At 40.4% G+C, this 131,156-nt stretch overlaps 2 protein-coding genes across 2 annotated transcripts; both read right to left on the bottom strand.

Moving 5' to 3' along the window:
• Positions 1-62,750: 62,750 nt before the first annotated feature.
• LOC146608652 (uncharacterized) lies at positions 62,751-64,796 on the bottom strand. Its single transcript, XM_085348836.1, has 6 exons — positions 64,730-64,796; positions 64,386-64,496; positions 64,085-64,215; positions 63,812-63,973; positions 63,440-63,666; positions 62,751-62,853 (listed from the first exon to the last, which is right to left on the bottom strand). The coding sequence occupies exons 1-6, from the start codon at positions 64,794-64,796 to the stop codon at positions 62,751-62,753; spliced, it is 801 nt and encodes a 266-aa protein (XP_085204962.1).
• A 3,837-nt stretch (positions 64,797-68,633) lies between these two features.
• Positions 68,634-112,827, bottom strand: LOC146608651 (FERM and PDZ domain-containing protein 4-like). Its single transcript, XM_085347953.1, has 16 exons — positions 112,754-112,827; positions 111,566-111,688; positions 98,997-99,148; positions 97,699-97,801; positions 95,925-95,970; positions 91,238-91,342; positions 90,909-91,016; positions 88,656-88,787; positions 86,605-86,724; positions 85,940-86,076; positions 83,210-83,336; positions 80,356-80,445; positions 80,065-80,247; positions 79,794-79,932; positions 73,828-74,802; positions 68,634-71,986 (listed from the first exon to the last, which is right to left on the bottom strand). The coding sequence occupies exons 1-16, from the start codon at positions 112,825-112,827 to the stop codon at positions 68,634-68,636; spliced, it is 5,967 nt and encodes a 1,988-aa protein (XP_085204079.1).
• Positions 112,828-131,156: the final 18,329 nt, after the last annotated feature.

Raw genomic sequence — 131,156 nt, 5'->3', positions numbered from 1 at the left:
AAACACAAGGCTTAAATACATAGAAGGAGCAATCAGGGAATGGACCACAGGAGGGAAACACAGCTGGGGCAAATTAGAACTGACGAGACAGGGAAAATGTAAACTGAACACACTAAGATAACACAGACTTTCAAAGTAAAGCAGGAAATACATAAGTCATGCAAAAACAAAACACTGACACACCGAAACGTAACATTTCCCCCTACCCAAAAATCAAACATGTAACCCCAAGTGAAAAGTGTGATTCAGACAAACGAAGGCTGAAGACGAAGGCAGACGAAGCTGATGGAGGCTGGAGCGGTCCCACTGACCCTCCAGCAGACGACGAAGGCTGGAGCGGTCCCTCGGACCCTCCAGCGAAGGCGGATGAAGGCTGGAGCGGTCCCACGGACCCTCCAGCGACGACAAAGGCTGGGGCGGTCCCACGGACCCTCCCCCCAGCGAAGGCGGATGAAGGCAGACGAAGCTGATGGAGGCTGGAGCGGTCCCACGGACCCTCCAGCAGACGACGAAGGCTGGTGCGGTCCCCCGGACCCTCCAGCAGAGGCGGATGAAGGCTGGAGCGGTCCCTCGGACGCTCCAGCGAAGGCGGATGAGCAGCTCACTAGCTGCACACATGGACACGCAGCCCACCAGCTGCACACACGGACACGCAGCCCACCAGCTGCACACACGGACACGCAGCCCACCAGCTGCAGAAGGCTGGAGCGGTCCCTCGGATCCTCCAGCGAAGGCGGATGAAGGCTGGAGCGGTCCCTCGGATCCTCCAGCGAAGACAGACGAGCAGCTCACTAGCTGCACACATAGACACGCAGCCCACCAGCTGCAGAAGGCTGGAGCGGTCCCTCGGATCCTCCAGCGAAGGCGGATGAAGGCTGGAGCGGTCCCCGGGCCCTCCAGCGAAGACAGACGGAGGCTGAAGCGGTCCTCGGACCCTCCAGCGAAGACAGAAGGCCGAAGCTGTCCCTCCTTCGGACCCTCCAGCGATCCCGGACGAGCCCCCATATGTTACACCCCGGCCTAGGCAACCGGGGTGCAACGTAGAAAAACAAAGATAAGGAAAATAAAACCACGAAGGCTCTCCACCAAAATCCCAAAACGAAAATATCCCATGACGAAAGTATTAACAAACCCATTCACAACTATTTACAACAGACTATTTATTTACAACAAAACACCAAACTATTTACAACACGGGGGAGATCGCGACCATGACATACTGAAACACAAGGCTTAAATACATAGAAGGAGCAATCAGGGAATGGACCACAGGAGGGAAACACAGCTGGGGCAAATTAGAACTGACGAGACAGGGAAAATGTAAACTGAACACACTAAGATAACACAGACTTTCAAAGTAAAGCAGGAAATACATAAGTCATGCAAAAACAAAACACTGACACACCGAAACGTAACATTATATATATATACATATATATATATATATATATACATACACACATATATATATATATATATAGCAGCTGGATAGCGTAGTGGTTAAACTACACGCCTTTGGAACAGAGGATCGCAAGTTCGATTCCTGCCTGGGGCGTCTGTATCCAGTAAGGGTCCTAAGGCTAGACCCCCTATGCTAAGCAAGCCTACCGCAGACATGAGCGAGACAGATAAATATGAAGGCATGCCGGCTCGGACGTCGCCCGGATCAACAAGGTCCGCGTCAGGTGTTGAGGAACCAGGGCACCCTGACGAAAAGTGGGCTACTGGAACAAGAAGGCATCGGTGGGCAAGGGACGAAAACAGGGCGTTGTTGGAATGCTACTACGCAAGTAACCCCGGCGGAAGGGGCTACATGAATAGGATGAGGGACCTATGGATTCTTCGATACCCAACATCCACAATGACGGCGAAACAACTAGTAGCTCAGTGTTCCAACATTCGAAAGAAGGGACTGCTCTCACAGCTAGAGATTGACGAGGTACAACACAAATGCTACGGCAAGGAGGAGTCAGGACGCCAGGTCAGGGGGGAGATATCATCACCCCCACCCGAGATTGGGTACATAGCCCCAAGTGCGATAGGAGAAGGATCGTTGAGTGCGAGAGGAACTGACCTGAAAAATAGGATCATGGCCAAGCTTGAAACCTGGATCCCCCGTAGCCGGTTACCAAGATTACGTGAAGTACCCTCAGAAGGTCTGCTAGATGATGTTAATGCAGCACTACGGGCAATACCTACAACCACGGTTACCGACACTAACAAGCTGATCTACAATACGGCAGCAGTGATCAGTGAGATGCTTGGCTACAAGTTGAACAGCCACAAGGGGCAGTACCCTCCATGGAGAAGGAGGCTAGAGGGCAAGATCAAAGTAGCACGGAGGGAGGTTAGCCAACTAACGGAGTTGCAGAAAGGTGCGACAAAGAAGGTGCATAAGAAATACAGCAAGCTGTCCATACCTGAGGCCTTGGAAACTGCCAAGCAAAGACTCACAGCCTTGGCCAGCCGCTTGAGGAGGTACACCAGAGAGATAGAAGGCAGGAGAATAAACCAGCTGTTCTCCACAGAACCAGCAAAGGTGTACTCTCAGTGGCAAGGGAACAATAAGAGAACAGCACCACCAAGGCTGGAGACGGAGCAATACTGGAAGAGCATATGGGAGAAGGACGCAACCCATAACGGCAATGCTCAGTGGCTAGAGGATCTGAGGGCAGACCACAGCGACCTCCCTGAACAGGGTCCAGTAACCATCACAGTGGCAGATATCCAAGAAAGGGTCTCCAGTATGAAGAGTTGGACAGCACCAGGGCCCGACATGGTTCACACCTACTGGCTGAAGAAGCTGACTGCACTCCACGAGCGTCTGGCAGCACAAATGAACCAGCTGCTAGTTAACGAAAGACACCCGGAATGGCTAACTGAAGGCCGGACGGTCCTGGACCCCAAGAAGGGACCGGTCCCCTCCAACTACCGACCAATAACCTGCCTCAGTACTACATGGAAGCTCCTGTCAGGTATCATATCGGCTAAGATGAACAGGCACATGGGTCAATACATGAGCGGGACACAGAAAGGAATTGGCAAGAATACCAGAGGTGCAAAACACCAGCTACTGGTAGACAGAACAATCAGCCGAGACTGCAAGACCAGACTGACCAACCTGTGCACTGCCTGGATTGATTACAAGAAGGCCTATGACTCAATGCCCCACAGCTGGATACTGGAATGCCTAGAATTGTACAAGATCAATGGGACCCTAAGAGCCTTCATCAGGAACTCAATGGGGACGTGGCGTACAACACTAGAGGCCAACTCCAAGCCCATAGCACAAGTTACCATCAAGTGCGGGATCTACCAAGGAGATGCTCTGTCCCCACTGCTGTTCTGCATAGGCCTGAACCCCCTCAGTGAGATCATTAACAAGACTGGCTACGGATACAGACTACGGAACGGAGCAGTTGTCAGCCACCTCCTGTACATGGATGACATCAAGCTGTATGCCAAGAGTGAACGAGACATCGATTCACTGATCCACACTACCAGGCTATACAGCAATGACATTGGAATGTCGTTCGGACTGGAGAAGTGTAGTCGGATGGTAACAAAGAGAGGGAAGGTAGTCAGAACTGAGGGGATTGAACTACCAGAAGGCAACATTGCAGACATAGAGGACAGTTACAAGTACCTGGGGATCCCGCAGGCAAATGGGAACCATGAAGAGGCCGCTAGAAAGGCTGCAACCACCAAGTACCTGCAGAGGGTCAGGCAAGTCCTGAGGAGTCAGCTGAATGGTAAGAACAAGATCCGGGCCATCAACACGTACGCCCTGCCCGTGATCAGGTACCCTGCTGGGGTAATAAGCTGGCCAAAGGAGGAGATAGAAGCCACTGACATAAAGACAAGAAAGCTCCTTACCATGCATGGAGGGTTTCACCCCAAGTCCAGCACCCTGAGGCTGTACGCTAAGCGGAAGGAAGGGGGCCGGGGACTGGTGAGTGTCAGCACCACAGTCCAGGATGAGACAAGGAACATCCAAGAATACATTGGGAAGATGACTTCCAGATACAGACGGACAAAATGGTGGTGGCTAACCAACCGGACATAGTGGTGGTAGACAAACAGAAGAAGGCGGCCGTAGTGATCGATGTAGTGGTTCCGAATGACAGCAATATCAGGAAGAAGGAACACGAGAAGCTGGAGAAATACCAAGGGCTCAGAGAAGAGCTCGAGAGGATGTGGAGGGTGAAGGTAACGGTGGTCCCCGTGGTAATCGGAGCACTAGGTGCGGTGACTCCCAAGCTAGGCGAGTGGCTCCAGCAGATCCCGGGAACAACATCGGAAATCTCTGTCCAGAAGAGCGCAGTCCTGGGAACAGCTAAGATACTGCGCAGGACCCTCAAGCTCCCAGGCCTCTGGTAGAGGACCCGAGCTTGAAGGATAAACCGCCCGCAGGGGCGTGCTGGGTGTTTTTTTATATATATATATATATATATAATGTTCTTCCTCTACACCCCCCCAATTTTTTTGCACATGTCGAGGAGCGTGTCAGGCTACATTTCACTGTGTGTTATACTTGTATAACTATGCATGTGACAAATAAAGAACCTTGAACCTTGAGCCTTCAAAAGAGTGAACACCAGGAAAGCAGCAGGACCAGACGGCATCCCAGGTCGTATCCTAAGAGACTGCGCATACCAGCTAGCTCCTGTGTTCACTGAGATATTCAACATCTCTTTATCTCAGTCGGTGATCCCCACATGCTTCAAAGAGTCCATCATTGTTCCTGTCCCGAAGAAACCCCACCCTGCTTCTCTCAATGACTACCGCCCTGTAGCCCTCACCTCAGTAGTGATGAAGTGCTTTGAACGCCTGGTCAGAGACTTCATCATTTCTTCACTACCAGACACACTGGACCCACTACAGTTCGCTTACTGTCCAAATCGTTCCACAGACGATGCCATCTCTCATCTCCTCCACACATCACTTACTCACTTGGACACTAGAAGGGGGAATTATGTTAAAATGCTCTTTATAGACTACAGCTCTGCATTTAACACCATAATTCCCTCCACACTCACCACCAAGCTGGAGCATCTGGGACTCAGCTCATCTATGTGTCAGTGGATCTCCAACTTCCTAACTGGCAGACCACAGGCAGTAAGGATGGGCGGACATGTCTCAGCCTCCACCACTCTCAGCACTGGAGCCCCCCAGGGGTGTGTTCTGAGCCCCCTGCTGTACTCTTTGTACACATATGACTGTGTGGCCACTACCAGCTCCACCACCATCATCAAGTTTGCTGACGACACCGTCGTGGTGGGCCTGATCTCTGATAACAACGAGACGGCCTACCTGAAGGAGATTAGGAATCTGGAGAACTGGTGCCAGAGGAACAACCTCCTTCTAAACGTCAGTAAGACAAAGGAACTGATAGTGGACTTCAGCACTAAGCAGGAGAGGAACTACCAGACCCCCGTCATCAATGAGTGCCCAGTGGAGAGAGTGGACAGCTTCAAATACCTCGGAGTTCACATCACACAGGACCTGTCATGGTCCTGTCACATCAACACCGTGGTGAAAAAGGCCCGACAGCGTCTCTACCACCTCAGACGCTTGAGAGACTTCCAACTGCCCTCCAAGGTGCTCAGGAACTTTTACTCGTGCACCATAGAGAGCATCCTGGCGGGAAACATCTTAACCTGGTTCGGGAACAGCACCATGCAGGACAGACGAGCTCTACAGAGGGTTGTGCGGTCAGCTGAGCGCACCATCCGCTCCGAGCTCCCTGACCTGCACTCAATCTACAGCAGGCGGTGCTGGACCAAGGCCAGGAAGATCGTGAAGGACCTCAGCCATCCCAACAACAGACTGTTCTCTCTGTTGAGGTCAGGAAAGCGATTCCGCTCCCTGAAGACCAACACAGAGAGACTGAGGAGGAGCTTCTTCCCGCAGGCGATACGGTCTCTCAATCACACCACCACACAGTACTGACCCACACATACAGTTCTTACACACACACTGGACATTCTGGACATTGTTTTCACTTCATCACTTAAATCACTTTAAGCATATTTGCACTGCACAAGACATAATGTGGATTGCACAACACTGGACATTATATTCTTCATTTCCAGTTAATACTTGTACAGCTGCTGTTATTGTGTATATATTTATTTATATTTCTTCATACATTCTTATATAGTTCTATATTGTGTATTTTGTTGTACAGTTATTTTATTTTCAACTTTAATTTATATATTTTATCTTATTCTTTCCCAGTTAAATTTACCCTTCATTCTAATTTGTGTTGTACAGTTATTTCATTTTTAACCTTAATTTATATTTTATTCCTTCCTAGTTAAATTTACCCTTTTTAATTTTTCATATTTATTTCCTATCTTATTCATAGCCTTTTCCTTTTTTGTTTTCTTTAGGTCACGAGCAGTTGTCCAAGCATTTCACTACATATCGTACTGTGTATGACTGTGTACGTGACAAATAAAATTTGAATTTGAGTTCAAGAAAGCGTAGGCATTAGAAAAAGTGTCGATTAAATGTGTCGAAAAATGTTGTCTTTTGTACGTCTTTTGGAGTTTGTACGTCTTTTGGAGTTTGTACGTCTTTTGGAGTTTGTACGTCTTTTGGAGTTTGTACGTCTTTTGGAGTTTGTACGTGTTTTTACGTGATTTGAAGTTTGTATGTGCTTTGTCTGTAGGGGCCACCGTAAATATACTTTTATTTATTCACTCCACATAAAATGTAATAAATAAATCATATAATACAAAAATCAACTATTCACATTTCAACTTTTAACTATTTAAATTTTCAGCTTTTCCCTTTCACAAATTTAAAGTGAAACAACACAAAACACTGCAAACCACAAAACAATTAAATATAAATTATAATATGAAAACAAAAAGAACATGCACATTCTCTGTCATATGGACCTGCATGAATAAACTTTCTGAATCCTTTATCATCTGCAAGTGAAAATAGTTGTGGATGATTACTATACCTTTCTAATGTGCCGTTGTTGTCCCTGGCTCTCTTTCTCTCTCCCACTCTGTTCCTGTGCTGCTTAGTGTAACTACCGCCCCTCCCCCCTCTGCCCAGCGTAAAGCACAAGGCTCGCATGCTGAGTGAAGCAGAAAAAAAGTGTGAGAGAGGGAGAGAGAGATGTCGTGTCCAAATTCATGGGCTGCATCCTCCTGAGGCCGCATTTGTAGACCGATTACGTCACAGCGACGCGCCGAAGGCTGTCCAAATTCATAGACTCCTCCGAATGTAGCCTACAAATGCGTCCTCCTTTTCCCCGAATTTTAAGGATGGGTCGGGTGTGTCCTTCGTGGCCTACCATATCCCAGAATTCATAGTGCGGCCCAGCCAAACTCCAGTTTCCAACAATGGCGGCCGCTACTAAGTTTTAAAATTACTCATACTAATCTTTCTGGGTCACAAAATAAACTTTTAACATATTTTCAGGCGAGGAAGTAGTTGTGTAAACATCAAATATCTGCTCGGTTTATCAAGATATCGCATATTTGCAAAAGTGCTTCGACGTTTTCGGAGGCGTCTGCTACCCACCAGCTCGATAGCTAGCCGGGAGCTCGAGGGTTACTGATGCGGCCGAGAACGGCACAACTCCCGGCACATCATTTTCAGATCACCGCGGACTTTCGCTGCTCGGGTTAAACGTAATATATAAGTCACTTAGACAACCTAAAAATGTTATTGTTGGGCTTTTTTCAGTGTTTTGTTTGTTCGTGAGTAAATCGGTTTGGCTGAGATTAAAGTTATTAGATAAGATTAGATAAAATAAAACTTTATTAACCCTTTAAGACCTACCATAGAACCAAGTCCGCCAGAGCTTATATTATATTTTTACATGCTGTGGAGCCATTTTTGGGAGCATTTCAAGTTGCTATACATCAATACAACCATTATAGCCCAGATTTTAATAATATGTATTCATTAAGTGCATAGTAATTACATAAATTGCAAAAAAGTGCAATAAACTACAAAAAAATTGAAAATCGTTTTTGATTTTTTAACATATATTTGTAGTTAGAGAAATTTAAGAGACTTATCCCTCAAAACTGTAAATACAAAAAAGTTGCACAAAATAGTTTCCCCACCACAGGAAATTTATTTTGAGTGTCTTCATAGTTTTATTTTTGAAATACACCAATTTTTATACACTGCAGGAAAAACGAAAATAAATATTATACTGCAAATTTGCAAAAAAGCAGCATATGCATCAAAATAAACTATTTCCAGCAGTGCAATATGAGTCCTAAGCATCCCAGAAACGACACAGAAAGTCATAAAGTCAAAGATAACTTTTAAAAAGAGCAGTATAGGCCCTGAGGCCCTGATCGCAAAAAAGACTACATTTCCGCGAAAATGACGTCACTTCCGGTTTCGGCCAGGTAATGGCGGAAATGCAAAAGTTCGCGCTGACGTCTATTCCAACGTAGGAAGTGTTATGGACAGCTGATCGGATCGGTAAAGCGTGTTTCTGGAATATTATGTTTTTGTTCCTGCAAGCGCTTTTTATGCAGTTTTTGCAAAGCTTTATGTGGAAGGAAACCGTGACCGAGGACAAGCTGATGGCATAAGATGTAAGTACAACTCCTCCGGTTTCATATGCAAAAAAAAATTTTTGCGCTAGCTTACGTGGTTGCAGAGCTACCGGGATTTAAAAATAGTTACGCAAAACAGAGCGTGCCCGCTCCGACCGGTTTTAAAGGGTTAATCCCCCGGGTGGGTTCCTCCTTGGTTTTTACACAGCTGACTAAACGTCAAACAGAAAACTGATTAAACAGAAGTATGAGACAGTCGAGAATTTACGCCAGTGTCCCGTTATATTTTAGATAGCAAGGAGCAGACGGCTGAGTTTATTAAACTCCACCGAGACAGCGGTGACGCTAATCAGAAGGCTAGACCGTCCAATTTCACGGCCGTTTACTTCCGGCCTACCCGACCTTCTGAGGACCCGGCCCACGTAGACCGCGAAGGCCGGGTCCTCAGGAGGATGCAGCCCATGAATTTGGACACGACCAGAGAGAAAGAGAGAGAGGCTGAGAGAAAGAAGAAGAAAAAAAAAAAAACACGTGACGGCTCGCGATAAGGAGCCGGCTCGCGTCGTTCACGTCAAAGAACCGGCTCTAAGAGCCATTTCGTTCGCGAACGACCCATCACTACAAAGTAAACTGCAATGGGACCACAGCAGAAACGTTCATAACAAAAAACCTAATCTGAAAACCAAAACACCTCCACCCAGCTGAACTTTCTAAAGAAACTAAAAAAACCGAAAGCCTCAGTATGAGCAAAGGATCAAAGTAGGCATGAGAAACACTATGGAGACGTTAGGATGTTTTGTTATCTGGTCAATTTATGAACATACTGGAAAATTATATTAAGTACATATATCTATAAGTATCTATAAAGTACAAACAATGATGTTAAGTAGCAAAGCACTTTTTTAAAAGTTGCTTAAGTGCCAAGAAAATTGCACTCTGTGCATCACTAGTGTTGATCGCTGCATAGAGACCAAAATACTCCAACCTCCAGGGCTGGAAGCATAGCTAATGATAAAGTGCCAAAAAAACAAGTTCCTCAAACTAGAGTTGTACTCTAAAAGTGAGTCTGCATTTAGACTGCTATGTTAAAATTCCCACCTTTAGAGCTGAAATAAATATGTCTGACTTAGTATCTCTCAAATAAAACAGTTTTTGTCTTGAAACCCAATATCCCGTTTTATGATCATTTATAGGAGGTACAGTTTTACAATTGATCGCTTTAAATTGTATTAAGGGTATTGCAAAGGCTGCCTGCTAGGTTTCACCTCTGCTAAATCAAGTCACTGAGCTGGACCTGTGAAGTGTTTAACCCTTTAGAGCCGATCGGAGCGGGAACGCTCTGTTATGCGTAACTATTTTTAAATCCCGGTAGCACTGCAACCACGTAAGCTAGCGCAAAAATTTTTTTTGCATATGAAACCGGAGGAGTTGTACTTACATATTGTGCCATCAGCTTGTCCTAGGTCACGGTTTCCTTCCACATAAAGCTTTGCAAAAACTGCATAAAAAGCGCTTGCAGGAACAAAAACATAATATTCCAGAAACACGCTTTGCCGGTCCGATCAGCTGTTCAAAACACTTCCTACGTTGGAATAGACGTCAGCGCGAACTTTTGCATTTCCGCCATTACCTGGCCGAAACCGGAAGTGACGTCATTTTCGCGGAAATGTAGTCTTTTTTGCGATCAGGGCCTCAGGGCCTATACTGCTCTTTTTAAAAGTTATCTTTGACTTTATGACTTTCTGTGTCGTTTCTGGGATGCTTAGGACTCATATTGCACTGCTGGAAATAGTTTATTTTGATGCATATGCTGCTTTTTTGCAAATTTGCAGTATAATATTTATTTTCGTTTTCCCTGCAGTGTATAAAAATTGGTGTATTTCAAAAATAAAACTATGAAGACACTCAAAATAAATTTCCTGTGGTGGGAAACTATTTTGTGCAACTTTTTTGTATTTACAGTTTTGAGGGATAAGCCTCTTAAATTTCTCTAACTACAAATATATGTTAAAAAATCAAAAACGATTTTCAATTTTTTTGTAGTTTATTGCACTTTTTTGCAATTTATGTAATTACTATGCACTTAATGAATACATATTATTAAAATCTGGGCTATAATGGTTGTATTGATGTATAGCAACTTGAAATGCTCCCAAAAATGGCTCCACAGCATGTAAAAATATAATATAAGCTCTGGCGGACTTGGTTCTATGGTAGGTCTTAAAGGGTTAATCTCTGTGCTTTCTAGAGTATTTGAATGGAATTATCTGATAAATAATACAGATGATGCTGAGTGAAATTCTAGTACCGTATTTATAAGCTACTTAGTACTGATTAGCAAGTATGATTGTAAGATTCTCCCTCACAGTCTATGGCTACGTCTCGCTAACTAAGCCTCCTAGTGATGGCTCATAACTTTGCACGCCGCACTTATCCAAATATATAACTCCCGGCTATAAAACAAACAGAACAGCAACAGTCAAACTGATAAATCAGAGTCCACAACCTATCAGGTAGATATTGCAGGGGCTTGGCCAATAAAGATGATTGGGCTTGTAGCCTCGGAGAGAACAGTCATTATTCAAGCAACCACAACAGGTCACTATCCTTGGAAACATAAAATTTAAGTACAGGAGTGATCAATGATCACAATGTTGTGAATAAAACAAGAACTGCAGAGTTTACAATCCAGCAAATTTAATCTGATAAAAAATTACAGCAGATATTTGTGAACATAGCATTTTCCTCTTGACCCTAGAAGCAGAAAGGATGCTGTCACATAAAAGTTCATCCATTCCCCCTTGGCTTTGCAGACTATAGATATCGATCCAGACGAGTAGAATATTCTACCCACATGAATATTAATAAACTTGTGTGATTTTGGTTAAAGCTTTGACTTTCTGGTTACAGAATTCTGAATCGCTGCACAGTTTAAGAGGTCATCGCTGGTGGGTGGCTATCATCTCCTATTCACGGCTCTGTAAGTTTGCTCGGGGGTATTGTCGACCTCTGCGCTGACACAAACTTATTGCTGGTGTAAATCACGCTCTCGCCACACACACACACACACACACACACACACACACACACACACCACTCCTGCGCTCTCTCCATGAATATTTAAACAAGTGTACATACCACACTGCTATACATTTGTCTGCAATATCATTGCTTGCCTGCAGTTGTATCTGAATTACACCTTTTTGTCTAAAGACTTGCAACGCTGGACAGCTTTTATTTATATTTTCTCTACATTCCAGGCACATTTTTGCCCCCCGCGTACTGACAATATAGAGCATAACCAAAAGACACACCTGCATGTGCACTTAATGCCATTTTCTCTGTGAGGTTACTGGGGACACAGAAGTGACGGGGTGTATCCACACTAATGCATCTCTGCTCGCAGACAGATGACACACCTCCAGACCTATCTGTTCAGTTACCTCCACAATCAAGATTCACGGCTCTATTTTCCGCTGCCCTGTTTGCCAGGGGTGCTCTGTTTTTTTCAATGTTAAATGAATTAAATGGGCGGGCTGCCAAAAGTGCTGCTCATTTCACATACCAGATATAGCAGCATGTCCGGGTCTTGGGTATGTATAGAAAGAAATTTGGAGGGCGCTTTTGCCTGCGGCGGGTTCCAGGTGATGGATTTTGGTCTCACAGCTGCACACTGTGACCTCTATTTTTAAAGGTCAAGCTGTGGTAATGTCATGATAATAAGAAAAATTATTAATACCAGCTTTAAGTTATAATTACCAAAAGGATTACCTTTAAATGCCAGCGCAGATTCCACACTTGAGTGCACAGGAAAAGTTGCTAAAGAATGTCACTGCGATGAGCACAGTTGCTCTCACAAATGAGCTGCACTAAGCCTCGTGTCTGAGAAACAGCGAGCGGCAGACAGCCGAGCCTCTGCTCTGCATGACTGGCTCTGTCAACTGCAGCATACGGAGACCTGGCGCAGGCCAGGTGGCTCTTACATCTGGCCCATTAGCTCTCGACCACTGCAATGACTCTCCACGCCATTGAGGGCCTGTTGAAATAATGTCATCAGGACCTGTAAGTGCTGAAGGCCGCCTTGCCCATTGCCTGCTCAGAATAGCAAGCCATAGGCACACTATGAATCTGTCCTGTCAGCTCTAAGACTGAATCCACTCATGAGGAGAATATGGCAAAACTATTTGAGACATGCACTGCAAAACTTAACTCTGTTTTTTTTTTTTTTTTTTACAAGTGCCTTTTAACTGTGTTACCATTTGTGCTAGAGACGAAATTCTAATGGTTTCGAGGAGAAGAGAAGACAAGCTTTAAGGGGATATTCAATGTATCATGGTGGCATAAAGCCTTCACAAGGTACTGCTGTCTGAACACAGATAGAGGTGGGCAGATTGATCCAAATTGACAATACTGATACCGACACTGGTGTTGTAATAGTAGCTCAGTAGAATCAACACCTCAGTTATTTCTATCCTCCAAATTCAGTACGTTGCTCCTGTAAAAGTGTTATTGATCTATGACTCACAGACTGAATATGTACTATATTCAGTATATATTATAGATTATATATAGACATTAAAATAAAAATATTCAGAACACTGAATTGTTGTTAGTAACATGAAAAAATATACCAGAAACATGAATGATGAAAAATGCTTTGTGTTACTGTCAGGTTTATTTAATGACCCAAAGTGCTTTAGAGACAAACACATTAACACATTAATGCTCCAGGTCTCGAAAAAAAGAAAGAAAATCTATTTCAAATACCGTATTTTCTGCAGCATAATTTTCTCCTTTAATTTTCTCAAAAATCAACAGTGCACCTTATAATCCAGTGCACCCTATTTATTAATTCTGGTTGTGCTTACTGGCCTCCAACCAATTTTATTTGGTATGCGCTCAAAAATCTGTCAAAATGTTTTAGTAATACTTTGGTAAGCTACAAAGCCGGATTGTCGGAGCATTATGGCTACCGTAGTCAGGAGCATTGTGGAGTAATACGTACTGTGCTTCAACATAATATTATGGGTGTGTATAAGGACCCCAAAAATGGCACCTGTTAAGAGACATGCTTACGAAGCGGATTTCAAACTCAAGGCTATCAGTAGAACATGGGAATAGAGCAGCTGCGAGAGAATTCAACATTAATGGTACGGAAATGGAGGAAGCAAGAAGATGACCTGCGAAGTTATTGTGAATGAGTTTAATAAAGTTTGACTTATCTGTTTTGTTTGGCTTTATGTGACTTATAATCCAAAAAAATGCGGTATATGAAAAGCTGAAACCTGCGTTTTCTCGTGTTAACTAATTATTATTGAAAGTACAAATCAATCACAATAAAATTCAGTGATTTAGTAGTTATTAAAATGTGTTGAGAATTTGCAAACTGACGAAGAGTCATCTCATAAATCTCTCCCCTATATAACCTGCCTTTATAAGTTATGAGTATCAGCACTGGTTTTCATATCGGTGATGCTGGCTATATTATATGCTTGGTATGGGATCAATGGAAATTTGCAGTATTGCACACCACTACCGCCTACATTTTACCATGTGAACTTCACATTGTGAAAAAGCGGTTAACATCAATGTGACTTTACACTACAGATTTACACTGATCAATGTACCATTTGTAGCTTGGGCCACAGAACGTGAAATGAATTTGACTATTTACTTTTATTCAAACAGAAATGACAGTTTCGGCTTCTTGTGTGAGAAGATAAGCAGTTTCTGAGAAACAGAACCAAATGTCTTTAAACTGAACCCTGATTTTCTTGGAAAGGTTTTTAGCTTTACAACATATATGAATTAATATAAATAGGTAACCTTTTTTTTTTCTAAATTTCAGCATTAATATAACCTACATCACATCATTCATACACTAGCCCTAAAGCCCTACTCTTGTAATTTAAATCACTAACAACACAACTTTGAAATGCACACTGTTGGTGTCCTCTTGAGACTGCACTGTAAGAAATGTACGTAAAAATTACCCTAAATAACTGTAAAATGGCAACGGTAAATTACCATTAAATCAAAAAGAGTAAATGATTGTAATATCTATATTAAATTTCTGTATATTGACAAACGGTGATTTGCTTTTATTTTTACACTGCTAATACGTTGAAAATATATAAATTTACAGTAATATGGCACATTGTCATTCATACAGAATTATTATGTACATTTTAGAGTGATTAATTGTAGATATTTTTACAGATTCATCACTCTAAAATGTACATAATAATTCTGTATGAATGACAATCTTTCCTGCTTTTTTCATTTGAATTTACAATTTACAACTGTATATTAATTACTCAAAACATACCGTTCTTTTAAATTTAACAAAATGTCAAAACATTGTTAGAATTATTGTGAAAATTACAGTGAATTTTTTTTTAAATATTAACAAGCTCAGACTGTTTGATAAAACATTATATCTTAACAGTAAATACGAGCAATTACTAAAAATAAAAAATATGCTTATTTCTTTAAGTTCTCCAGTCTCACCAAGTATATAAGACAGCTATTTACAATGAAAAAATATTTTGTGGCATAATTAATGGCAAAAGGCCATTTTCTATTGGAGAACCAATTACCCTAAAATCTTAACCTTCCATATCATTGTAAAAAATTACATTCAAATTTAGAATCTCAGGGATTCATCAGTTAACTTGGTTTGATCATTAAACATAATTTTTCTTATTAGTTAATTGCTTACTCCTCTCCTCGAACTTCCACCATTCATGTCTATCCGTTTATGACCACTGTGTACCCATCTTCTGATGACTACTTCCAGAGGGATGATGCACCATATCACGAAACTGTGATCATGTTAAACATCACAATGACTTAACTCCATCAACCTCCACATTCACCAGATCCCAAACCAAGGGCACCTTTGGGATGTGGTGGAACAGGAGATTTAAATCATGGATTTACCACTGTTCAATCTGTTTGAGTGTGATACCACCTGCTGAAATTAAAATTAATTGATAAAAATGAAATACCCAAAAAAAATAATGAAATATTGTTAATAAAATAATTGGTGTAGCTTGCAAGGTCAAAGAATGTATTATAAAAGCTGTAACAATCAGTTTCTTTAAAAAGTCTCATTTATATGCACGTTTTGGAGAGATTGCATCACGTGTCTAAACCGTTACCTCTATATTACAAAAAAAACAAAACAAAAAAAAAACAAACAAACAAAACTTAGACAAGACAGATAGCAGTCTGACTGTGAGGTACTGCAAGAGGGCACCAATACTCCTTGGTGGCGTGTAGTCCGCCAAACCAACGAAGAAGAAGATAGGGCCACTTCTAGTGGTGTGCGATACTGCATATTTTGGTATCGATCCGATACCAAGTAAATACGGGCCAGTATCGCAGATACCGATACCTTTCAATAAATAAGGTGGATGCCTCATTGAATTGCTAAATCGCAATTAATTTTCATGACCTTAATTGTTTTTTGTGATTTTTCCTTTTGTATTATTAATTACTTAAAACCCAGGACATAATTAGGAGAAATAATTTATTTATAATTAAATAAAAACTGCTTTATTATTGTGGCGGGCCTGGTCTGCGATGCTGCTGCAGATGAGATGGACTCACCTTCACTGCATCTACATCTACCCCTAACCCTATACTATCGATATTTGGATCGATCCGCCCACCACTATCCAGACTTACTCAGCTCAGCAAGGGAGTGCCAGCAGCACCCTGCACTGAACCAACAACCTTATATTTCAATGTAAGTATATCATTAGACATGAAACATATCAGCTATAACCATAGTTCGCTTGGGCAGTTTTCTTGTTGCGTTGAAAGCGTTCCTCTGTCACAGGCTTTGCCTTCAGTCCTGTTTAGTTTTCTGGAAAGTTCATGCTAATGCAGCAGGTTGAAGATTTTAGCTAGCTTTACTGTGAAACAAAAGCCAGTTTAATTTACCAGGAGCAGCTAAAGACAATGTTCCTTTTTGATTTATTTAGGGTTATTATTTCATTGCGACCTGCTTCTGCCATCCTTACCATTGTAGAGGAAATATAAAAAAATACATGAGTTGGGTCAGTCATATACTCTGAATAAGCTCACTACACTCCTAAAAACTGAAACAGCATTATCTGATAAGGGTATTGCCAAGCTTTGTGAGGCGGTCAAGGGGTCCAGGCTGTTTTCTGCATGTCATAAAGGGCCAGTGAGGACAAAATACTCCAGAACAAAGTTCTTCATACACATGTTGAACTATGTGGAGCCCAAGGAAATGTTTTTAGAACAAAGTAAGAATAGAACAGATCAGTTTGCATACTATGTACCTCTAAGAGAGACTTTGAAATATTTGTTAGACTCTGATTTGTGGCAGAGTTGTGTAACAGGTGAGCAATCGGCTGAGTCTTCATCAGATGTACTGTGACATTAGTGATGTTAAGATATTCAAAAGTTGTACTTTTTTTTTTTTTTAATCAAAATCCATCATGTTTCAAACTACTGCTATACCAAGATGCCTTTGAAGTTGTTAATCCTTTAGGTTATGGAAATAAATAGATAAAACTGTAGTTAAAGGAAGCTTGTTTTGCATGCTGGAGATAATTTGGGCTCACATTGCACTGGTGGCTTCTGCTTTAGTCGTACACATCATTTCTGTAGATACTGTTTAATGACGCAATCTGTTTTTCAGGGTGGTGATCCCAATCAGTGTGGAGCAGAATGCACCATAGAGATGTACTACTACTGTTGAACACCTCAAGACTGAAGGTACACCAGATATAGGAGGAGTAAAGTTTGAGTCAGTTTTCAACTGTTTAAAATATTTTCACATCTGTCAGTCAGGTCAAACCATTTTGATTAGGACACAACATTTTTAGGGCATTTTGTCATATGATGTTGCGCTGTTTCTTAAATTTTTTGTGGAAAAAAAAAAAAAAGAATGGTTCACCTACTCCATTCTAAATCGGAGCATTAAACAGTTTAAATACTCTGACTCTGATACCTCTTCAAAGCTATGTGAGGTCAGTCCTCAAACAAACTCTCAGGACAGTTAATACAAAACTGGAACTTTTTAAGGCTGTTGCCTCTCATAATTGCCTCTCAAAGATGGAACAGATGATTTTTACCCCACTGCATCCAGACTGCAAATGAATCGCACAGAAGAAAAGGACCTGTGAGGCTCAGTAACAGAGATTTAATTAGAAAAGTACAGAAATTTTGCTCCAAAAAATATTATTTTTTTCTGTATCGATACCTACTGAATGTTTTCAGTCGGTACTAAAAAGGTATCGTGTTTTGGTACCCAGCCCTACTTGCATTCAATTGCAATTTTCATGTCAACGATACAATTCAATATCCCAATACATCACGCTAACTTCATTTCAGTTTGTTTGTTTTCATCAACAAATAAAGGAGGTTACATATAAGCTACTTTTTTTATTGCTCAAAACTTGCCTGAACACAGGCTGCACTTGTTGGTCCACTGTGACGTATGTCGCTGAGGAAAACAAATTGCTGTTATTTTTAGGTTTTACAGTCCTGATCAAAAGTTTAAGACCATTTGAAAAATGGCAAAAAAAAAAACCAAACATATTTTGCATGGTTGGATCTTAACAAGGTTCCAAGTAGAGCTTCAAGAGGCAACAAGAAGAAATGGGAGTGAGGCAAAACATTTTTTTTGAGTATGTAATTTATTAAAAAGAAAGATTAAACTGAAACAGGCTGTTTTACAGCTGATCAAAAGTTTAGGACCACACCTCCAAAAAACAGAAATCAAAGTTCCAAACTTGAACTCAGTAATGAATAGGTTCGCTGTTATTATTGATCACTTCATGTGAACGCTTCCATGAGGTGAGTGGGAACATTTCTCCAAGTGGTGAAGATGGCCACACGAAGGGCGTCTACTGTTTGGAACTGTTGTCCATTCTCAGTTGGATTTAGATCAGGGAAAGACACAGTTTGGTCCAAAAGAGTGATGTTATTCTCCTGGAAGAAGTCCTTTGTCGTACGGTCATTTTGTACTGTAGCATTGTCCTGTTGAAAAACCCAGTCGTTACCACACAGAAGAGGGCCCTCAGTCATGAGGGATGCTCTCTGCATCATCTGGACATAGCCAGCAGCCGTTTGACGCCCCTGCACCTCTTGAAGCTCCATTGTTCCACTGAAGGAAAAAGCACCCCAGACCATTATGGTGCCCCCTCCACTGTGGCGCGCAGACAACATCTCAGGTGGGATCTGCTTGTCATGCCAGTAACGTTGGAAACCATCAGGACCATCAAGGTTACATTTTTTTCCTCATCAGAGAATTTGTTTTTGAAGCCCTTTAGGCTGAGGATTTTTTGGGGTCTTCCACTTGACTTTTTTGTTCCATAACCCTCAGAATCATTTAAGAAACTCCAAATGACTGTCTTACTGCGTCCCACCTCAGCAGCGATGGCACGCTGTGAGAGACCGTGCGTATGCAGTTCAACAAGCCGACCACGTTCAAAAAGGAACGTTTTTTTTTTTTTTGCTTCTGCCATCAGAACGTCATGACAGTGTGACTACCTGACAGAAAATGACAATGAATCCACATTTTTGCACAGATTAGGCCTTTTAAAGGCATGTGGTCCTAAACTTTTGATCAGCTGTAAAACAGCCTGTCTCAGTTTAAGTTTGTCAAATGTAAGTTAAATGTTGTCTACCTCCCATTTTTGCTTGTTGCATGTTGTTGGAACCTTGTTAAGAACCAACCATGCAAAAGATGATTTTTTGACATTTTTCAAGTGGTCATAACTTTTGATCGGGACTGTATTAATAATAGATTAGTTTCTTCTGAATGGATTAAAAATGCTTTATGTCTGCACTGCAATGCATCACAATTGTAAATCATTATACGATTAATTGTGTCAGCTCTATTAAATGTAAGATTGTATATTTGCTTGATACATGTCCATTTGTTTTGGAAATGGGCAGTTTGCTTTATTGTGCTTTGTATTTGCTTGGATCCAAGACCTGTTCCAGTTCCTCAGACACCATCATACACCGTTTTGAAAGCCCTCTACTATCAAGTCTGGATAAAAAGAAACTTTGTCATCCACTGCAAGTATCAAGTGTTTTAAATTTGAGGGGGTAGGGACAAATAAGTAAATACTTCTGCCTACTCATTTTCAAACAAATGGAATGATATTTTGTAATGATTGTGAAGGCACATGTTTGAAATGTTTGAAATAAAAATGAACTGAAATTTTGTTTGACTGTTTATTATGTACTTATTTGTTTTTGGTTGTATTAAGTTTAATATTAATTAGATCAGTGCCTTTTTAGTCATTAATTTGGTTATTTAATAATTTAATCATTGTCTCTACTGGTTTTTCATTATGTTTCTAGCAAATTATAACAAAAAGTCATAGAATGTAAATTTTATGCCAATTGGCCTTATGAGGTTTATTGCCTCATTTGTTGGAGCTTAATTTTTTAGACGACATTCTGGCTAAAACAGCTGCCAATATCCATCCAACCATCCATCTTCATCCGCTTTATCCGAGGCCGGGTCGCGGGGGCAGCAGCCTAAGCAAAGAGGCCCTCTCCTCCTTGAATCACTACCTTATCGTGGTGGAGGGGTTTGTGTGTCCCAGGGATTCCAGGGGCTATGCTGTCTGGGGGCTTTTGCCCCCTGGTAGGGTCTCCCGTGGCAAATTGGTCCTGGGTGAGGGACCAGACAAAGAGCGATTCAGAAGACCCTTATGAAAAGAATATCGAGGGAACAGTTTACCCTGCCCGGAATAGGGTTACCGGGGCCCCGCCCTGGAGCCAGGCCCGGGGAGGGTGCCCGAGGGCGAGCATCTGATGGCCGGGCCTTAGTCCATGGGGCCCGGCCGGGCACAGCCCGAAGAGGAGACATGGGCCCATCCTCCCGCAGGCCCACCACCCGCAGGAGGCGCCATAGGGGTTGGGTGCATTGTGTGCCGGGTGGCGGCCAGGAGCGGAGGCCCTGGCAGACTGACCCCCAGCTGCCAAGACTGGCAATAGGGACAGCTGCCAATAATTTACTGTAAATATGAACTTTTGAATAAAAAAAAAAACATGTTTTGTATTACACAGCTCTTCTGTGGTTTGTCAATAGGAGACGATAATCAAGCTTATTAAAAATGTATTTTAACAGGTTTAGATTATATTAGTTTTTTATTTCAATGTAACTATTGTGCAAAAACCAAAGTTTACTGTAATTTTACATTTCTCAACAAAGTATACCGTTATGTTTTCTGCATTATCACTATATTTTCCACAGTGAAATTCTGGCAATCACAGCTGCCAGTACTTTACCGTAATATTCAACTTTTTACTATGATACCGTATTATTTTATACAGTTTCACTATATTTAACAAAGTAAGACTGTAATCAGGTTAACGGAATGTCTGTTGTTTTCACATGAATTACCCATAAACAATTTTACAATTTTTTAATTCATAGTCATTTACTGTAAAAAATTATTTACTGTGAAATTTATGGTTACCAAAATAGTATACTGTTTTGTGTTCTACATTTACAGTTTATTTTTCACGGCAACCACAGCGGCCAGTAATTCACCGTAAATTCTACAACTTTTTTTATTTTATTTTTTTACAGTGTGGTTTAGTTCTTTACAGATGATGTAGACTTCTACAGTGAATGTCTGTAAAGCTTATCATGCCTCTGCCAGCATTCCTGCTTATTCCTGCTTAGTGCCTTACAGCAGCGGTCCCCAACCTTTTTTGCGCCACGGACCGGCCTGTAAGGTGTCGCGGATAAATACAACAAAATAAAACTAGTACCGGTTAGAGATGGACCGATCCGATATTACGTATCGGTATCGGTCCGATACTGACCTAAATTACTGGATCGGATATCGGAGAAAAATAAAAAATGTAATCCGATCCATTAAATATCAGGAAAGCACCTCACAAAACTTGCAACACGCCGTAACTCACCTCAGAACGTTAGCACGTCGGAGCAGTATGCATCACGTGATAGAGCGGCTGTGGCATGCGGGACCTGTCGGTGGTCTGGATAGCATTTGGAGCTTCGCTAGCAACCCGGCATTTCATCTCCGACAAAGTTATCCCGAGAGAAGTAAAGCAAGTGTGTAAGTCCATCTCTGAATGTTTGTAAAGCATTCCTGCGTTAAGCTTAACAAGCGACTGCCTCTCCTGCTGCTACTTCAATCATGAAACTGCTTAACGATCAGCTGATCGGCTTTTCTGTCGCGAGTCCGTGTCTCTTGTTTGCTTTTGGCCCACTTTGCACCAGAAAGAGGAAACCAGCGGCTGAACAACAGCAGCACGTTTAAGCTTGATCAGCTATTGTTAGAATGTATTTAATATTACTTTCTACTCGAGGATCTTTTTCTACGTAGCTGACGCTGATAACTGTGCAGGGGCGGATCTAGCAAAGTTTAGCCAGGGGGGGCGATAGGGCATTAACAGGGAAAAGGGGGCACAAAGACATACTTTTCTTTCTTATTCTCATTTAAAATGTCTAGCTTTTAATAAATAATTATCTGACACCCAAAGTTTTAATTTGATGTAAAATGAATAGAAGTCAATTACTGTATATAGTAACTATTAAGTCTAATATATATACCCTAGTAAGCTATAGTACTTTTTCCTTTGGGAAGGTACCATCTGTGCAGTCTGCAATTTTGTTGAAGAAAGATGTTGAATCTATTTAATATTTCTTGAAAAATAATTGATTTCTGTGCATTTTTTTTCACACTACATCAAATTAAGGTTGATTACGTCGAGTAAGCATCATGAGGTGGAGCGTGAGGGGTGGTTCCCTATTTTTTATTTATTTATTTTTGTTGTTGCTGGGAGTTGGAACCCTATTAGTTAGGTTGCTTAATATTTATGCTAAGTACTCTTTAAAATACCAGAATAGGGAGGATGGTGTAGGTTTAAGTTTATTAGATTGATCAGTATTGCTGAACTATGAAATATTTTTTTTTGCATACAGGTATAACAGAATAGCTTTAGTGTAGTTGTTGTTTTAAACTTGAGTATGAACTTATACAAAATGCAGCAAGATATTTAAAAAACAGTTTTGTTGATTAAAAAACACTATATCGGATTCATATCGGTATCGGCAGATATCCAAATTTATGATATCGGTACCGGTATCGGACATAAAAAAGTGGTATCGTGCCATCTCTAGTACCGGTACCGAAAATAAGAAGATTTATTCGCACACGTGAAAAGACCCAGGAAAACCGAGTTAACGATAAAAACGATAACAAAATAACGCTGAAAACCGATAAAAACCCTGAAAACCATACATTTTACACCTGAGCCTCAACTCTCGCGGCCCGGTACCAAACGACTCACGGACCGGTACCGGTCCGAGGCTCGGGGGTTGGGGACCGCTGCCTTACAGTATGTGTTAATTACCACGTTGTCGTCAGTGCCAGCTTTGATAGAAACAGATAAAATGACGAGCCTTTTTTCCCCTCCTCATTCTCATTTTATTACCACAAATCCATTCTAATAGTTTCAGCAGGACTATTGCTAACATCTGTGAGTCCTTAAATTGAGGCTAACGTTGTTATTCTCTTACTGATTCATTTAAAAACTGATATGAAAAAGTAGCTGGAAATGCACAGGAGGACTTTACTCTTCTGAAGAGGCCAATTATGTAATTGCATTTACACATTTACCTCTTGGGAGGTGTACATCAGGTACAAAGCATACCCACATGGAAAAGAAATAGAAAAAAAATTATAAAAGACTTGCATCAGATGTGGCCTACTTCATATAGTGAATCATATAAGGCTTGTATGATACTCATGAAAGTGGCCACTTTTATATATTGTTTTAGTAAGTATCCAAAACATACAAGTTTCATTTATATAATTTTTCCAGGGATCTTATATCTTTTTCCACTCTTGTATGCTTTTCATACAAGTTTCACACAAGACGATACAAACTTTATAAGATTTATATACATCTTTTCCATATGGGTAGGCTTTCAGGAGGATTTGCAACACACCTATAGTATAGATTTAAATCCCATGTCGCCAGGGCTTCTTTCTCACCTCTAACTCCTGGAGTCATCTTTGTTGATTGATCAGGTAAGGTAGAGGGTAAACATAATTTCTGGATTTCTTCCATTTGTGCACAGTTTATTTGACCGTGGATTGGTGTAATCGTTAGAGATGGTAATGTAATCTTTTCCAGCTTGATGAACATCAACAACTCTTGTCTCAGGACCTCAAGTGTCCCTTTTTTCACGCACTGATTCACTTCGTCAAATGTGAAGTGAAAAGAGGGGTATCACTCACCACTCATGTACATATTTTTTCCTTATCTACACTATCCAGTGTCAGAGCAGCTTGTGGTATAGTCATGACCTTTAGTCTATTAAATTGTGTGATCACGAATTTCCTATTTCTTTATGTTCCCCAACACGAAAAAAAGAGATGGAGGAAAAATCTAGGAAAGGACACGAAATGAAGGATAGATTATTAATATCATAATACCGTGTAGTTTAGTGGTTAGTCTGCGGTACTGTGATGAAGTTTACAGTGATGCACTGTGTTGGACTAGTGCAGACTGGCTGTGGTGCTCATAGTTCAATGCTAGGTTAAGTCAAGGATAGCAGACAGCTTGAATTCACCAATAACAGATATTTAGGCTGAACACATTCATTAGAATGAGAATTTAAACTAAATTTAAACTTGTATTCTCTTGTAATAACACTATTTTATTATTACATTGTTAACATTGCATGGGGTTCAGTTTCCTTTGCATAAAAATAGAAGGTAGAAATGTCTTCCAAAGAGCTACATTTTAACTTTATACTCTGAGGAGTGCTACTTTTTCCACTCTTACTTAAGTAAAGAACTTGAATTAGTGCTTTTACATCTGCTGCTCTCATGCGTAGTCTACTCATTATTAAAAACCAAAAAGGTTGCACTTGTTGGATGAAGAGATCGTGGAGGAGTAACTCGTCTTGACTTTCATCTCAGAGACCCACTTCGAGTCAAATGCATCGATCCTATAGCAAGTAAATACAGGACCATTACTGTCAATACCAATACGACGAGATGAATAATCACCAATTTGCAAATTCTGAGCACTTTTATTCTAACGACTACTAAATCACAGATTTTTACTCATGTGATTTATTTATTATAATTAGTTAATACAACAAAAACACCTTTAAGTGTTTCATGCATTTTTAAACCATTCTTAGAAAAGTATTCACCCTACTGTTCTAGTATCGATACAATATTTTTACTTCCAACCCACCTCTTCTTCAGGTATTAAAAATGACTGGCTCAGCTTTATAAAATATAGGATTTTGTTTAAAATACAGCAATTGTCACATCTTTTAAAACTTTTGTTTGTATGTTTGACACAAGATGTTTCCTGTTTAAATGCATTCCTTGCAATGGCTAAGTGGCAAATTTTTCGTATTTCATGAACTGTCATGAGACGTGGCTGACCTACACGCATGCAATAATGGGTAATTTTCCTACTGGATAATTAAACATGGGTTATCCTTGTGTACTTTTTGGCAGATTTTTGTGAAAACCTGATATTTTAGGTCATATTTGTGCAGAAACATTAAAAGAAAAAAAAACCCAAGCTGGTCACACACCATCAAACACGCCATTGTAGTGAATATAATATGCTAATGGTTTAATACGGCCCCTTAAATCTCTCAAATAAACCCCATAAAAGCAGCACCTGTGCAGACAAAAAAAAAAAAAGATTTTTAATTTTACAACTGAACTGCTGAAGCTTAGCATAAACACTTTACCATCAATCAGCCACAAAGCGAAGGCCTCATCTCTGGTCCTTGCATTTTCCACTCAGGTGAGCTTTTTGGGACCTCATTCGAGATAATCTACAAACATGTGCAGATTCAGTTGTGCGAGTTGTGTGCCCCTGTCAAGTCATGGTAGTTAACGCGAACAAAGCGGCCAGGTCTTTGGCCTTTGCTTTCCGGTCTCCTGACTCTCAGGGACAAACTCTGCCCCCCTCCACCTTCAAAAGCTTGCCTCTTGCCCTGAGCAATGCACTAGGTGACACATTCTATCCATCAACTGCTGTGCCGCAACATACGAGGCAAAAAAGTGCAGGGATGGCAAATTTTTCATGCATATGATATTCGGGCTACAGCGCATCCACCCACGATAACCCAGGAGAGCGAGAGAGGAGGGGGGAGAAGCTTTGAAGATGGATTACCAGATCACGTCATAAGAGAAGCTGCTACGAGCAAGCAGCAATTTCACAAGAAAGCACGCAGAGTGAGTGGAGAGTGTGGGGAGAGGAATACGGATACTCATTTGCTGCGAAGAGTTTATTTTCATGTCAACAGAAGAATACCGTGTACCAGCGGTGTCAGACACTTTAGTTCGCAGCTAACGGCGCTCTCCCGAAGACTAAAAATAAAGGCTACTCCTTTAAATCTGAAGTTGTAAAGGCACTCACATATTCAAAGATAAGTGGCGATAACGCAGATGAATTTTTGCTTTCCTGTATTTGGTTTTGGCAATCAATTTTCTTGCAGCTGGGCTGCATTTGGCATGTTAAAAATCTTCACTTCAGCACTGTGTTTTATGACTGTAATTCTATTGAGCGAGAAATTGAATGCATAATTCAGGGCTGAACAGGCTGCCCAATTCATTTTACAAAAGGGGATACAAGCCAAAGGAAGAAGGGGGGAAAAAAGGCAATTTGTGGACTGTTTCTTAATATATCATGACTGAAACCACAGTGACGAAGACGGCAAACTTCAGATGTTGCTCAGTTTATCTCCTGCTGGCAACTAGTCTTTAAAAAGCAAATAAAATTTAAGAGGGAAAAAAATACTTTTGTGCCCTTAAATGACAAGGCTATGCTGATGAAGTTGCTACTAAATAAAGAGGGACCAATATAATGAATGCACAGGTCTCCATCTTGCCAAAAGCTGCATTACAGTGCTCCTAATGCTTTCCCCTTGTCTGAATCCAACTATGTGCAGACGTGCTCTGAGCAAGAGCAATTTTAACTCCCATTGAGGAATTGTGAGAGGGAACTGGAGAAGGGGAGGGAAAAAAAGTCCAAGATACATGGCCCCATTCACAAACCATGGGCAGGGGCATTAATTATTATAAGCTCTCGGAAATGAATGACAGTCCATCAAATCCAAGGTCAGCAGCGCTCACTCAGCAGTGCTTTTTTTCATCGCAAGGACATCATGTGCTTAGATGGTTGTAACACCAGTACTATTATGCAACTTCATAATTTCACTACAGCTGATGCTTCACCTTCATGTCCTTTTAAACTGCATAAATTAAACACATAAATAGGGGGATACAGAAACACGTCACCATAACAGGCAGTTTCTAAGAAAGAAAAAAACCAAGTGGGTTATACGTCCATGTGTCGTGGGCACAAATAATCCCGACTATTAATGCGAGTGAAAATTACATCACTTAAACCTTAATGTTGCATAAATTAAAATTCAGTTATTCTTATCTAATACAGGCACAGACGAGGTTGAAGCCAGATAGTGACTAAAACACATTGATTCAACATATTAACAGCCAGAGGGCCTTTAGAGAGTAGGATGACCAACTAATGCTGGTTTTCTGGGCAGCCGAAAGTGAATTTCAGCAGTTGTGAGTTGCATAACTAACATCTACACAAACCATATGGAAATATGCTTTTGTTAATGTGAATTCCGTTTTTTTTTTTTTAACCTGCTTTAAACAAGCCTTTTATGGCACATACACACACAAAGGCACAAAAATCCACCTGCAGCGGACTCTCTTAAGCATAAAGTATTGCTATGTTCTATTAGGAGTTGGCAGAACCCCGGTTTCCTACTGGAGTTTTGCATTAACAGACAAGTGGATGAAGAAGAAAAAGCTGAATTCAGTTTCACAAGCTACTGATTTGGTGAGAAACTTCGCTAAATTTGAGGAAACACTGAGATTGTCCCTCAAGAGGATACAAAAGTATTAGTTCAGGCAGGCCACAAACTCATGATCAGCCTGCACTCCCAGCACACCAGCCCAAATCAGCTGACCTTCCTACCAGTTTGTATATAGGATGCACTTTAAGCTGCTTTAACCTGCCTACATTTAATGATGCTTCTTAAAGCTGCTTTGCAACCCACGTCCACATGCTACTTTCACTGATGCCTGCTCTGCTCTGTATACTGGGGTTACTTACTGTAGAGTGGTCAGGTTACCTGCTCAATCCAGATCCCAACGGTTCTCATTGGTTTAGCTTGTATTAGAATTAAGCTAAGACCTGTAATGACCTCTTATCATGTTGTAGTGCTGAGCAAGGGCAGGAAAGTTGTCAGGTTTTATATTGAGACCCCTCAATAATTTCTGACCTTAAACTGTTACCCAGTGCCTCCAGTTTGAAGTGCTAACACTCATTTTTAACATCAACTAACATTCTAATTTAACCCTTTAAAACCTACCATAGAACCAAGTCCGCCAGAGCTTATATTATATTTTTACATGTGTGGTGCCATTTTTGGGAGCATTTCAAGTTGCTATACATCAATACAACAATTATAGCCCAGATTTTAATAATATGTATTCATTAAGTGCATAGTAATTACATAAATTGCAAAAAACTGCAATAAACTACCAAAAAATTGAAAATCGTTTTTGCTTTTTTAACATATATTTCTAGTTAGAGAAATTTAAGAGGCTTATCCCTCAAAACTAAAGACAAAAAAGTTGCACAAAATAGTTTCCCACCACAGGAAATTTATTTTGAGTGTCTTCATAGTTTTATTTTTGAAATACACCAATTTTTATATACTGCAGGAAAAACGAAAATAAATATTATACTGCAAATTTGCAAAAAAGCAGCATATGCATCAAAATAAACTATTTCCAGCAGTGCAATATGAGTCCTAAGCATCCCAGAAAAGACACAGAAAGTCATAAAGTCAAAGATAACTTTTAAAAACACCAGTATAGGCCCTGAGGCCCTGATGGTAAAAAAAACAAACAAACTACATTTCCGCGAAAATGACGTCACTTCCGGTTTCGGGCAAGTAATGGCGGACATGCAAAACTTCGCGGTGACGTCTATTCCAACGTAGGAAGTGTTATGAACAGCTGATCGGATCGGCAAAGCATGTTTCTGGAATATTATGTTTTTGTTGCTGCAAGTGCTTTTTATGCAGTTTTTGCAAAGCTATATGTGGAAGGAAACTGTGACCGAGGACAAGCTGATGGCATAAGATGTAAGTACAACTCCTCCGGTTTCATATGCAAAAAAAAAAAAAAAATTGCGCTAGCTTACGTGGTTGCAGTGCTACCAAGATTTAAAAATAGTTACGCAAGACAGAGTGTGCCCGCTCCGACCGGCTCTAAAGGGTTAAAGAGTCCAATGTTTAGTTGTTTTCATTTGGAATTTAGTGTAAATATACTCAAGCCACTAAAGCCAGAGATTTAACTCAGAATGTTTTAGAAATATATACAGTCATGGTAAAAAGAAGGTGCCCCCTCTTTCAGTTCCAAGCTTCTTAGTCATTTGGTCCTTAGTAGCTCTAGAAATTAGGGAAATACAACCTCAGTTGTACTATAAAAAAAAAATAATGCAGTGTGTCTAGGGCTGCCAGAAACGATTATTTTGATAGTCGACTAGTCAACGATTAATTTTGTGATTAGTCGACTAATCAGATCATGCATCCATTGGACGTAAAACGTACAGTTTATTGCACCAGCATGCATCTATAACTATCATTAGCTTAGCTTTAAGTGTTTCAGGTATGTGCTAACTAAAAATAAAGACAAGATGATAGTTTATTAAATTTTAATGAAATTTGCAGATTGTTTCAGTGAAGTTTAATAAACTCCTTGCTATCTAAAATATAACGGGACACCGGAGTAAATTCTCGAGCATCTCACACTTCTGATAATCAGTTGTCTGCTTGACGTTTATTCAGCTGTGTAAAAACTATAACTTTGATCTCAGCCAAACCGATTTACTCAGGAACAATTAAAATACAAACAAAACAAAACAAACAATAACATTTTTAAGTTATCTAAGTGACTAATACATGTTTAACCTGAGTAGCGAAAGACGGCGGTGGGTTTGAAAACGATTTGCCGGGAGTCCGGTGTTCTCACGGGCTCTAGTGAGCCTTGCCCCCGGCTAGCTATCGTGCTAGTGGGTAACTATGGGCTCAAAATGTGGTCATAAATATTTTGTACTTGTAAATCGGTTTTGTACTTGTAAAAAAGATTTGTATGTGTAAAAAAAAATTTGTGCGTGCGTAAAAAAGATTTGTATGTGTAAAAAAGATTTGTGCGTGCGTAAAAAAAAGCGCCCCTCCGACAGCCAAACCCATCTGTTCTCTGATTGGATTGTTACATTTGTGATTGACATGACATTGACCAATCAGATGAAAGGAAGAAAATTAGGGTCAAAATTCGTAGTTGTAACTTGCAGGGGTTTTTGGCTAAGTCCACACACAAATCTTTTTTACACACACACAAATCTTTTTTACACACACACACACACACACACACAAATCTTTTTTACACACACACACACAAATCTTTTTTACACACACACACACACACACACACACACACACACACACACACAAATCTTTTTTACACACACACACACACACACACACACACACACACACACACACACACACACACACATCTTTTTTACACACACACAAATCTTTTTTACACACACAAATCTTTTTTACGCACGCACAAATCTTTTTTACACATACAAATCTTTTTTACGCACGCACAAATCTTTTTTACACATACAAATCTTTTTTACGCACACAAATCGTTTTTACACATACAAATCGTTTTTACACATACAAATCTTTTTTACAAGTACAAAATATTTATGACCACATTTTGAGCCCATAGGTAACAGACGTCTCCGAAAACGTCGGAGCGCTTTTGAAAATATGTGGTGTATTGATAAACTGAGCAGATATTTGAGGTTTACACGGTTACATTCTCACCTGAACATATGTTAAATGTTTATTTTGTGACCCAGAAAGAATAATATGAGTAACATTAAAACTAACAAGCTGCCGCCATTGTTGGAAACTGAGCTGGGCTGCGCTATGAATTCTGAGACAGAGCTACTTCTTCTTCGGGGTTTAACGGCAGCTGGCATCCTTGTACATGCAGTGCTGCCATCTTCTGTTTCAGTCCGTTATTACACTCTTAAATCCTACTACTTATTCCTGCGTCTTTTGTGATCTTACAAAGCTTCAAACGACGCATCGACTATTAAATCAGTCGTCAACGATTTGATAGTCAACGTAATCGTGACTAGTCGACTAATCGTGGCAGCCCTAAGTGTGTCATTATTCAAGAAAACCTAAGCCAAAATGCAGAAGCAGTGTGTTTAAGTACACACTGTCATACACATCAGCATAGTTATCAGCAATAACTTGAAATAATTGTTTTCTGTATGACTTTATCAATCTGTCACTTCATTGCAGTGGAATGTTGGTCCATTCTTTGCAGATTTGTGGGTATCAGTTTATGCACATTTCAATTTGGTTGAGGTCTGGACTTTGTCTAGGCCATTACAAAACCTTGATTCTTTTCTTTTTTCAGCCATTCTGGTAAAGACTGGCTGCGGTGCTTTGGATCTTTGTCCTTTTGCGTGACCTAATTCTATCCAGGCTTTAGCTGTCAAAAACAAGGGCTCACATTTTACCCTAGCATACTTTGGTTGACTCAGTGACTGTGAGGTGGCCAGATTCTGAGGCTCCAAAACAAGAACCAAGTCGTCATCCCTACAACACAGCTCTTAACAGGTGGTATGAGGCTGTGATTGCTTTTCACCAGCATGGCGCCGTGAATTATGGTCAAACATTTCCATTTTCATTATTGGAAGGACATTGTTCAGATCTGACTTGCAAACCGAAACTATGCTGCCGTGTAACTTTTAGAGAGAAAAGGCTTTGTCCTGGCAGGCCACATTTGATTGTCTTTTTCTAATTGTACTGTCATGAATTTAAACCTTTAACATGCTGACTGAGGCTGTAGCTCCTGGGGGGGGTTTATTTTACAGTTTCTCTTAGCATTGCTCAATCTAATCTTGGGGTGAATTTACTGGGGATGTCCACTCCCGGGAAGACTGGCAACTGTCTTGAATGTTTTCCACTCCTGAATAATATTTCTAACTTTTGGCAGTTTGGAGATTGTAAGACCTTTTCCAAACAATTTAGACTTTAGGCTCAATCAACCTTTGACTCATCACTATTTGATTTGCAGCAGATTGTTGCTACTTACCCTGTTAATTTATATGGAAGCAGTAAGGATATCCTTAGTTTTCCTCACACTGATTGTTCATTTTGGCTCCGTTTTTGTTAAATAAATAATTAAACAGTGGTAATATGACACGGTTATTGTTTATCTGAGGTTGTGTTTACGTAATTTTAAGAACCGCTAAGGACCAGAATATTTTTATTATGAACCAATACATAAAAGGGTGCACTTTTTCTTTTACCATGACTCTAAAGTATGCATTTATTGCTAATATTAGAAGTCGCTTTCCTGAGAACTAAGCTCTTCAATATATGACCCAAGATCAGGCGGCAGACTGTCTGGGACACTGACCTTACAACTTATTTTCAAGCAGGGCTTGAGCTGTATAAAGGAAGGATCAGTTTAAATCTGTGGGCTCATTTTAAATTGGGCGATATGAGAGATTTTTATATGTATATAACCTTGTGTGGCCTTGGTGTTGCTTTCTGGCTGCCTCTGGTTCTATCGTCATTCATGCTTCTGTCCTTTTTCCTATTGTGTGATAACAATGTGCCTGACATTTACATTTTGCCCCGCTGATGGAGCCTGGATATAGCCCACACTTCATTGGCGCCACTTTATTAAAGTTAAACTTCAATATAGCTCTTCCTCTCTGTTTCAAACATCAGCTTTTACAATTTTTGCATTTTTTCAGGATGACATTGTATGAGCCGTCTGATGCCAAAGATGAGAGTGGATGCCACAGAGCAATGACATCAAGGGAGATTTAACCTGACGAGTGGGAAGAGTTGGTAGAAGAAGACAATGTATTTGAAGGCCACCTCTGCCAGAGCCCAGCGGTTTGTCATTTGAGTTAGACAACCGCTGCAAGCTCAGCAAGTCAAGTCAAACCCCGCAGCTCATTATGGCACACCAGACCACTGTAGTTTGTCCACTGACTCAGACTGCTGTAACTCATTCTTTAAAATTGGCCTTTTGTTTTAAAAAAATGTCACCTGAAAATACACTTGAGTCAATACAGAGATCCAGAGAACTGAACATGCCTTTCTTTTGGGTCCTTTGGGACTTTGATCACTCATACCCCATCTCCCACGTTCTACATCCATTTCATTAGATTACCTCTATATACCCATCTGACTAATATAGCCCCATGGGAGCTTCAAGTGAGTTTGGGACTCACTGGCTGCACATCGTTCCCTCAGGTGAAATGCTGAAACAGCAGAGGTGGAGAGAGTCTTCTTTCCTTGCCTGCACCATCATCATTTCTATTCCCTGAGATGGACAAGAAGAGTATAATTAATGCTATGCTTGTCTTAATGCCTTTTCTTCATATTTTCTGAACAGCTCCATTAAAAATACCACAGGATATATATTGTAGTCCATGTTTCCATTTTAAAATCTTGCCTTTTAGATACCGGACTGCTTGAACAGCCAAAAATGTAACCATCTACACACACATACACATTTAACCCATATTCTGATTATTATAGCCTAACCCATTAATAGAGATCTGCACACGGCAGGCTGGCTTTTCCCCTCCATCAGACCAGCAACAGATGTTGGTAAAAATCTGTGTAATGTGAACCGCAAAAGCATCCAAATGCCATTTGTAAATGCCTCGCCGACAAACATAGCTCATAGTATTCACAAAGTACACTTTTAACATTTATTTTAGACTTACAGTTGATGTTTGCAAGTATTTATAACAGTTAGCTTGAGAGACAGAATAAAACGTTAAAAGACTGCTTACCTGATCATTAGGTAAGCTTACAGCTGGCAACATGAGTGCGGGATCAGACAGGCTGTTGTCAGACAAACGAGAAGGCAGATGCACCATCGGAAATAAGCTGGTAAACAGCCCTTCAAGGTAAAAGAGGTGGTTCAGCTGTCTGATAAGAGTTCTGTAGAGCTCTCCATCTACTAGTGAAGCTAAAGAGCAAATGAGGAACAGCTGTGGAGGCAGGTGCCATTCATGATGTGCAAATATAAAGTCAATGAGGGCACACAGTGGACAGGTGACATAATATTTACTGAAATTAAAGATGTGGACCCCCCGATATTGATTTGTTTCACCTGTTGGAAACACTTCTCCGGACGACATCAACGTGTATTCTTCTTTGGCAAACCTGCCAGGATCGGACAATTTAAGCTCGTCACAAAATTGTCTGGAACAAGTTGTTTTCCAGCAGTCTATTAAACTGGAATATGTCAAAACCCCTGCTTGTGTGCAGGGCCTTTTCATAAATAGCTCCACTCTTTCTCAGGGCCAAGGTTTTAGTCATTATCTGAGCTATTCTTCTGCTATGGGTCATTCAATCCAGCATTTAGAAGATCATCTAACACACAATTAGAGATATTGATAGAAATAATTGTTTTATTTCTCCATCTTGTGTACACATCTTGTGTAGCACTCCCCAATTGCGTCTTTCATGAAATGAATGAAATAATATACAATTATTGACATTTTATTCTAACATTCAGAGGATAATCATTTCCATCACACCACAAAGTGGTGATTTTTTTTTATTAAACACTGCGTGGAGAGAAGTCTACCAACAACTAGACAGAAACAGTAACAGCGTACATTACCAACTCAAACTGATCGGTAAAGAAATTATGAAGAAGCACAAGAAGCACAGCACCACCTCAGGCAACCTAAAAAAACCTGTTGTCTTTTTTATTTTTTTGCCATATCCAAGAAAATTTTAAAACATTTGTCATATAGTTGGGTTTTTTACACTACTTCTGATGTATAAAACAGTGTTGCCATTGACGTTTATCATAATTTCTCTTTATTTTTGGTCATTTTTTTTCCCTCGTGGTATCGAAAATAGTATTTAGCATGTTCCTGGTATCGTTGGATGTGCTATTTAACAAGCAATCAGAGTACAGCAGTTTAACTCGGGATTTAATCAATTGTATTTATACAGCTTGAAATTAATAACAAACACACTAAAATCTAACATTTCAGTGTGTTTGAAATTAAATTTTATTGCCTTGAGTGCTACTTATAAAAGAAGGGAGGGTGTAACTCTTAACTCCTGTAATAGAAAATTCTGAGTTCACTGGATATAAATTAAATATGATATAAGTTAGGTGACAAAGTAATGTGTGAAGTTTTTATCCCTTTTTTTACCAGCCATAGAAAAAGTCCACAAGAAAATTGGAAATTTTTCAGTTTTACATGCTGTATTGCAACTTTTTGGAGTATTTTAACTTCCTGTGCATTAATACAACCTTTATAGCCCAAATTTTATTAACATGTGTGTAATCAGGCTGATCCGATCGGATAGCATGTTCTGGGACATGTTGATTGCATGATAAGTAAGTATAACTCCTCCGATTTTCTATACAAAAAGAGTTATTGCTCTATCTTTGCTTGGTTGGAATTCTACCGCCATTTAAAAATAGATATGCAAATGGAAGTGTGGGCGCTCCCGTCGATCATAAACAGTTAATTTATTATACAATATTTTCAGTCATATGAGTGAAAAGCATTTACAACACTGGCACTGTCATTTCCATCACAGTATGTCGTTTCCTTCAAAACTGATGGAAAATGTCGTGACACATTAGCCTGCTAATGCTCCTTTTAGAGTTAGCATTAAATATATACAAAATAAACAGTACAAAATGGTTTTTTCTTCTTACTTGTACATTCAAAGAAAATATGAGCCGTTTGGAAATAACATCCAATAAACACATTACCTTAATTTTTTTTTAATTTCAGTTACTTTAGTGGAAGTAACTCTGTCCTCCAGCTATGTGTTCTGCATTTTAACGTTGGAATCTATAGGGACTGGCTCCCTTTTACAGCCAGATGGTTTTGCTTTTTAGCTCTTCAGCGTGTACAAGATTATAGCTGCAGTCCAAAAACTGAAAACTTACATGTAGATTATAACTATAACAAACACTTTCGCAATTAATTATGAAAAACCAACCCCCTTGTTGAGCTTTATGCAAAATTTAAAATGAGGTGCATCATTTCATCCCAAACTAGTGTACAACTAGCCTTAATAACATTTAGAGAAGAATCCAATCTAGTCTGATTACAGTTTTTCTGAAGGCTGAAGCTGGCAACAGAAAACAACAATGTACAGTTGACAACAACTATTGTAAAACAACTCTTGAATATATATAGACTATATATGTGTAAATGTCTTATCTAGCACATGTCACAGGCCTAAACCTGGCAATGTAAACTACTGTGTGGAAAGTTTCATTAACAAATGTATTTTTCCTGCAGATTATAGGTCTATAGGTCTACCCATAGTAAGTTCAGATCTTCTAAAATTCATGGTACACATAAATAAACTCTTTTGGGTTTAATAATAGTAGTAGAGTAGTCCAGCTTGTACCTTTCTCCTATAATAACTGTAATAATAAAAACACCTGGGGGAAAAATCTTTCACTTTGAGTACTAATTTTATCAGTTTCTCTGTTTTATGCCGCAGCAGATTCCACCACATTCGACGAAGGCAGATGTCAGAGTAATCATTAAATGTGGCGTGTACTCAAAACACAGCCTAATTTGGAGAGGATCTTTACTGTTATGCAATTCTCAGTGATCTAGTGTCATAATCAGACACCCCGAAAAAGCAGCGTGAAGCTGGTATATCTAGCTCCCAACAGAACATATCTAATCAAGTTTGCTCTGTCTGTTTGTCTCTGCATTGTTTTGCCAAAACAATAGAGCAGCGGGGCGTCATGGTGATTAAGAAGTGGTGGATGCTGTGCTCAGGCCCTCATGTTGGCAAGCATCTGTCCCACTTTTGTGCTCGCGCGTGTGTCTGAACGACACGGCGAACACCCCCCCTCCCCAGCAAGCTCAAGGAGAGGTCTGTTGTCGTTACCACCTGAGGAGAATTTCCATCAGAGTCTTGCTAACTTTGAGGAAATGAGCTGGAATGTAGATTATGTGCAGCATTTTCTGTAAACACCATGCAGGAAAATCTCAATATATGCAGACTAGTCAGGGGGTTGTACCATATGCTAAAAACGTCACCAACAAATAAACTTTTATTGTGTGACATTTGGTGACTAATTAGCCCCAATTTTCTTTCTGCTATCATCACGTGAAACTGCACCAGCATCGTCACGCCCAAATGATCCACCTGAGGCCGCTTGGCCTGCAAAATTAGACGCTTACTTTGAGTGATGAAATCATAAAAACAGATGGAAAAAAATCAGGCTGATTTGACAAGCAAAAGAGTGATGGTGGCTTGTTAATTCATAATCACCCTGAATTAATGATTGAGTGAGACTGAGAGGCGCGGGGCATATGGAAAAGAGAGGGCTGCAGATGCTCCCTGGCGCCTGGGGGAGCTTCGAGGAATGGGAGCAACTCAGTGCCGTGTCACACACAAACGCGCCTGTGTGCGTGCCCATAAGCACAAACACACATGGATTATCTCAACATGCAAACATCTCTGATATTGTTGCAGTTTTAGTCTGCATTCAGAGCACATCAGACATCTTTTTTTTTAGTTTAAATCTTAGTGATTTGGATGCTGATAGCCTGAGGGAACTTGAATGATGAAAGAGAGATATTTTCTCATCCCTGGACAGTAAACTGCAGAGGGAATGTTTGACACAGGGTTGCTTTCCTTTTCCGTTCATCAATTAAACTAATTAAAAGAGAAGAAAGTTCATCCTTGAATATCATTTCCGCAGATTTACCTCAAGTGCCTTCTCTACTTGAGCTCCCCAGCCGTTCATCGCATATCTGTAAACTGGATCGCGGCGCGGTAAACAGACGCCACGAGTATAGGCCACAATTGAAATGAAAACCGCCTCCTTCGTGAATCCCCCTCTACCCACACGCCTCGAGCGAAAAGCAGAAGGTTTCTTTTTCTTTGACCAAAAGGATTATCTGGACAAGCCACAAAGAAAATCTCGGTGGATTCATTTCTTGGTCTGAGAATATTGCACATCCTATCTTCTGACGTACAATATAGCCAAGGGATGCTGGAATAAGTGTCCAGACTGTGGCACTGTGAGCAGCATCTAACTGTCTGCTATCAATATGTACAGCTGGCGTTAAAAAAGGCAGAAGAAAACCCTTCATCCCTTGACAATAAAGCAGGGGATGGATGCCGTGCTGGTATTTTGTAAAAATTAAAGATTGCAACCCAGAAGAAGCTGCCAGCATTTTTTCATGTTCATAAAATCAGCTATGCATAGGGATATAGGAATGACTGCTAGCTAGTTTTACTTCTTTTATTTCCAACTTGTTCTCCAGCATCAAAGAGTGGCCATATCATTAGAGTATCAGCTCATCTAAAAAAGAAAGAAAGAAAAGATGAATGGAATTCATAGCTTCCCACTTGAATGGAGGAGCTTATTTTAAAAGTATATTAAAGTTACCAATACATATCTTACGGATATGCTAGCTTAAAATCTCAATTTTACAGAGCATGTAAAGGAATAGTAGAAAGCTACTAAAGAACTGTGATGTTATTTTCAGTTGTTTTAATGCAGGTTTCATTTATGTAAGAATAACAGACATTTGTTTAAGAACTTAAAGGGAAAAAAATACATAGATTTCTGCCAAACACCTAGTTTTTGACTTTATTGTACAAGGCACGTAAAGTACATAGTCATCCCTGAGTTTCCATACTGAACCTGGAAAATCCCTGATTTGGCACAGCAACTGGGTCCAAACGCCTAATTACCCATGATTCCACTGTTCTCCACTATCTCTACTCAATTCAAGGAATAAACTGGAAGCCTGGATGCCTGATTTCAGATTCTTTCCATTTGTATAAATTATCTAGTTTTAAACAGAGTTGGGTGTAACACGTTACAGTACTAAATTTAGTCATCAAACGATCACACTTTTTGCCTTCCTGTACACTTGCGCTGCAGTCTGCTGATTTCAGTTTATGTGCAAGAGGAGGAAAATGTTGTACTGGTCTACAACTTTTTATGAACATCAACATACTTTGAAAAAAATGCACAAAAGGACAAAAGCACAATGGTAGGGCACAAACTGCTTCCAAGACTGAAACTACCGCATTCAGGGGTAGGCAACTCCAGGCCTCGAGTGCCGGTGTCCTGCAGGTTTTAGATGTGTCCTTGATCCATCAACTTGCAGGATACCGGCACTAGAGGCCTGGAGTTGCACACCCGTAATGTCAAAGATGTCAACAAGTTTTATGTTTATTAATTATTTTTTTATATGTGGGTCCTTATTTGTCCCTTACATCATACACAGTCCTTTAAAGGGTTATAAACAGTCCTCTTATACAATGAATGGCTTTTTCCTTTGCTAATGAGGCGGAGGAAAAAGCCATTCAGTTTTGTTTTTGAGACATACTGTATCTGGCATGAATTCACAATATCTCCAAACTGCAAGTACAAAAAAATCAGGCATTACTATGGTAGCCCTGAGAGGTCAAATACACTGCAACTTAAGAAATACAAGCAAACAGGAAAATGCTCCAAAAGCACACAAAGCTAACCACCAGCAAAAGAAAGTTGAATGAAACAATAAAAATAGAAACAATATCAGATAAGCTCACAAAATAACTCCTTTTCACACCTTGACTCGTGTTATTAGGCAGAGGAACAATAGGGGGAACACAACCCTCTTAGTGACACTCCCAATAGGGCTTAAAAATCTGGGACTCTCCACCAATTGCTCTTAGAACTGAAGAAGCTTTTTGGATGAGAGGAGAAACATATAACACAATAACGTGACAGACTAGCTAGCTGTGACAAACTAACAGTCAAAGGCTACTTTTAGCTTTTATAACATGAAATATGCGATTAAAACTCTCCTTACCTTACATCATTTTCTCCATCATAACACAGATGGATCCTACGCTTCTTCTGAGTGTGTCTCAGTGAAATCCTCGGTTTTGGTTTCTGTTACTTGTTTCCGTACATTATCTTCTCTCCAAAAAAATGTCAGTTGCGTTTTGTGAAATTTTGTTTTATTTTTTCTTCTGTTGGATTTATTTAACATCTATTGCGTTTTCTGTGCTTTTGCTGTGTTTTTCTATTTGTTGGTGTTTTCTTAAGTCACAGCTTGTTTGACCTATCAGGGCCACCATACGCTAAGACAGGATACGTCCCATAAGAATCCGACCGGAGAAACTAAAACTCAGAAAATAAAACTGGACTTATGAACAGAATGTTACCTGACAAGAAAATAAAAGACCGGACTAAAAACACACTGAAAACTAAATGCCTAATAGAACATAGGTGGAAAAGGACAGGAAAAAGACAAAGACAGGAAGTAAAGAAACAACAAAAACAGTACAATGAAAACAATTACCAAAATAAAACACAAAAAGCATAGCTAGATATACAGAGGGAGAAACAAACAAGGAAGCACAGGAGACACTAAGGAAACAATCCTACCAAATGAAACTTTTGACAAAAATTGCTAAATTTACAAAAACCCTGACACACTCCTTCTCTTCACCACGTTCAGAAACCCATATTCTGACTTTTTTCCACTTGCACAGGAGCAGAGAGACGGTGGAGAGTTTGTTAATTCTACATCTCTGACTCGGACTTGCTGCTGTGCAGATATTAGGATCACGCTTTAAATAACTTTGACTTTTTTCTGGGCTAGGTCATGCTGATTAAAATAGGATGGCCTTCATCTTAATAGAATAAAGTCTCAGACCAGAACCTCTCGCCACAAGAACAGTTTCTTCCCCTCTGCTGTTGGACACATGAACAATAACCACATGACTGTCCCCGCCACTAACACATGACCCTACGCTGTGTCACTGCATCATTTCATGTCTGGCACTGATCACCACCTGCACTCATGTATATATCTTTCTACGTAGCACTCATAATTCTTATTCTCATGTATATATCTCATGTATATCTCATGCACATATCTTTCTTTCTACATAGCACTTTAATTCTTATTGTCTGCACTGAAGCACCGCAGCAATTTCCTAATGTTGTAAACCTCAACATCTGGCAATAAACCCATTCTGATTCTGATTCTGATTCTGATGTTGCCTTAGACTATTAGCTACTGCCTGTGCTGCTCTAGTCTTGTAGGAAATGTCCCCCACCCTCAAACCTTTCCGTTTGATGATGACTTCTCTTACCATATTGCAATGTATATATTTGCAAAAATCTCTGCTCACCAGTGTGGACAGGGCTTCTTTTTATTTTTAGCTGGTTACTTTTTTATTTTCTAGTTGCACTCTTAAGTTATAATGAATTCAGTCAGTTACAATATTCTTTTACATGGTCTTTTCTGTGATGTGAATGCAATGAAGTATAAATCACATTATGCACAGCTAAGTCTTGGTTCAGTCTTCGTGTTGATTTAATATTAACAGCAATGGGAAGTCATATGTAGAGCATAAGAAACAGAAAAAAGTCTGGGCCTTTGTTATTTTGCCTCAGATGTCATAAAACAATTGTTTCAGGTTAAGGTATATTACATTTTACACTAAAACTCGCCTTTAAAAAAACAAATTCTATTGCTCCATTTCATATGAAGCAACCCATATAAAAGCCTGGTAAATACTGTCTAAAAAGGCCAAGAATAAAGCATAAATATTGACTTGTAATTTTAGAGTAGGTAGCAGCTCGCGCTATTTCTTTTATTATTTCTTCTTTGTTTTTGCTTTGGGGAGGCAATAACACTCCAGGTCCAATACAGTAATAATAGGTGGTTCTATAATTCATATTATATTACAAACAAACACCCACATCACTGTATAAGCACCATTTTTCATGAGCCAATTCCATCTCCAGCTTGGTCTTAGGCAGAAAAGCCACTTAACCCAAAACAGGCTGTGGGAATAACAGATAGGGCTCTGTCAATCTGGGAGGTATTTGTATTTGGATTCATTCACGGATCCCTTTGTATTACTGGAGGGATTTTATTACGTTTGCTTAAAGACCAGTTTTACTGCACTACCTATCTCTTGATACACACCGCAAGATGGAGCGTGGGGCACTCTGTCAGTCGAACTTGCATTAGACCAAAGTGTTTTAGAAGATTAAAAGGATGGTCAGGAGTATTAGCAGAAGTGTCTTCAGACATCAGAAGCTTGAGATTCCCTAATGCAGCATGTACACAGGCTGAGGTAAAGCTACTGGATCTTGAAAGCACAAGAGTAATTGCTATAGTTACGCCAGATAATGGAAATACATACAAATTTGTAACACTGTGTCAGAGATAGATGCAGAGAAAACCTGCCATTCCCAACAGCAGAATTGAGATTTTTACAATAGTGGGTGGATTCCTGAGGGTTTGCCCACTCGGACTTTGAAAAACAAATTACATGGCACTACATATAAGTGGAATGTATACTTTCTGGTGCCAGGGATGATGACATGAGGATATATTCTGTTCTTCCACCATTATACTCAAAGTCATTTTTCAGGTTTAAATACACTTTTACAACGTTGAACACATGTCAGACCATTCAATTCTCACATATGTCTTTTGCAATGATGTTGTTCCACTACTGGTGCCCAATTCTGAAGTGCTTTTCCCTGGAAGTCTTTTGAGAACCAGCCTACATTCAGGCAAATTTGAGAACTCAAAGTTACATCCATATGTAGACAGATATAGATATGCATATGTAGAGTTACTGGTGTTTGCAAAGGTTGGGGCCATTTGCTCTCAAAGCTGCAGCTATAAATTATCCATAACTTTTGGAAGGCAGCTCCATCCATAAACACTAACATAAGTGGTCTAAGTCTTAGGATCAGTAAGTTGGTATAATTGCATATTGGAAGTCGTTCTTGGCACCAGCATCATTATTTTCCTATTTTTTTTTAAATGAAAAATGAATTAAACCAGCTGTACACTGGGCACCAGCAAACATGAGGTTTCCTGTGTGCCAAGATTTGCCAGTTCTTAAGGTAACAACGCCATTGTAAATTTCAAGATTTGAACTTATTCACACAGTTCAATCATTTTGATATCCGGCTGTAACAATAAAAGCTCATGAGGCTATTTTCTGGGCAATGTCTGTCTTCAGTAATATATATGATTATCTAGTAGCAGCTGCAGTTTTACTGGCTTTTCAATGAGTCAATGACTGATTTTTTAAATTTATTTTATTGATTAAATATACACTTTCCAAACCGGTTCTACGACCGCAGTTGCTGTCATTGGTCTCGAATTCTCAACAGCTGAGCGAGTGCGCTGATCCCAGCTCATTATTACAGGAGTATGCTCTCCTCTGCTGAAGGGGTAAATATCAAACTGCTCGTTGGCGTTCCTTCGGAGAGGTAAACCCACAAGAGGTATGAGACCAAAGCTGCACCTCAGTGGTCATTTGGCTTTTTTTTTCACTGCCATTCCTGTTTGCCTCTGAACACAGATGGAGATTCATCTGTTGCCTGTTCCCTCTTGACTCGTTTTCCTTTTCTGTTCCCATCTTCTCCCCAGCCCCCAGTCCCCCCCTTCTCTCTCAAGAGCCCCCTTTTCCTGTGGGCGCCGTCCTCCATCTGTGGCTGTGACAGCCAATCGCCACACCGAGGGTCCATTCCAAACCGTGATTTAGACGCTCAGCCTTGCTAGCACTGCTCTATCAACCCCCCCCCCCCCCCCCCCCCCCCCGGTCTCTCATGTGAATTTTTCACACGCAAGGCACTCTGTCTTTACAATCCTCCATTGCCTGACTTGCACAAAGTTTACCAAATGCGCGAAAACAGACAATTAGCAGCCCTTCCTGTGTTTCCATACCTGTAGACAGATAGGTGGTTACAGCATGTACGTCTACTACATCTTTTCACAGATAGGAAACACGGATATACCGTATTAAATTCAAAGTGGAGGAATGATAGGAAGGGCCTAATGAATAGGCCCTGTGTTTACATCCCTCCAAGCTTAGGCTCTCACTCCCTTAATAGCCTAGCAACAGTTGTACCGCTCAGCACTTGCAAACATCCTCAAGAGGTATCTTCGTTAATATTTTACTCAGTAGAGATAGTAAATAACAAGCAAGGCACTTCCAGAGAGCGCGAGCAAACAGGACATGTTGAGAGAGGGAGAGAGAGCGAGCGAGGAAGAGACAGAGAGAGGGAGAGAGAGGATGGCTGTCTCCAGGGTGTCAGCCACAATTGCTTTCTCATTTTTAACTTGTCAGGAAGGCTTTATCTGTTTTATCGCCAGTGGAACTCCAAATGCACCAAAAGGCTAAGGCAGCTTGACAGAGCAAATATGGCTATTACAAATTTCAATGGGACGGAGGAAGGGGGAGGGGGGGGGGGGGGGCACCAAACAACTGTTCTTTCAAAGAAATACAGTAAAATTCAAAACAGACACTAAACAAAGGACAGGTTGCTGTCTGCAATGTTTCATAATGTTTCATAGTGTCTCTCAGAAAAGTGTGTAAAATAAAAAGTATCATCGAGCATTCCCAAGATGCTAGAAAGCAAATTTAAAAGTGAGAGCTCCCTGTGACGAGCAAACAGAACTATATAAATAAAGTAAAACTCGAGCCAAGGTTGAAGTGCACCACCAATCCCCGCACAGCAGGTGAGTGAGAGAGAAACATTTGTGCAAAGTCGGCCGGGTCTAGTCAAGCGGCTGCTACTCCTGGTTCATTTGCAGTTGCCAGCGAAGTGTTAAATGGCCATCTGTGACGGGGTGAGAGCCCCTGTAATGACTTCCTGTCTGGGAAGGAAGACTGGTGTGTAGGGAGGGCTGAAAAACACAGTCCGTTTGAAAACATGAAAGGTGTGGTTGGAAGTGGCAAAACAGTGAATGTTCATGCTTTTTTAGGTGGTAAAAGTCCTGTCACTGTGGCTCTTTGAAGTAAAAATGGACAAATTTGTCAGAGTGAGCTGCTGAAAGTTTAAAAAGGGGAGGATGCTGATAAAAGGAATGAGTTATCGCCGGGACAATACAGCCAAAATGTATTATACTCCTAATGGACAAACAATGTTAAAGTAATTCTGTAGCTAAAGCGCTGGCTGCTGCTAATATAAAATATGCAAGCATAGCAATGCTGAAAACCCCCCACAATTATAGCACATTTTAATTATGATTAGTCTGTGTTTGCCAAGTACATCTTGATCAAAATATTATACACATTTCTCATCCAAGTATATAATATGTAATAAAAATTGTACACCGCCTACAATTAAATGAGAGTGCCACTGCTCATGTTGAAGCTATATAGAGAATTTATTTTCCAGATTTCTTCGTTTTTTGTATATTTGTCACACTTAAATGTTTCTGATCACCAACCAAACTTTAACATTAGACAAAGATAACCCATAAGAATACAAAATGCAGTTTTCAAATGATGATTTCATTTATTAAGAGGCAAAAACACCATGTAAACCTACTTGGCCCTTTATCAAAAATGTGCTTAATCACAGTTAATTCATGATTTAACAAGGGGGGCAGTTGCTTTTTCACAAAGTGCAGTAAGATTTGAAAAAAGAAAATCTCAAAAAGCATCACGCAATGATCTAAAGAAAGTCACTGACATTTATCAGTCTGGAAAGACTCACAAAGCCATTTTTAAGAATTTAAGACTCCAGTGAACCACAGTGAGAGCACTCTAGGAGGCTCGTCCCACTTGGGTAAAAAAACATCTTGATGATCCCCAAGACGTTTGGGAATATATGCTGTGGAATGACGAGACAAAAGTTGAACTTTTTGGAAGGTTTGAGTCCTGTTACATCTGATGTAAAACTAACAACATTTTATAAAAAGATCATCATAGCAACAGGCAAACATGGTGGTGGTAGTGTGATGCTCTGGGGCTGTGTTGCTGCTGTGATTGATGGAACCATGAATTCTGCTCTCTACTGCAAAATCCTGAAGGAGAACGTACGACCATCAGTTCATGTCGTGAAGCTCAAGAGCGCTTTTAATTATGATGAAACAGATCCAAAACACAGCAGCTAGTCCACCTCTGATTAGAAGGTGGACTTGCTTATTAGAAAAAAACACTAAAGGTTTTGGAGTGGCCTTGGCAAAGTCCAGACTTAAATCTGATGGCATGACCTTAAACAGCCTGTTCATGCTTGAAACCCCTCCAGTGTGTCTGAATTAAAATGCCTCTATAAAAAAGAGTGGGCCAGAATTCCTCCACAGTGAAAGATTGAATGAAAGTTCTTCAGTTCTGAAGAAGCTTCTCGGATGAAAGGTGAAACGTCTTCAAGCAACTTAAAGAAGTCCAGACGCTTTTCTTTGCAAGCTCCTTTGATGACCAGGAAGGTTTGTATGAACACTGGACTGCATTTTATATTTACTCAGGTTATCTTTGACTAAAAATAAAATTTCTTTGATGATTTAAAACATGTAAGTGTGACAAATATCCAAATATAACAAAGAAATCAGGAAAGGAACTTTCCTGAACACATTTTCATGAAACTGTATATGATAATACAGCTAACAAAACTAGCAACAAACAAAGCTATAACACTTCTCCAGCATATAACCCTGTCCTTCATCCCTTTTTATTGTTTACTGATTTCATTTGTTCATTTTTGGCCTTTTTTCTTAACATATCTATGAAAAATTCCCAGTTGATTACTAACATAAAAGCTATTTTTGTACAATGATATGAGGTAGGATTTTAAAGAAGGATACCAGGATAGCACATACATCCAAGTGAAGTCGGGTAAACGAGTAAATAAACAACTACCTACAGATTAATCTTTGTTCATAATTTTTCCTGATATAATAAAGTGATCAACATGATGCATTCATATATAACCACTCTGCTAGCACACACATGAAAATATTTAATTGGTCCATTTTAAGCTTAATGCCCTCAGTGAGCAACTGACATGCAATTGCATTCACACACATGAGACCGCACAGTTGTCATGAACAAACACAGCAGACGCTCAGCTGTATTGCTGTTTGTATGTCCATCCCATCCAACCTTTGAAATGCGGAAGGTCTCCCCTTGGAGGGCATTTGCGGCTGCATAATTGCCCGTAATCATCTTTTCACCCAGCTTGCTGTGTAATTTTATAGCTTGGCAGCTCTCTACTTTTGTGTTCCACTTTCAGCACCATCAACACTTCTGTGTTCAGGTTCTGTGGCAGTAATTTAGCTTTCACTCCAGATCTTGCACGCCTATCAGCGTGACTCATGATCTAAATTTAAATAGTATCGTCGCTACGACTGAGAAAAGACGGACAGCAGATGTAAACTCCATCTCCGATTGTGCTCTTTATTTACAAATCGGTTCAGCCGTCTTCAGCCTTTGTGCTGCTGATGTACAGTAGCTCCAGGCTACCAGTGCACAATTTGCTTAGATATGTTGAACGAACTCTAATAGGAGCAGATTAATGTAAACACTGATTGTTTTTATGCCTGAAAATTAAATTACCGCTGCCAGTTTTCCACACAACAACATGAAATTGTCAAAATAAGGTAATATGCACTCGTAATATGCATCTGGCAGTGCAGCTGAGGGAGTGGGAGGAATCTTCTGCTCGCCTGACACTGCCTGCGTGGAGCTTATTCCCTTGGAAAGAGGCAAAGTGAGGACAGGCGATGGCCGCGAGCGCTTTCCACTCAGCCATGAAAACAGCATCGCCGTCCCCGCTGCTTGGCTGTCCCGTAGTCTGCGACCAATTCAGACTGAGCTAATGACACATGACCCCGGGATGGGACCCCTCGGGGTTGATCAGCAGCTCGTCTCTGTCATTTTAAGACCCCACCACCCACCATTATACTTTCCATCGCAGTTGCCTCTCGCTCACTCTGTCACACACACAGCATTACCTCGGTGAACCCAGGTGCTCACCTGTCTAGCTGCTGCTATTAGAGCACTGCTCTGGATAACGTGTTGTCAGAGTTTTTAGGATTTTTGATGGGTTTTCTGATTTCGCTCTTTAATCATGCTTACAGTTTCTCTGGAAAGTAGGCGGAGTTCAAACTTTTCTCATTTATCGCACACCAAAAATTTGATTTGACTTCATTTAAAAGGGCAATTAGACGGTAACCGCTGCAGCTGAATTTTAACAACCTCCGTGTGATGCGTGTTCAAAATGGGGACCCAGATGCAGGACACAAAGTAGGAGTTGGGTTCAGCTTTAATATAACGCTGATTAAACTTTGAAACACAAGGCGAGTTTAGGCATGAGGAACACGAGGAGAATGGATGAGTAAATCGACAGACTAGAAATACACAAGCAACAGAGCTGAAATCATGAGACTGGGTCCTGTAATCCCAAACACTGGAAACATATAGTCTGCATACAAGGCATAACATACATTTATGCTCACTTTTCACTCTTATTTACAAAATAACCATCTCGTTATATTTAATGTGGTTTAAAACTAATGGCTGAGACCATCACCTACAAAGGTGACAAGCACTTGAACTTCAACACAACAAACTGGCTTCACTATTCAGACCTGGAGGCTATCCATCCATCTTTTATATGCAATCAACAGACAAAGATAAGGAAAAACAAAGTGAAACAGGAAATTATTATTAGGGAGACAAACATGGAAAGTCAGGAACCACTGAGAAAAGGTAAGGCTGAATAGTTTTCAGCCAATACAGTGGGGCAAAAAAGTATTTAGTCAGCCACCGATTGTGCAAGTTCCCCCACTTAAAATGATGACAGAGGTCAGTAATTTGCACCAGAGGTACACTTCAACTGTGAGAGACAGAATGTGAAAAAAAAATCCATGAATTCACATGGTAGGATTTGTAAAGAATTTATTCGTAAATTAGGGTGGAAAATAAGTATTTGGTCACCTCAAACATGGAAAATCTCTGGCTCTCACAGACCTGTAACGTCTTCTGTAAGAAGCTTTTCTGTCCCCCACTCGTTACCTGTATGAATGGCACCTGTTTGAACTCATCATCTGTATAAAAGACACCTGTCCACAGCCTCAAACAGTCAGACTCCAAACTCCGCCATGGCCAAGACCAAAGAGCTTTCGAAGGACACCAGGAAAAGTATTGTAGACCTGCACCAGACTGGGAAGAGTGAATCTACAATAGGCAAGCAGCTTGGTGTGAAAAAATCAACTGTGGGAGCAATCATCAGAAAATGGAAGACATACAAGACCACTGATAATCTCCCTCGATCTGGGGCTCCACGCAAGATCTCATCCCGTGGGGTCAAAATGATCATGAGAACGGTGAGCAAAGATCCCAGAACCACACGGGGGGACCTGGTGAATGACCTGCAGAGAGCTGGGACCAAAGTAACAAAGGTCACCATCAGTAACACACTACAACGGCAGGGAATCAAATCCCGCAGTGCCAGACGTGTTCCGCTGCTGAAGCCAGTGCACGTCCAGGCCCGTCTGAAGTTTGCCAGAGAGCACATGGATGATACAGCAGAGGATTGGGAGAATGTCATGTGGTCAGATGAAACCAAAGTAGAACTTTTTGGTATGAACTCAACTCGTCGTGTTTGGAGGAAGAAGAATACTGAGTTGCATCCCAAGAACACCATATCTACTGTGAAGCATGGGGGTGGAAAGATCATGCTATGGGGCTGTTTTTCTGCCAAGGGGACAGGACGACTGATCCGTGTTAAGGACAGAATGAATGGGGCCATGTATCGTGAGATTTTGAGCCAAAACCTCCTTCCATCAGTGAGAACTTTGAAGATGAAACGAGGCTGGGTCTTCCAACATGACAATGATCCAAAACACACCGCCCGGGCAACAAAGGAGTGGCTCCGTAAGAAGCATTTGAAAGTCCTGGAGTGGCCTAGCCAGTCTCCAGACCTCAACCCCATAGAAAATCTGTGGCGGGAGTTGAAAGTCCGTGTTGCTCAGCGACAGCCCCAAAACATCACTGCTCTCGAGAAGATCTGCATGGAGGAATGGGCCAAAATACCAGCTACTGTGTGTGCAAACCTGGTAAAGACCTATAGTAAACGTTTGACCTCTGTTATTGCCAACAAAGGTTATGTTACAAAGTATTGAGTTGTATTTTTGTTATTGACCAAATACTTATTTTCCACCCTGATTTACGAATAAATTCTTTACAAATCCTACCATGTGAATTCAAGGATTTTTTTTTTTTCACATTCTGTCTCTCACAGTTGAAGTGTACCTCTGGTGCAAATTACTGACCTCTGTCATCATTTTAGGTGGGGGAACTTGCACAATCGGTGGCTGACTAAATACTTTTTTGCCCCACTGTAAATAAAAAAAAACACAAAATAAAGACAAACCCAATGGGAGATGCTACACCTGAATTCGTGTAATTTAATAATGGAAGCTCTGATTCATTCCAAACCAGGTGAGACAGAGGACAGTGGACTCCTCTACATGTCTGAAAAAACAGAATGTCACTATCTTGATGTATTGAGGAAATACAGCTCTACAAACACACATGTACAATAGGCTAACATTTCAAATACTATGTGAATAAGTGATGAATTGATTCATATACTTTTGACAGTTTTTTGCAGAGATTTTCCCAGAAGCACCAACCTAGATTTGCTGGAAAGGTCTGACCGTGCTGAATCAAGCACCACATGATATGTGACTGTAACAGATGTGGTCGATTTTTTTTACATTAAAAAGACTGAAAAAGAAGAAAGAAGTGCATGTATCCAATGAGCCATTTAATGTACCCATTTAATCATTAGCTATTATTCATCCACAGCTGTCTTCCGTAGTGTCTTTTGTCCTGTCTCCCTCCTGTTGCCCCTAATCAGTCGCAGTAGACTGCCCGTGGCTGAGCTTGATTGTGGTGGTTTCTTCCTGTTAAAAGGGAGTTTTTCTTTTCCACTGTTGCCATGTGCTCATGGGCAATGTTCCCTCTAAGCTGCACACGTGCGCAATTGCGCACTGTTAGCACGGTCTCTGCGCAGAGAGATTCTGCGTTGGGCACACAACAAAAAAATCTAACCTGAATTGAAATTAAAGTAAATATGTGCTGACACCAGTGATTTAGCTAGCAAAGCGGCATGGCTGATGTGGAGTGAAGCCACGTTAATGACAACATGTACAACCACTGGAGATGTGAGCAGGACAGACGGAACAAGTGTGGACTTCATACCAGTTTTTAAATTGTGTTGATAGGCCACCAAAAACCAGAGTTATCATAAAAATATTTGCAATGTTTGGTTTTCTTCCTGAATACTATTGTTGTTCATATTTACTGCGGGAAGAAACGGTAATAACTGTGTTTTATAAGGAAAACGCTCAAAAGCACTCTCCGCCTGTGAGCAAAGACGAAAACAAAAAAACCCACCACACTTTCCCATTGGTCGAAAAAAATGTACCATGTCGACCAATCAACACATGGCATTTAGTTGTTAAGAAACGGGAGGAAGTTTTAGGAGTGACGGCGGTGTTTTGAGATGTGAGAGATTTACAACGTTTAGCGCAAATCTTGTGTAGTTAGTGTGTAGTGTAGTCAATAGTTTTGTTGTGTGTGTCACTGCTGAATGTTACAGGTGATACAGCAGTGATACAGCAGTGATACATCTCCTGTTGTCAGGCCTGCATGTATCAGGCTGTTGTTCTCCTTCATCTCATAGTGGACAGAAATTATTTTTTTGGAGTGGCACAAATAATTTGTGTGGCATCAGATTTGATGCAGAACAGCTGATTGTTCTGTAAATAGTTTGAAATGTTTATTTAAAAACGCCTTGGCTGCATTTTTAGGTAAACAGCTGCAGAAAACTTTGTTGTTTGCATAACTCAGTAACTTTTTTTGAGTAACTATAGAATTAATTGCCTAACATTGGTCATTATATACTGTATTTTGTAGACAGAGAAACGTATAGTCTGCATACAAGGCATAACATACATTTATGTTACAGGACTCTCTCCCAGACCACAGACTCATAATACAAGTCAGTTTTATTTAAAAAAAATTTGGAGTTCAAGTTTTTTTTACTTCCAATAGTGTTGACATACTACACAGGTCATGAACAAGATTTTAAATTTTTTATTGTAAGTGGGCTAAAGCAGTTAATTAAAAGTAGTCTAACATAAATGTAAATGCTGTAATTTGATTATTTTAATAAACCATGTAACTTCGTCAGACGTGTGACCACAGTGCACACGTCTGATGTCGCTCACAGTGGTCCATGAGATCGCTCAGGGAGTTTGTGTGTTTGCTCAGACACATGAAAAATTAGAGGGAACATTGCTCATGCGAGTGTCTGATTGTTGTGTCTTTGCCTTATAATTGAAAGTACCACGAGGTGACTGTTATTGTGATTTGGTGCTATATAAGTAAAACTGAATTTTCCTTCTGTGGGCCAGTTCTGGCCTCCAGGCCTTATGTTCGACACTTCTGATTTAAAATATTCCAAAAGCAACAACATCAATCTAAATGCTATTATCAGGATATTTTCTATGGAAATGAAATCAGTATCCTGGTGTGTTGTGTTTTGTGCTCATGTCGTTACAATTATTCAGTATTATCATTACAGCCACATCTAACGCAACTTAGGACAGCAACCCAGCCTCACATTTATTAGTCAACTATAGCTGACCACACGATGAAATGTTAGACAGACTTTGAATAGTTCAGAAAGTTCTTTGTCTTTCTGGCCACATCTCTATCTCTGCTGTCACACCACCTTCAAATCCCAGTGTCCTGCCTTCTTCTGTTCCACTGGGATAGTTACATGTTCTCTCCCCTCTTTTGACGCCTTTTTATCTTTCAAAATTAACATATAGGCAAGAGATTTTAAAAAAGCAAGGTGTAGCTTTTAAGGTGGAATGTCTTCTTTTGTTTTACTCAGTGCAGGAGTTGGGGTTGTTAATCAATCAAAACACCTTAAAAATCATCAGCTTTGATCATTCCATTTAGTTGCTGTGGTGGTGAATGAATTTAAACCACATTAACCTTTTATTGAGTGAATATTCCATTTCTTGAGAAAAAAATGGTGGAGCATTTTTGTAGTGCGCTACAGCAACACCACACCAATGATTAGCATTATTGTCATCCTTCATTGAAAGTGAGCATTGACTCTTTAGGTCAGTACTGATAATTGTGACTGAGACATGCAGCAAAATATACTCACTTATCCAGTAAATCATGGACATAAATGTCGGCTAAACAGAGGAAATGCGAGAAACTTTGTTCAATGTCTTAAACAAAGGTCAGTAAAGAAAACCCTGACAATCCTTGGTGCAGCTGTTTTGAATGTGTCGTGGTGCATTTGCATCCTCATCTTATCATTTTAGCTTCAGGCACTAAACAAATGCTCCTCACTGACCGGCGCTGCATAAAACAGGAATAAGCTAAAACAGATTTTATAAAAATAATCACAGTTTGTGCCAAAGGAAAAGTCTGAGTGCCACTTTAGCACTGGGACATTGCATCTTTGTAGACCTGACAGCAGGCTGTAACCAGCTTCAAAAAGAAAAGGTGAGGGAGGAAGACAAGCCACACAAAAGGCACGAGAAGAAGAACTGTATTGACAACCGTGCCCGACTGGCCCAGGTGAAAATACAGAGACGCCTTGTAAAAATATCAGGCTTGTAATTAATAACTTCACGCATATTTACCATCCTCTTTATTCATGAGCACCTGCTTCCTTTGACCTGAGGGCTGCGCAGAATCAACCTGCATTTTAAACATTTGCAGTCGAGAGACTAGATGCGGGAGTCAAACATTTTAGAGATCTAAAACAGCTTGACATGATTCGTTTTGACAGTGCCATTACGTGGTCATTTATGCTCTCTGAAACACATCCTGCCAAATGATGCTCACTCTTTGTCAGTAGTCAAAGACATTTTAATATGCTTAGTGTTCGAGTCACGTAACCATCCGAGTCTTACATATAAGCCAAGTAAGCCTGAGCCTGAGCCTTACTACAAACAAGACTTTTGACCTTTGTTACATTCTTCATCCTCCTTTTTTTTGGTCTGCTTCTCTCTGCTGTGCAGACTCTTTAAAAGAAGAAATGTCAGAAAAACAATGTAAAACACAGCAGCAGATCTCTTTGTGAAGCTACATATTATTGCACATTCTTTCATTCCAAGTAGACTAATTTCTTTTGACCTTTTGCCACAAAAAAATTCTTCTCTAAAAAAAAATCGAATCGCATAAATACTGGGTTTACTATCTGGAAATAAAATTAATTGAATGCTTTGTACATGTGAGAAGAAAAAAAAGAACAAAAAATTTGACACCAAACACTTCAACAACAATAAAATCAAAATTAGCGTATTGATTAAAAAAAAGAGTGATTCAAGTGCTCCATTGTGCTTTGAAGTGCAGTTGACAGAGAGGCTGCTGATTACATTTGCATGTTAATCTCAATGTTTGGACACCACACTGCAGTACCATTGGAAAAGATAAAAAAATGATGATATCTTTTTTTTTAAACGTGAAGTCATGATATTGTCATTCTATGGTAATTCTGACTTGATTAAAGAGGGAGTTTCATTCATTTTAAAGAAAAAAATGCTTGTTCACTCTCCTGTCATGAGTTAAACGAGGAGACTGATTCCATTATTATGTGTGTGTTTAGCCAGACACAAAGCTGGATAGCTTATCTTAGCAAGGACGTGTAAATAAAGGGGCTGTCTTGTGTAGCGACCTTAACGCATTCAGTGTTTCCCTAGTTTATGTGAGCTTGATTAATTTAACCACAGTTTGAAAGTCATCATTTGCAGATTCTAACTGATCTGAAATGACTGCAACCTGGGGGGCAGGGAAGTCAGTCCTGGCAAGAGTACTAGAAACTCTGGAAATCGACCTCTTTGATGCCATAATACACACCGTGTTTGGAGGTCAAAAGGCACTGCCTGTCACTCCAAAAGCACCACACCAAATATAAAAGCTGCTTCCATCAACTAGGATGATGAAGATGAAATGAGAGTGGACGTTTCAGCGAGAAGACGATCCTGAACACAGCCAAGGAAACTCAACTAGTTTCAGATAAAAAATAAAGCTGGCCGGGCCAATCATCTGACCAGAATCCAGCCAACGAGCTACAGAAGGAACTAAAGCTCAGAGTTCACAAAAGGGACCAATGAAAGACTGTTTGTGTGGAAGAACACCTGAACAATGCATTCAGCATTCTCAAAGCTGTCATCAGCAAAGGCTTTTGTACTAAGTAATAAATAAATCTCAGTAAGCGTGTTCTATACTATTTCCCTTATAGACATTTATGGTTTGATTTTTTTTTTTTTTTTTTTTGCATGTGTGGATTGGATGGGCTGTTACCAACGTTGCCTTTAAAATATATATTTACTTAGAAATTTGGTGACGTGTTCAATACTTTTTTTTACCTTCTGTAACTACACATTGCATCAACACAGCTCACACCAAGCTGACTGATTCTTCTGACTCCATGTTTCTAATTGACTGGAAGAGAATAAATTAACTCAAGCAGACAAAATCTACCAACAACTAGTGTTTTGGCAACAAAATTAATGAACAACAGAGGCGCACATCGTGTGAATGCTGGCAACAGTGTCAGCCACTTGTGTGAAGGCACATCTCATAATGATAAATTCAGCTTTATATCATAATCCAGGGCATGACGGCACACACGCTAAAGGACATCCTATATGTAAATGTGCCTTGTCAGTTGGTTTGACTATGTGGTGCTCATTTATGCCCCAGGGTTGAGCATGGTGCGGGATAATGGAATCCGAAGGGGTGTTATAGTGGGAGATTGATCCCGTATGTTGTAAAGAAGTGACTCATTAAGTCTGATCTCAGCTACCTGTAAAGTTTCATGACTGTATCCTTAACCGTTGCTATACTCTCCGACTGAAGTTACACCTAGTAGAAAGCTTTGCGACAGCAATGCTCTGTCTAGCATCAAAAAAGGTTGCTGTTGACAGCAATGGCAATAGGTCAACAATCAAGGATGTTGTTTTCTTCAAACGATTATTGATCATATTATTATGCTTTTTATGAAAACTGAGATGAAGCTGAGGGTAAGGTACATCAGAGATTGTTAGTTGTGAAGGATATTTTACAAACATTACGAGATGTCTAAAAATGGACAATCGCCCAAGAGATATTCACTGCCTAAATCTCTGATAGCTACAAACACGTGCCGAAGAACTCCACCAACAACCACCTTTGATGTAGTTCCCCTACAGTAGGTGTGCTCAGTTTTTGCTATGCTCACACATATACACGCACACACACACAGCATTGTATGAAACTGCTTAAGTCTGCAAGCAAATTCTTCACCTGTCAGACTTGATGTTTCTCTTAGACCAGAAAGGGCACGTTTTTACTATCAGGTTAGTTTTTGACGCACTTGTATGTAGTTTAATTCTAAGCTACTTACCACCAAAGCACACACACACAAACTGACAAGGTAAGAAAATCAATACAAGCTTGACTCCAAAGGTAGCAAAACCTACTGGCAACTGTAATAAGCTCACTAATTCTCATACAGAATTTCATTTTTTTATTTTGTGTGCACACACAGACATCATGTACCACTGGCAGATAAAAGGAGTGGGTGATGTTGAAAAATCCTACTAGTGGCTTGGCAAAGCTGGACTGAAAGCCAGAACAAAGGCCCCAAACGTGGCAGCAAAGGATCAAGGTCCAAACACAAGTTCGATAGACACGGGATCTAGATCTCAGATGCAGGCTGTGCAAAGATCCCTCTGAGACAGTCCGGACATAACAACAGGGTGCAAGATGCTAGCAGGCAGGGAACGCCATAACCAAGCAGCTGGCATAGTGTACAGGAACATTTGTACCGAGTATGGCCTGGAAGTTAAGATCCTGTGGGACTTCGAGATACAGACGGACAAACTGGTGATGGCTAACCAACCAGATACATTAAGAAGTAGGAACATGAGAAGCTTTAGAGATACCAAGGGTTGAGAGAGGAGCTAGAGAAGATGTATAAGCTGGAGGCAACAATGGTAATTAGAGTAGTCAGAGTACTCAGGGCTCCTAAGCTGGGCGAGTGGCTCCAGCAGATTCCAGGAACAACATCCAAGATCTCTGTCCAGAAGAGCTCAGTCCTAGAAACAGCTAAGATACTTCACAGGACCCTCCACGGGCCTCTCGTGGAGGAGCCAAGGTTAAAGACTATAGATATTTTTAATATATATCAGAACCCCATTTAGAATTATGTGTTATGCAACACAACAATATGTCATATGAAATCAGAGTAACACAGCAGGCATTGTCTTAAAAAAGACTTAACATTGCTGGAAAAGCACAATTAGCTTCCTGGGTAACTTCAATGGAATGAAACCCTGTTGTTGTTACCTGCACGTTCTCCTGCTGTGACATGTCAAAATATTTGCTGGGAGAAAGGTTTACCAGATAATTTAGACCAAAGATGAAAAAATAAATGTTTCAGGTGTCAGGATTCAGAGTTCACGCCATTTATAGAAAACGGTTTTGCTTATTTTTGTTCTATTTCAAACACCTTTGCCTGTGAGCGCTGCAGCCTCAGCGCTTTAAATCTTATCAGACAGAAATGATTAGCTTCAAATCCAAATCAACATTCAGTAAGAATTTCATTAAAATTCCGACAATCAATAATATTCCCCTGCAAACAGTAATTAGCGGCGATCTGTATTATACAATGCCAGATGACTTTTTAAATAGTTAAAGCAACAACTCATAGTTTCAAAAAAACTAAGAGAAAGAATTGACTGCCCCTGCCGGCCATGATAAAACCTTGATCTTGCATGTTTTGAGGTAGCCCATGGAAGATTCCTGGCTCTGTTTTGGATCATTATCACAATGAGATCCTTCCAGAATTTTGCTGGTTTTTAACTGAATCTATCCTTCTCTCTACCATTGCCACAGGCTGCAACTCAAGCCAGCAGCCCGACTGATTCAACCCCATGCTTAAACCTAGGAAAGATAATCTTTTCGTGACATTCGGCACCACTTGCTTTGAAACTTTCATAGTTTGGCCTTTCCTTATAATGATTGTTAACAAGCCATAGCCCTAACAGGCTAATTAGGGTCTGAAAACTTATCTTAAAGCTCAATTCTCATAGGGTTCTCAAAATTGTACATGGTGTTCCTTCCTTTTTTTCTTTTTTACCCATTGAGTTATTAACTTTTATCCCTTTCAGAGATTACTAGCAACAGGAAAAACTAGCTCATAGCTCTGCTAGCACGAAGAGAAAAAAAGACAATGTTTATTGTTTTGAAGGAGACTACACTTATACAGCATTATTAAAGTTGAACGGTGTAAGACTGTAAAGGGCATCTCTAGGACTGAGGCAGCAGGTTTTGTCCTTGCTTTTCTTATCACCGTCCTTGGTACCTGCTCAGGTCTTTGAAGCCATGTAGCTGGAATTATAATGATAAATCCAAAGTGCTCTTTCTCCCCCCCTTCCAGCTCTATTTGCCCAAGCTGAAGTGACAGATGTTTGAATGCGAGTGCAGATGTCTATGAGAGGAATTTAGCTATGTTAGGACTATTGAAGTCATGTGCAAACACTCTGTCACTGTGTTCGCTCATTCTGAGCCCCTTCTGTAACTCCTTGGGACTCACGGGTGTTGGTTTTCCATCCTCACAGCTAGTTAATTACTGTTAATTACACTCACCTGGCATCCCAGGTGTAAATCAGTCCCATATTAGACGGCTAGAGAGGAATGAAAAGAAGCTCTGCAAGAAGATAAAACCCACCAATGCAAACCTGACATTCTAGCAGCGGGAATTAGTCATTCCTTGGGTGCACAATCCATCTGTGATGTCCAGGGCATTGCAGGAGCTATTTTAGGATGAAGTGTTGTAGCTTTTTTTTCTTTTGGTACATTCAGTTTTCTTTATCCTGCGTATTTATTTTATGCTGCATTTCTTTTTATGGTTTACAAATTTGCTACTTGTTTTTCTAATTCAGGCGCTACATATAGCAAAAAGGTGTTAATCCTTAATAGGGATGGGTATCGTTTAGGTTTTATCCGATACCGGTGCCAAATCGGTACTTTTGAAACGGTGCCGGTGCTTAAACGGTGCTCGAACCGGTGCTTAAAGAATGGAGAACACAAACTTTGTCCAAAAACCTCTCATGTTCAGCTGTTTGTTTGTTTTTTGTAAAAAGATAACAATGTTAGCCTTTTCTGCAGCTATGGGGCATATATGGTATCACTCTTGGCTGGAAGCAGTGCTTAAACAATGGAAAAAACACAAACTTTGTCCAAAAACCTCTCATGTTCAGCTGTTTCCCACTTTTTCTTTGGTCATTTTAGCCTTTTTGTCCAGGGTGAAGGGAGTATCTGCCATCAAACAAGAGGACAGCCGCATGTAGCTATGATGATGTTTGCTAGTTCACCTCACATGCATTAATGTAATAACGTGGTTAGCCTACTCAACGTAAATTACACTCGAACAACATTAAGCGACTCACGCAGAGAAGAACGGCTGCTGCTGCATCAATATCCTCATCATTTCTGCTACACTGGCAGGGCTAGGGACCAGGACTCTATTCTTCGGGTTTTTGGGGGATGTTGCTCCGGGTCCGATAACTGGCAACCCACCCAACGTGCACAGTGTGAGGTCTCGCAGCAAGCTATCAAATACGGCGCATTTCTCGGCTTTTAAAAAAAAAACGCTATGCGTCGCCAGGTGTTTCATCGGATTTGAGGGGTTTCCTCCTTTGACAGTATCACAGTATCAGCTTAAAGCACTTGTTGCTGCTGAGTTTGCATATTTTGCTGTGAAGTACAACCAGACTTTTGACCGCTTCGCCTTGGACATTTTTAATCTGTAGCTCTGCTCTAACAGAACGTACGTACCTGGCCCCGCCTACTATCCTGGGAAACGTAAAATGATTGGCTAGAAGTGTATCACAGCTCAGGAAAAAAAAGCACCGAAATAAAGCACCGAAATGTGCGCTGCTTTTCGGTCTGGTTACTACCGTTTATGTCAGAACCGGTGCCATCATGGCACCGGACACCGGTACCCATCCCTAATCCTTAAGCTAATGAATGGTCCGTATTTAAAGGTCAGTTCAGGTAAATGTTGCTATCTAAAAATTTAAATAGCATATGGGTATCTTATTTCCAGATTGGCTACAAGTATGTGCTAGTATAAACAACAAGCCTTCCAATTTAAATAACAAATTGTGCTAGTACCTGCCATCCAGGATAACACGTTTATGCCACTCGGAGACCTGGAGCCTCACAGCTTTGGTTTGAATGTGCAGGTGGAAAGAACAAAAGTAGCAGCAATACTGGAGGAACTGCCTCTTCCATCTCATAAGCAGACACACTGTTTATTATGGCTCTATTATGTTTGAGCAGGTACTGTAAGAATTTTCTGTGTTAAATTACAACATTACATCTTTTTAATGTTAAAACAGTTACAGTACTCTGTTGTACAATACTGTTAGCTGTTTGTTAGCAGTGCTACTCCTACTTTAGTGTTGCTACTGTAGCCTCCATAAACGTTTTTTTATTTTAAAATATAACTGCACATCTTAACTCCTGTTACCTGATGGCCTGTACACACATACATGGGTATTTTTGTTAGCTTAGCTTTTCTGTGTGTTTTACACCTTTAACCTACATGGAAACATTTCTGTACAGTTAGGGATAAAAGACTTTTCTTTGTCAAGTTCTTGACATCATTATGGATGAAGATGGGTTTTTTTTTAAAGGAAAACTTCCTGTTTAAAAGACACCCATGCATGTGTAGAAATAAATTTATACACTAATTTGTGCTTCTTTTAAGACAGATATTTCAATATTTCACTGTTTTGTTTTAGCTTTATTATCTTTTGTAAGATGAGACACCAGAACCATGAAGACTAGGTACAGATAGTGTTTCAGGGTGGATGTTTCCTTTGCTGTGGAAAACAAAGTACTCTGCATTTCCAATTTGATATAAGAGACACACTGGAAACAGTTCAACATAAACATAAAAATCTTAGCTCCGTAGAGTAATGCGGCTCCTTAAGCCCGAATTCGAAGGAAATAATTGAAAATGTGAAATATTCTTTCATTCCCTCTCGGACTAACCTCGAGTGACAGAATCTATTGGGGATATAAGCGGGCACTGTTTGGGGTGTTTATAGTGTGGAGATAAAATACAGAATTTACTGCTATGCAGAGAGGCAAGCAAACAGGGAGGTCTTTCTTTGTAGCTCAAACCTCTGTGATGCTGGCACTGTAGTGAAGACAACCTCAAAAACACATCCAAGGCACAGGGGAGCTGTAATGCACTGATAGTTGTTTTTGTGTGTGTGTGCACTGCATCGGTGTGGACTTCTTTAAACAATATTTCCTCTACAAGATCACAGAATATTACACACATTCAACATTGTGCATTTGATTCCAAGTTTCTGATCTCGCTAAGGATTTCATGGTGGCTTCTCCAGAGATCCTTTGAGACCCATTTTCTTGTAGTGCTAGTGAAAGGTGAGAACCCCATCATGCCTTTAGGGTATTTGTGAAAAAGCTCAACGCTTACAGATTGAACAAAATGCACAACATGAAATTTCTGTATTACTGCTAAGCTTTTCTTTTTTCTATCAGTGCAGTCTCTGAAAGCTAAATTGTTGGGATGGCACTGTTCTCTTCTTTGGTATTATTTGTTTTGTAGGTTGGAGGTCTGTATGTGGGCTATGTTAACAGAACCAGGACTATCGTGAGCCTAGCCATTTCACTTCCAGCCTACGGATAATAAATTAACACCAAAGTTACGTGAGTGGGTTAGCCACATTTGCATGAGTTGCCATAGGCAGTAATATTAATAGGTTCCACTCTGCAACACCATGGAGACAAATAATTGTATTAATCTTGGATTTTGTGATATCCTCTTACAAAAGCTGAAGATATAACAGGAGATCCAACTCTCCAAACAGAAATAACATTGCTGCAGCAGGAAGTCTGCTTGTCATCCAGCAGCCTCTCACCCTATCATCCGCCCATTCATTATCTCAAACCGTAAATAGCATTTAAAATTATTTAATATTCACTTTACAGAGTGCCATGGCAACAGCTGTTTCTCCAGTGGCATTAATATTGCCTCTCCTCTGAAGTCACAAGCCTGACTCTGGAAACACAAACACCTGTGGAGAATCGTGCTACATGGGCTCCACCTAGTGGTACAAAATGGGAACTCAAAGAGCACGACAACTCTGACACTGCCAAGATAGACTTACAATCAACTTATTGGTCAATTAATTCTATAATGGCCTATCTTTGAGAAACTGTTTCCAATCAACTTTACAAACTGAACAATACAAATCAACTCTCGGAGCCTACAAGCCACAGCCTATGATCCATTTCAGATAAAACTGTGGGCATAGAAACAGAGAGGTTGGGGGGGGGGGAACCCCCAAAACAAAACAAAAAAAACCAAAAGAAACAAAAAAACAAAACACACCACACTTAGAAACTTTAGAGTTACTACATGAAAACAGCACTGTCCTCAGATCGTCTAGGTTCACAGTGCTTGGCATGCATGCAAAGCACTCGCACAAAACAAAGACACATGAGTGCAGTTTAAAGAACGTCTTTAATTAAATTAGGAGTCTTATCAAAATTGTTCAAGTTTTCAGGACAAACAACAGTGCAATCATTGACAGATGAGTATCTGTACACACAAGATAGATTACTATAGTCTAAGACAAAGGCCACAGCTTCAAGTAATGTAAACAGTAACAAGAACATATATACACTACCCTGCAAAAACAACAAGCAGGGGAAATTTCATACTTTTTATATTTCAGCCCTCGACACAGATGAAACTATATGATGTCTAAAAGTATACAAACATTTTAACAGTAAGCACCAAGTGGATGCTTTTCGGAATGTAAATGCTCCTTCTCCATTTTCATATAGGCTGGTAATGTATGAACAAACTGTTACATTAATTAATACTCTGCCATTGTGCAGTGCAACAACTCTTAAAATAACACTTTCCACATGCTGTTAAAATGCCATTTTCAGCCATTTAGGAAGTATTATTTATTACCCTTTGAAACCGGCATTATTCATTTTGTTCATTTTGCACTTGCCACCGTGCCCTTTGGAAGAATATTGTAGTGGTTTAACACAAACATTAATGTGTTCAATGTTTCTGGCCCATCACCACACATAAAGCACTTTTTTTTTTTGGTCATCCACAGTTTGCACTCTTTTGCCGGTTTCTCCTTTCATTTTGTATCCATGGATGAGTCATCGAGACATTCCATTATCCTCTGCAACTCCTGTATGCAGGGAACAATTGACTGGCTATACAGCTGAGCCATCTTCATTCTAGAGACAAAAAGATTAGAGCCATCTGTTAGGGTTGATTGAAAAACATCTAGTCACACTTGCACTAATAACTCCCTGTTATATATTATTTTTTGCTCTTAAATAATCTTAAATCTATAAATAAAAGCTTTTTTGCACCAAGTTTATTTAGAGTCTACACAGTGCCAACAGAACATTAGCAAATGTTAGCAACAACCTCAGAACACAAAGTGAAGCTCAATTCACTTTAGCTGCTAAAATGACTGACAGGCGCATGGAAGAAAGTGGAGAGGCAAACACATTCGTGATCTGTGAATTGGTGTTGAAAGGTGTGTAAACTTGCACTCAACAGGTGACAGACTTCAGTAGGATGTCCATGATGCTTTGCTTAAACTTGATATTCAAGTCAATAGTTTGTTGCCAGCCCATCAGCAGAGAGGTTGCGGAAAGCCGTTGGTGTATATAAACACCACCCACATGCATGTACAAGTATTATGTTCTAACCAAACTGAGGTGTTTATAGTGCAATCCTCTGCCTAAACCTCACTACAAGGAAGGGGGCGGGTGGGTGCCGTGGCATCCCGCATCAGAGCAAAATGAGTGTTACCTTCTGAGCAGCTCGCGTCCTCTGTTGGGTTCGGGGGAATAGTGCTGGAGAGCGGTGAGGCTGTGAGCCACCAGGATGCTGTAACACTGCTCTCGAAGGGCGTTGTGGCTCGCAGTGTCCCACTGCGGCAGCTCACTGGTGTAACGCCACGCCATCAGTGAGTGCTCCAACACGGCGTCCCAATCTTTGTTCCTCAGCAGAACTTGGCCCCACTCCTGACACGAAACCTGAGGTGGAAGACGAGGTGGTGTTTAATGTGACATAAATGTACTTAAGAATAGCAAAAGGAGATCTCCACTGGACACAAATAGCAGCCTTAAAGAACCTACTTTTAAAGGCCTAAAAACACAACTGTGCATGACAAAGACTCACTTTGAATGCCACCAGGTGAGGGTATGCCTTTCTGTAACAGTGAGCGTCCCTGTTGGATCCAAACCGTGAGTAAGGTATGGACCTGTAAACATTGGCCTTCTTTAGCTGCAGGTCTTCCTGTAGATACTTCAGGTCTGATGCCATGACCCTGGGCTCTTGGCTCTAGGGTACAACAGGAATGCACGCCTTGTTAAATTATGTCAATCGCAGCGTTTCTTCAAAAACACTGCCGCATTAGCTTTACTATAAGCTCAATTGTCCACTGATGAATACCTGTTCGACCAAGATGAGGGATCTAATGAGCTGCACAAGCTGCTGTTTGGAGAGCGGTGTGTGGTGCTCATCCATCTTCTCACACTGCTCCTCTAGCCTTCCTCTCCACGCTCCACCAACTGCCAAGTCCACTGCAAAACCAGGGAACACCAAGCAAAGTTAGCCCTTAACTCCCTTTCTAATATCAAGCGCGTTTTGTTTTTTGCCATGTAGCTTCCAATAAGGTCAGATCACAAAATCAACCGCATATCAGCTCAGCAAGTATAGCTAAAATTAACTTAAGGTTAACAGCGTAACTTACATGACTGCATACGCTTTGTGCTTGCGGCTGTGTTTCTTCCTCTTGGAAGTGGGGACGGGGTCGGGACCATACGTGAACTTAATATTTCCAAGTAGGACCTCCTCATTCGAGCTGTAAAGAATTTAATATTTTTAAAAGTTGCATTGTTAAAATATTTAACATAATTTTACACTCACAGCATGATACGAAACTACCAGAAATACTTTTAATTGTTTTTTTTGTTTTTTCAAATTTGGCGCTGTTATCGACATGTAGTGGGCGCGAGCGCCTCGATAGCTCGAGCAGGGTGGCGCCTCTCTCCAAACAACAAGTTACACATGTTAAATGAAAAGCTAAAAACTCACCGGCAATTTTGGGCTGTGGAGCAGGTATTTCCGCCAAGGCCCGTCGTGGCTGGCACACAGCTGCCATTGCGACTTAACTTACGGTTTATAACACTCGGGGCTTACAACCTGCTTCGGCCTGGGGCGCTTCTGTTAGCCGAAATTTAAACCCCACGGAGTGGCGAACAATAACTTCTCCACGCTGGTAGCAGTTTAAACTCGGCAGCCACGAGCTTGTTCCGAAGACGTCCTCGCAGTTCTTTGAGCTCTGCCTGAGTTTAACTTGCTACACAAAAAGTCCTCCTGTCAGGTAAACCTGCTGAAACGGTGACAAAAAGACGCTTGTAACTTTTGGTTCTTTCACTTGCACACTAGTACAATGCTGATTGTGAAGCGCGCGACACGAGTTACCGCGCGGGCGTGGTTTGTGGGATTCGCTGACCTGATTGGTTAGACGTCACGACATGCTCAGAACAGGCGCCCAGTATGCAAATTAAACATACTTCTCCGTCCTGCACGTACTCTTCTCTACTTCTCTTTGGCTCTTGGGGAAAACATCACGTGAACGAACAGCCAGCTGTGGCTGAACCCAGAGCCCTTTAGGTAGTAAACTGCATGGCTTGAGACCCGCGTGCATGATACATCTCTGCCATGGACGGAGAGAGGAAGTGCAGTACATATAGCATATGTGAGGCAATGCTTACTTGTAGGCCTGTAAGAATCTTGCAGATTCGAACATTTGATATGGGGATAGTTTTGCATGGCGACCCCGAACTTCCATTTGGTTATTATTATTATTGGTATTTTTAAATGTCATATCTCTTCTCTTACACACAGACATAGGGTTACAGAGACTATAGTACAAACAAAATAGGGTTTTTAAGGCTGACATCAATGCCGATATTTGGTGATTTAAAAATTGGATACTCCCATATATTGGCCGATTTTATTTTTCTTTCCAATACACAAAACACAAGTAGATTTCCCGACTGTTCTTTATCTGTAGTTATTTACATACTGATCGCCTGGTTGTTGTTTTTGTAGTATTACAAACTTGTATTACCAACTAGGAAGTTGCAGAGTGACCTCTGGTGGACAAACTATGCAACAATTGGGGTCAACGCTCACCATATGTTTGACGGGTGTTTCTCCTGTCTCTTCTTTACTTTTTAATTTCCATTTATGGGTCAGTACCGATAACACCAGCTGCTGCTATGGGGTTCTAATAGAGACACTTGGTTAGCAGAGATCTCTTCATTTAGGATTGTGTATGATTGTCAGAAGTAGTTAGATACTTAATTTCTTACCTTACAGTTACAGTTACAAATCGCCAGATTTGTAGTTTTAAAACTAGCTAAACTATACTTGGATATCTTTTCATTTTAATGCTACTAGGCTGCTTTTGACCAAAGTCAAAGTGGACTAGAAGGATACTGCAGGCACATTAACCTGGGTTCTCTGCTGGAAGGTCCGTCTGTCTCAGCAGGATGACACTATCTCTCCTCTTCTCCCGAGTTGATTCTATTCATCTGGATGTAGTGTTTTCAGTGGGAGAAACGTTTCGTCACTCATCCAAGTGACTTCGTCAGTCTCAGCTGACTGCAGGTTTCCCCAATCTTATAAACAGTACATTTGCATAATGACTGAAACTAGCACCACTGAAGGAACAATGGGCAAATTCTCATGACCATTGATAAACAACCACTGATCAAAGCCCACTGATCAAAGCCCACTGATCAATGGCCATGAATACCATTCACAGAGAGTGGGGGAATTGCTGCAATCACAGCATTGCAAGATGGCAAAAGATGTACTCTTAAGCCCCCTCCTCGATTCAGAGATGGTCTTTCCCTTTTCACGTAAATGGCCTCCTTGACTCCCTGCTCAAACCAGCGTTCCTCCCTGGAACAGAATCAACTTTTGGAGATTTACTTACCTGGATGATTGAGCATGCATTAAGATAACACTCCTCTTCTTCTTTTGGCTCCTCCCCTTAAGGGTAAACACAGCAAGCCATCTGCATCCATTCACCCTATCCCTAGCATCCTCTCCTGTCTGTACCAGTTGATTGTTGATGCATGTATGTCAAATTACCTGTAATATATAGCAATGTGCTTTAACACCCAATCCATACCTCCTCAACTGATATAAAGACTGAAATATTACTGTGAAAAGACAACTTAAAATTTCCACTGTGTGAGAGAAATATCAGGAAAATGAGTAGTTTTACACTAGACATTAGTTTAAATAGATTCACATTTCACTGTCAGTTTAAAAAGGGGGGTATTTTAATATATCCCCCAATAAATCGCATGTAAACTGACAGACAGTACCTTTTATGAAACAGACATTAAAATAAATGGCTGTTGATTTTAGGATGGCAAACTTTACAAAACAAATCACAGCATGATTGCATGTTGTAGTAACTCATTCAAACCAAAGCTGCATGGAATAAGACAAGTTTTTCTGCAAAATATCTTTTAATAGGTTGGTTGGTGGGTTGCTGAAAAAAAGCAGTGATTTCTTCTTTGTTGAGAGACATAACCACATCTTGATACACAGCGTGGTTTAGTAAATCATTCACGCACAAAACTCATTCCAAAAGCGATGGTAATAAAAAAACAAACTAAAAAAGTAATCGGATATAATCCACACAGTGTGTTCAATCTGAAATATGCCTTTAAACTTTGCTAAGTTATAATATATATATATATATATATATATATATATATATATATATATATATATATATATATATATATATATATATATGTATATATATATATATATATATATATATGTATATATATATGTTGATGTTGATGTTCCCCCAACATCAAATATAAACTTTGCTAAACTTTTGCTAAGTTAGCAAAAGTTTAGCAAAGTTTATATTTGATGTTGGGGGAAATTATATTTCTTTTTTTAAATATATATATAGCAAAATAATCTAAGTGGTAGTAGATTAGTGGTAGAATACAAAGTGGTTGTGTGAATGAAGTGCAATGTTTAGTGTAACCTGTATGTTCAACACTTTTACTGAATTTTCCAGTCATCTTGTAAAATAAACAAAAACCAAAGAAAGAAAAACAAGCATCATAATGTAATCTGTTAAAATCAGCTCACTGTTACACAGTCATTTTAGAGCATTTAAATATAACTATACCGCTTCCTCACTGGACTGACAATGAAACTTGTTTTTTTACTTACATGTCTAGAGGTACATTTTCTTTTAAAATAAATACAGTTATTGTAAAACTGCTGCTCGTGAACTGATTGAACTGAAAGTGAAGTCACCCCTAGCCCTGCACAGTATCAAAGCAAATTAACCCTCTCCAGGCAGGCGTTGCTGATTTGCAACATTTAAAAACTAACAACCTGATTACCCCACATACATATTTTATGAGTTTTTTTTTACTCAGATGTACCACTGCAGGACTTGGTTGTGCATTAGCAACAAAAAGTTTAATCTGAGCCTGAGAGGGTTAAACTGAATACTCGATGGCTTCTTGAAACTGCTACAGTAAATTTGATAATTAATTATGTACATTATATACACATTTTCTAAATAACTTACATAATGCACACTTAAAAGGGTATAATTTCTATTAGGTACATATCATATTACAAAGGTCTGTGACAGTATGGCTTTGTAAATATGCATTACAATATTGTCATCAGAAAAAAAGCAAGTGCAGTCAGAGGACTCTTTAAGCATCTTATACATCTATTCATTGTAAATGTTATGTAACTTTAATGTTTAGTCTAACTCCTGCCTTTTGCTTTTTAAACTTTGATATGGAGACAGCTCTAAACCTTTATGAAAAATACATGACTCTTACAGCTGACTCAAAGACGACAAGACGCTTAAAGACATACTCCCGCTGACAGCAGAGGCCACACTATAAATTATAAGGAGTAGCCCCTACTTGCTAAGCAGCGTTTTAAGGGAGCGGGTGAGTGCGTTAGCAATGGCTGACATGGTACTAGAGTGGCGGACCAGGGCTTTCATGCTGTGCTCCCCTGGCGCTCCAACAGTGGCAGCCTCAGCTGCTTTGAGCAAACAGATATAGTTCATAACAACCTCGTCAACCTTTGCCACGACTTCTCTCTGTTGGTGTGAGGCTGAGGCTCCGAGTCCCCTAACCAGACACATGCAAGCTTCGCAGAGACAACAAAGCACCTGAAAGCTACAAGTCACGGCTAGCAGCATTTCCTCTGGACTGCTGTGGGCCTGTGCCATCCTCCGGCACGCCCGGCCTAATTCTTTTGACTCAACGGAGAGGAGCTGTTTATACTGTGATACATCCTGGTTAGGCATCTGGATGCCGCGCTCACAGCGACCTATGCTGGATCTCACTAATGCGATGAGCTCGCTGGCATCACGGCGGGCATCAGTGAAGCCGGAAGGGAAACCGTACATGTGGTCTTTGAGGGCGTTGATTCGTGCCAGTCGGTCACTGAAGCTCATGTTATTAAGGACCTCGCCATACAGCTGCTCGCCAGCAGCGTCCAGTGCGGAACCGCAGGGGAATATGGCTGAAGCAGCACCGTTATCCTCGAAATCAGGTCCACTGCAACTTCGTCTGGGCCTCTCCCATTCGATCTCATCCTCTTCGCCCTCACTCTTACGTTTAAAGAAACAGTAACTAAAGGGCCCATTACATCTCCAGGGACTTGTGTCCAGTTTTTGAGAGCCCTTCATTTGTTTCGCATCTTTCTGCAATGGAAAAGCCACAGATGCCCTTCTACTGTCTACCCTACTGCCTGTGGACCAGCACGTGGTGTGGGAAGACACAGAGCCTTGGGAGTAGCTCTTGGAGAGCCTCTTCCTAGTTGGTCTCCGCTGGACTTTGGTGTCACCTTGCGGGGGCAGAGACAGTGACAGGGGCTGCTGGCTCCGGCTTCGGGTGGGCTTCTCAAATAGAGCTTCAACACTACCAGAACTTGCAGTTACATTGCTAGAGCTCCGTTTAAGCTCCCGGCCCCGTTGCAGGCTACTGAAGGGATCTGTGTGTGGTAGCGTCGGGGTGACAGCCTGAATGTGGTTCTGACTCGGCCGGGACTGGACAGAATGATTGGGGTCCTGTGTGCATCCTGAATTGCTGGAACTAGTGTTGACTTGAACAGGCTGGGAAAAAGAAGGAGGTGGTGGGGGAGGTGGTGGGGGAGGTGGATTCTGAGGATTGGGTGTTGGAGATGTAATGCAAGCTCTTGGACCAGCTGATGCCTGCCTGACAAAAGCAGAAGGGTGGTCTCCCCTTCCTAGTGAGATAGTGTTGAGGTCTGCTCTTTGACCACCGGGGGCAGCAGAGAAACAAAGAGAATCGTTAGGGCGGGACTGACGAACTGCATGCTTTGACTTCAGGTCTGATCTGAACCATTCCTCTTTGCTGCTAACTTGGCTTCTTGATCGAGGTGGATGACGGCTAGTGGTACCTCCCCCCTCACGGTTTCCGCCTGTAGCAAGTCCTCCGTCGCGGCTGTTACAGCCCTCTCTCTTATAGAGGGACAGAAAGTGCTCTGGGTCCAGACCACTCCTCTCTAGCTCACTTTCTAGGCCAGAAAAGGAGCTCCTCCTCTCAGAAGTAGCTTTCCTGAAATCTAAAGTCTCATTCCTTCTCTGAGCATGCATATCAGGACTTCTCTTGAGTTTGGTAGGAAGTGTTGCAGAATAGTATGACCGTGCATTTTTGTTTGCTGCCTGCATGGCAGCAGCATTAGGGTTAACTACATTTGGGCTGAGGAATGGAGATGATATGGATGAAGGCATACACGGGCAGCGAGCGATGGTGTTTCCCCTATTTTTAACCATTTCAACAAGCTGGGGGTTGCTAGTAATAAAACGCCTTGTGTCCTTTTTAACTCCTCCTCCCATGCCCGCACTCTGCAACTTCCCTCCCTGATGCATCTGGCTGACTGTTAGATAGTTAATCAATTGCCTGTAGGCCTCGCTGCCTTCCTTCTGGTTTAGCCCTTTCAGACAGGCCTGTTGTTTAGCATGCTGATCATTCTGGAGTCGCTTGTTTCCTAAAGGGTCTTTATGCTTAGATGGTGTGGCTGAGGACGGCCGGCCCGGTTCTGACCCAGGGGAAGGTTGGTGAATATTGGGCAGCATTTTCCGAAGGAGGGCAGGATCTGCATGAGGGTGGAGGTCTTTTCCCTGAGTACTCTGGGCAGGGGTGCCAAAGGGGGTTCCGGGTTTGTTATCTTCATAGTTTAACACCCTGAGTAACGAGGAGGAGGAACTAGAAAGCGGGTGCCTTTGCAGATGGTGGTGTTTTGATTCAATGGCACCAGGGCCAAGGGGTGAATCATTTGGGGTAGCACAAACGCTACTGTTCGTGCTGCCACCAGCATCCAGTGATGAGCACAGAGAGCCCTGCAGTGAACTGTGTGCTTCTCCTTGCAGATTTGAAATCCTTTTTGCTAGATGGTATTCACACAGCCGGGCCACACTCTGTTGTCTCGAAATGGGCTGATGGTCACTCTGTAGGTCTGATCCCTGGTCTGATCCCCCTGATCTAGATTTTTTGGTTGGGGATAGCAACGATGCTACAACTAGATGTTCATCTTGCTCAGCAGCTGAAGCTCCGTTATCTGCATCACAGCCCCCCAAGTTGACAACATCTGAGAAGCGGTCAGAGATAACGGAGGAAGGGCGGGGACTTCTATGATGATCACGAGGGAGGCTGTTGACTCCATGGCTCTCGGCTACAGAGTTTTCTGCTAAAAAAGAATCCTGCCTTCTTTGGCTGTCTTCTCGTTCGCAGAATGAGGTGCGCTGGTCCAAGTCAAGATGGCTGCGGCTCCCAATGCTCTCTCCTCGATATCCTTCCCTTGTGCTGAAGGTGTTATACTTTCCGCTGGAGTCTGCTGATTTTTTATGGTGCTTGCCTCCTGGTGTGGTGGAGCTTGGGCGCTGAAGAGTGGCTGAGAGATTAGTCTGGGGCCTTACTTCTGAGCTGTCCGGCCGTGATGATGTGGTGCTTAATTGAGGGCTCCGTCTTGGAGGAACTGCTGGAGGATGAAGGTGTCGTGTTGGACTGCGAGGTTTCTTTTGTATTGTTCCTCCGGTACTGGGGGAGACAGGAAATTCAGTTTTTTCTTCAATTAAAGGTTGGTATCCTTCCCTTGTGGCCACCAGAAGACGCATGTGGCTCTCGCTCAGTCGGTGAGTAGCAGCTAGTTCAGAGATCTCAGTCATCTCTGAGGAGTTGGTCTCATTACCAGAGTCTGAGGATGACTCTGGACTAAAGCCATGAGATATATAAACACCTAGGTGATAAGAGATACAAAGTTAAATGTAGATCATTCAATCTCAATTTATCTGCTGCTGAAAGCTTTGACAGTTAGAACTCTGAACATCTTTGGGGTTTTTTTCCATAGCTTATAGTGAATCCCAAATGAACTTGTGAATCTACACCAAAACAATTTTGTGCAGAAGTAGCAGTTAATATGAAATCTTAGACAGTAGTGACAGAGAACCAAGCTAAACATATTGTTAATTCTATTTAGCAGGCACAATGCACAACACATGTACCTGATATGGCTAACAGCTAACTCTGCTCCATAGACTCCTAAACAAAGGCCCTGACTGGCAGGTAGCATTAAAAGTTAGCAATTAATTGTCGTAAATCTAAATATGAAAGAAAAAAAAAGCAAGCAAATGGTAAAACATTTAAAATAGTTTGCACTGATATATGATGTAAATAGATACATAGTGGTCAAAAAGTAAGGAAAATGGTTGAAGTAGTTTGATGTAGTAGCTAAAAGTATAGTTAAAAAAATAAAATGCAAGCTAAATATACTAGAAATTGACATAGATGTCTGAAAATAGGAATATGATTGATTTTTAATTTTTAAGCCAAGGTATGGCTAACTGTCGAAATTCCTAGCTAAAAGTCTTGAGAGCTTGAAAAAGAAGGCAAGTGTACTTCTACAAGATGTTTCACCTCTCATCCCAGAACCTTTCTGAGTTCTATAAAATGGTGTAGAGTCTCAGGTATTTAACCCCTAGTGGGAGTTGTCCCCTTTGGAAGTAGTCCTGAGCACTGTAGATCATATGAGTCATCACATGAGCTGAGGTATGAAAAAGGGCATGAGTATCATCACATGGGGTTATGGGTGAAACCACTGCAAGACCTTGCCCCAATCCATCATGTGGCCTATGGAGATCACTGAGGCAACATATTGGGGTCGCTGAAGGTTGACACTCCATCATTTTTAAGAACTAATGAAACTGTCCAGTTGTCTTCTTTTTCAAGCTCTCAAGACTACTATGCCCTAGATGACTGGGAACCTAGAAAGACATAACTAGATATTTGTTTTTGCCAACTGGTTAGGGAATATGCATTTTTCCTTAGTGACAGGTGGATGCCAAGAGGTCATTGATCAGTCTTTAGGCTTGCGTGACTAGTACTTTAGCAATAATTTTCTCAGAGACTGCCATTAACTTCCAGCCGCTCCTTGTGACCAGTTGAGAATATAAACTTTTTCCTCATAATCGGTGGTTTTCAGAGGGTTGGACCAGTCTTTAGACCTTTGCGACTGTCTTACATGCTTGATCCCACAGTGTCATCATGGTTGTCACACATCCAAAATGGTGGGCAAGTTAATGTCACGTGGTCACTTGTCTGCAAAACCTTAATTAGCAAATGTGTAGCCAGCAGTTGAAACTGAGCTAAAACGGAAGATGAACATATGAAACTTTTAGCAACAAGTAATAGTTACACTTTTGAAAGTATCAGTAAACATAATTAACAGCTTAAATGGATGCTGAAGGTTAGGGTGGAACTGTAACTAAAACTAGTGGATTAATGTTTGAATTACTCCACTAGTTGCTACTCAATGTTGACCAAGCTAGTAGTTATGGTTAATGATTGAGGCAGTTTACAGACCATAGCTGCTAAATATGTAATTGTTAAGACTAAATTGTAAGCTGAAAGCAATTCAGATCTAGTTTAAAATGAGTTTAAAGTCCATTTGACAGAGCTAGGGAGGGAGAATTTAAGACAAAGAAAAGTTGGTAACCACTGGCTCAGTCAAGTTAAAGTGCTGTAAAATCAGTGCTAAATAAAGGCATCAACATTACTTTGCTGCATTAGTATTCAACAGACCTGGATTGTTACCGCTGGGTGGTGGCGGTGGTGGAGGCTTCTGTTCAGAGACAGAGAGAGCTTGCAGCGCTTGCAGTGTATTCATGACCGCATTTTCCAGTCCTCTCTCCCCTCCCCTGCTCCCTTCCCCCTCCCCATGCGTTGGAATGGCATCGATTAGTGAAACCGGAATATCGTCATTTTCACGTGTGCTTAGAGGCCTTCCCTCGGGTGCAACGTCCTCATCCAAACTGTCGCGAAAGCCTGGTGGTGGTGCTGCGATCGCAAGGTTGAGTGTCTGCAGCAGGGTGTCGTCTTCATCATCGTCAACACCATCATCGCCCTCGGGAGGAGGCAGCGACGTCAGGTCGATAATGTCGTCCGTAGAACCGGAAAGTGTGAGAAAGGTAGCTTTGCCGGCTGCTGTGGGTAGGCCCTCCCCTTGGATACCATCATGTGTCTCATCACCCACTGGCGTCCCCCCAGTGGAATCTTCTTCACAAGAATCCTCGTCTGGATCGCTTGTATTGCCACGATAAACTAGTTCCCTTAGCTCCTCACTACTTTCCTCGCTTATGATGTTACTATAGACGTGCTGAAATGGCTCTCTGTCCTGTTGCTGAAAGTATGTGTTGTTGTGCAAGTAGGGCGGTCCGTAGTTGGGTACCTCCGGGCTCTCTAACAGTCTTTCATAGCGTAAGTTCTTAAATTTATTGAGGGGTGGGTTCCCCTCAAAAATAAATGACACTTTGGCGCTCCGAGGTGAGTCTTGAGTTTTGTGTCTGGTAGCTGGAGGCAGAGGAGGGGGCAACGGACTCCTTCGGTTCTCAAGGTCTCTGTCAGGGTTTGGTGGTTCGTGGAAGTAAGGAGAAATGCTGTTTTCCCTTTGCCCATTGTCTGAGTACTCAGAGTCTCTGCTGTAGATCTCTACTTGACCAGGCTCCTCATTGTCCCCAAAAGATGTGCTGTAAGGCCACTCCAGGACACGTTCCTGACCTGCAAGGAACACAAGATTTTATCGCTTTACCTGTTTTGTATTTGATTTTGATTCAACTTTAAAGACCTGTTTCAGTTAAGCACTCTATTTCAAAGCAGGGTTTATGCAGCACTGTAAAACGTCAATTTTTAAATGTGTGACCTCGCAACAAGTTTTCATAGTTTCATGTGGAGTATTTTTCCAGACCATCAACATCTACTACTCAAGTGAAACTTTAGATATCCACCAATTTGTCCTAAACAGATGGCTTGTAATCCATATTATGTCACATACACACAGACAGGGCTGGGCCATATCATACCATACCATATCCTATTCACGGTAATACCGGTATAATGTTAGGCGATAAGAAAATGAAATATCGCAATGGAATATGGTTAAAACGCGCCTGCGCAGTGCCTTTGTTTTCAGACGCACATGGCAGAAAAAGCATGGCGGCAACGGAGAATGGTAAATGGCCTGTATTTATATAGCGCTTTACTAGTCCCTAAGGACCCCAAAGCGCTTTACATATCCAGTCATCCACCCATTCACACACACATTCACACACTGGTGATGGTAAGCTACATTGTAGCCACAGCCACCCTGGGGCGCACTGACAGAGGCGAGGCTGCCGGACACTGGCGCCACCGGGCCCTCTGACCACCACCAGTAGGCAACAGGTGAAGTGTCTTGCCCAAGGACACAACGACCGAGACTGTCCAAGAGAACCGGCAACCTTCCGATTACAAGGCGAACTCCCAACTCTTGAGCCACGATCGCTCAGAATGGGAAGGACAGAAGCGGTTTGTTGAACGAAACAGATGAACCAGGATTGGTTTGTTAAAATGGTGCAACTTCAGTGGTGTGGAACTGGTTTGGCTTTCGTCCATTAGATACACACCAAAGCACAATTTTTGGTAGCGCATGCAAGCGGGCCGTTGTTATCAGTGTTGGGACTAACGCGTTATTAAGTAACGCGTTACAGTAACTACGTTATTATTGTGGTAACGAGCACGGTAACTAGTTATTATGCCAAAACCAGGAACGCGTTACTCGTTACTGGGATTTAGATAGGGTCGTTACTCGTTACTTCGTGTGGTGGCTATCGCAGAGCTTCCACAGATTCAGTAACATTAGCAAGTGGTGGAGGCCAGCAGGTGGATGAAGGAAAGGGGACGCAGAAGGAAAAGAGACCCGAGGCGGCCGCCGGTCCAAGTGTGAACTGAACTTCAGGTAAGAAGTTATGACCTGCAGTCTATCTGGGTCAGATATAAACCAAGTTTAGGTGGAGTTTATTTTCGTTATTCTGACTTTTTCCGTACTGCGTGCTAGCTAGCATGACGGAGTTTCTATACAGCTGGGTGGGTGCTATGAAGTTAATGATGTTGAACTTTATTTTGTTCATAAGTTATTAGAGTTGCCAACCGTCCCGTCTGGTATTCAGAGAAAATATTACGCGTTTCGTATTGAGGTGAAAAGGAACAGTTTGTCCCGTAATTCAGCTACAATGAAAAAGGCACAAAGCTGCAGTTATTCTGTGTCTTTGCTGCACAGCTGCCTCTTCTTTCATTCTCCCCCTCCCTCTCCCGTTTCTACTTCAATCATGAAAACTGATCAATGATCAGCTGATCGTCTTTTCTCTCTTGTTTGTTTATCACTCACTTTGCGCCGAAAGAGGAAACCAGCGGATGTCGCGCTAAACAACAGCAGCACGTTTAAGCTTGATCAGCTGTTGTTAGAATTTATTTAATATTAATTTCTAGTATCAGCTGATGTTTGCTGGAGCAACAGCTGCACAAAAGCTGCTGGTCATGATATGGTTTGGTTATCTGGTGAGAGGGAAACATGAAGATGAAACCAGGAGATGTCCTTACTGAATCATGAGAGCTGAACAGGTGATGGAGAAACAGGTTTACCTTTTAGGTGACATGAATGAGTTGAAGGGAAGTTATGAACTGTTTCTGAGAGACAAATAACCCCAGGATCCTTTTTTAGGTAGCTGACAGCTGGTAACTGTGCAGGTGCGGATCTAGTGAAGTGTTGCCAGGGGGGCAGGTAGGGCATTAACGGGGAAAGGGGGGCACAAAGAAATACTTTTCTTTCTTATTCTCATTTAAAATGTCTAGCTTTTAAAAAATAATTATCTGAATCTTACAACAAACGATTGATAGATTGATGCATACAGTGGGGCAAAAAAGTATTTAGTCAGCCACCGATTGTGCAAGTTCCCCCACTTAAAATGATGACAGAGGTCAGTAATTTGCACCAGAGGTACACTTCAACTGTGAGAGACAGAATGTGAAAAAAAAATCCATGAATCCACATGGTAGGATTTGTAAAGAATTTATTCGTAAATTAGGGTGGAAAATAAGTATTTGGTCACCTCAAACAAGGAAAATCTCTGGCTCTCACAGACCTGTAACGTCTTCTGTAAGAAGCTTTTCTGTCCCCCACTCGTTACCTGTATGAATGGCACCTGTTTGAACTCATCATCTGTATAAAAGACACCTGTCCACAGCCTCAAACAGTCAGACTCCAAACTCCGCCATGGCCAAGACCAAAGAGCTTTCGAAGGACACCAGGAAAAGTATTGTAGACCTGCACCAGACTGGGAAGAGTGAATCTACAATAGGCAAGCAGCTTGGTGTGAAAAAATCAACTGTGGGAGCAATCATCAGAAAATGGAAGACATACAAGACCACTGATAATCTCCCTCGATCTGGGGCTCCACGCAAGATCTCATCCCGTGGGGTCAAAATGATCATGAGAACGGTGAGCAAAGATCCCAGAACCACACGGGGGGACCTGGTGAATGACCTGCAGAGAGCTGGGACCAAAGTAACAAAGGTCACCATCAGTAACACACTACAACGGCAGGGAATCAAATCCCGCAGTGCCAGACGTGTTCCGCTGCTGAAGCCAGTGCATGTCCAGGCCCGTCTGAAGTTTGCCAGAGAGCACATGGATGATACAGCAGAGGATTGGGAGAATGTCATGTGGTCAGATGAAACCAAAGTAGAACTTTTTGGTATAAACTCAACTCGTCGTGTTTGGAGGAAGACGAATACTGAGTTGCATCCCAAGAACACCATACCTACTGTGAAGCATGGGGGTGGAAACATCATGCTATGGGGCTGTTTTTCTGCCAAGGGGACAGGACGACTGATCCATGTTAAGGACAGAATGAATGGGGCCATGTATCGTGAGATTTTGAGCCAAAACCTCCTTCCATCAGTGAGAACTTTGAAGATGAAACGAGGCTGGGTCTTCCAACATGACAATGATCCAAAACACACCGCCCGGGCAACAAAGGAGTGGCTCCGTAAGAAGCATTTGAAAGTCCTGGAGTGGCCTAGCCAGTCTCCAGACCTCAACCCCATAGAAAATCTGTGGCGGGAGTTGAAAGTCCGTGTTTCTCGGCGACAGCCCCAAAACATCACTGCTCTCGAGAAGATCTGCATGGAGGAATGGGCCAAAATACCAGCTACTGTGTGTGCAAACCTGGTAAAGACCTATAGTAAACGTTTGACCTCTGTTATTGCCAACAAAGGTTATGTTACAAAGTATTGAGTTGTATTTTTGTTATTGACCAAATACTTATTTTCCACCCTGATTTACGAATAAATTCTTTACAAATCCTACCATGTGGATTCATGGATTTATTTTTCACATTCTGTCTCTCACAGTTGAAGTGTACCTCTGGTGCAAATTACTGACCTCTGTCATCATTTTAGGTGGGGGAACTTGCACAATCGGTGGCTGACTAAATACTTTTTTGCCCCACTGTATATACCATCAAAACAGTGTACATCACTGTCACAACAGTGTTTATTTTCATTCAAAGGCTTTATGATTTTTCCTATAATGGTGGGCTGGTCTCTAGTCAAAATGCCCGGGACGATTTTTTTGTCCCAGTCCAGCTCTGTATGCAGCTCATCTGCAGTCTGGTGTTACCTACATCTTCCTATTCAGAAGGCAGAATTTCCGAGTTCTGAGTACAATCGAAAGCACCACGACTGCAGTTTTTGTGTTGGATGTAAAAGGCGCACATGATGCTGTGACGTAGGCTAGAATCATGGCAGCAGTCAATGACGGTCCAGGCGTGGGATTTCTCTCGTGGAAATATGCACATTATCTTTTCCTTTCTATTGGTAGGTGGCACAGTGCACTTGTGGCAAGTAAGCAAGCTAGAAGACTGGCAAAGTTATGGAAGCAACACATTAACAAGAGAATTCTGAGTAAAACCAAAGTTACTTTCCCTAGTAACTAGTTACTTTGAAAGTAACCAGTAACTTGAAGTAACTGAGTTACTTTTGAGAGAAGTAACTAGTAATGTAACTAAGTTACTATTTTAAAGTAACTTACCCAACACTGGTTGTTATTACCGTATTTTTCGGAAAATAAGTTGCTCTTAAAATCCTTTGATTTTCTGAAAAAATCGACAGTGCCCCTTATAATTCTTCTGTATGAATTCTGGTTGTACTTACTGACCTCGAACCGATTTGTGGTACACGGCGCTCAAAAATCTGTAAAAAAATGTTTTAGTACGACTTTGCTAAGCTACGAAGCCACACCGCTTGATGGATTGTCGGAGCATTACAGCTATCGTAGTCGGGAACCTTGCAGAGTGATACGTACTGTGCTTCAATATTACCATATTGTGTGTGTATAACCTCATTTTTAAGTTTTGTGGATATTATCCATGGTTATGCTGAGGATACGTCGGCCAATTTCCACTGGAAATGCCTTTTGGCTAAACTGCCAGCAAGGAATTTGCATTTTCACTGTTAAATTTTTATGTAGCTTTAATGCACATTAAAAAACAGCTGCTTGCTTTTTTTGTTGTTGTTTTTTTTTGCACTAATAAAGTTGCAGAGTTGCAAAGTATTGTGTCTAGTGTCAATTATATCGTCAGTTATAAAGTTATCGCAAATTTTCAAATATATATCGTGATAAATATTTTTGGCCATATTGCCCTGCCCTACACACAGACATGGATCATACTTACTAAGGTCATCCACTCCTGTGCTATTGCAGTGGGCCATGCTGAAAATAGATCTTCTCGAGTCCACTAGGAGGCGATAGTATCCTGCTGTTAGACAAGCCAGGTTCATTGCATCACTTGACTCCATGATCAGTGTGATGGGCTGTGAAAACAAAAAAGGGAGGATGTGCAGAAAAAAAATAGTTAAAGAAAACAACAGATGCTAAAATTAATGCAAGGCATTTTTGGGGTGGGGGGAGACTTGTTTTCAAAGACAGCTGTGCTCTGCTCTCACCCTGACGTCCAGAACATGCAGCTCCAGCCGGACATTGGTCTCATCCTCAGTGAGGATCTCAATGCGATTCACATGGCTGAAGTCAGCCAATAGGGCCACCAGGTTTGTGCGGGCATTGATGACGTGGCTGATGCCGTAACGTGGGCCCACTAACAGCGTCACCTCTGTCTGTTTCTCACCTTGCTACGGATTTCAAAACAAACAAACAAATTAAAATCAGCGAAAAGCTCAAGAAGAACTGACATTTACTCTCAAATTTTTCACAAGGCTTCCTGGATCAAATGGGCTTACCAACAGTATTGATTTGAACTCCCTCCCTCCAAAGAGTCTGAGTTCACTGAGGTACCTCAGGTAATGCACCTTGGCCTGCAAAGCGGTCAACTGTGCAGAGAGGAGCAAGGACATTAGTAAGAATCTGAAAAGGAAATAGCTTCCACCACAAGCAAATGCAATTTGTCTTCTAATGTCAGGATGTAAAGCACTCTCAAAACTATTTTGATCTGGCCCGCTGATTTTCCATTATATCCCATCATGTCATTTATATCTGATAAGGTTCCAAAGAGCTGCTCCACAGCAGTGCCACTCTTTACACCCTGCTTTTGTGGAGTTGTGCCTCTCCTGTGAGTGTGATTTAAACTCGAGATGCCAAACATTACAGCTGCTTTCATTTTACTCCAGTGTTCATTCATTCATGACCTGAGGTTTTATCCCTTCACTCTTAATTCCAAAGTGTAGTCCAGCAATATTTTACTGTGCAGTCAGCCTCACATAGAAAATGCTAATGGGAACGTCTGATCTCTGTGAATACATTTGATTAGCTAGTGCCAATCGAGCCGCTTGGCCTTATGCACATGGGCCGAAGCTTTGGTGTGTTTCAACTGATATACATTCATCACCTACAACATAAAGCTGCATTACTTTGATTAAACTGGACAATTAAACTGGAGTAATATCAGTTTGCCTGCTGATAATTGATGTCGCCAGCATTCAGGTTCTTTGCCCACTTCTGCTTTAGAGTGGCTCTTTGTATATTATGATGTACAGACGTGTTATAAATCAAATAAGCACAGGCACTGTGCCTGGCTTGGTGCTTTTTGAGACCCAGCCCATGTTTCAACATGCTCGGGAAGTTGTACATGAGCTTATGATGTGTTCTGGAGTGGAGAATGGGGGTCATTTGAAAAAAAAAAAAAAATCATGGTGGACATAGCCTTTGGTAAATGGTAAATGGCCTGTATTTATATAGCGCTTTACTTTGCACCTTACTGTTGGTTCTTGATGGATTAGGTCAAGGGTGGTAAACATATGACCCAGGGGCTAAAATCAGCCCAGCAAAGACTCCAATCCAGGCCACTGGATAGCTTTAGGAAAAATTTTGTATTTGCTTAATTGAAGTTTTAAAGCATTTCCTGCTGATAAAGGTGGCCCACATCACCATTCATATTACAACAAAGTACCAGGACCTTTTCTACAATTTTACACATTTAGTTATTGCACTTTAAGCCCAAAGCTGTCAGAGTGCTTTCATTTACTACAGCATTTCTTTATCATGTAGAAAAACTGAGACATGCTGTTAAAATTGTACTTTTTTAGTTAAACTTCTGGAAAATGGGAGTTTCAGTGGTCTCACCCACTTAAGATCACATTGGGCTCCATACAGCCCATCGTGTAAAATGAGTTTGACATCCCTGGATTAAATGACGGATCCAGACAGATGACGCACTATTCTTCTAGGTATTGCCTCACTTTGTGTTTAGATAATGACAGTTGGGCCTAAAACGTTAGCACAAAATGATCCCATAGCACAAGACAGCCATTAAATCCCCTTCCTATAGGAGTCAAAGGCTCAGGTTTTGCTTTGATTTGTCTGTCAGATGCAAATGGTTTCATTTATTAGTTTAGAAAACTGAGAATCTGACTCTAAATATGCATCATATTTCATAGCAAATAACAGAAATGAATGATCAAGAGCTCGGCTGCAATATGAGACTTGTTTTGTGGGGTCGTAAAATGGTATGAAATATGTGTATCCTCGAGGAGAAACTTGCGCATACATAATATTCAGTCGGAATGAATACATGTTTGGTGCTCCAGTGAGCATTTGTGGAGACTCGACTATGCATGTGAGATCAGCTGTGAGCATTAGGGATATATGTTCATCGCAATAAATGAAAATTTCCATCAGTGCAATGCTGTGGTTCATCCATGTGTTTTTAATTGAATACATTTAGCTTTTGTTATTTATAGAAATGAGCTACAGCATGGCCTAGTTCAGTGTAACTTAAATGCTGCACACTATGTGAGATTTGTCCATTCTATGTGTAGAAGAGAAGCCATAACCTGATATGGGTTAGTATCGAAATCAGCTGATCTGCTGGGATTGTGGCTGAACTTGAGCTGGTGGTCTGTCTGAACTAATGCCATGCTCAATTTGCTGTTTCACAGCATTGTTTTGGAGCTTTTTTAGAATTTAAGAAATAATATCTACTTCCTACATCATGCATCAAATACAACATGTCCAGAGTTGATTTACGCAGCGAGGCTCAGAAATGTGAGCCCATGGCCTATCCCATGACTCTATGGGACATTAAAGTCCGCAAGAACTCACAAACAAGTGCCGATGGCTTACCATGAATACACTCTATCTAACTCTGATTCACTAACAGAATTTGCATGACAGCTGATTGTAAATCACTGGGTGCCGCTGAAACTCTTGCAAGGGTCGGCTGCTGATTTGTACTTGTCAAAGTTAATATGGGTGCTGGAGAATGAGAAGACTGGCAGCTGCTTGCATCATTGAAACAGTTTTTGTTTGTTTGTTTGTTTTTTTAAAAAGCTAAAAAGTTCAGCCCAAGTTTGATTAGCTTCCCCTGACTGGAACATGTGTGCGCTTTTAAATTTAAATATCTTATTATGCATAAAGTTTGACAATCCATTGTTATTCACATTAGCATTCAAGGTCTAGCTTGACAAAGGGTCTTAGGTTGACAAGGGTGAGAACCTTTACAAGGTGGAGTATGGCAGCGATGCTATTTTAGGATATTGCGTCAGAAAACGGAGAGGCAGTGTGTTTGCGTGCATGTGTGTGTGTCAGAGTGTGTCAGCTTATTAACAAGGGCAAGGAAAGACAAAGAGAGCTGGTTACTTTTTTCCCTGGAGGCACGAGGTTCTGGTTGGTTTTGAGGATGTGTGTCAGAGCCTTCTTGACGTTTTTCTCCTTCATGCTGGACAGCACAGCAGGAGGCAGAAACAGTGACAAACCCCACTCTTTTCTGTCGAGAGAAGATTGATTTCAGCATAAAGCAGCCCTTAGAAAAAAAAATCCTTCCACAGTGGTTAAAAAACAGCTACAAATTGGGAGGGAAGCTGTTAGTAACAACAAAACGATGAATTGACTTTCAGGTGGACAGCTTTGTCAAAGGGGAAAGTGTTTCCTCAACAGGACCTTAAAAATGTGAGAGAGCTATATGCGCTGAGACCCTAATATTTACAGTGCTTTACTCAGTGCTGGAGGACAAGTTAAATAAGGGCAGCCAGGCGGATTCCCTTACTTACACTGGGACTGCACAGAAACAGATGTGTCAACATTATATTGCCATATAAAAGTACAATAACAGCATTTTCTTGTAACTCTCAATTGATTAAAAAACAAACAAACATCCTGACTGTTTGCTAAAGTCATGCTTCTTCTAAAGGTGACCGGTTATGCTCATTTACAACTCTATTTTTTTGTACTTAGACTCTACAAGGGTAGCTTTGCATATTTCATAATTCGAAGTACTCTTCATTTTTCTCATACTGAGCCACTGTCTCCTGTTTTAGCTCCTCTCCCTTTAATAATAATAATAATAATAATAATAATAATAATAATGGATTGGATTTATATGGCGCTTTTCAAGGCACCCAAAGTGCTTTACAATGCCACTATTCATTCACTCTCACATTCACACACTGGTGGCCTTTAAGGCCACCCTGCCTCTAACCCAGGTTTCTCTTAATTGGCTTTCTAATTGATGGGTGGGGCTTCCTTAAAACATTCATATTAGGGATATCCACACTGAGTGACATTAAATAAAGTGTGAAACAGAGTGAAAGGGCATATAAAATCCAGCCGCAACCTGACTTCAGCCCATTTGGGCAATATGATGATTTTATTATTTAATCCTTTGGCCATCTTTAATATGAGCATCCACCACTAAAAATAACGGTTTAACTGTTGTCAAAAAACAGGAAATTTACCATTTAAAAAGGTGTCTTTAGTGTTAAAATTTGTCTACGTGGGTAGTAGTTACAGTAGTTACTCCATGTAACCCCGCCTCTTCGAGTACTGAGCACTGATTTCTTTTACCTTTGCTTGTGTCGGGTGACTAAACTTTATTCTATCGTGGTTCCTTTGGCACTCCTTACCTGTGCCTCTGGATGCATCATCATCCTACTATTGCAATGTATGTATGTATAATCGTTCCCAGACCTCCCAGAACTGGCTCAATCTTGATTAAACTTGGCCTAAAAACTACTTTGGGTACCAAGATTCATAAATGGTAAATGGCATGTATTTGTATAGCACTTTACTAGTCCCTAAGTACCCCAAAGCGCTTTACACAACCAGTCATTCACCCATTGATGATGGCAAGCTACATTGTAGCCACAGCCACCCTGGGACGCACTGACAGAGGTGAGGCTGCCGGACACTGGCGCCACCAGGCCCTCTGACCACCACCAGTAGGCAACAGGTGAAGTGTCTTGCCCAAGGACACAACGACCGAGACTGTCCAAGCCAGGGCTCAAACCGGCAACCTTCCGATTACAAGGCGAACTCCCAACTCTTGAGCCACGATCGCCCCATAACATCAACATGGTGATTGATTAAAGTATTTATCTCACATAAAAAGTAACTGTTTCTGTTTATCTGTATTTGGATATAGAAGTTGCATGATTAGGGCAGGTTCAAGAATCTATGCCATTTTCAGGTATGCATTTAGCAGTCATTTAGTAGTAATTAAGCTCTTACGGTTTTATGGGTAGATCATGCAACAGAAAAGATATCTATAACAATCAACATAAATAGCTGACAATATTGGTTGTACCACATACACAATGGGGTATGACTACTATTAAGTTACATCTTCCTATTGTATTTCTAATGGGTCCAAATTGTTGGTAATTGAATGGACTTCGATTACAATTCTCAACTGTAACTGTATCAGGTTTTTACAAGATAACTTTTTTAGAGCAAAACTTGCATCAATGGTGATTATTAATGCTGATCACTTAATCACTGATGACGATTTAGAGGTGGGTTAATATCTCAACACTGAACTGCAGAATACTGAAAAAAACATAATTTAAGAAACTAGAAAATATTACCTTTTAAATTCAAGTCTCTTCATTATAGGCGAATATTTTCTAACCCTACACAGTGTGCTCACTGCTAGTCATATATTCATGTACAAAGATTATTCGAAAATATTTTTGTATTATTTGGAGTTTTATTTTACCCGTATCATATTCAAACTAATAATCAGCCATGAGTTTTGATGTAAGCACATCTGAGAATGCCATAAATTTTCTCAAGTTGCCATTAACAACAGCCTGACAGTGTCAGCAAACTATTCAAGGAAACATTTCTTTCTGTTATGTGATTTTTTTTTGTTTAGCCAGAAAGATGCATTCATCCAAGAAGGGAACAAGGGCAACGAATTCGAATAATGCCAGATAAACTTTTGCAAAACCATCAGAAAACTTTTAGAAAAAAAACTCTGTTATTTATTATTAATGATGAGCTGCAGCCTGTACAAGAGTTTTACATTTACAGACATGTTAAGAGTGTCAAAAACACACTCGTACCCACAGCTGCATTTACATGCACACTTACTGGATGTATTTCAGGGAGACCTTCTGACTCTGTCTGGTTGTCATGGTGAGGATGTACATCTGCAATGCAGCCAATCGCAGCGCAGCATCATACTTGAGCTCCTGGCCAAACCGCTCTAAGACCACATCGTTACAACTCTGCAGCAAAGGAGAAAGTTACGTAAGAGTCCTTAAGTTTTTTGGGGCTTGTGAAGCGCATTTCATCTCTACAAAGAGCTATTCGAGCACCAGCGCATCCCCACTGAGCTGTAATAAGTTGTTCACAACCTCTGTGGCTAGAGATCCCTTCAAAGGGATGCGCTGTAGCTTCCAGTCCCAGATGAAGGACTCGGAAACACAAAATAGTGAACTCTGACAGAAAGAAAAAAAAGATGATTAACTTGGCTTCTCTCAGGCTATTTCACTTGACTAATTATCAAAGGAATCCTCAGGAAGCAATTTATTATTTCAGAGGGAAGTAGTTCATACAACAGTTGATATAAAGACTTTATTTGCAAATGAGGATTTTTGTCTTGAAAGGATTAATTCTCCACAAAACTAAGTAAGTCTGTAGATCATGAAAAATAATTTCCAAACCATCTGGCAGCAGAGGATTTGGATGTATTTATATTTAACAGTCGACAAGTCTCACCTCGTGCTCATGCTGCTACTGTTGCCACCGCTCACCTGAACATAGAGGTATTCAAACGCAACAGCGTCTCTCCGCAGCAGCTCCACTGGGTCCCTGGGAACAAAGCTGATTCTAAAGAAACACTTCATCTTGTCACAGCCGGGTCTCTGAGTCACCTGGGGTTGAAAAGCACAGACAAAGAGAAGTGTGAACATGTGAAAACACAGTAAACAAGCTATGTGTAAGTATATGCAGAAACTCAAGTTGTTCAAAAGTTCATGTTGGATCATTACGAGCTTTGAGAGTCATCGTACCAATCACTATCAGAGGTCATGTGGGGTTTTTCAGTAAGTGCAACACCCTAAATCATGTCCCATTTTATTGCCTTTTTTTTTCTTTTACATGGGACAAAGATGAACATCATCCTTTAATTTAAAAAAAGACTTGAAGCTAGTTTGATTTAATAAGACTGGCTTCACGTCTTATTAAATAAGATCATAAACCCAAGAAGAAAAGTCTTATTGTTGTATTCATTCAAGTGAGAAGAAGGGTCATTTTTAAAAGGAGATTCAAAGGGTCAATCATTGGTTTCTAGGCCTGTGTGACTGGGGCCTAAGCTGCTCAAATATTCTTTCAATTTCAAAGAGAAGTAGTGAAAAAGTAGGATGACACTCCAATTAAGTCTACTTCCCGGATTTTGGGAATGCACGGACGTCCTGTTATCTTAGTGTTTGTATATGTATGTAGGTATGGGTGGGCCAATCTGAAGCAAGCCTTTCACAGACATCATCACACATACATTACTAAGATCTATATGTTCTTAAAAAAGAGTTATCATGAATCTCAGTCCTTTTGATTTTTAGTTTATTTCATCATCATAACCGAGTGAATGTTATGTTACTTTCCATATGATTCAAATGTCCTACTTATGTCACCTGTTCAAAACTTCACATTTACTAAAATTTGTATTTGCGATTAAATTTTTGTTCGAGTCACTACTACATACAGAACGTAAAAAAATGGCATTTGTGTCTATGTAAAAAACTAACTCAAACTAATTCAAAGAAATGAAGTTAATAAATAGTTATATGAGAAAATAAGTTAATAATTAATAATGACTGCATGTCAGCTTAAAAGCTCAGGTTCATTTTGTGACAACCTATAGGGTAGTTAACTAGTTTTTACCAGGCGTCGTATTTTAAAAACCAATTAAACTAAATAAACTCTGAAAAATAACCACTTATTATGGGTGTCAAACCAGTGCAAAATCAAACTGCCAAAAATGTGAATCTTCAAGTAAAAGTCTTAAATTTATGAATACATTTATGACCAGTGGTGAACATATATAGCATTGGCTGCAGAAACATTAGTACAAAAGCAACGACAGCAGCAGCGGCACTGTTTTGTTTTGTATATTCATAGCCATATTAGTTGTATTAAGACCACTTTGCAACCTAAAGACATGCTTGTGCAATCCAGCAGCAGTAACCTAGAAAAACCTCACTTTGCTTGCTGTGGTTGTTCATGCATTTGCTTCCATCCTCCATTCAAGACAAAACCACAAGACTGGCATCGTCTTTTAAATATTGATCATATTTTGTAAATTATTTAATATTGCGTCGTGTAGAAAGGGCAAGAGTTTTTTTTTTCTTTTAATCTATACACTTCAAGAGTTACCAGCTTCCTCAAACACACCTGTCCTCAGTAGTGACACTCGGGTGTATTACAGTATAGAGAATGGTTTTCAGACTCTCAAAGAGTCTTCAGCCATTGTGTGTGCCACGTGCAGAGCTCTTCACATCTGAACTGTGTGGCATGAATATTAATATTGTCCTCCTGTGATGAACCCTATTAGAATATACTGGGCACTGTGTATGTGTGTGTGGTTGTGTAGGTGTAATGTGAGCTGTCGCCACTGCTGTGCAAGTGCTGATAAATGACACTGGGGTCTAAATGCTGCTTGAATACTGAGCAGGAATGTGTGTGTGTGTGTGTGTGTGTGTGTGTGTGTGTGTGTGTGTGTGTGTGTGTGTGTGTGCCAGTTGTTGTGTGTGAAAGACAGAAAAGAAGGCAAAGAAAGTGAAAAGAACAAGGCAACATCCCCGACCTGAGTAAGCATCTCCTGTTCGTGCAGGAGAAGCAGTTTACTCTCAGAGCCTTCGGTCCTCTGTTCCAACACCAGGGAGAAGTGCTCGATGCATTTGATTGACAGCTTCTCTTGCAGGGTCAGGATAACTTCCTGAAAGAATAATAGAAAAACTCACAATAACAGATTTTAACTGTTCTTGAAAACCTTCCTCAGGATACCTTTAAAATAAAAAAGACTTTTAAGCACACTTAAAAGGGACCTATTACGGTTATTTCCAACTTAATATTTTAAGTCTAGGGTTCTACTGAAACTTTTTATTCTTCATTGGCTATCAAAAAAACCTACTGCTCTTATACTGGGACTCTCATGGGCTTCACCCATGACAGTCAAACATAAGGCATGAGGGCCATAATCGGCCAGACAAAGACAGCAGTCCAACCCACTGGACTGTATTGCAAAATATGACAAAGGTGATCAAAGGTGTTCATAAATGTTGGACTTTTAATTGTGTTTTCATATGTTTTACACATACTATTGAATTTGCACTTCTTTTTCTTATATTATATTTCAGAATTTAAATGTGTTGTTAAACTTCTTCACACTGACAGAAAGAGAGGTTTCACTAATTTGGCGAGTCTGAAATATGTCTTTTTTTTATCATCCTTCCCTTCAGGACAAATATCTTCCGATTTGCTGCCTGTTTGTGAGAGTCAGCCAATCAGACAATTTAAAGCAATTTAAAGGGTGAGGGTTCCACTCATACCCAAAACTATGTCTTATTGAGATTACTTTCTATGACATCATACATAGCCAAAAGAAGAAAAACAGTCTTAAACTGAGTGATGAAGAAAAGTCTGTAGAAAACTCTTCAACCTTCAGTAATTCTGTTATAGATTTATTGCCTTGCCTGGGTTTATTGTCCTGTTGCATGACCCAATTTGGCCAAGCTTTAGCTTTTGAACAGATACATATTTGACTCTAAAATACTTTGGTAGACAGAGACGTTCATGGCTGACTCAGTGACTGCAAGATACCCAGGTCCTGTAGTTCCAAAACAAGCCCAAATCATCACCACTCCACCACCGTGCTTGATAGTTGGTATGAGGTGTTTGTGCTGATGTGTTATGTTTGATTTCCACCAGACATGATGCTGTGCATTATGGTAAACATCTCCATTTTGGTCTCATCTGTCCGAAGGAAATTGCTGTTGAAGTCTTGTGCATGGTGAATCATTGCAAGGCCTGACTCTGGAGTGAATATATAGAAGTGCTCATACTTGGTGATGATTAGCATCTGATCAGCAACACTTATGCTGCTAATTACCCTCTTAATTCCTTAACATATTCTGCACTGGATTACAATATAAGCATATCTAAGTGTTTAAGTAGGTCATGACTACAGTTCCATGCAGGGAAGATATGATGGCATTACGCCTGAATTTTATGCAAAACTGTTATTTTTCCTGTGTTTGTAACATAAACTAAATGACAGAAGCAACAAAGCGGTGTGGAGTGCAGGATAACTTATTCTGGTGGTAACTTTATATAAAAAGGTCAAAGCATGTTTTAGTAAGTAAGGTGTCTTGCTTCCAGCAGGCCTGTCACTCATCTGATTGCTGCTTGCTTTTGGAGCTTTGGTAGTAACACATTTGCATGAGGTGTACCTCAACAGCAGCAGTTCAAACAGTAGCAGTGTGCAGCGATCAAATAGGTGAGCTCAGGTTAAAAGAAAATGTAGCAGCTGTGACTGAGTTCATCAAAGAATCGTCCACTTTGACCAGGTGCAGCACCTCATTCTGATCCCGAAAATCTCTTTAGTCAGTAAATGCTGTCTCCTATTCACTGTATACCCCAACTTGATCATTTGGCATCACCTGGCAGCTTTATTCTACTGGTCATTTCTGTCCCACCCACTGGAGAGCGGTGAATAAGAAAGATAAAAGGCAATTTCTGTCCAGGTTAGGATGACATCCTTTGCTGTGAGGTTGAGAGAAAAGAAAGTCATTATGCCTCTTGCTTTCTGAATTCGCTCTGGGAGTTTCAGAGGATCATAGCTGAATAAGAATTAACAAGTCAAAAAATGAGAATACGCTCTTTGTCGCCTTGACTGAATAACTAAAGAGCTCAAACAAATGGAAGTGAATTTCACAGTCCGCGCGTGTGTTAAGACTCACTAATTTGGACTCTTGATAACATCCCCCTACTGTAATTACAAATGCAGCAGAAGCTGCTTATTTCATGACGTAAGCCTTAAGTTGTTGCACACGCATACCTTGATGGAGGTACTACAGTCAAAGCGAAAGGACTTTGTCTGCCCGTTCTCCAGGTAGACCTTTAGGACATTTGGCATGAACAGAAGAGAGTTGTCCTTCATCGGGTTCTGCAAAGGAGGGACAGGATTAGTCTTTTCATTCTGTGCACGTGCCGTGGGTTCAATACATGGAAGGAATTCATAAAAGTGCCATGTCGTAACTCATTTATGTGACTGTCTTACATCCATTGAAATCGCTGTCTAAAGTGGAAACCAGCTGGCATTGCCTATATAGGTCATACAAGCTCGTGTGTATGCGCGAGTGCATGTGTTTGTGTGGTAGAACTGACCGGAACCTGGCCGTTTATAATGACCTCCTCAGCAAAGCGTACTTTGACCGGATTGGACTTGAGCATGGCTTTTTTGGCTGCACTGATGAACGCTGATTTAGGGGACTAGGAGGCAAGCGTCCAAAAAGTGATAGAGAGAAAGCAAGCAAGAGAGGAGAGGAAGGGAAGAAAGAGACAAACAGATGGAGAGAAAGAGATCAACAGGAAAATCGATGTTCAAACAAACAAAAAAAACTGTTTTCAGTCCCAGTTTATGGACTATAAGAGCTATGTTTGACTCTTTCCCCCCCCCAAAATCAATCAAAAACAGCACTTTTACAGCAGACTCTTCATACTTTATTTAGCAGAAATGTAACCCAGGAGGAAATTCTGAAGTGTTAGGAAATACAGGATCATCACTTCCACTCCTTTAAACGATTAAACTTAAACTCCTTTGTTCGTGACAGTAACAAATGCCATGAAAACACTGACATCATAACCTTTCTGTTGCATTCCACCTAGAGCACATTTCCTCCAGTGGAAGGAGGAGGACATGTTTTCTTTAAAGAGAAAGAAATGGTGCAGCTGTTAGGAGCTACAGGGAGTGCAGAATTATTAGGCAAATTAGTATTTTGTCCACATCATCCTCTTCATGCATGTTGTCTTACTCCAAGCTGTATAGGCTCGAAAGCCTACTACCAATTAAGCATATTAGGTGATGTGCATCTCTGTAATGAGAAGGGGTGTGGTCTAATGACATCAACACCCTATATCAGGTGTGCATAATTATTAGGCAACGTCCTTTCCTTTGGCAAAATGGGTCAAAAGAAGGACTTGACAGGCTCAGAAAAGTCAAAAATAGTGAGATATCTTGCAGAGGGATGCAGCAGTCTCAAAATTGCAAAGCTTCTGAAGCGTGATCATCAAACAATCAAGCGTTTCATTCAAAATAGTCAACAGGGTCGCAAGAAGCGTGTGGAAAAACCAAGGTGCAAAATAACTGCCCATGAACTGAGAAAAGTCAAGCGTGCAGCTGCCAAGATGCCACTTGCCACCAGTTTGGCCATATTTCAGAGCTGCAACATCACTGGAGTGCACAAAAGCACAAGGTGTGCAATACTCAGAGACATGGCCAAGGTAAGAAAGGCTGAAAGGCGACCACCACTGAACAAGACACACAAGCTGAAACGTCAAGACTGGGCCAAGAAATATCTCAAGATTGATTTTTCTAAGGTTTTATGGACTGATGACATGAGAGTGAGTCTTGATGGGCCAGATGGATGGGCCCGTGGCTGGATTGGTAAAGGGCAGAGAGCTCCAGTCCGACTCAGACGCCAGCAAGGTGGAGGTGGAGTACTGGTTTGGGCTGGTATCATCAAAGATGAGCTTGTGGGGCCTTTTCGGGTTGAGGATGGAGTCAAGCTCAACTCCCAGTCCTACTGCCAGTTTCTGGAAGACACCTTCTTCAAGCAGTGGTACAGGAAGAAGTCTGCATCCTTCAAGAAAAACATGATTTTCGTGCAGGACAATGCTCCATCACACGCGTCCAAGTACTCCACAGCGTGGCTGGCAAGAAAGGGTATAAAAGAAGAAAAACTAATGACATGGCCTCCTTGTTCACCTGATCTGAACCCCATTGAGAACCTGTGGTCCATCATCAAATGTGAGATTTACAAGGAGGGAAAAGGGTACACCTCTCTGAACAGTGTCTGGGAGGCTGTGGTTGCTGCTGCACGCAATGTTGATGGTGAACAGATCAAAACACTGACAGAATCCATGGATGGCAGGCTTTTGAGTGTCCTTGCAAAGAAAGGTGGCTATATTGGTCGCTGATTTGTTTTTGTTTCGTTTTTGAATGTCAGAAATGTATATTTGTGAATGTGGAGATGTTATATTGGTTTCACTGGTAAAAATAAATAATTGAAATGGGTATATATTTGTTTTTTGTTAAGTTGCCTAATAATTATGCACAGTAATAGTCACCTGCACACACAGATATTCCCCTAAAATAGCTAAAACTAAAAACAAACTAAAAACTACTTCCAAAAACATTCATACACTGTATTTACAGGACTTTTTCTCTATAGTGGCTGAAAGCTGAAGTTTATTCTTGCCATTAGGTAGTGGAATTAAAAAACTATGGGCCAGATTTACTGTTTTAAAAAAGTTGCACTAAACCCAGGTGCAGTCCCAGCACACCAAAAAACAAAACAAAACAAAAAAACCCCACGTTAAATAGCAGTAAATTATTCTCTAAATGATTTAGATCTTGAAAGAGAAACTCCCAGAAATACACATAGAACAGGGTAAGTTGCAAAAATCTCGCACAAAAATTTGATTTTCTTCCACAAGTCTCACTTTTATTTCCTCTTGGAAGACTCCTGAACTTTATAGGCCTACTTAACTGCTAGCTTGTAAGCTGTTAGCTTGCAGAGCGACTCCTCTTCTCTACTTGGTTATAAAATACTACCATTTTGTCAATGCTAGTGACACTTTAGACAACTAAAAACACATCTTTTTAGAATTTACATTTTGTTAACTTTTGTCTGTTTTTGCTTTATACTCTGTCATTCCTTGTGAAGCACTTTGTGATCTTTTTTGTAAATACCAGCAACTTTTTTTAGTACCAAAGCCCAGTTTGTGCTGGTGCAAGACATTTGTAAATGTGGCCCTAAGCAATCACAGACAAATGGGATGACTTCATTTTCTGATTATGCTGAGGTAACACACTGGAAACCTCTACTGTTAAAGACAAGGTTTGACTGACCTGGGGCCAGAAGAAAAAAGCACATCAGGCTAGTTCGCTTGTCATTCCTGTTTGAGTCAGTGATGCTGTTTCTACCAATGACAATTAAAATAAATTGCTTTAAAGGGAACAAAGCCCTTCTGGAAAAAGTCTAGAAGGCGGTAGTCAGTACTTGAGCCATGATAATTTCTTTATAGTTTGCTTCCAACAACTAAGGTGGTCTTGGGCAATAGTTCTCCAGGCTTTCTCAAAGTCTATCAAAGTTTGTCTTTGGACATTTTCAGAGGAATGTTTTTCTTGATTTGCTTTTAAGCTACGTAACACTGACCTATGAATCACTGAAGAAACACTTAACTCAAAGTATGAAACAATGCTATGTCTACATGTATCAGACAACTTGCCAGAAAGAGCATATCTGGGTGTCCTAAAAGAATTGAGGGTGTGTTAAAGAAGAAAGTTGCTCATACCAAATAGTGACTTTGTAACTCGTTAGACAAAAACTATACTTGCATTCATGACAGCGCATGTTTGAATAAACTGGTGCAGGATCATTCAGTCTCAAAAATTTTATGGTACAAAGTCTGATTATATATAATATCTGCTGTGAACTTTTAGCTTCATATATCAGATAGTTTCCATGATATATTCTTTTGGAAAAAATGGTCAGAATCTGTGAATCTTTTTTTTTCTGTAATACAACTTGTTATATTTGCTCAATTCATGAACTCCAAGCATGAAAGTTGAGTGACACATTTTTTTCTTTCATATTTTAACCAGCTGATGCGTAAACATTTCTATCTATCTGTTTCAAGTTCCATTTTCTGACTCATTTTGTTGGTAAGAAAGAAAGAATTTTCAGGCTTTTATGTTTTATATTCACTGCTTATATTCATATTTAAGCAGTGCCTCAGATTTCAATGTGCAAAAAAGAAGAAAAAGTCCTGAAAGTGTGTTACCGGACCATACTTCAAAAATATCTTAAAAAGTATAAAGATTTTCTACCATGAAATTTGTATGCACATTAGAGACAGAAGGTTTGGTTGATTTGAGACAGAATGACCCTGCATCAAAAGAAATGATGGGTGGCTCAAGACTTTTGCACAGTATTGCCGATTTTAGGCATTTTTCTGCATTCATTCCAATTAATTGAAGACTATCTTCTGAGCAACTCTTCTATGCCCTTGGCTGAATTGTAGCCAATTTTGGTAAAATTGGATGAATAAGAAATAGAATGGCTCTCTTAATTTGGCTCTGCACACACACAGTGGGCAGCAGAGAGACCTTCATGGGGAAAAGAGCCAATAACAGCCAATCTTCTCTCCCGGTACCATCCAACATTGCGTTGTTTTGCATAGCAACAACACATCTGAATCAGGAACACACTAAAGTAGCACTTAAATTACTCATAATCATACTGTAATGGGTGTTTATAATTATATACAGGAGCTGGTTTCACTGTGTTGTCGTTTCACTGTTGATTTTGGTCTCTTTATGTAATTTGTTGTCAGCAATAAAAATATTGTATATCACTATCACCTTATTGTTTAAACGCAGGTGAGTTTTAGAGGCCTGCAGAAGGATGTCTTGTGTGATTTTAAATATTTTTTTTATTTGGTTGAACAAAGTAAACAAAAAGTCCTTCAAAAATAAAATGCAGAAACCACATTTCATGTTCTACTATTACATATACAGTGTGTATATATATATATATATACTGTATATATATATATATATATATATATATATATATATATATATATATATATATATATATATTTATTTATATATATGAAAACAATAAAAAAATTTAACACATGATAAAGTAACACATTTTTAAAATACGAATGGATGGAAAAAGTGGTTTGTGTATGTGTCACCAAAAACAGAACATTTTTCTAGATTTATAAATCATCCCAACACATTTTGACAAATGTATCTGTATATATTGCGAGATCTACTCACAGGATAAGGTTGGACAACAGTCAACATGATGGATTCTTTGCAGCTCCTGGAACAAGAAGACAGAAAACCGTAAAGTCATCAAAATCATGAAAAAAGAAATAAACAACAACAAAAACCCAATGATTCCACTCAACAATAACGGCAAATAAACAACACGATCTTGATTAGCCTGGGTGAAATGGAATTGAACGCCTCGGGCAAACACTGCTTACAACAGACACAGTTAAAACCAAAAGCACACAGACACTCATTACTTTCCCCATTTAATTACAAAAAAAGGGGTTGTACTTCCTGTGAAGTGAAACACGATTTGTTTCGTTGCGCACTGTTTTCAATGAAAGAGCAAAAGGATTCTCATTTTTCTTGTTATTTATTCAGAATATGTTGGGGTGACAAGCAGAACTGAGTTAACTAACTACTGAGCAGGCGAGTGGAAAGCATCGCTAACACTTGGAAATAAACTTCATAATTTTAAAAGCAAATGAATGATTATGACTTTCGTTTCACTAATGTTGTTGTGTTTTTGTAATTAACTTTTTAGTTTTTTCAACCTGCCATTTAAAGGGACCCTAAACACTTTACCTGGAGCTTATTTATCTTTTTGTTTCAATTACTTTTTTTGGGCAATCTAGTGCACAGATTGTTGCTTAATGTGACATTATGTTACGCTACTCTGTGTGACTCTGTCACATGTCTGCAGTATAAATTCTCCCATACTGTACTCACTTTATCCAACAATGTGATCTATCTATCTGTCTATGTACATATTGACATAAGACTGCACATTTGTTGACTGCACATCCATACCTCCATCTATACACTGGATTGAGATTTGGTGACTGTGGAGGCCATTTGAGTTTAATTAACTTGTTATCAGATACCAGTTTGAGATGATCTGACTTTTGTGACATGGTGCGTTATCCAGCTGGAAGCAGATGGGTGGTCATAACACAATGGACATGGTGAGCAACAGGCAATTTGTGGTCCTCAAATGGTACTAAGATACCCAAAGTTTGCCGAGAAAATAATCCCCACCCCATTAAACTACCAGCAGCAGCCTGAATATTTAACACAAACCCACATGGATCCATGCTTTCATGTTGTTTATGCTGAATTCTGACACTACAACCTGAATGTCACAGAAATTGAGATTTATTTTCCAATTTTGGTGATCTTGTACAGATTTCAGTTTCCTATTCTTAGCTGACACTGACTGGGGCCCGATGTGGTCTTCTGCTGCTGTAGCCCATCTACTTCAAGGTTCAACATGTTTTATGTTCAGAGACGCTCTTCTTAGAGCTGGAGTTACCGTTGCCTTCCTGTCAGCTCAAAGCAGCCTGGCCATATCCAGTGAGCTACAGAACTGTGGCTCACTGGATATTTAATCTTTTTTGGAGCTATTTTCCATACAAAGTGGCTGGTGAGACTATATACACTATTACCCTGGTTGATGCTCATATAAATTATTCAAAAAACATGAGCAATTTTTCAAACAGCAAGTCCCACATCGCAAAAAGTCATCCCAGTCTACTCTAAACACTGGTTTCAGACAGTATTTTCTACTGGTGTATCTGTGTGATGTCAAATAGAGAAGTCATCCAATGAAAACCGCTCGAACTTTGGGCTCAACAGCCCCACCCACTGGCTGTTCAGACTTGTCATTTAAGAGGGGCGGCCAATCAGAAGAAGCAAGGGAAAGCAGCAGTGGATAAAGTGTGAGGGGGAAAAGTGTTCTCTAAATGTTATTTTTCACCAATCTGGATTTTGTATCTACCTGACGAGATCGATGACTCGTTCTCTAGGAGCCGAACTGACGGGTTCGTCGTTTATCATGATGATCTCATCACCTGGCAGCAGCTTCCCCTCTGATGGACCACCTACCAACATACAAACACACGCAAACAAGCAACAGCTGATCAAAGCGCTCCATGAAAGCAGCAGGCAGACAGATGTCGTCTAGCCACCCAAAGATTACCTGCAAATAAAATCAAGAGTAATTACAGCTAAATTGACAAGGCGAATGAGTGTGTGTGTGATTTTTGCAGATGTGAAATATGCAGCTAATTTGCAAATACTTTGTTGTTTGTGCTCGTCTAGACACGTGTAATAGGTGTAAGCATTAATCTACTCTCTGCTAGCACATGCGTTTCCTTCCTTGGCCAACCATTGTAAATAGAATATTCATCAGTTCAATTGTCTGCTTAGGATTCAGCACTGATTGATTATTGAGATGCCTAATCACTGTCTGTGTCCGTGCAGCCAATGAAGCTGACACTTAATAAGGGTTTGTGAACTGTTTGTTTGGCAGCAATGTGGCAAGCTGCCAGTCAAATCAAAGTTTTAGTGGAAAATAGACTTCCAAACATGAATTTGTGTTCATGCTTTTTCTTGCCTGTGGCTGCTTACTTGAGGCAAACACAGCCCAACAGAGCGCACGGTTTCCTACAGCAGCAGCTATTTGATGTGCTGATCAGAACCAATCAGATGGGGAGAAAGAACTAACAAAATAAGTCAATCTGCACACTACACTAGCTTAGCTGGATGGCTCATTTTCCTATTTTGTTACTAAGTTATATTATTGGCCTTCTTATCAAATCTTAGCAGAGGCAGATTTGCTTTCAGTAAGTAGTGACTCTGAGGACTACTCTCCTGGCTTTCCATCACTGGACTTCTGACTTTGCACTGTGAATGAAGTTTTTGTTGCTCTAAATGCTTTATTGTGATTTTATTTTTATATTCTTATTTATTATAATATTAAATCAATTATTTAGACCACTTTAAGCTGAGACAAGTGGTAAAATCCAATCAAAACTGACTCAAATATTCCAAAATAAAAAGACATATCGTATTGTCTCTGATTATTTGACAGGCATGCCGAAAAAGTGAGAGTCAAAACTCCCACACGGAATAAAGCTGTACTTGTGTAGTAGAGGTGTATCACTGACTACTGTGTTAGGGGTAGGCAAGTGTACAGTTAGTTTGCAACTAAATAAAATTATAACAGTTGACCAAATGAATAAATAAAAGTATTCATTTTAAAGATTGTTAGTTTAAGCCAATCTTGACACCCACCTGGTGTAACAGAGCGGACTACCACCGGTTTCTCACTGCCTGCCACAAAGCCGAAGCCCAGGACAGGGTCCCGTCTCATCTCCACCAGACGAGGGGCAGGAGGGACCCCATCTAGGTGGACCTCCTCCAGGGAGCTGCTCTGCGATACTTGGCTAGAAAATACAGAGCGCAAGGAAATTCAAGTAAAATTCCAACACTAATAAACAGTTTTCTGATTGATGTATAGTACTGTGCAAATGATCTTGAGCTTTCTGAAGGTCTTTCAGAGTTTTTCTTTGGACTTTCCAACTCACTATTCCCATTTCCCAATTCGTTCCCATTTCTTCAGTTTAATCTATAAACATGTCAAAAACAACGCAGTTTGACAAACATAAAATACTATTTTTATATCTACAAAAGTATTTTCAAAGAGCTATTTACTGAAACTTGGTATATGTCTGCATGGTGCAAAAGTTAAAAAGCGCCCTAAAAACTGAAATTTTATCTTAAAGGAAGTTGCTATGGTCTGATTGTTGGAGTTTTCTCTCTCTTACCTTACCATTTAAAGCACCTTGAGGTGACAGTTGTTGTGATTTGGTGCTATATACAGTAAATAAAAGTGAACTGAACTGAATTATAGCAGACATACAGCTGCTGGCTGGTTTTCAGCCTGATTTAAAGGCTGAGAAGCAAAAAATCCAATTGAGTCAAGGCTCATGGGTACTGTATTTTAGTACTAAGTGCTATTATGACATAATAAACATTACTTCTAAATTTTCTAACAGTTAGAAGCCATGGTCAGTGCCAGGGGCGTCACCAAGGTGGGGCTGGGGGGGGGGGGGGGGGGGGGGGGGGGGGGGCACTGGCCATCCCCCAAAATTTGCCCCCCCCGCAAGACTATACCAAAACCAGTAAATGGTTGGTTTTGAAACACAAGAAGGTCTCTGTGTGCTGTTTGAAGTTTCAAAAGTCTTATTTCCACTGAAAGCACTACTGATCTAAGTAATTGATAGCATTTGTTTGCCATGTTATTTATAACATGGCAAACATGTGCCTCGGCGTTGTACTCCTTGTGTCTTTATCTTTGGCACTTTGTTCTCTAGGTGATTGTACGCTAATAACCTATGATAGAAACACGCTCCTGAATCTTCGTTTCTCCTGTTCTCAACGACCGAACTATCTTGGGACCGCGGGTGATGCCATTCCCCTGATGCCCGTCTCTCCCACTCATCTGACCGATTTACCTCTTCCCATGCCCCGCAGGATACGTCCCAGGAGACGGGGTAGAAGGAGTGGTGTCCGTGTCCGCTTCAAGGCTTATATCAGAGCCATGGCTACGGATTACCCCCCTACTAGCTGTGAATTTTCTCGTTTCATCCACCATCTTGGTAGCCGCTTTGCGGCTAAACTGCTCAACCACCGTTGGATATGTCCCGTTGGCCCTCAGTCCTATCCTGCCTGCCCAGTGGCCTTCCACTCTGCTTGTTCTTGGATATCACTGCCTGGCCGTGGTGTTCAACAAAACAACCTCAGTACCCTCAAACGAGCTACTACTAAGGACAGGACTCCTCGGACTCGGATGGCCTTATTTAATGTTAGGTCTCTTTCTAATAAGGCCTTCCTCTTAAATGATTTTTTTCTCTCCTCGGGTCTGGATGTTTTATTTCTGACTGAGACATGGACCTCTCCGGGTGAGTTCATCCCCTTCTCTGAACTTCTCCCTTCTGACTGTGCCTTTTTTAGCTCATCGAGGCTTACTGGTAGAGGTGGTGGCTTAGCCTCGGTTTTTAGAAATAAACTTGAGGCACGGCTGCTACCCTCCCCAACCTATTCTAGCTTTGAAGCTCAGCTATTGGAATTGACTGGCCCTCGAACTACTCTGTGTGTCGTGGCTTATCGTCCGCCTAAATATCATAAGATGTTCATCTCTGAATTTGCTGATTTTTTGGGTTCTATTCTTTTTAAATATGATTCTGTAGTTATTTCTGGTGACTTCAATATTCATGTTTGTTGTATGGATGACCACCTGTCTAAAGATTTTTCTGCACTGACTGACTCTTTTAATCTTACCCAGTGGGTAAATGAACCTACTCATGTTAAGGGTCACACCCTTGATCTGGTTTTTTCATTTAACGTGGATATATGCATTAAGGAAATTAGAAATACTGGACTTTCTGATCATTCCCCGGTCATCTTTGACGTTGACCTGGGTATCACTGACCCTTACTTGGAGGTTCCTCTCCATCCTACTCGGACTATTAACGCCGATACTGTGGTCAACTTCTCTACATCTTTTGTTAATTCTTCATTTAATATGTCGGACTGTTTTATCCCACACACACTTGAGAATTTTACCAATACTTTTTTAACTACATGTTCCTCGATTCTTAATACTGTTGCACCTATCAAACACAAACGCCCCAGAACCTACTCGCAATGCTGGTTAAACGACTCTGTCCGTGTTCTACGGCGTTTGTGCAGGCGCGATGAGAGGAGGTGGAGGAATGATAGACTCCAGTCATCATATGACATTTTACGTATTAGCCGCTCGAAATTCCAATCTGCTGCCAGAATGGCTAAAGCAGCCTTCTTCGCTAAGATTATTACTTCTAATGGTGACAATCCTCGCATCCTATTTAAAATTTTTAACTCAGTGGTGAATCCTCGTCCCTCTATGCCACTCTCGTGCTCCCCAGGTCTCTGTGAAAAATTTTCAAACTACTTTCTAGATAAAGTTTTATCTCTTAGATCTACGCTTCCTTTGGTGGCTGACAGTATGTCTAATCCTGACTGTTCTGCTGCCTTACATCAATTTGAATTAATTTCACTTCCCACTCTGAAGCGTATAACTGAGAAACTAAACAATACTAATTGTGTACATGATGTTCTTCCATCTCGTATAGTCAAGGATTGTTTTAATGTAATTGGACCCTGTCTATTGTCTATATTGAACCTCTCCTTGCTTTCTGGTTATGTACCTTCAGTTCTTAAACATGCTTTTATTCAACCCGTTTTAAAGAAAAATAACCTGGATCATAGTGATTTTGCCAACTATAGACCGATTTCCAAGCTTCCTTTCTTGGCTAAAATCCTTGAGAAGGTGGTTCTACTTCAACTGCAGACCTACCTGGACGAGAATAATATAAATGATAAATTCCAATCAGCCTTTAAACAACATCATAGCACTGAATCAGCGCTGCTTCGTGTTTTTAATGATCTTTTACTTATGGCTGATAATGGTCGTCCTTCTGTTTTAGTTCTATTGGATCTTTCATCTGCATTTGATATGGTTGACCATAACATCCTAGTCGCAAGATTAGAGCACTCTGTTGGCATTAAGGGCACTGCCTTGGACTGGTTCAAATCTTACCTCTCCAATCGGCTTTCTTCGGTACATCTGGCCTCATCTTCCTCTTCCCCTGTACCTGTTTGCTGTGGTGTCCCCCAGGGTTCTGTGTTAGGCCCGACCCTTTTCTCACTGTATATGCTTCCTTTAAGCGCTATCTTTGAGAAATACCACATTGCTTTTCACTATTATGCGGATGACATTCAGATTTATTTTGAGTTACATGATGATCTTGCTTTATCTTTAAATAACTTTCGTGAGTGCATGAGTGAGGTCAAGAAATGGCTGTTGGCAAATACTCTTATTCTCAATGAAAAAAAAGACTGAAATCATGATTTTTGGCAGTAATGCCCTTCGCGCCAAACTTCAAGATGCCTTTGGCTTTCTTACTAGTTCTTTCTCTGATACTGTCAGGAATCTGGGTGTCTTGTTTGACAGCTCCTTTAAACTTGATAAACAGGTGTCTGCTGTTGTCAGATCTAGTTTTTATCAGCTTCGTCTCATCTCCAGGGCCAGACACTATATCCCGTATAATGACTTAGAAAAGCTCATTCATGCTTTTGTAACGTCAAGACTAGATTACTGTAACTCACTCTATTCTGGTCTCCATGTTACCCTTCTACATAGATTACAGACAGTTCAGAATGCTGCGGCACGTATTCTAACTAAAACCAAGAAGTTTGACCATATTACTCCGGTTCTTGCTGAGCTGCATTGGCTGCCTATCAAATACCGTATTCAATTTAAAATTTTGCTGCTTACGTTTAAAATTATCAATAATACTGCACCAACCTATCTTAAGGAACTTTTAAACCCTTATGTCCCTGCCAGGGCTTTAAGGTCATCCTCGCAGTTATTGTTAGTTCAGCCCAGATCTCGGTTGAAATCTAGAGGCGATCGATCGTTTGCCTTTGCTGCACCTGAGTTATGGAACAGCCTCCCGATTGGCATTCGGGAGTCTGATTCTATTTTTTCTTTTAAAGCACGCCTTAAAACTTATCTTTTTGAACTTGCCTTCTCTACCCGTTAAATGCTGACTGTTAACTGCGACCTATTGCATTAACTTTTTACTATTCCTTCATTCTTGGTGTTCTCTATCATGCGGCACTGGGTCTGCTATAATCTATGTGCTGCAGTCCATTTTATTAGTGGCTTTCTACTGTGAACATTGTCTGCTGTTCTTATTATATTTGATATTAATGCTCTTAACTGTATTATTTTATTGTTTTTTGTAAAGCACTTTGGTATGCCTAAGGCTTTTAATGTGCTCTATAAATAAAGGTTGTTGTTGTTGTTGTATAGTTATTTGATCAGGTTGCAGAAAAGCTTGTTTGTTCTTAACATTAACTCCATTCTCAGAGAGTGAATCTTTGGCTTCTTCTGGTCAGCTCTGCTGAGAATCATTAAAGCATGGTTGGGACCTTCAATCAATCAATCAATCAATCAATCAATCAATCAATCAATCAATCAATCAATCAATCAATCAAAATAGATTATTATGGGTTTCAAAATCTTATTTGGTTTTCATATGTACTTTTTCAACAGTGTGTGAATGGATGGATGACTGAGTGTGTAAAGCGCTTTGGGGTCCTTAGGGACTAGTAAAGCGCTATACAAATACAGGCCATTTACCATTTTCTCAGTGATATCAATTTATATTAATAGCAGGAAATCAACTAGGCATATATTTTTTCTTTCTCTCTTTCTTCACATATTTTTCAAGTAACCTATATTTGACAACAGCATAATAAAACTGGAAATTTTGTTTTTGGTGTGCCACCCCAATATTTTTAGTGGCCTCCATCCAGGCACCCTATGGAAAAATTCTAGAGCTGCCCCTGGTCATTGCATGAGATAATAGAATAGAGCATTTATTCAAGAGACTCCAGTCAATTCTATGTTCAGCATTATTAGAAATTCCATGTAGAAAAAAGCGATGGGGAAATTGTTCTGCTACCCACGAAGCTGCCTGCTTTGCAATTATATTGAGTAAATAAAGGAAGGTTACTGTTTGTTGTTTGGGTGTAAAAAGATTGGATGGGATTATGTAAATCTACCCCACAAAAAACACAAGCTTAGAAATATCATTTTGTATAATATAATTTTCAATATCTCAAATTTACTTACACTATTTAAAAAGGCAAAAAAAAAAAAAGGACGCCTTTCCTTTAACTTTGGCTTCAATTCACTTTCAGTTCAGACAATTTGCTGACCTACTTACGAAGAGTGACATAAAATAAGTTGCCAAATAGTTTCTCTTCTCGATGACATAATGGGCACAATGACTATTACAGGGATCAAATCTGTCCCGCAGGATAAAGAATGTTTTCTAGGAGAATATGACTAAATGCACATTAGAATTCAATCACTAAATTTCAGTTGTACAGAAGAAATCATTTTAGCTGAGACAGAGATCCTTAAACTTGGAATGAATGATATGAGCTGTGCAGTCAGCTGGTCATAAATCAGTACTCTGGCTCAGGTTTCAAACATTTTATGCTTAAAAGCCACTTATAGAAGAGAGTACAGGTCTTCTGTTCACTTAATCGCTCAGATTTGCAGTCTGGAGGCAATTTGTCTTTTGAAGCTGTATGAAAGTCTGCAGGCTGTTCAGGATAAGAACAGTTGGCAGATCTCTTTCATAGATGACCTAAGCCTTCCTGAATCCTTCTGAGGAGTGGGAAACACCAGTTCCAAACTAACATAAGCAACAGGGACACACGGATGCAGCTCAAGAGATAACTGAGGTGGAAAACTGTTTGGAAGTAAGGAAATATAAGTGTTGCAAAGAAGGGATCAAATGTATCTTTCTTTGTTTTATTTTGAAGCAACGATAACTAATGTGGTTAGTAGATGGTTGTGACCACACATACACAGACTAAATGGTAAAATGGTAAATGGCCTGTATTTATATAGCGCTTTACTAGTCCCTAAGGACCCCAAAGCGCTTTACATATCCAGTCATCCACCCATTCACACACCGGTGATGGCAGGCTACATTGTAGCCACAGCCACCCTGGGGCGCACTGACAGAGGCGAGGCTGCCGGACACTGGAGCCACCGGGCCCTCTGACCACCACCAGTAGGCAACGGGTGAAGTGTCTTGCCCAAGGACACAACGACCGAGACTGTCCAAGCCGGGGCTCAAACCGGTAACCTTCCGATTACAAGGCGAACTCCCAACTCTTGAGCCACGATCGCCCATCATCGACTAGCATTACAAAAACACACTTTTAAGCTATTTATATTTTTTGTGAATGTAAATTTCATCTGTTGCGTGACTTTTATAATTATAGCATCTGTAAGCGATGCTAGCATCACAAACTCAAAATGCTTTTGTTTAAAGATAAAAGTCATTAGCTCAGGAAGATAAGTGGTGGACCCAAAAGTTTGAAGTTTTGACTCTGATTTTCATTTCTTCTCATTCTTTTTAATCAGGAAATGTTTTATTTGATTTTATTCCAATCAGTAATGAGATAGCATAAAACAGTTCTTTAACACAGTGCATGTTAGCTTTCTATTACTAACAATGACATCCAGGAGATATTAAAGGAGCAGCTTGAACCGATGTCAGTTCAGCTTTTATTTTGGGATCTTTCAACCGTGCCAAGACATCTAGAAAAGGCAGCGGGCCAATGGGTATTTAACATCAAAATATTTCCTAAGAAGCTAATAAAATACTAGCTTTTACTCACCAAAACTAGCATACAAACTTCTTAGACTGTCTGCTCCACATATAAAGCATATTTTTTATTGGATAATTATATTAAAAATGCTCTTAAAACATGCCAACAACACAATCTCAATGGAGCGGTCCAGTTCAATGAGTTAATTAGGCAGAAACACCCTGGATTTTAAGCCATAAGAAAATCCCAACAAATAAGCTATACAAAAATGTGGCCATTAGGTTTAGTTTTTCAGTACTGGAAGTGAGTACTTAGTCATACCCTTACTCCTTTCTCACATTTACTGTGAAATAAAAGGATTTAATTCTCTCCAAAAAGCTTGAAAATGGAAACAACCAGAAAAAAAAGAGAAATTATTAAGAAACTTGCCCTGTGTGTTTAGCAGCAGTCAGCAGCCACGTGCCCCCCAGGACCAACACTACTTCTAAGGAGGGCTTTAGTGCATGTTTTGGCGCTTGGAGAGGAATCCAGTGGAAGCACGAGAACATGCAAATAGAAACACCCTGCATCAGCCAGATCTTCTTGCTGTGAATCAATAGTTCTCTGCTGTTGGCGGCTATATGCGGTCACCTCTATTAAATATAGGTTAATATTAAATTTTTCACATCGCCATTTTCTTTGTCTTATTGCAAGTCATTGCACTCGGGGTGAAAGCACCACTAAAATGTAAATGTACTGTATTAAATTACTTCTTGCCCGCTGAACCTCAGACGTCTGTCTCAGCTGAGACACTGAGAATGCAGACTGCCTGTTAATTAAGAGCTGATACACACTTTCAGTGGGGTTAACTCATTCTCTCTGTCTCTATCCTAGCTTCCTTTCTCTTTTGCAGCTTAAAAGGCTCCCTTGGCAGCTGCTGCTTCCTGTCTGCACATAAAGTCCAGTACAGGGTGTCTATTGTTGCCTGGCCAGCATCCATCCCATTGTTCAGTGCCTACAATCCATACAGTAGATCATGTGAAATTTCTGCCTCGTGCATACTGACATTTATGTGCAACTATATGAATACTCACAAAAATAATTTCTTTTACTGTCTCAGGTGGTTTGAGACTTTTATTTAGGAACCAGTGAAATATATCTATTTATTATAGTATATCTACAGCTTTGCCTAAATCTGCTCAGAGCATGAAACATGTTCCAAGCATCCACAGTATACCTTCATCTCTGACCAATCAATCTGAATCTCTGCCCCACTTCTTTTATGCCATTTATTCCACATTCTCATTCCCTAGCCCATTATCACATTGATCTCTATTGTACATTCGGCACAGAAATCTCAGAGTAAATCTGTCCGTGACAGAGCATGTTCCAATCTGCAATGCCGGTTCATATTCCCCGTCAGGATCGGTGGGATTTAATCCCGCAGAAGGAAAGACGAGGGCATCACGGGGTCAAGGGAAAGCTGGAAACAAAAGGTCAGATCCTGGTAATGTTTCAGAAATTCCAGGTTCTTGCCTTACTGGCGCGGTAGCCATTACTGAGGTTTCTACCACTAGGCCTCAGCCTAGTGTGACACATGGTAATAGATGCTAGAGAAATAACTGAACGATTGAGCAAAAAAAAAATAATAATAATTTAAGAAGTTTATTAAAAAACAAAACACGATTCCTGGAAGCAATGGTTGGCTCTCTTCCTTTCAAGCGCAGATTTAAGTGAGTGCATTTAAACAATAGAGTCATCTTTCATCAGTTAATTTCAATAGATACCCAACAACTGGGCAAAAAAATTTAATACAGTCAAGAACAAAGCAGAGCATATTAGAGTTATATAACAGGCTTAACAGACCCAGCTAACCTAGTATTGACTATCAGGTTCCACACAGTTTAAAGGTGTATGCTGCTATAAAGACGTGTAATTATTGATTCAGTTTTTCTGCTCTGTTTAAATGATTAGGATCGAGTCATTGGACATATGACTTATTGATTACTGAAAAAAAGAAACCTCTTGTCCAAAGAAAGCAAATTAATATTGGAAGTTAATAGAAAATGCTATGGTTTGTAAAATACACACTATCGCAAAACCAGTTCAAAAATATGGCAAGTATATACTGGCTAATAGAGACAAACTCATTTGTTATTTGGATTTTTGACATTATTTATAATTGTTTTGGGGAAACACAAAGGAAAGGACAGCAGGGATGGGTGAGTGATGGGTATATCTGCAACTTGGCAGCTCATCTCAGAGCAAGCCATGGCTCTTCTCTTCTCTTGACAGGCTGCGCTTCATGAAAGCAAAGTTTGTGGCGAGCTTTTGACTTACTTCCAATTTACTTCCAATGCCTCATACTATAAATGAATCAAGGAAAGGGCAAAAGGCCAGTGTGATGGGCAAGATTTGATTAAAAACAATATGAAATGTAATTAAGAAATAGTTTAGCTTGCTATTTATATATTATAGTATTTAATGGTTCTTGGGCAACAACTGTAATAATCTAAGTTTTCAAAATCCTGAAAACTAAAGCCCTCGTAAGACAGGCCTAGAGACCAGTCAGTGATCCCACGGCAACTATCAGTTCAAATCAATTCATTTTTATTTATATAGTGTCAAATCACAGCAGTCAACAGCAGTGATCTCGAGGCACTTAATGCTGGAAAGTAAAGACCCAAAAATAATACAGAGAAAACCCCAAAAATCAAACAACCCCCCTTTGATCAATAACTTGGTGACAGTGGGAAGGAAGAACTCCCTTTTAACAGGAAGGAACCTCTGATAGATCCAGACTCAGGTCTGCTGTCTGGGGTGATGGGAAGATGACAGTATATAAGACACACTGTAGAAGAGAGCCAAAGATTCATAATAACCAATGATTAAATTGATTGTTAAACTAGAACTACAGGTTGCTATGGAAAAATGTATTGCCACGGTTGCCTGTGAAGTCGCCAAGTTATCTGCAAACACTTGCCAACTGCTAGCTTACCGGTGGTAAATTTGTGAAGGGTATGATGCAAACAACAAACAGAGACTGTTCACCTTAAAAGTAAAAGCTGGGCCTTTTGAAATGTGTTGGCAGCAGTAATAAGGCACAGTTTTACTATGAAGAAAGACTTGTGTTTTCTGTTTCTGCTTTGCTTCACACTTTTTATCATTCACTGAATAGTTGACAAGTATTTGCAGATAACATCTTCTACACAAGCACCGTTTTACCACCAATTTCAGCCAGCGACAGGCACCAACCTCCAGTAACCAGTCCCTAGCCAGTTGGGAAAATATACATTCTTCCCTAGTGAATGGAGGTTAAAAGATGGTTACAGAGACCGGTCTCTAGGTCTGTGAGACCGAAGGGACTCGTCTCATGTTAATAGAGAAATCAGAAATCTTAACAGAATCCCACAGACTCTACACGCAGCTGAGCATGTGCATAGTGTTCTTTATGCCAGCACCTCGCTGCCAGTGAGTTGAGCATGTCCTTATGGCAGGAGGTGTTTTCCTGCATGACAAATTTGCAGAGACAACAGCCTGCATATGCACTGATGGAATGCAAACTACCTCAAACAATGGCTACTTTTGTAGGCCGCTGAAACAATGCCCACCCCACTGCTTTGGGACTGTTACACTGCTTCATGCATACTGCATTTCCACTGTTGTTTATATTCCTTTTTGACAGCTATTTAAATATATAACTGTTCATATATATATATTAGTGCTGCCAGTGTTAATCTTGTTAAAATGACGTTAACGCCATAACCGCATTAACGCGGCAAATTTCCATTAACGGGTTAACGCTAATGGTTTATATATACAGGATGGGCCATTTATATGGATACACCGTAATAACATGGGAATGGTTGGTGATATTAAAGTCCTGTTTTTGGCACATTAGTATATGTGAGGGTGCAAACTCCTCAAGATGGGTGGTGACCATGGTGGCCATTTAGAAGTCGGCCATCTTGGATACAACTTTTGTTTTTTCAATAGGAAGAGGACCATGTGACACATCAAACTTATTGGTAATGTCACAAGAAAAACAATGGTGTGCTTGGTTTCAACGCAACTTTATTCTTTCATGAGTTATTTACAAGTTTCTCTTTGTTCACAGCCATTGACATGTTGAAGAGGTTAACACGTGAGGAGCGGATCGAAATTGTGTTGATATCTGGTGAACGCAGTAACCGGGTCATTGCAGCAGATTTCAATGCTTGTTCAGTGATGAGGCAAACTTTTATGTGAATGGTGAAGTTAACAAACAAAACCACCGCTATTGGTCTGACACTAACCCACATTGGATGGATCCCTCCAAGACTGCTAGAACAACAAAAGTGATGGTTTGGTGTGGTATATGGGGTACAACGATAGTGGGCCCATTCTTCATCAATGGAAACCTCAAGGCTACTGGATATTTGAAATTGCTACATGATGATGTGTTTCCCTCTTTATGCACTGAAGCTTGCACGTTCCCTGATTTATTCCAGCAAGATGGTGCACCACCACATTATGGGTGCCAGGTCCGAACATTCTCAGATGAACAGTTTCCTGGAAAGTGGATTGGTCGTCGTGGGCCAGTTGAATGGCGCCCAAGGTCTCCCAATCTGACCACCTTAGACTTTTATCTTTGGGGTGATCTGAAAGCAATTGTCTATGGTGTGAAGATACGAGATGTGCAGCACCTGAAACTACGGATACTGGATGCCTGTGCTGGCATTTCTCCTGCGGTGTTGCTATCAGTGTGTGAAAAGTGGGAGAAGAGGGTTGCATTGACAATCCAACACAATGGGCAGCACATTGAATACTTTTTTTAAATGGTCAGAAACTTGTAAATAACTCATGAAAGAATAAAGTTACGTTGAAGCACACCATTGTTTTTCTTGTGACATTACCAATCAGTTTGATGTGTCACATGGTCCTCTTCCTATTGAAAAAACAAAAGTTGTATCCAAGATGGCCGGTTTCTAAATGGCCACCATGGTCACCACCCATCTTGAGGAGTTTGCCCCCTCACATATACTAATGTGCCACAAACAGGACTTTAATATCACCAACCATTCCCATTTTATTACGGTGTATCCATATAAATGGCCCACCCTGTACTATAAATTCCACATACTAGTCTTTTTTTCTCACAATTGGGATGTTTTTTTTTATATTAATGATTCTGTTCACAACTCTTGGTAAACTACTCTAAAACTGTTACATTGTGATGTTGTATATCAGCATTACCAAAGTAGCCTACTATCCATTTCCACTTATTCAATTAAACCTATCCCAACTGCCATAGGGCGAGAGGCGGGGTACACCCAGGACAGGTCAGATTCACATTCACACCTATGGCCAACATAGGATCATCTGTTAACCTAATCACATTAACCACAGTGTAAGTCATCAAAGCAACTAGCCATATAAAGATAATTGCACTGCAAAAACCTTAAACATTTAGACTTCACTGAACATGACTTTTTTCACACTTATGGTTCATATACTGTAGTTTTTCCATGATGCATCCACATGTGATGCACTCATGCAATAATTTATGCACAATTATTGCATGAGTGCATAACTGTGCATAAACAGAATGACAACACACATTTAAACACATGCATGCCAGTGCTTATCATCATACATACTTGGTGAGGCATTCCCGTCCCTCCCTGGCGCTGTTCATGCTGTCCCAACTGTATGGGGGCCCCTGCAGTCCTCCCCAGGAGCCTGGGCCAGGAGGCGGCCAGCCTGATGTTTTGTTCTTATGGCTAAAGAAATGGAGCAAAGGAAAAGCAAGCACATTTTAAGAGAGAATTAAAGCAAATAATGTATTCCAGACTAAAAATAACTGTTCGATTAAGTATCGATTGGCCTTTTGTTTTGGGTAATAAAGACAAACAGCGACCGTCATCTTTAATCAAGACAGTGAAAACCTGGTAAGATGGATAGCATTACTGGATTTCAAGACTACAGTGTAACAATTTTACCCATATTTTACTCCATTTGGAAAATGCGATCATCATACAGCATTTAAATAAAACTAGTATATTCAAAATAAACTCTCAGAGACACTTTGTGCACCTCTAGTTTGATTTTTGCTCATTCCAATTAGTAAGACTTCTTCTCTCCCGGTGTGAGATCGCACTGCTTAGTGCAATCGACCGCAGTCAAATAACAGCTCATCGACTCCGCAGATAGGCAATCGATGGCTGCACGCACGAGCGGCTCCGCGGTGGTCGCTCAGCAGAACGGTACGCACACGGTGAGGGAACACACCGATGTGACAGCTGATTCTCTTATTGCAGATTAAGCTAACAATGCCATTATGGGTTTCAGGAGGGTGGGAGTCCACGGAGTCAAAGGGGAAGAGATGGGAGAAGAGCCACTGTGGCACCTCAGTGGGAATTATACCAGAAAAGAAAATGATGAGAACTGGATGTATCATCCTAGTGACTCAGTGACTTTACAGTAAGTCTCACATGCTACAGTGACTAATCGCACACAGATCATTAAGCACCCATCCCCTAACTCTCCACGGAAATAATGTGCAGCATCTGCATGTGCTCATCTTTACTGTTTGATTTGTTTTGTTTAGACTACTCCCTCTGCCGCAAACCAGGAGAAGTTTATGCCTGCCGGAGCATAGCTACGGTAAGAATTAGTCTTAGCGGCATTTCAGTGGCAAAATGCAGACTTGTATTTGATCGAACAGCTGATTCTCCAGTGCTTTCTGCACATTTAATGTTCCCGCTCTTGCTTTTCTCAAAAGTGACTGAGGCAAGCTGTTCAGTCACTATCTGACACACATTTTTAAAGCAGGTGAAATTGCATACTAGATGAGGACATCATCGCCGTACGAATCCAGCCAATCCATTCCCATATTGTGCTCTTGATGGGTTGAATACATCAGTCAGTCATATCATAGCGTGCTGTATATGAAACAGAAAACTGTCCTTTGACTCAAAGTGTATGCTGGCCTTAAATAAAGTCTAAAAGGGATGTTTCAGCTGTCTCCCGACAAATATTTCGCATTTTGCAGAGCTTAAAAAGATGAACAGCTGATTTTGGAGTTATCCTTAGAAGCAACAGATCCATTTCAACACTTTCCGGCTTTTGAGTTCCACTCCTCTCTATTCGGTTTCCTTCCACGGATTACGCTTAGATGCTTCTGTTTCTGCTGATCTTCAGTCATCTGGAAGAAAAACATATCCACTCTCCACTTTAGAATCCCAATCAGAAGCTCTTGCACCCAGAAGACACACTGGCCATGGCGTTAACGGCTGTGCAGATCTCCAGTGTGCAGCCAGACATTCATCTATTTGTCTTTGTGCTGCTGCTGCTGCTGCTGAGAGCAGCTTTGGTCCAACCTGAACTAAACTGCTGTGGCCTCATCTCCTTTATCCCATAATCCCTCTCATCACAGAGAAAACAAATCCACGCTGTGTGTGTCTGCGAGTGTGAGCATGAGTGTTTCTGTGTGTGAGCGTGTTCAGCTGTATATAACTATGTGAGGATGTGTGTGTGTGTGTGTGTGTGGAGGGGGGAAGTAAGAGGATTTTGGGAGACCAGCACCGCGTGTATGGAAACGCCGCTCCAGCTGAGAGCTGGAGTCACACGGCAGGAAGCAGGAAGAGGAAACTGAAAGTTCACCTGGACGCCATCGCTGCTTTACTTGCCACTTTTGGTCTTTTTGCAGAAAAGGGGAAAAAAAACCAAGAACTTTCCCTAAGTAGACAGGAATGTCGTACAATAAAACTAAAAAGATGAGCGAGTTATAAAATAAATGCTAGTGTTAGCATAAGAAGTTAAATGTGCTTAGAATGACAATGCTAGCATGCAACCCCTCAAAAGATAATGATTTAGCAATTGTAATTTGATTACTTAGTGTCAAACCTCTGGTAATACACAGTGGCCAAAGTACAGCCAAGACTTAAGGGGGTGCATGAGGAGTTTTAATGGCTCAAAAGCAGCATTAGCTTTACAAAAAGTGATATGTGTAAAAAAACAAACAAAAAAACCCCACTAGTATCATTTCTGTATTATCTGTCCTGTTGTATTAAACATGTCAAACATACATACTGTGAATGAGTACTTGCCCCATTTCTTATTCCTTGTAGTTTTGATATGTCATATCAAACATATTTTTAATATTTGTCAAAGATAACCTGAGTAGATACAAAATGCAGTTTCTTACTGCTGATTTCATTCATTTAATCCAAGCCTATCCAGGCCTGTGTGAAAAAGTAATTGCTCTCTAAACGTAATAACTGGTTATGCCGCGCTTTGGCAGGAGGAACTGCAATCAGGTGTTTGCTCTAACTGGCAATGAGTCTTTTACATCACCGTGGAGGAATTTTGGCTCCCTTTTCTTTAAAGTATTGTTTTAATTCAACCACACTGGAGCTTATTCTTTTTTAAAAATCATGAACAGCCTGTTTGAAGTCATGCTAAAGCGTCTCATTCAGATTTAAGTCTGTAATTTGATAGTCCACTCCAAAACCTTTATTTTATTGTTTGTTTACTTTTCATAAACCTTTCCAGACTGATCGATGTCAGTGACTTTGTTTCTCAGCTGTTTCTTTAGATAGTCGCTTGATGTGTTGCTTTTTGAGATCCTTTAGCTTATTTCTCTTTCATTCAACAGGGCCTGAGTGTAGCTGGTGAAACTGAACTTTGCTTCCCCAAAAAATTTGATTAATCACTGTAACGTCGGACCCAAGAAACATAAGCCGGGCGAATATGGCGACAGCAGAACTTTTATTCAATACTGTGGTTTTGCATCGGGACACAGACACTCCCGCTCTCTCCCACTGCTGTCACGTCCGCTCTTCTCTCCGACTGTCACTGCCAACATATAGAGAGAGACAATCAGTGACAGGTCCCCAGCACACCTGTTCACCCCGCCCCTGCGCCGCCCTGGGAGCTCACTGCATCACCCCTCTTCTGCAGCTGGCCAGAGACCACACCCACGCCACAATCACAAAGGGGACAATTGCTTTTTTATACAGGGTTAGGTGGGTTTGGATAGCTTTTGTCCCTTCTACTCCTCCTAATATTGAAATTTTGTCAACACTAGTGACACCTTTTCAGTAACTGTTACAGTAACTTACATTTTACGCTGTTACTTTACAACTAACTTTGTACGTATGGACAACATGGACAGTTATAAATGACCCTTGGGAATTTGGGTATTTTTTAACACATATTCTTAATGCCACGAAAGGGAAACTCTAACCCAAATGAACCGTTTTATAGCTAACCAAGCAGTTCATAGCACCTACAATTAACCTGGGGGTAAAAATGAAAATAAAACAATCACTAAGGAGGTGTCCAAGTGGGATTATACGTACTGTCAACTGCTGCTAAATGAGTCTTTCAGATCCTTCAAAGATGAAAAATGTCAACTTGCTGGGAAAGGTAAAGCCAGAGTTACTGAAATTAAGGACCATATATCTGTATAATATAAAAAACTTCATAGTTACTGTATATCAGACAGTTTTGTAGACATTTAGGTTTATAACCAAACTCTAACATGGAAAATAAAGCCAGCAATCTTATTCAGTCCAGCCTGGGTAACACCTGGACCATTACTGCTCTGCAGTGTTGGTCAAGTTACTTGAAAAAAGTAATCAGTAACTAATTACTGATTACTTCCCCAAAAAATTAATCCCGTTACTTTACTGATTACTTATTTTCAAAAGTAATTAATTACTTAGTTACTTAGTTACTTTTTAAAAACACGATTTACAACCTGACGAGGTGATAAAGCGATAGATCTTTCAGCCCAATTCTACTTTTTCTACATAATCCATCATACAAAATGTAATCAAATAGAAAAGTATCTTTTTTTAACTTGTTTTATCAGTTTTAATCTTTTAACTTTATGCAATCAAGCAAAAATTTAATTATATGCACCATTCTCTGACTTGAATAAATTAGTTTAACATTTAAACCTATTTTCTACACATTCCAGCTCATAAAATAAAATATTTTTTGTGTTTACACTCACTCTTTCAAATAGATGCAAGTAAAACACAGCAGAAAATAAATAAAGTCAAAGACTCAGCGGTCCTGTTGCTCTATTTTCACCTGTAAAGCAGGACTGCGGTAGGCGGAGGTTTACCCTGGTGCAGGTGTGCCATGGTCAGTTGAAGAATCCGCGAGTTTCTCTGTGAGTTTCCCATTACGTCGTTGCGCACTCGGTGCTTGCTTGGAAGTTTAGGGGGTTTTTTCGCTGTAAAAAGAAGTTTTCTTCCCACGCACGATGGACGCTAATGTTTTTGTCACTTTTTATGGAATCAAACTCAAACTAAGGTCAGTACTTCCATGCTTTAAACGCTCGCTCATACTCTCTCCCACAATCGATATGTGATCCATTGTTGGTCTGCACACAGCTGTTGTCACTAACGGCGCACTCGCTTACGTCACTGTCGTGAGACATTCTCGCAAAAAATCACGGTTTTAGTAACGCAGTAACGCAGCATTCCTACGGGAAAGTAACGGTAATCTAATTACCGTTTTTGCAATAGTAATCCCTTACTTTACTCGTTACTCGAAAAAGTAATCGTTACAAGTAACGCGTTACTGCCCATCTCTGCTGCTCTGTATCAAAATCTGTCAAAATAATTTTTCAAAATGGAAAATTATAACCCTTTAATTCTATGTTCAATCACTAAATTACCATTCGTAACTTTGTTCGGCATCACAAGTGTTACAGCAGCATGTTTAAAATAACATTTTTATTATTAACCGCACTGAAATGTTTTCTATCCCTACATATGATTCAGGCTTCTTTATTGCTTCTCTCAATAATTCCTAATATTTCCAAAATGGAAGGTATTTCTTACTAAATAACGTCTGTGGAGAAACGTACAAACTTACATAAAAATTACCCCGGAAACCACACCATGTCTCTGTCTAATTGAAGTGGTAAAGCTTAGTTTGTGTACACAAGCCCCCACTCATTCCTGTTTCCTCCTTTGAAGAGTTTTACTTCAACCTGCGGTCAATCCAATATGCATTCAAAAGAGACAGCAGGGTCCTTTGTTCATAGGTTTGCCTTTGCTGAAAAGGACAGTGTATTGACTTCAAAAAGGTGTCTTTTATTTTAAATTGATCAACTCGCGTTTCTCTCCAAAACTTTATCCAAGGGATTGATTTCTCTCAGTCATTCACACCACTCCTCAAAGTCGTTTTACAAACTCCATCAAAGTCTTTCTCAGTCTTTCAAAAATGTGTACAGGCAAAAACTGTATTTAGCGAAAGAGTGTTAGCCACAACTGAGTGAAAAGATAACTTTCAGACTTTATCACGATAAGACCATTAAGCATGGATTAAAACGGTATTAAACTGTAACAATATTTTATTGATTAAATCATTTTAGGCTGAGTAAAATGTTTATAAATGGACCACCTTTATGCTAGAGCTAAATGCTACAATTAGCTTGTTTTCTAGATATTCCATTTGAGAATCTCTTCAGAAATGTATCACTTTCTAAATTTTGTATTTACATCAAAATGGAAACAAATATTAGCTGTCTGAATGCATTTAGCTTTTCTGATAACCATGAGCTTTTTTGTTTTTGTTTTAAGTTTTGACTTTTTCAACACCCAATGAAAAATGTTACCTACAAAGGTTTTTGAAATCCATCATGTGGGAGATTATGAATATCATATTTGGTGACAAATTTAACCAATTTATCTTAAATAAATATTTTACCAAGAAGGTTAACCCACTTTTGATGCTAAAAATAACAACTTTTTTTGTTTTTTTTACATATTAAGCTCCTGAATTTTATAACATCAGTAAAGTTTAAGGCAAATTATAAAGTTAGTTGCCTGTTAAAAAAAATCACACTAGAAAGACAAAACCTACAGATTTTAACAGAGGAAAACAATATTTTTCATCTGCTGCCTAACGTTTAGATGACTGTGAGTTTTAACTTACATCAGTTTTATCTCAAGGTAATCTGTTAAAAACTAACATGAACAACCCATGATAACACATGAAGTGTTGCTAGCTAGATAACATGAATGCCATATTTAGCAGGAGTTCTACTGTATAGAATTACAGCTACCTTTTACTCTACTGATAACATATTTTACTATTAGAAAAAAAAGAATACATTTACATTTAAAATAACACTGAAAATGAAAATAAAACAGTGTGTTTTTTATGTATTAAAAACATCAGCCTACATATTGATATATATTAATATATCATTCAGTTTAAATTTTAACACTCTTGCTAAAATGAACATTGTATTTTTGTTCTAATAACTTGTGCTGTTAGTAAATATATATGTTACTTTTATCAATGACTAATATAGTTCACGTCATCTGTGAGTTACGAAAAAATTAAAAAAATATTAAAAGTGCCCCCACTCTTCTGTACTTAAAAGGACTTTACATAGAATATTTCTTAATTAGTTGTTTGTAATTTGGCATTAAGTAATCGACACATGATTATGGTGGTATTTTTGAGTGCATTAGAATCCCCTTGCTTTCTTCCTGTAGTTAATCTCTGCTGCCAGTGATTTGTTATGGCCGGTCTTTCATTGACTCTCATTAAAGATATCGATCCTCTCAGTCTTTACATTAGCCTGTTTTAAACACTAAGAACAAAGAGTGATTTATTAGACTCAGTCTATATCCTCGTACATATACAAAGGCACAGTATCAGTTTGTGGGACCTTATTACACCTGTATATATTTGCACACATGGTGAATAAATGTCTGTGCTTGCAAAGTAACAAAGACTGCGGTTGGTCAGATTGCTTTTTGCTGTATCATATGTCAAACCCCCACGGAAAACGGTAGAGCCAGCTGGCACGGACTTTGCTCCTCGGCCACATGCTCCAGTCAGCAATAACGCACAGCCCCAAACACTGTGCTCAACAAATGTTTCATTTCTTATGTCCTGCAGCGATTATTTGGGCTGTTACTGTCCAGTAAAATAATCCTTAAGGGTCAGACAGCACGTATGCCTTATATACAGTAGTCTATCAGATTGGATTAAAATGCTTCTTTTTTTTCTCCAGTATGATTGTTGAAGAGTTCGTATAATATCGTGCAAATCAAAAATCACTAGAAAATAGCTTGAATGATTATTGACTATTGGAATCTGTGATAGTGGTAACCTGAAACTGAAGGCTTAGGCTTGGGGTTAGAGTCGAGCTAGTCTAAGAAATTTATGACATTCAATATTGTGTCAAAGTTTTAGACGCTTCAAAGGTTTTGATTCTTATCCATCAAGCAATGCTATGATAGAGCTCTCTGGTCAGCATCAAATTCATCCAGCATCATGACAGCAACCCCAAACAATCAGTCATAAAAAACCATTTCAGCGACAAAAAGAACAAGAAATTCTACAACAGATGGTATGGCCCCCACACAGCTCTGATCTTAACATCCTGAAGGCAGTCTGGGATTATATGAAGAGAAACAGCTAAGACCAGCTAAGTCCACAGAATCGTAAGACATTTAAAGGCATTACTTTAAGATCAGAGATCAGCCATACTGTTATTTTCTTTTCTTTTTTGTCCTCTTCGATTCTCAATTACGTTATGCTTATGTGCCGTGTCTAAGCGGGTTCTCTGCTATTCGCTCTTACCTTATATGTCTGCTTTGAACCACTAAACCCTGACATTATCGGTCTCTATGTGACACTCTTTGAAGGAAAATGGGGTACAAAGAAGGGTCTGAGTCACTGAGCCATTTCTGCATTGGCCTTTACTGACACACAGTTTCAGCTCTGACTTCGAATCAGCAGAATTATGATTCAAACAAGATGCTGTAACATTTCAATGATCCAGCCTCAAGAATGAGGCCATTTGAAGGACCGTCTCTGCCAGTGGCCTGTCTACTTATTACTGCATGGAGTGAAAATAATTTTGTTTGACCTCCCTTTTTTGAATAGACTATAGACACACAACACGCACAACCACAAGGGGAGATATTACATTTTCAAATCCCCTCAAGATCTTTAGGCAGACTGAGTGAAACTGCACAAAGGCAAAGCTCTCCCAAGATGCTTTAGCCTACATTATAACAATACTTACTGCAGTCAGTAGGGTAAAATCCACCTCCCCCATCTTGAGTGGCCTTGCCAATTCCCACCACTTTACACTCTATAGAACAACTAGGGTAATTTCAGATCAAGCACACTTCTGTGGGAGACTTGTTTTCTTTCTTTTACAAGCTAAGCAGGATGCATCTCAGAATACAAGGATGTGTAGGTCAAGTGGTTGGGAGGAGCTTTGTGAGTTCCCTTCATCTTCAGTTCCCTCACGTTATAACATGCCAGTCGAGTCTTCAATAAAAATTGTTCGTCACAATCTATCTTTCATAGACAGAATTATTAAAGTGATTTAGGAAAAAATCTGGTCGTAGGTATTTCACCTGAATGGACTTGAGATGGCATGCAAAGAGAATGTATTTTTACTTTCTGTGATTTCACACTACCAAACACGCAAAGGCTCCTTTGCAAAAGCTTCACAATTAGCCTGAAGGTGTGTGCATGTTTCGAGAACACCTTCTTTTAACTCAGCAGGAGGCTCCATTAACAACACCCTGGCTCTGGTTTAGAGGTCCCGCAGAAAAGCACGGGATGAAGGCTGGCTGTCTTTCTTCTGGTTTAAAGTTTCAGAAATAAAGAGGAGTGCGGGAAGCAGACTTAAATCCCATACAGACTGTGATAACAGCTTGTGGGTTCGTTGCGTTTTACACTGTGCAAGCAAGCACCGTGTAATAAAATCTTGGTCACAATCTGTGCCGTGTTGTGCTATAAATTTTGGAGCGTGTCAGATTGTGTGATGGATGCCTGGGAAATTGGAGCTTGACAGCATCACTTAGAAAAATTGCAAACAGAGACGTATCATAATATCATCATCCTAAATCATCCTTTGGCTCAGTAGTCTATCAAAAGGGAACTTTTAACCATCGCAGCTACATTACTATATGTATTCACATACAGTGGCTTGCAAAAGTATACACGTGAGAAGTGGAACAAAAATCATACATGATTCCAAACATCTTTTACAAATAAATAACTGCAAAGTGGGGTGTGCATAATTATTCAGCCCCCTTTGGTCTGAGTGCAGTCAGTTGCCCATAGACGTTGCCTGATGAGTGTTATAGACTAAATAGAGTGCACCTGTGTGTAATCTAATATCAGTAGAAATACAGCTGCTCTGTGACGGCCTCAGAGGTTGTCTAAGAGAATATTGGGAGCAACAACATCATGAAGTCCAAAGAACACACCAGACAGGTCAGGGATAAAGTTATTGAGACATTTAAAGCAGGCTTAGGCTACAAAAAGATTTCCCAAGCCTTGAACATCCCACGGAGCACTGTTCAAGCGATCATTCAGAAATGGAAGGAGTATGGCACAACCGTAAACCTACCAAGACAAAGCCGTCCACCTAAACTCACAGGCCGAACAAGGAGAGCGCTGATCAGAAATGCAGCCAAGAGGCCCATGGTGACTCTGGCCGAGCTGCAGAGTTCTACAGCTCATCACTCTGAACACACCATCCCCACTGTCAAATATGGTGGTGGCAGCATCATGCTCTGGGGGGGCTTCTCTTCAGCAGGGACAGGAAGCTGGTCAGAGTTAATGGGACGATGGATGGAGCTAAATACAGGGCAATCTTGGAAGAAAACCTCTTCAAGTCTGCAAAAGACTTGAGACTGGGGCGGAGGTTCACCTTCCAGCAGGACAACGACCCTAAACATAAAGCCAGGGCAACAATGGGATGGTTTAAAACAAAACATATCCATGTGTTAGAATGGCCCAGTCAAAGTCCAGATCTAAATCCAATCGAGGATCTGTGGCAAGATCTGAAAACTGCTGTTCACAAACGCTGTCCATCTAATCTGACTGAGCTGGAGCTGTTTTGCAAAGAAGAATGGGCAAGAATTTCAGTCGCTAGATGTGCAAAGCTGGTAGAGACAGACCCTAAAAGACTGGCAGCTGTAATTGCAGCAAAAGGTGGTTCTACAAAGTATTGACTCAGGGGGCTGAATAATTACACACACACCACTTTTCAGTTATTTATTTGTAAAAAATGTTTGGAATCATGTATGATTTTCGTTCCACTTCTGTACACCACTTTGTGTTGGTATTTCATGTGGAATTCCAATAAAACTGATTCATGTTTGTGGCTGTAATGTGACAAAATGTGGAAAAGTTCAAGGGGGCCGAATACTTTTGCAAGCCACTGTATAAGCTGTGTATCGGTGCTCGTTTTGGTTGATCTGTCTGTTTTTAATGTCAATCAGCATTAATCAAACTGTTCAACTGTTAATGGAACAGCAACTCAAACAAACACTCATCACAACCAGTGTATGCAGAAGAGCATCTCTAAATGTATAACATGTCAGAAGAGCACACAGCCAGAACTGACCATATTTGGATAAGACGGTGGCGTGCCAAGTTATCAGTTAACGTTAGCAAGCTAGGTTAGTACGGTGAATCAATAGTGTATGATTACATCTCAGAGACATAGATACCTGCTAATTAGTACTAAGCAACATACTATACTAATAAAATGGTAGAATTTCTCTCACTTCTTGGATGGTCTGTTTGTAGAATTAGCAGGCATAAACACAGAAAAAGGTCCAGGTCAGTGATTTGAATTAGCTGTGAGTAATCACTCCCTGTTTCTGCTCCCACTTGTTGTTCCATTAGTTAGGTCTACTTTTAAGCCTTAAACCATCTAAATGAGGTAGTTGTCATGAAATTCACCCCCCATACTTTTGTTCTAAACAGATGAAATAGCTACAGAGATGACAATCAGGCAGTAACCATGTAACTTGAATTTAGAAAATGTGTATTTCAACATAGGAGCATATGAGGATTGAGTGGCTTTTGAAGGCAGCCTCAAGTGGCCATTTGAGGAACCACAGGTAACATTTTATCCCCGATAGCTGTACCCTCGTTCGTTGCATTATATCATATCTACCTTTAGTGCAAAGCAGAAAAATTAACCTCCTGATCTAAGATGCTATTGCACAATATACAGTGTAAGTCTGGTGAGAGCTGCCAGTCTCATCAAAGATGATGTGTTTGCACGAGGGCTGCAAACACATCATCTCATAAAATTCCGCATTCGTCGATGTGGAATTTTATTGTCGGCACGTCACGTAAATGTGTTTTTGTAAACTGCAATAGACTACAGGAAGTTATGTTGGCAGCAATGCCTATATGGTCTACCAAGACTGCACTCTCGCTACATTCTGCTACTAACGAAGCAGAGTGTAGCGAGAACGGCAAAACAGAAGAATGGAAAAATATGGAAATGAAGATTTGAAAAACTGTTAAAAGCATTCCTCACAAAACAAACAAAGTTAAATGCAGACTGTGTAAGGCGAAGCTTTCCTTCCACGACAGCACTACTGCAGTGCATGAGTATTTAAATGCCGGCACCCTGGAGCTGTGACGTCCATTACAACCATTAAAGAGGAGTAGCTACACTGCTTCCTAGGTGTTTTTTTCCTCGCATTAATATTAGTGTTTATTCTGAATAGTAAACCTCTGCCACTTAACATTAGGTAGTTGATTAGTAACAGTCTTCTCTAATTTTGTTTTGTTCTGTTTTACTAGTGTTAACAATGAGCGTATAGATGAGTTTGACCTGCTCATGAACCTCTCAAAGGGCTGAAGTCATGACAGAGAGCATCTTTACCATGGCTACCAGCTGCTGGGATCATCATCCAAAAAATAAGAGCAAGCCTCACTCCAGAGCATGTCCACTGCAATCTTGGATTCATGAACTGAACCGTATTACCTAATATTTTGACTTGTTTCATTTTTATCCTGACAGTCCCATTGAATAAAGTTAAAAATGCATTTGCTTATTTTCAAATTCCCGGGTTATTATTTTCATTTGGTGTGGGATGAGGTAACAGGGTGATATTCACAGGTGGGCAGGCTGGAGCCTAGAACAGGAAGTTTGCCCACAGGAAGCGGAGATGAGAGTTATTGAAATAATAGTTGACCAATCGACTAATCGAAGAAAAATTAGGCAGATTAGACCACTATCAAAATAATCGTTAGCTGCAGTCACGCTTTGCACACTGCAGTCAAGTTAACATCTCATCTAAATTAACTGGATTTGCACTACTGTCAGTAAAACAGGAGCGTCCATTGATCTGGCATCGATCTGTCACTTGAAATTTCTTAATTGGCTTGCTAATATGGCTTCTCCCTCTTCCTGATTGTACTCATTAAAACTCTGAGTTTGCACAGTCTCGGGTCCTAACCAGATAACTCCAGCTCCTGAATGTCCTCCCGCGCCGTCCTCACCCCCCTCTCCTCTCTCATTCCATTTGCTGCCTTTCCCCTCATCTCTCCTACTTATTCGGTCTTCCCGCTGTTCATAAATGAAACATTGATGAACGCTGTTAAAAGTTGCCCTAGAAGTGCTCTCACTTTATACAGCTTTACTATCTGAACACAACATGCTTCGGCTCTCAGCGCATTTTCCACACACGTGCGCACACAAATGCCTTCTTTTTGTGTGAGCCGTTGAATATTAAATCTCCATTCAGAAAGCTCCCCCAGTATCTTTCAGAGTTTGCTTAAACAAGCATAACAGAAATAAAAAAAAAACAAAGCACACAGACACACAAAACACTGCAAGAGTTTCACAAAGTTGCTAATTTGCAGCAAAGGCTTTGGAAACTCATAGAAGTTACACATATGCAAATTCAATGAATGCAGGAAGAAGTATTTTATTGACTCATCAACTCCACGGTTAATGAATTAATACATCCAGATGATCCCTGCTTACCTTCCAACCAACAACTTTACAACCATCCAACATCACAACCTCCCAATCATGCTTATCATCTATCCCCAGATAAACTGTAGCCTGACCATGTTTTTGTGCATCTCGCTTAGAACAGCCCAACCTGGCCTAGACCTGTCACCTTTACACGTTGGTTGCTACTACCTTTCATACCAGTGTCTGGAACAGGAAGCTGCTGTCACAATTTGCAGTTACACAAACAAATAAGCTATAATATGACTGTTTTGCTGTTTGTGAGCAACAACACCAGAGCTACATAAATCACCGAAAAATAATCTGCAGCAATTTTCAGTGGACTGGAAGAGGCTGGTGTTAAAGCCATTTATCAAAATGTTTTTTTCTCTAACAATAAGGTGATTTATTTCGTTTTGACCATGTCCTCTCAGGCTGCCATGACTCTAAACGACCAGATACAATCATTTGTATTTCCCCGTCAGCCAACCAAGCTGCTCGGTCTGTAGCCTAGCGGCACTAACTGCCGAAGCAGTGAGTCACTGCTCTTCTGCTGTTTTATGGTTGCGGGTGACCATTGGATTTCGGGTGCCATGCCGTGCCGCAGTGGTGCACAATTACGGTGGCCCCTAGAGACAAAGCATGTATAAACTCCAAAACACTTACAAATTCCAAATAGCACGCACAAACTCCTCAACACATACAAAATCCAAAACACATGCAAACTCCAAAACACATGCAAAATCCAAAACACGTACAAAATCCAAGACACGTACAAGCTCCAAAACACATACAAAATCCAAAACACGTACAAAATCCAAAACACGTGCAAAATCCAAAACACGTGCAAACTCCAAAACACGTGCAAACTCCAAAACACGTACAAAATTCAAAACACGTACAAAATTCAAAACATGTACAAAATTCAAAACACATACAAAATCCAAAACACGTACAAAATCCAAAACACATGCAAAATCCAAAACACGTACAAAATCCAAAACACGTACAAAATTCAAAACACGTACAAAATTCAAAACACGTGCAAACTCCAAAACACGTGCAAAATCCAAAACACGTACAAAATTCAAAACACATGCAAACTCCAAAACACATACAAAATCCAAAACAGGTGCAAAATCCAAAACACGTACAAAATTCAAAACACGTGCAAACTCCAAAACACATACAAAATCCAAAACACGTACAAAATTCAAAACACGTGCAAACTCCAAAACACGTACAAAATTCAAAACACGTACAAAATCCAAAACACATGCAAAATCCAAAACACGTACAAAATCCAAAACACGTGCAAAATCCAAAACACGTACAAAATCCAAAACACGTACAAAATTCAAAACACATGCAAACTCCAAAACACATACAAAATCCAAAACACATGCAAAATCCAAAACACATGCAAAATCCAAAACACGTGCAAAATCCAAAACACGTACAAAATTCAAAACACATGCAAAATACAAAACACGTACAAAATCCAAAACACATACAAAATCCAAAACACATGCAAAATCCAAAACACGTACAAAATACAAAACACGTGCAAAATCCAAAACACGTACAAAATTCAAAACACATGCAAACTCCAAATCACAACGGAAGTGCTCCAGGACGCTAGGGGCAGTGTTGAGCTCGATTTGTAAAATAAACGGCAAGTTTGTTGCAAACACATGGGCTCTAGTCTCCGTTGCGCTTCCCAGGTTGCCTAGCAACTATGATACTAACAGCTGGAAACGTGTCATACAACTTTTTTTGACAGAAATGAAGGAGAACATATTTTTTTTCATTTGTTTGTTTGTTTCTACAAGAGCTTTGTGTGATTTGATAAGTATCTGAGGCTGAGACCACAGGACAGTAAAACATGATTTTTGGGCTTCATTTCTGTACTGAACAGTCATTTAAGATTAGCTAGTAAATAACAATTAGCTAATGTTGTTCATGAGACTAAAGTCATATCACTTTGGTAATGTAAATATAATATGGACAATATTATGGTTATTATATTAGTCATTATTAGGTATTACAGCAGTGAACATGAACTCTTTGTCAAATACTGAGCTTCAGTACAGATTCAAGTTGCAGTTATTTACATGTCTTACCACCTTAAATCTTCACTCAAAGACAAGTATATAGGAATGACTGCCAAATTTATTTGCCACTGAAGCCGAAGGATGGCATCTGAATAAAACCTCTCTTGACATGCCTAGATGACATTAAAGCTTGGTTGGCTCTAAACTTTTTAAATTTGAATGAAAAGAAAACAGATTTGTTGGTGTTTGGACCCAGTGGCCCCTGTGAGTCCTCTTCTTTTCATTTGGAACCCCTGGAGGTTTATTTTAAACCTGTTGTTACTGCCCTTGGTTTTAAGTTGGACCAGTCCATTTTTATCATTTAAGGCGACTGGCAAGAGTGAAATCGTTTCTTTCTAGGCAGCACTTTGAAACCGTGATCCATGCTTTTATTTCTTCCCCTGTGGACTACTGTAACGCACTTTATGTGGGGGTCAGTCAGTTGTTACTCTGACATCTGCAGCTGGTTCAAAATGTATATTGACAGTGCATATATAGGTGTATCATATATAAGAGACAAATGTTGTTCCTTCAGTATGTTGGCATTACTAAATTTGGCTCAAATGCTTACATACATGTGTAAAAAGAAAATGTACAAGCTGTGAGCTGTTTCAAATCAAATCACTTTTATTGTCACATCACATGTGCAGGTACATTGGTACAGCACATGTGAGTGAAATTCTTGTGTGCGAGCTTCACAAGCAACAGAGTTGTGCAAAATACAATAATGTAAACAAGCAAAATACAAGAATGGCTACATCTGAAACTAATAAATATATGTACAATATATAATAGTATATACATGTTTCTGATAAAATGAAGAGTAGACTGATGTATTAAATATTCCTTTATTGGGTGAGAAAATCAGACCATGTCATAACTGCTTTAAGTCATACAGAATAGATATCAGAGCTTTAAACAGGCTGACGTCTGCTAAATGGGTCAAACTGGGCAGAAAGTATACAAACACATAACATCCTTATAGAATATGATGTAACACTATAGATCAACTTACCTCAGAATATATAAAGCATATAAACAATTACAGCAATATGATGCAACAAACACAGCAGTGCTACTGATCCAAAATACTCAAAGCTTCATAGAGCTGAAACAAGCATTTATTTTTAGTTCCATTCTGCTGCTGATACAGACTTTAGGTTTCTGAACATTAAACTTGTTGCTGCCTTTCATAGTGCGTAACTTGAAGGCCCTGAGTACTTTCTCCCACACTGGAAACACTGGAATGATAAAATTATTTGAACATTACCTAATAAGACTGATTCAGGACAGACAATTAGTTATTTTAAACTTTTCTAGCAGTCCTTCACAAACAGGGAACAGTCTGTCTATTCTCTCCATCTGTCAGCTGCTGCTGGCTCTTCCTCCTCCTCTTCCTCACATACTGCTGAGATTGTCCTGGTGGATCATCAGGGGTGCAAAGCCTCACAGATGATGTAATGCAGTGGGTCCCTCAGTCTGTTCTCACTCTGGACACTTGCAGGTGTCACACATAGAAATCAAATGTGTGATAAGCTGCAGGATTCAAACACAAGTGTGACTTATAAATACATGTTCATACTTTTATTCCACAATCAGAGAGAAAGAAACAGAGAGAGAGTGCAGGACAGACAGACAGGTGACAGTCTCAGGTGTACACACTGCTACAAAACAGCACCAGAGAAGGAGGATTTAGTGTTTGTGTCATTACGAGTGCTAAACAAGAAGAGTTCCCAGATGGTACAGTGGACACATGTGTGACTCCTGTGATTAAAGCATCTTTCTTTCAGCTTAAGGAGTGAACCGTCAGCTGACTGACATGACTGACTTTAATTACGCATAAAATCATCACATTCTCTGTAAGATTAAAGTCAGCTATTGAACGGCGAATATTTTGAAGTGAAGGCTTTAAAACCAAGTTAGTACAAACGTCGCTAATGTCACATAACTTTCCCGACATGTTGCCAACAGTAATGTTTTAATGTTCTTCATTATAAAAACATTTGCACATAAATAAGTGACATAATATTCAGTACTTACTTCTGGAAGTTTACTCTTTGTCCGCTCCGCTTCCGCCGTTTTTTTTTCGGCAAAATTATCCAAACCACCGCCGCGCTATGAAGTCTGGGATATGTTGGGCCATGAAGGCTACACAGACCCATCCTTAAAATTCAGGGAAATTAAGGACGCATTTGAGGGCCGCATTTCGAGCAGCCTTTGAATTGGGACAGTCTTTGTCGTGTCGCTGTGACATAATCGGCCTTAAAATGCGGCCTTTAAGGCTGCAGACCCCAAATCCGGTCATTGGTACTTCCTGGCTTGTGTAGTTACTAGGTAACAAAAGCTCAACACTGCCCCTAGCGTCCTGGAGCACTTCCGTTGTGTTTTGGATTTTGCATGTGTTTTGGAGTTTGCGCGTGTTTTGGGGTTTGCACGTGTTTTGTATTTTGCACGTGTTTTGGATTTTGCACGTGTTTTGTATTTTGTACGTGTTTTGTATTTTGCATGTGTTTTGTATTTTGCACGTGTTTTGTATTTTGCATGTGTTTTGTATTTTGCATGTGTTTTTTATTTTGTAAGTGTTTTGGAGTTTGCACGTGTTTTGGATTTTGTAAGTGCTTTGGAGTTTGCACGTGTTTTGTATTTTGTACGTGTTTTGTATTTTGCACGCGTTTTGTATTTTGTACGTGTTTTGTATTTTGCACGTGTTTTGTATTTTGTACGTGTTTTGTATTTTGCATGTGTTTTGTATTTTGTACGTGTTTTGGAGTTTGCATGTGTTTTCAATTTTGTACCTGTTTTGGAGTTTGCACGTGTTTTGGATTTTGTAAGTGCTTTGGAGTTTGCATGTGTTTTGTATTTTGTACGTGTTTTGTCTTTTGCATGTGTTTTTTATTTTGTAAGTGTTTTGGAGTTTGCACGTGCTTTGTATTTTGTAAGTGCTTTGGAGTTTGCACGTGTTTTGTATTTTGTACGTGTTTTGGATTTTGCATGTTTTTTGTATTTTGTACGTGTTTTGTCTTTTGCATGTGTTTTTTATTTTGTATGTGTTTTGGAGCTTGCATGTGTTTTGGATTTTGCACGTGTTTTGGATTTTGTAAGTGTTTTGGAGTTTGTACGTGCTTTGTCTCTAGGGGCCACCGTACACAATAAAGCCATCCCTCTGCAAACAAATTGTCCCCGCCGATCATAATAAATGCTGAACTTTACTTGCAGTTATCAGTTTGATTCGCATCATTCTGTCCTTCGGAGATGAAACCGGGCTCGTTACAAACCCTCATTAGTCTCACTGATGTGGAAACATGCCAACAGCCTGTGATGATGGAATCAATTAATAGCTCGCCATAAAAAAATGCTACTCCAAACAAAGACATCAAAGCAGGCAGGCGGGGGAGCTGCTCCTATTCAGGCTTGCCACTCAGACAACTTCAGGACCAGGGACAGCTCCCGTCTTATTCCACGGCGCCTACAGAATGTGAATGCTCGCCGTTCAAGTCGATGCACATACGCGTTGTATAAGCAGACAGAGATGTCAGGGTTATGTCAATATGTACACAGTCAGCTGCATCAATCACAGCTGTCCGGCCCGGTGAAACCTCGGGGCACTGCAGCCTCATTTAACAATGAAGCTTGTGCTGGAAAGCAGGCCACGGGTATCACCTCAGACAGCGTGACAGCAGCCTCGACAAATGCCACATTGGGTAAACTCTTTTTAAGGGCTTCACGGCTATTTGTTTGCTCATTCTTTATCTTTTCTGCGTCTTTGCAGCTTTAGTCAAAGCGAGGACGCCCCGTCCTCTCCCTGTGTAAAGATTAACTGCAATAAAAAACACGCATTTATACACAGATCTCTGCTCAGGGACTGCCTTTAACTGCACTGCCAAATGTCATTTTACAGCATTTGGCAAGCGTCAGTTTGTGGAAATGTCACATTTCTACAAGGGAGTGTCCAGTTATAAGACATGAGGAGATCACTGATGAAAGCTCAAGATCCCAGTGAGGGAGTTAAGATGGAAAGCATATGGTGGGTGAACACCCCATGTGCACTTTTTAGTTACTCATATCTAGGAGGATGCCTTACTAGCATCGTCCTAGATATGAGTATCAAACGTAAGGTCCTTAAATGACCTGGCAAAGTCTGGCCCACTGGACAGTTTTCGAAAATGTGAAGGAGGGCATAGAATTTTTAGACTTTTAACTATATTTTCACAAGTTTTGCAGCTTTTCCTGCTGATAAAGACCTCACTCATTGTCATTAATACTATACCAAAGTAGTTGATGATGAATAAACAAGGAAGGTGGAGTTCTGCTGGTCGTTCAGCCCACTTAAGATCAAAGTGGGCTGTATGTGGCCCATGCTGTAAAATGGGTTTGTCATCC

The sequence above is a fragment of the Diplotaxodon limnothrissa genome, linkage group LG23 (genome assembly GCF_057381915.1).
Source record: "Diplotaxodon limnothrissa isolate DT_005_m linkage group LG23, D_limnothrissa_male_GT1.1, whole genome shotgun sequence".
Classification (NCBI taxonomy): Eukaryota; Metazoa; Chordata; class Actinopteri; order Cichliformes; family Cichlidae; genus Diplotaxodon; species Diplotaxodon limnothrissa.
Note: the sequence above shows the minus strand (reverse complement) of the source record. Positions and strands in the feature narration are given on the sequence as shown.

Coding starts and splice junctions, on each gene's coding strand:
- LOC146608652 (XM_085348836.1), bottom strand. CDS start 64,796: ATGGCAGCTGTGTGCCAGCCACGACGGGCCTTGGCGGAAATACCTGCT. Junction 64,216..64,385: donor CACAAAGCGTATGCAGTCAT/GTAAGTTACGCT, acceptor CTGGTTTTGCAG/TGGACTTGGCAGTTGGTGGA. Junction 63,667..63,811: donor CTCACCTGGTGGCATTCAAA/GTGAGTCTTTGT, acceptor CTTCCACCTCAG/GTTTCGTGTCAGGAGTGGGG.
- LOC146608651 (XM_085347953.1), bottom strand. CDS start 112,827: ATGTATTCAACCCATCAAGAGCACAATATGGGAATGGATTGGCTGGAT. Junction 83,337..85,939: donor GTCTCCCTGAAATACATCCA/GTAAGTGTGCAT, acceptor TTCTCTCGACAG/AAAAGAGTGGGGTTTGTCAC. Junction 80,446..83,209: donor TCGTGCCTCCAGGGAAAAAA/GTAACCAGCTCT, acceptor CTCTCTGCACAG/TTGACCGCTTTGCAGGCCAA.